Source organism: Callorhinchus milii, unplaced genomic scaffold (genome assembly GCF_018977255.1).
Source record: "Callorhinchus milii isolate IMCB2004 unplaced genomic scaffold, IMCB_Cmil_1.0 Scaffold1, whole genome shotgun sequence".
Taxonomy (NCBI): Eukaryota; Metazoa; Chordata; class Chondrichthyes; order Chimaeriformes; family Callorhinchidae; genus Callorhinchus; species Callorhinchus milii.
In genome coordinates this window covers 123,998,414-124,142,592 of record NW_024704742.1, presented here as the reverse complement: position 1 = coordinate 124,142,592, position 144,179 = coordinate 123,998,414, and the positions used below count along the sequence as shown (strand labels likewise).

Here is a 144,179-nt window from a genome sequence, read left to right as displayed (position 1 = left end):
TAAACGTTTAAACATTTTCTTGATTTTAACCTGGACTTCTCTCCCTGGACAGACAGCCCTCTTGCTCTCTTCCGATGCTTCCTGCCCTTTATTGCTCAGCATCCTTTCTCTGGTTATATCCAGATGGCTTCTGTGCTCACAGCTTGATCTAATTCAACTCTTCCATTGTTACATTAGAGGTTTAAATCCACTATCTGCCATTAGCTTTTTATTAAACAACATAAAAAATAAAATGTCTTTGATTTTAAATCCGATAACAGTTAAGTATTCAAGGAGAGACTTTATAAATGAGTAAGAAGGGGAAGAGCAGGACATTTTGGATTAAATTAAGTATTTAATGGGGAGAGAGCTATGCTTAATGACCAAATACCCTCTTTCTAACCCTACCAGCAGAACAGAAATATTGTGATGGTGTGTGTCGGTTGGGTGATGGTTGAGCGCATTCAACATGTAAACAAAAGAGCCAATGTACCCAGCTGACTTGCTCACTACGATGCTATGTTATTTTGCTGTTTGCACCTGGTATAAAGGAGTCTGCACTGGATTCAAGACATTTTTGCTCCCTGAGACGTTGAGCACTCCCTGTCTGCTGCTGACTCAAGGTGAGAGCAGAACTGATAGCATTGACTAATATCTCTTTATTCCGTTCCGCTGTTGCCTCTGATGACCTGTCAGTTGGTGTATGGATTGGACACAACTCTTTCTGGATGCATTGACTAATATCTCTTTATTCCGTTCCGCTGTTGCCTCTGATGACCTGTCAGTTGGTGTATGGATTGGACACAACTCTTTCTGGATGCATTGGTTCTTTGAGAGGAAAAGATTCCAATCTATTTTATTCTTCTGAATGTTTTGATTTTCTTCCATCTCCTCAGGCATAGGTTTTCTAACAGCTCAGTCATGCTTTTGGCTGGGGAACGAATCATATGTGGGTTGAATCACAAGTGCTCTGGGACACTAAATATTATACTTTGTTGTTGAATGTAGAAATTACACATTGATATCTTTACACATATCAAATGTATAAAGCAATGAACTATAAGGGAAAATCTGGCCAAAAATTTGTAGAGTTAATGATGGAATTTGGAGAGTAAAATAATGTAATCCATGCTAAAACCTTGCAAAATTCTGTAGGACTTTTTGACCCAGTGTTAAAAATTTCTGTTTGCACCGTAAAGATCCTACTTGGAATCTCATTAATGTTTGATTTATGGAGAACTGTACATTAGCTCTGTTTATTCTGTTGTTTTGCCAGCTTTAAGCCTGTTACAGCTGTTTAGAGTTGGCACAATCATACTAAAGGCTGATGCAGACATACAGAATTTTAATAGTAGGATTGAATGTATTTGTTTGGAAAGAGGTTGCAATGGGGAAGATCTTCCTTTAACTAAAACATTCTTTTTGAGCTCATAGACAGAAATACATTGAACCTCCACACAAGTCAGTTCTGCTTGGCCTGATGTTAAACAACCTCTTATCAGATCGTCTTCCCAGATATGATCCTGCCTACAATTTGAAGCTTACAAAGAATGTAAATGACCTCAAGTGAACCCCACCACCCCATGGCTACAGTCACGTCTATTTATATTACAACGTCTTCACAGTTCAACTGCAGACAGATACATGTTACTTTATGACGCTGGAAAATCAAATTGTGTCTACAACATCTTTAATCAACATTTGTTGGTGAAAATGGACTTCAATTTCAAAGAATTACTGTATTTTAACTATGTTGTATTATGTTTGCACCAATTGTCATTCACCTACCGTTATTTCCATTGTTAAAGTTTTTTTGGTCACATGTTGGGGAATGTTTATATATCTGTCACTGTTCATATAACATCTTCACTTGGTATATTGTAGTCGCAAAGAATAGTGATGGTACAATGTTTTTATTGCCATCCTGTGAATATACCTATATTTTGAATAGTTTTATATACGCATTAAATAATATTTATGCGTGCAAGTTTTATCGATGTGCTAATATTTTTTATTTTTGTTGTTTTCAACTGGTGGAAAAGCCCAGTACATTTTGTGGTTAGGAGCTGCTGTCGTCTGGCATGAAATGTAATAAAATATTATTGACCCCATGAAAGCTTGTGTAATGTTGTGGCAGTTTTGTCGAACTTTAACACTAGCTGCTCCCACTTGGGTGGCTGCTAAGTTCGAAGCCTTGTTCAGCTCCTTAACTACCCTGTCAGTGGAACCCTTCCATTACAAGGCTATGCTGTATATCGTTCCTTCTTACTGAATGTTCCTAGGTGTGTGCCTTCCCCGGAATATCTCCACCAGCACAAAATGTTTGCTAATTGGAATTTTGAGATCCTTATCTTTGTTTCGTGTTTAAACTTTTTGGATTATAAATAATATATTTCTAGTAATGTGTCACAAAACAAGTTCACATTGTGTTAGTCTTGTTTAATGTTATAAAATAGTTTTGTTCTGATAATTATCACCTAGATCTAGCTAGATATGATTTTGTTCCTGTAAAATCTACCATCTCTGTAATTGTCTGTGGACTATTAATTAAAATCCAGTGTAAAACCACCAACCGATTGTGTCTTCATAATTAAGACCTTCACAGCTCTGTCTTTGACTGGTTCAGATCGTACCTCCTACACCGCCTCCATTTCATCTCCACAAACAATTTCTCCTCTAGCCCCTGCACCATCTTGTGCAGCGTTCCTCAGGGCTCTGTCTTTGGTCCCCTCCTCTTCAATATATATATGTTTCCCCTTGGTGACAACATCCACAGACATGGGGTTAACTTCCACATGTATGCGAATGACACCCAACTGTACCTCTCTGCCTCCACCCTTGACTCCAGGACCACTGCTGTCCTGACAGAATATTTGTCAGACATCAATCCTTGGATGAGAGCTAACTTTCTTCAGCTGAACGTCAACAAGACCGAGGCTTTCCTGATTGGCTCCTGTCAGCGGCTCCTCACCTTAGGCGCTGACAGCATCACCATCCATGGTTGCACACTCCATCTTATTAAGCCGGAACCTTGGTGCTTTGTTTGACCCTCAACTATCCTATCTACCCCACATCTGTGCCATGACCCGCTCTGCCTTCCCCACCTCCACAACATCGCCCGGCTCTGCCACTGTCTCACACCGTAGGCCACCGGAACCCTCATACACGCCTTCATTATATCGAGGCTTGACTAGGCAAACTCCTTGCTTGTCGGCTCCCCAACTCCTCCCTCCATAGGCTGCAGACCATCCAAATCTCTGCAGCCCGTGTGGTCTCCCGCACCAGGCTACGTGACCCTATCACCCCCATCTTCTCCTGACTCCATTGACTTCCCATCACACAGAGGATACAGTTCAAGATCCTGCATCCTCACCTTCAAAGCCCTCCACGGTCTTGCTCCCCCTTACTTCTGCGACCTCCTAACCCCCTACCATTCTGCTCACTCCGCTCATCAGGCTCTAGCCTGCTTCACGTCCCCACCTCACTCGCCCCACTATTGGTGAACGGGCCAGGCCTTCTGCCACTCTGCACCCACCCTCTGGAACTCAGTCCCTCCATCTCGTCCCCTCCCTTGCCTCCTTCAAGACCCATCTCAAGACCCTTCTCTTCAACCGTACTTTCGATCACCCTACTTCCCCCCTGCCCTCCACCCTCCCCAATCCCGACACCCAGCTCAGGTCCAAAATTCTGACTGTCCAGTAGCCTTGGATGTCCTCCCGATGTGAAAGATGCTATAGAAACGTAATTTTGTTGTTTGTTGTTGTTGTAAAGCAGCCTTGAATTTAGACCAGAACTGTGATTTCTCTGCAGTGTTGATATCATCCCTGCAGGTGTCTGAACTGAGCAAGATAGTTGAGTGGACCTAATCCACACTCTGGGGTCAGAGTTTGTGACAGTCCCTTACAATGTTAAATGTTAAAGTCACTGGCATTGCAGCTATTTTTTTTTGGTCAGCCGGGTATCCCACACATGTGTAAACACCATCACCATGCTTAGGAATATCCAAACCAAGCTAAGATTTTCATGCATCCCACCTATACATGGAAATCCCAGAGATAGATTGTTGGAATGGAATGCGTACTCTCTCCCTGGATGGAAGTATCCTGCTTACCTAATTCCGGAAAGTATTAGGCATAGGATGGCAAGAGGAAAGGCTTGGGGACCCCAGAGTGTGCATTGGGGCACTATTGGATTATAACCAGCTAAAACTGCATAACTTGCTGTCTGGCAAGCTTTCCTGCTGCTTGTCCAACTTGGACCACCCTCCCTACTAGGGCTTTGGCTTGCAGGGTTAACAGGACCTGAGTGGGATGACGCCCTGCCCCCCAGTAATGGTCTGCCCTTCCAGGTCCTGCTGATGAGCCAGTGCCTTGAGTACTGCAGACCCACTTGGCTCAAGAACAGGACAACTGAGGCCGCCAAAGAGGCCTGTCTTGACTCACACATTCCATTGGTAGGCATGTCACCTTGGAGCCAATTCAGCTCTAAGGGAATCCCACATACTTCCCCCCCACCTACCCCCAAGGAGGATAGTCACTAGTTGGTCATTTGACATCCGACAAGCATGGGTTTGACCTTCACTAGATATTTCCTGGGTCCACAGCTCCATACTTGTCGTTTCTTTATAGACCTTTCTTTTTAGTTCTTTTAGTGTATTACATTTAATGGTGTTAGTCTTGTGATACCATTCAACCACTTTTCACACTCCTCAGCAACTTCAGCTATTTTATTCTGAGGCTTTGAAATCCCAAACATTGTATTTGTTGGAAAATACAAGGGCATGTAACTGGACTTGAGGTACAGATCAGCCATGATTTTATAAAATGCCAGAACAGGCTCGAGGGGCTGTGTAGTCTACTCTTGTTTCTATGTTACACAGAATGATTTCCTTCAAGTTTATTTAGGGGCCAACCTAAAACAGATTGTGCTTTTCCTAAAGTTTGTCTTTCTTTTCCTGTTTTGTCTGTAATGTTTATTTTGTATTTGCTGTCCCAACACAAACCAGAGGGTTGTACCAAATACTTCTGCCAATGAGATGGCAGCGTTTTTTCACAAAAAAAGTTTGTATTCACTTGGTTCCTGTGCTAGTATTTTCTATCCAGGCAATCAGAATTATCAGTTGTGTTGTGCTTTAAGCACCTAATTTAATTGGGAATAGAAAGTTGCTGCATAATCTGTCCTTAGGGATAAGACATTAAACCAAAGTTGCGTGTCATTAAAGATCCCATGGCACTAATCAAAAAGCGAAGGGGAATACTCTCAGTCTCTTAACCAACAATCCCCCAGAAACAAATCGGTCATTCTTTTCATGGCTGCTTGTGGGACATTGCTGTGTGCAAACTGGGTGTCATGATTGCCTAGAAAATTCAGGCGCTAAAATTTACAGCAAATTCTGTGAAGCGCTTTAAGACATCTCAGTGACGTGACAATGCAAATGCAAGAATTATTATTATTGTAATAAATTGAGCTAGGAAAGTACCAGCTCTGAAGGCACACTTCCTATTGTTTATGGAGCAGTGTGCTGTAGCAACCATTAGATGTGGTTTCCAAGGTACAGCGCCTTTATAAAGAAAACATGTGACAGACACTGATCTGGCTGGGATGGGGAGAAACGTCATCCATCATTTAATCACAATGGTGTTTTGTGCTTGACTGCATAGTGAAATTTGCTTATATGTTAGTGCTGGGAAAGTGAAAGGGTTATTTGTTTGGCAGGTAAAACAAAATCCTCCTTAATCCAGAACCACCAATTCATTTTACAGCAGTGTATTCTTCAACTGTATGGGTAAATAATAAGTAATCATAATCCTTGCATTTGATATAGCACTTTATCATGTTGTTGAAACGTCGCAAAGCGCTTCACAGAATATACTGTAAAGTGATTTGACTGTACATTGATATTAAACATCATTGTAGCATGGTAACAAGTGGCTGGATTATTTACGGCCGAGTTTGAAAGTTGTGTAGCTACAGCTACATTTCATACACTTGAAAATTCTTTTTTTAGGCTAAGACATGTCTCCACGTTTACCAAATGCCAATGCTATTGAGTTGCTGTATATTCTGAAACATTACCACTTTAATCACGTGATAACGTGGTATCACATTGAGTCCGGTATCTCAGTGGTTGGAACACTCGCCTCGCAAGAGAGAGACCTGGGTTCGATTACCGGCAGGGCGAAACCTTGGACAAGTTCCTTACTCCACATGCCTGATAATAATCCCTCAAGAAAAAGAAACAATAATAATTTGGTCACTCAATCCACAACTGTTTGTGGGACACTGCTGTGCGCAATTGGCTGCCATGTTTCACCCACAAATATAGAGTCAATTCACTTTACAATATGTTCTGTGAAGCGCATTGAGACATCTAGAAGATATGAAAAGCAGTATATCAAATGCAAGGATTATTATTATTATATTTTTGACCCAAGGTGCCTTTAAATGTTCCTTCAAGTATAGTATATACACCAAAAGATCTCCATTGATGACATTTATCTTTGAACTAACAGCCAGTTTCAAAAGCCCATTTAGATACTTTGCCTACATTAGATGAACAGACCCTGACAAGTATCTTCCTCTCTGGATTTGCAGACCCAAACACTGAAAACACTCAGTCCAGCAGAATCTTGTAACTATAGTCATCAATTGCCAGAAACAAATCTTTGGATTTGGCATTATATAGACAATGACTGGATGGATTTCAATGATTGACAACTGAATCCAGGTGACAGCATGTCTCTCAGTGAAAGTTAGGGGCTCTTGCCCCATTGTTGGGACGTTGAGCTCAAAGTTTAGGTTCACACAGCACTGCAGTGCTACGGGTAGAGCTGTCCTACACATGAGATGTTAAACTGAGATTCCACCTGCCTGTTCAGATGAACATTAAAGCTCTTGTGGCTCTATTTGAAAGAGAAGGGTGTTCTGGCAAATAATCCCTGAGATAAACAAATAGTCATTCATTTCATGGCTGTTTGTTGGGATATTGATTTATGCAATTAGCTACCTCGTATGCCTTCAAATACATTGTCTCTACAATTTACAGAAACCTCCGTGAAGCACTATGAGCTATTTAATGTATTCTACCAAATGCAAGGATTTTTTTCACTCTACAGGTGAACAACAGGTAAATCAGAGGTGTACTTAAGAGATGCACATTTTAATGTTTTTTAGTTCATTGTATCGTGCATTTGCAAATGAATAAGAATATGTTTGTCAAGCAATCAGAAGACTGACCCTCTTCAAACATAGTATTTCTCAAATTGACATGCAGGCAAGTTTTCATAGTTTTGCAATACATCTGATGCAATGTTCACTAGAAATATGTGAATGTTGTTGCATAACTCAAAAAAGTCCTGAATTATTTATCTCATTCAAGATTCTATTCTCTCATCTAAAGATATTCCTTTGCACAATGAACTATACCTAAAAGATTTGTTTAAATATGATCTCATGCAGAAATGAAATTTTTGGTTGAATTTTGCTGACTACTGTATGTTATCCATACATCAGTGAGGGATGCAAATATCTCAACATTCTGAGCTTATAGATTGTGTAAGGGAGGTTTAAATGGTATCAATTCAAGTTTAAGGGAGCCAGTACAAATAGTTTTTAACCCTTCATGAAATTGATTGTTTTGCCACTCATTTTGCATATTCAATATTTTAGAAATGTGATAGTTACACAGTTCTTATTAAGTAATGTGCTAAGAAATACCACAAATTTAATATTTTAATTTATTATCTTTGACTACTCGGCTTTCTGTTAGTTGATATGAAAAATAGTATTCAAACAGCTGAAGCGAATTGACAAGCCAAGTGGTGGGATCCACATTTGAGCTGTGAAATGTGATTAGCAAACACTTCTTTGTATAAAACGTTGTGAAAATGTGGAACATATTGCCCCAGGAGCAGAGGGAAAACCAATTGGGATGCTTAAAAGGGAGATAGATAGATACTTAGGGTATCCAGTTATGGTATTAATCAGCATGGAGAAATAGCCAGGGAAATGCCTATTGGCCAAGAGCTAATAAATTAATGGAACAGACTTGATAGACTGAATGGCTTCTTACTGTTCCTAACAGATTATTTGGCATTATTTAATAAACATTATTGTTTGGATCTCTTATGAATTTTGCAGTAATATCTTAATTTGTGACAATGGTTGGGTTGGAATACAACACCAGCCTGAAATAGGAATGTGCAAGAGATTGTATGTCTATAAAACACACAGTTACTGTACCTTACCTCCTGTACACTACACCTTTAGAGCTATTGTATACCTTGTGAAGCACTTTGGGACATCCTCCTCACATGAAAGGCGCTATACCAAAGGTAAGGATTATTATTATTTAAGAGATGATCCAAGGAGAGTGAGAGACAATTTCTGAGTTAACAGCTGACAACCTACAGACTGACAAGCAAAAAGGACCTGTGAACAAGGTGATTTTATCAGGGCCACTGATACTTCAGGTGTTGTAAGACATTTAAGATGTTGTTTGTTTGTTTGATTCTTTAACATTATATTTTCTTGTTGATTATAAAGTCCCCATGCTGGGGCCTTGGCCAGTCAAGGTTGACACTTAAAACAATGTTGGAAGTAAAATTGATCATTCATTTCACCACTCTGCCTGCACCCTCTGGAACTCCATCCCGCAGTCCCTCCGCCTCGCCCTTGCCTCACTCAAGACCCGTCTCAAGACCTTCCTCTTTAACTATGCCTTCGATCACCCTCCTTCCCCTCTGCCTTCCATCCTCCCCGATCTCACCCCCAGGTCACGTCCAAAGTACTGATTGTTCAGTGATTTGGGACATCCTTCCTACGTGAAAGGCGCTATACAAATGTCATTTTGTTGTTGTTGTTGGTTATGGGACATTGCTGTGTGCAAATTGGTTGTCATCTTCGCCTACAAAATATAATTACAGGAAATCCTGTGAAACGCTTTGAGACATCCACCCGATCCCATTTCAAATTTAAGGAATATTACAAATTACATCCAATGCATTAATAAATCATGTTCAGTAAAAAAAAATCAGAGAAGCACTTGTAAAGAGAACATTCATGGATCATCTTAAATTCCTAAATACAGTAAATTAGAAAAAGTCTTAATCCCATTGATAATCCGATGCTGAAAAACATTAACTCATGATGTGAGAATTACATTTTGAGAACACCTTTCAATTTCAAAAGCATTGAATTTTAACATTTTTAATCAAAAATGTTTTTTTTAAAAAATGTTCCTTTCTATCTCTTTTGATCTATCTGTAATTGGGAGAGGGAGGGTGCTGTTGGTTTTCTGTAATTGACCACAACACAAGACTTCCTCTCTATTCTCCATGTTTTGCTTTTCATTGACATTTTCCCTATAACAGCTCAGGAACTTGCTGTGTGAAGGATTGTGGTGCAATTCCAGGTCCTGATGCTTCATAAACCAGCATGATTCGTGACCAAATACTGTATGGCTCCCGTCCACGAGTCCTTAAGTTCTATTCAGAGGTACTGGATTCAAGTGTGAGTTAATTCAATCACACAATTATCATCACATAACTACATTTCTGCCTGTGCCCCTATCCTCTTTTGGGTGACATGTTTGGCAATGGAATGTCAGAATCAAGCCAACCCCTGTGTCGATCTCATTAGTTCAGTTCCTGAGCCAGATGTGTCTGTAGTACTCAGGGCATTGCTGATGAGTGCACATCAGCAGGACTTGGAAGGGCTGACCAGTCACTGGGGTTCTTCCCACACAGCTCCTGTTAACCCGGCAAGCCAAAGCCCTAACGGAGAGGGTAGTGCTACATGGACAAACAGTGGAAAAGCTTGCCAGACAACTATATAGTTTTTGGCAGGTTAGACTCCAGCAGAACCCCAAAACAAACTCTGGTAATCCAAAGCCTTAGCTCTTGCCAACCTGTGACTAATACTCTCTGCAATTAGGTAAGCAGATTGTGTCACTCCATAAACATCTCTGGAATTTCCATGTGTAGGTGGGATGAATCAAACTCTCAGTTTGGTTTGGCTACTGTTAAGCATGGTGATAAGCTCCTGCATGTGTCAGACACCTGGCTGACCAAAAAAAAAGTGGACACAAAGAATTCATACATCAGAATTACATAGTATACGTATCTAAAGTGATATGGTAACAGGGGCGTACTGGCTACATGAGAAATTTCCTGGGTGTCCTCATGATTGTCTCCCAATGCTTACCACCCATAGAGCCTAGTTCAGAAGTTTTATTTAAGTCCCAACAAAGTTTTTAAATGCGCAGTTGTTTTAAGCTGAACCCGACAATCCAGAGAGTCGTTTCAGGGAGCCAGTCCACCACTGTTTGCTAATATATATCTAGTCACATATACTGTACTTTCAATAAAACACAGGTTTCTTGTTTGCTTGGGTGAGAATCTGTATGTAGCGTCAAAGAGCAGAAATTCAACAGCTGGGGATACTATTAAGGAAGTGCCATGATCTAATAAAATGGTGGAACAGGCTCAAAGACACAACGGCCCTATTCTCGTTACTATGTTTCTTGAAACAGTACTCTTGCACAGACACTGAGATGTTAAACATGCAAACTTCCATAGAGTCACGTTTAGTCCTTCTTGAAGGCAATATTTGGGCTAATAGTCCAGTCCAGTGCAGGGGGTGGGAGGCTGTCCTTCAGATCAGATGTTAACAACAACAAATTACATTTGTAGAGCACCTTTCACGTCAGGAAGACGTCCCTGTTCAAGTCAACATTACAAATCGTGTGATACTATTCAAAATAAAAGGAAGTTTCTTCTGATTTCCTAGCCAACAAACCCCACATACAATTGGTCATTCACTTCATGGCTGTGTGTAAGACATTGCACAACTTGGCTGCCATATTTTCCTACATGGTAGGTTAGGTTATTAAGGGATATGGGGACAAAGCAGGAAATTTGAATTGAAAGGATTAGTTGAGATACAGATCATCCGTGATCTAATTAAGCGGCAGAACAGGCTCGAAGGGCTGAATGGCCTACTCCTGTTCCTATGTTCCTATGTTTCTCCACTTCACTTCACAGTAATCTCCTGTAGAGCATTTTGAAATGTCTTGACAATGTGACAAGATACTACACCACTGCAAGGATTATTCTTATATTATTAGAATTCTTTTTGTTCTTTGGAGGAAACATTTTTTGTATATGTTGATCAGTTCTTTTTTCTGTATTTCTCTCTTGCCCACAGTAATTTTTCTTTCTCATTTAATCTAACAGTTTTATATGAGTCCCGCCTTAGTGGTACAAAATGAGATTTTGTCTAAAGAATTTGTGGAATTGTCTGCCCATGTAGTTCTCTTTTATTCTTCCTTCATTTATGTGGCAATTGGATTGGATTCGATCATTTCTTAAATGGGTAACATTATTATTCAAGAGTTTAAGATTCTTCCCTTGCGTTTAAATCCATTCTTTCCACCTTTCCATTCTTCCAAAACTGAGCTAATGGTTAGTCCCCATTTTGCATCAGGGATCCAGCCTTCAGCTATCCCCTGTCACTTCCAAAAATGCTTTGCTTTGCTGCTGCTATCCCTGATTTCAAAAACCTCCTAAAAAAGTTTCTCTTTCATGATACTCAATTACATTTGCCATTGCATTTGCAAAGTGATTTGAAATGTTCTTCTAAATACAAGCTGATGTTATAATTGTAACGTTGCCAAAATACACTCTGAAAAGATGCTGTTTTCATATCACCATACGTTACTACATTACAGGTTGGTTTAGTGTTTGAGACTGCTGTGATCATTCGTTGTCTAACAAATATAATAACCCTTATATTTGATATAGCACCTTTCACTTTGACGACTCAAACAGGAGTGACTGTATATGTCCTAGGTGAAAGCAGCAGCTAATTTACACACAACAATGCCCCACAAACATCAATGAAGTGAACAAACAATTTTATTTGGGGGAATTGTTGGCAAGGACTCCCTTGTTATTTTGAAGACTGCCACAGGATCTTTAACATCCACCTGAACAGGTAGTTTAATGTCTCATCTGAAAGATGGCACTTCCAACAATGCAGTACACCCTCAGCACTGTTCTGGGGAGTCAGGAGACTATATATGTCCCGACATGGGGATCAAACCTACAACCTTCTGACTCAGAGGCGAGAGTGCTGCCAACTGAGCCAGGCTGACAGACATCCATCATTCATCATCTTCATTTCTTCTCTGGTATGTTTCCACTGACGGTTATCTAGTGCAACAATAATAGAGAAAATCCTTCACAGTTCCTAGAAGAAGCCCGTTCATCTGGAAACCACTCAGTTTAGGATTTGGTTTCAGCCTTGGCCTTTAGCTTGCAGTGGGCTGAAACAGCCCAAGTGAGAAGAATTGTTCTGGACAGGAAATATCTGAAACAATTTTAATTTCAGCTGTATGAAGGAAAGAGAAGAAAAACAAGCATGGTGGGGTTGAAAGTGACAGAACTATATGAATCAGCTGTTTCCTGTTGAGCATAAAAAGTAACAGATGTCTGGAAAGGATGAGAGAGATTCAGCCATTCGGATTAAATTGTGCCAAGATGTGAGCATGTGGTGACCGAAATATGATGCTTAAAAGCTCAAATCAGCGTTTTATTCTTTTATGATTCATAAATCGAATATCTTTGGACGTGAATATAAAACTGGATTTAAGAAAAGAACACTATTTCCGGCCACGATAATCCTGTAATATTGAAAAGGCCTTTTAGATTCTTCAGAAAGCAGTTTAGCAAAAATTCTGTGAATAATTTTGTCTGTCTTTGTTTTGAAATCCACTGTTTCCTTACTTTTCCTTACTCATAAAAGCTAGTTATTGACAAGCGCCTCCCTTCAATATGGAGCATGTTCATCAACTATGCTTCTCCCTGAAATATTCACTCTCTACCACTCTGTTTCATCGGCCACCCTTATGTGTCTTTAAATCCCACCTATAAACCTACCTCTTTAACCGCTCTTATGGTCACCTCCCACCTCCCTTCCTTCCCCACACTCTTTTCTTGCTCGGTGTCTGACCATCTCTATGAAGCACTCTGAGACATGAAGAGGCTACATAAATGTAAGTTTCTATTTTTTGAGGTTCTGATACATTAATACAGTAAAAGAAAGAGGTGACAGAAAAACATTTTCTCAAAATTTATACCTTCCAGTCATGAGATTGTTTACTTTTGTTGGGTTATGATTTGACAGCGTTTTTAGTACCTCAACACCTGGCCTTTCTTCACATATGAGTCTCAGCAGTTAGAGTCTGCAGACTATTCAACCATGGGAAGGGGAAGGAAAGGGGGAGTGTGAAGAAACACAGGCAAGTCCAAATCCATTGTTGTTTGATGGCCATAAAACTGCTCTTTTCCAGAAGTACTTACTGTATAGTAACTAGCAGGAACTCTGAATGATTTTTTCCACCTACCTCAATCACTTGTAGTATTTCTACTGTTGTACTGACTGGGATAAGCTACCTTGGCACAGTGTTTAAGCTATCAGAGATACCTCACAACAATAAAGTCTTCATCCCTCCTCATACAATTTTGCAGTAGAGCATTGTTTTCAAGCCCATTTCACTGAGGTCTAAGTCTAACACTGTAGTCAAACATATAATTACATATTGATTTATAGTTAGGACTGGATAAAATGTTTCATTGTTGAGGTCATAACATATGGTTAAATTACTTCGAAATAATTCATGGTTATAGCTCATAATAACCAAATATCAGGATTATTATGTAGATTACTTGGTACATAGTGCTGTAAAATTGCAGTATCTCAAATGCGTAGATGCAAGTGGGAGTTAAAGATGATGAAATTCATCTGAGTAAAACTGGCTCCCTCTTCCCAGGCTGAATTACTCTATTTTATTAAATTAATTCTAACTCATGCATATACAGTATTACAGTGCTATATGTGGTTGGATACAGAAATCCTTCCCAATTTAGTGCTGGTTCCCATCTCCCTAAACTGATGAATTGCAGATGGCCTAAAAGGAACACAACAGCTTGTCCATTAATAACCATCGTGGGATTTTGGAAATGAATAATTTGAACGGAGGCCCAAAATTCTCATGGTGTTAGCCTTAAGACCACTGTCTTAAATTTACACAGTCCTGGGGGCACTACTCTCTGCTTTTCAATATCCAGCTAGTATCTTGACATCTTTATTGTCTCAAAGTCGAGTAAATTGTAGAATTGTCCTTGATTTTACTTGTATTATTTTGTTTCTAACACAGCAATGGTTCACCAGTAAAATAAAGAAAGATTATGATGTTAGATCACAGTGAATGGAACATAGAAACATAGGAACATAGGAATAAGGAGTAGGAGTAGCCCATTCAGCCCCTCGAGCCTGCCTCGCCATTCACTAAGATCGTGGTTGATCTTCTAACCTAACATCTGCCCGCCTTATCCCCATATCCCTTAATCCCTCTATCCTTTAGAAATCTATCAATCTCATTCACAGCCATAAATTCCATAAATTCACTACCCTCTGAGTGAAGGAGTGTTTCCTCAACTCTGTTTGAAAGGGCTGACCCTCAATCTTAAGACCCCTAGTTCTAGATTCTCCTACTAGGGGAAACAGTCTCACACTGTCTACTCTGTCAAGCCCCATAAGAATTTTATATGTTTCTATAAGATCACCCCTAATTCTTCTATATTCTAGAGAATATAAGCCTAATTTACTCAACCTATCCTCAAAGGTCAACCTCCTCATCCCAGGGACTAACCTAGTGAATCTACGCTGCACCCCCTCTAAGGTGAGTATGTCCTTTCCTAAATAAGGAGATCAGAACTGCACACAATACTCCAGGTGGGGTCTCACCAAGGCCCTATACAGTTACAGCAAGACTTCCCTACTCTTGTATTCTAACCCTTTTGCAACGAACGCCAACATGCAATTCGCCTTCCTGGTTACTTGCTGTACCTGCATACTAACTTTTTGTGACTGATGTACAAGGACACCCAAATCCCTCTGAACACTAACACCTAGTCTCTCCCCATCTAGAATATAATCTGCTTTTCTGTTTTTTACTACCTAGGTGAATAACTTCACACTTCCCCATGTTATACTCCGTCTGCCACCTTCTTGCCCACTCACCTAGGCTATCTGTATCCCTTTGCAGGGACAATGCCACTCAGTTACTCTGTTCTGTTTACACACTGTCAAATTTTACACACTTCATTTTAGAAGTTAAAATAATCACTTTTCACTGGCTCTTTTCCCCAGGTTAACAATTATAGTGTAACATATGTATGTACTCCTACTCCTATATACAATCACTTAACTTTACAGTAAATCCTGTGAAGGACTTTGAGAAATCCTTCTGACATGAAAGTCGTTATATCAAATGTAACAATTTTTTAATCATTATACAGGAACAACCTTGGGACCTTGGGAACAACCTTGGGATCTGAATTTGGGTTATTGGGTGTACATTTATCTTAGGGCCTTATTTGTGGTATTTTGGAATTTTGTCAGAATTCCCATTGTAAAGAAATCTCATTAGAATTCCCTACCACCTGCTGTTTGGCATAAGTTACTTCTGTATCCTGTTAATCTATAAAAAAATTAGACTCATTAAAGAAATACAGAGAGCCACTTCTAGAAAAGTCATTTCTGAAATAGGTCTTATTTAAATGTTGTAGTTTACCTTTGTCTGTTTCTCACTATCTGTGCCCAGCAGATGGAAGAACCAGGATATTCCAGGGTGTTTTTTTCCCCCTTTGGTTTGGATAGAAACTAGAGGCTAAAAATAATTTAATTACAGAGGAGATTGATTCATTCGGCAAATATGTTTAAGAAATATTTTGTGTAAAATATAGTTAAAAACCATCCCTTATGGAAAATGAACTTGATTGCATACATACAAAAGTGCAACAGGAGCAAGACAAAAACAACGTATACTGAAGAGTAAAAACGCACGTTTTGTTTGTAGAACAGTATACTGAAGAGTAAAAACGCACGTTTTGTTTGTAGAACAGAGTTTTGTAAAATATCCCCAACTTCTATCTGATAGAAGAGAATAATTTCAAATTTCAGATCGAAGCACCATTTGTAAGATTTTACTGGATAAAATTTACATTGCATAATTTTTTTACCAGGGCTCTCTGGCTTATTTTAAGTTCAAGGCAAATATATTTGACACAGAATGAAACATGAGTACGAAACTTATTTTAGATAAGTATCTTTTGATATCAATGGGATTTAAATAATTATGTTCACAAAGAAGTTTCAAACAGCGACACATATTTGCTAATATCAAATCTGCGTGGTAATTGGGGGTACATCATGCCGACCCAAGGAGCTCTGCTCTGATAAGATCTACCACCAAAGTGGAGTTCCCGCGGGATATTGTGACACCTGCTCAGTTACTATCAGGAGTCGCTGATTACATTTCTTGTTTTGAATATTGAAAAATTCATTGTCCCAAGTGCCAGAGACCATTCTGCTCATCGAGGAACATTGGCTACACAACAGCAGCCTACAGATTGTGGCATGACAGTACCTGCCAATTTCCCTTTTCCAGGAGCACCTGGTAAATGTAACTCTCTCAGATTGCTAAATTATTTCTAGGATTATGAACTATTTTCAATAACAAATCTGTCTCACTGATCTTATCACCACTAAATTATCTTTCTCAGTATGCCTTGTTCACATTGAATGTGCACACAGTGTTAGTTACTGACTGCAGCTGGTGAAGTGCTGGCTGTCCCTGACTCATGTGACCAAAACTAATTAATTCTCAAATTTTAGAGTTCTATTCAGCCATAAGTAAATATTTGGATTTAACCCATATTTTTCCCTGTGAATTCCAGATGAAGCCTGCAACTCAAACATTTTAACCCTTTTTGCAGACCAGATTAGCACTTCAATAGCATAAAAAAAGCTTATGATTTTACTGTTTTTAAATGAAGAGACATGCTCATATTTCTATACTGTTACTTATTATTAATAATAATAATCCTTATGTTTGGTGTAGTGTCTTTCTAGTTAGGAGGATGTCTCAGAGCACTTAACAGGATTTACTGTGGGCAAATGCAGCAGCAGCCAAGTCCTACAAACAGCCATGAAATGAATGACCAAATTTTATTTTGTGGATTGTTGGCCAGGACACCAGGAGAAACTTCCTTCTCTTTTTGAATCTCTAAAATCCACCTGAACAGACAGACAAGACCTCGGTTTTATTGTATTACCTGAAGGACTGAACCTCCGACAATGCAACACTGCATTGGAGTGTCAGCATAGACTGTGTGAGTTTACATCGCAATTTAGGGCTTGAACCCACAACCTTCTGACCCAGAGGCAAGAGTTTATTAACTGAGCAAGGTTGACACATACACATACTTATTTAGTTTACTGAAGATTCACATCAGAAATGCTATTTGCATTTTGTAAATCAATAACATATTAAGGGAAATATATTTATAACGTGTACATTGTATAATGTGTACAATGATATATAAATGCATGATCTAAATAAATTTTTACATGTACTACTTTTTGATTCATATAAAATTTTGTAATAAATAACAAAAGCCGAGTATGTGTTTATTGTACTGTATGGTGTACATGCTTTCTCTTTTCCACTTTCATTTTTCCTTTTCCACCCTCTTTCCTTGGTAAAGCTATCTGGATGATAATACAATTATTCAAAAAGGACCTGGATAAGCATCTGAGAAGCATACATATTAAGGGAAACAGTGAAGAACTGGAAAGTGACTTTTATAAAGAAAAGAGTGATTGTGTCAACCAAACAGACAAGATGAACTGAGTGTATCCTTCTGTGCTGAAGATTTCTATACTTCTAAGCCTGTTTTCCCTCTGGTTCCCCTTGTTGATCTAATTTAGTGACTTAAGCTAATAATTTATGTGATACAGTAGTGCATTTTCATGAACAAATTTAAAGTTTAACATAGCTTCCTCTGAACATGATGCACTTTCCCCTTATACCACTGACCCCTTCTGAAATGGAATCATTCATCCTGATACGACCATATGCAGCACTTAGCTCCCCACTCCCCTGAGACATCCAGGGATTTCTTTAAAAGATCTCACATCTGCTAAAATATTTCAGAATATTTTCATGCTCAATGGCAATCTGCCACTGTTCAATAGGTGGGGTTGTATTCCATTTCCAGGCCAGATGGACTCGCCTCTTTGTCACCATCAATGCCAAGTGGACCTGTCTTATAGATTTTTGGGTAGGTATGGATCTGATGGACCACCTAAAGATGCAAATATGTGGTGGATGTCAAAAGCTGCCTTGTATCTGCAACAGGATGTCTGTACCCTTCCAAATTAAGGGACCCCCCCCCCCCATGCCTATACCTTTTGCTTTGATCGTATCTACGGTCACCTCTCCTTTCTCCCTGGGTCGGTGTCAAGCTCTGCCATTGTTAAACGTTCTGAAACACTACCCCACATGAAGAGCACTATATAAATGCAAGTTGTTGTTGTAAGGGTCTCCCCCAATCAGGATATGAAAGCCTGAAATGAGAAAAGACCTATTAAGCACACAAAGCGTTCTCCTTCCATAGACATATACAGTCATTCTATTAAAGTGGTGTACAACACGATGATTTCAAATGTGACTTCATCTGACATTCACACACATATATTTTCCAGCACTTGTGCATGGCAATTTGGAGGCCTGTAGCTTTGTGGTTAGAGCACTAGTGGAGCTCTGTAGCTTAGTGGTTAGAGCACTCGCCTCGCAAGCGAGAGGACCTGGGTTTGATTCCCATGCAGTGCAAAATGCTGGGCATGTTTCCTTACTCTACACGCCTCTGTTTACCTAGCAGTCAAAAGGAACCCATTTGTTAGTCGATTTGAGGATTGCATTCTGGGGAATAATAATCCCTTCAAACAAACAGATAAATACATAAATAAATAAAAATAATAATTTGGTTACTCAATCCACAACTGTGGATATACGGTGAATTCACTTTAGATGTTATTCTGTGAAGCGCTTCAGTGTGATAAGGCACTATATCAAATGCAAGGATTCTAGAATTATTATTATAAACTAAGGTCAATCTATCTGTTCAGGTGGACAACAACAACAAACAAACAAACTGCATTTGTATGCTATCAGGTCGGGATGTTGTCCCAAGGGGCTGGATAGAACTATATTTGGAAAGAGAAGGGGGTTTCTTGCATGGTCACGGCTATCAATTCTCTAAATGCTCATTCATTTCATAGCTGTTTGTAGGATTTTGTTGTGTGCAAAATGGATGCCATATTAACTTACAAAAACAACCAATACACTCAACAGTAATCACTGGAAAGAACTTTTCAATGTGATCAAAGGTAATCATCCAAGTAAGTTCTTTCTTTCAAAGTCTTAGAAGCTTCCCAGAAGATATTGAGGTGCAGCAATTGTTCTGAAGTATCTTTGAAAGAAGATAGTGTTTCCGCCCTGAACACTTAATTCATAAACAGCTCCCTTCTATTTTAGCAGTGTAATGTTGTGCCAATGCTTAAGGATAAAAAACAAATGAGGAAGAAAGCTAGATTGTGGTTTATTTGTCACATACTGAGTTTCTGATCTCCCACCACAACGTTTGGTTTGGAATACTTAGATCTCATTATTTATCTTGAATATGTTCCTTTGCTGTGTAAGCATGCTGTACCCTGCAGGAACAAAATCTGGCCTTTGGCCCAGACTATAATGTGCAGTGGGGGAAGATTATTTTGCATTTGTAAGATTACATTAAGCTCTTAAAGGGACATTGATCCTATCGTTTTCCTTCCTTTAGACCAGTGGTGGTGAACTCATAGCCCACGTGCCAGAAGTGACCCGCGGGACCATCAAGAAGTGGCCCGCTGAACATTTACACTAGTCTAGCTGAGTCTGTTTTAAATCAATGTTTTGTTTCCAATTTTTTCTTGATTGAATATTTCTTGATTTATGGGGTTAATCAAGAAATATTCAGTCAAGAAAATTAATTTTGTTGGCCGATCCAAAGAGTTGGCTACCACTGCTTTACGCAATGGTTCTAATCTTAATGTATACAGAGGATATACTTTAAGAGACAGCACAAGAGATACAGTAGCTTTATTTCAGCCATTGCTTCAAATGAATCTTATCAATCGCAATCTGGAACACTTTTATCCTAAAGTCTGAGGTTGAAAGTTGTCATGGTTTTAGCCTTAGCACAATTGTCTTAAAATTTAAAATCATCTGAATCTTTGGAAAATTTTAAATTCAAACTGAATTTGGAAGCAGTTTTTCAGCAATTCATTTTAAGATTGTGGAAGACTTGTTTCCAAATTGAGAACAAATTCAAGCGATTTCGAAAATTCATACAATTTTAAATTTTAAGACAGTGGTATTCAGGCTAACACCATGACCACTTATAGGGAAATATGTCAACAAAATATTTTCCTCAATAACTAACTAGACTGGTTATAGTGTAAATGTATATATACTGCATATGCATGGTGAACAAAAAGTTATGATATTTACCCTATTATCTAAAAAAAATCCCCAAATATCATAATTTCTTTAAGACTCAGACATTTTAATTCCTTTCATCGGGCTCCGGCCTGCTCCATGTGTTCCGCCCAACCCGCCCTACCATTGGTGGCCGGGTTTTCAGTCTCTCTGCCCCCACACTCTGAAACTCCATCCCACAGTCCCTTCGCCTCGCTTCCTCCCTTGCCTCCTTCAAGGCCGGTCTCAAGATCCTTCTCTTCGACTGTGCCTCTGGTCTCCCTCCCACCTCTCTGCCTTCCCTACACCACCCCTCCCCCACGCTCGGGCCCCGACACCTGACTGATCAGCGCTTTGGGACGTCCTCCCGATGTGAAAGGCGCCTTATAAATGTAATTTTGTTGTTGTTGTTGTTAATTGTATCACAACTTTTTGGTCACCCTGTATAATATTATGAAGAGAATTGCTTGCCGAAAATTAAATAAGTACGGTACTATGAATGGAAAAGGGAATTTTTAATAAAACTCAATTGAGGAGGATACAAACAAAAAATACTGTTATTCGGCAGAACTGCAAGAGGTCAGGGAATTGAGTCATAGAGACACAAGAGAATACATGATGTGTTTAAGGATCATGTGGATAAGCATTAACCAGGTAATTGTTGATGCATCTGCTTTCTATATTTGAATGGTGAAAATAGTCATTTCCACATTCATGCAATGTTCCAATATACTGTAATTGATCATTTGGCACCTGCAATTCTAGAACCAAAATGTTTAGCTCAAGCACTTAACTATATAAACATGACAAAGCTGGACTGGAACAGCAGGAAATCCTGTGACCACCCTCAATGCTGCTCTGTGACCTACCAGCAGGAAGTAGTACAATTTGCACAGGCAATATATATTGTTAGAGAACATAGAGGCGACTCCAGAAATACTAGATGTTTTGAATCAAGAGTTGACTGACAAGACCTTGAAGGAGAACAAGGCACCAAGTCTGGGTCCAATCACACAGTTGTACCTAAGGAAACATACAGGCGTACAGGAACCAGCAGGCATACTTAGGCAACAGAAACAACAACAAATTACATTTGTATATCACCTTTCATGTCAGGAGGACATCCCAAGGTGCTGGAGTCAGGTATTTGGACCCAAGCGAGGGTTGAGATCATGGAGGGTGGAGGTTAGGGAGGGTAGGGGGGTGACCGAAGGTGCAATCAAAGAGAAGGGTCTTGAGATGGGCCTTCAAGGAGGCAAGTGAGGGAGCGAGGTTGTGGGATGGAGTTTCATCGCCATGCATGGGATGGAGTTCCAAGGGTGGGGGGGCAGAGAGGCTGAAGGCCCGAACGCTGATAGTGGGGCTCGCTGGGCAGGGGACACAAAGAAGGCCAGAACCCACTGAGCGGAGGAAGCGGACAGGTCTATATGGCATTAGCAGATCACAGAAGTAGGGAGGAAGAAGGATTATTATATTATTTATTATTATAACTCATCTAGAGAAATGCATAGGTTTCTGGCGGCCATATTACAAGAAACATATCTTGGCAATAAACGGTAAAATGAAGAGCAACTAGATTATTAGCTGGAATTAGATTCCAGGACACTGGAGAAACTCTTTGATATAGCTCCCTCCCTCTTAACTCCCTCCCATTTACTTCAGCTGGAATTAGATTCCAGCTGAAGTAAATGAGAGGGAGTTAAAAGGGGAGGGAGCTATATCAAATGCAAGGATTATTATGATATTATATAGCTTCCAGAAACTGGGAATGTTCACACTAAATAGGAGAAGGCTCAGGGGAGAATCTATTAAACTATTCAGGATTCCATGGGTAGAAATTTCAGCTGGGTCTAGATTTATTACATTTTTGTTTAGCATTTCAGAGCATCCAGAATTCCAGATATTCTTTTAAAAAATGTTTTCAGGAAACCAGCGTGAAAATTAAGACTATATTTAAGAATTTTCCAAATTCTGGATGCTGTGAAATACTAAGAAAAATGCTAAAAAAATTAAGTAAATCTTGACTCAGATGGAATTTCTAGCCATTGTAGATGGGTAGGAAGGGATAGTTCCTGAGTTCCAGTGCACTGGCGTGCTATTCAAAAAAACAGGGAGTTTCTCCAGTGTCCTGGATAACAATTCCCCAGATAAAATTGGTCATTCAACCCATGGCTGCTTGTAGGAAATAACTATGCACAAACTAGCTGCCAAAAAATGCACAAAAACGACAATTTAGTGTAAATCCTGTGAAGTACTTTGAGACGTGTCGACATCGTGATAAGGCACTATACCGAATAGGTTATCAGAGGTAGTAAATTGAGTTGACATATTTAACCAACATGTCTGTCTGTAGGTTGATGTTAAAGATCCTATGTCACTATTTTAAAAGAGGAGGGAGTTTCTCCTGGTATCCTGGCCAACAATCCTAAAGATTAAATGATCATTCATCTAATGTCTATTTGTGGGACCTCCTGTCATGATGAGCTGTCTACAAAAATGTCGCGACTCTTAACAGTTATTACTGGTGAACACTTTGACATGTGATAAGAAGCTAAAAAAGTAAGTTTCTCCTTGTGCATCGAACTTCTCCTTTGTCTTCACTTATTGGCTACATTTGAAAACAATAGAAACAAAAAAGGAAACTTATAGAATCTCTGTTCAGCTCACATTAGAAAATTTAGTGTAAATTAAAATAAAAATGTTTAAAACATAGCGAAAATAAATTCCTCCTGAAAGTTTGCGATATGAAAATGAAGCTGCTGCTTTTGATTTGCGGTTTAGGACCTTGATCATTCTCACTCCAGACAGCAGAGTCCTCGGCTCCAGACTGCCAAACAATCTATTATTAGATATCGACTTGAATGTGACAGGAATGTCTGAAATCATGTGGTTGATGAGGTTATGTGCTCAGTGCCAAATCTTAAAGTGAGTTAGTGTTTCTCCTTCTGTGCCTCTGCAGCTGAAACCTTTATCCATGATTTTGTGACTTTGAGGACAGCTTTTTCCAATGCTCTCCTTTCTTGCCGCTTCCCCACCTCCGCTCTCCAGAAGCTTTAATGGATCCAGAAATTTGCAGCCAGAGTTCACTTGCACTCAAGGCTCTGCATGCCTAGTGCCAATCCTTGCCAAAGTTCCATTGGCTCCATTGGCAGAGGATGTGCAGCAGCCCCACCTAACCAAGCAGAGGGGAAAAGCAGAAGAATGGAGCAGGAGAAGGTTAGAGAGATAGGGAGGTGCTAGGACATGAAGGGATTTATCGGTAGTGTGAGCACCTTGAAGTTGATCTGTTGGGACAGGGAGCAGGTGGAGCCTAGATTGGCATGCAGAGGTTTGTGGAGATTGGTGCAGGCAAGGATGTGGGCGGCAGAGTTCAATAGAACTCAGTACGCTGGGCTTAACGTCCCATCAATAAATTTGATCCAGCATTTTATAATAATGAGAAGCAAATACGCTGTAGTTGTAAGCAAGCTATTTGACTTAGATTGTGAAAGTGAAATTAATAAAAAGTTTCAAGCGAGACAAGAGTTTAGAAGATTTGTTTGCAACAGAGCAGTGAATCTGTGGAACAGACTGAACAAAAGCAGTTGCTCCTGATTAACTCTTTCAACAAGGACTGGATTTAGTAGCTGCTTGAGAACAGTGTTAGAGGATACAGGGATAGAGATACAGAATTAACAGCTGCTCTACAGGTTACCGTGATTTCTGTGATGGGAATATTAAATGGACCCAAGCATTAAGAATGGCCACTTAGATGAAGTATGGAGGGTACCTGGCACCTATGCAACTGTACAACAACAACAAATTGCATTTATAGAGCGTTTTTCACATCGGGAGGATGTCCCAAGACGCTGACACAGCAAGAGCTAGCACTTCTAAGACAACACATGTGTGAAACGTGAAAGTTGGGAGAAATTAAGGAAGCCAGATGATATGTTTTGAATCATACAATTGTAGAACTGCAGAATAAGATACCAGAGAAAACTAGTGGATTATATGGCGTAAATAGGTTCAAGAGACATAAACTGAGTTTCTCTAGGAAAAGGGGATTGGGCAATAAGAGGGTAAAAGTTGCTATGCTGTTTTGTGACAATTCACACTTTTAGTGCTAGGATGCATTGAATTTAGTGACCTCATAATATTTAAGTGGCATTTTGTGGTCTGCTGGATGTCTGGCATATGTGGAAACCCATCACCATATTATGCCACCTCCACTTGGACATTTTCCTGTTTCAAGGAAACCGGGCCCAGTTGTTAGTCTCTGGTGAGAAAGTTGTAGATTCACTGCATTGTCAGAGGTGCTATCATTCAGATGAGGTGTTACATTGAGATTCCCTGTCTGCATGTGTCAGACAGGGAGTTTCTTATGGTGTCCTTGCCAACAATCCTCCAGATAAAATTGATCATTCACTTCATGACTGTCTGAGATACATTGCTGTTGATATATTAAAAGTGTCATATCAATTGCAAGGATTATTTTCACTAACATATTGATTGATTCAACAACAACAATAACTTGCACTTATATAGTGTCACAGAGCACTTAAAAGTGGCGGAGCCTGACTCCAAGTTGGGCGGGAGTGGGCGTGGAGTTGGCTGTAAGCACGGTCGAAGAGGAAGTTCTTCAGGCGAGACTTGAAAAAGAGGAGAGACGGGACAATTTTGTGGGTGAAAATTGGCAGCCAATTGCACACAGCAGTGTCCCACAAACAGTTGTGGATTGAAGTGACCAAATTTTTTAAAGGAATTATTATCCCTGGAAAAGCAAAATCAGCCAATCAACTAACAACCGGGTTCCTACTTACGGCTAGGTAAACAGTTGCCCAACATTTCACCCTGTCGGCTCTCATGTATTTCGTGCTGAGCTGTGTTGCCCACCAGGAAGCTCGGAGGGAATTCCTGGTACCTACCATCCGCCTAGTTAGGGCTCAAACCCATGCTTGTTGCATGTCAAATGGCCAGTGACTATCCATCGGCAGGACTTGGAAGGACAAACCAGTCACTAGGGGCAGGGAGTCATCCCACTCAGCTCCTGTTAACTCTGCAAGCCAAAGCCCTAATGGATAGAGTGGTCCAACTGGGCAACCAGCGGGAAAGCTTGCCAGACAGCGATATCAATGGCAAGCTATAGGGGTTTAAATGCAAGTTGTTGTTATTTTAACTGGTTAGACTCCAGCAGTTACCCCAACGCACACTCTGGGGCTCCCCAAGCCTTGGCTCTTACCATACTATGCCTAATACTTTCCGGAATTAGGTAAGCAAGAAGCATCCCTCTAGGGAAAGAGTGTGCGTTCCATTCCGATAAGTAGCTTTGGAATTTCCATGTGTAGGTGGGATGCATGGAAATCTCAGTTTGGTTTGGATACACTTAAGCATGGTGATGGATGTTTGCATGCATCAGACATCCGGCTGACCAAAAAAAACAGTTCACACCATTTGCACTGTTCCCATTTGTTTAGTTCAAGATTGAATGGGAATTGTTCCTAGTCATGTTTAGCCCACAGTTATAACCAGGAATAATTTCAATCCAGCAAAAGCCTTGGGACGACTGAAGATTTAAACATAAAATCTGCAGTAGAACTGAAATTAAAATAACACAAAATAACGTAATATTTAATTACAGGCGGGGTTAGGCTGCACAGATGGCTGAGGCACTAATTCTCATGGCGTATGTTCTCTGGAGACAAGCCTGTAAATCGACCCTAGCAAAAAAAAGAGTCTAATGATTGTTGAGCATATGAATTGTACTTTGTCAGCCGTTTGCAAAATACAATCAATACACTTTACAGTAAATCCTCTGAAGCACTTTGAGACGTACTACTGCCTTGAAGGATCCTGTATTAAACCCAAGAATTATTTATTTCTAAACTCTGGGACATTGTGGTCGGGAGAGTAAAGAATACATATCAAATATCACACGGGTGCAATAGGGTCAATGTTGTGAGACTCAGAGCCCCATATACAATAAGATTTCATTTATAGAGCGCCTTTCACGTCAGGAGGACGTCCCAAGGCGCTGGACAGTTGGGTCGGGACCTGAGCAGGGGGGAAACGGTCAGGGTGAGGGGAGGGAAGGGAGGGAGCGAGGAGGAGGTAGAGAGTCGAGAGGGGAGCTGAAGGCACGGTCAAAGAGAAAGGTCTTGAGACCGGCCTTGAGAGGAAAGGGAGGAAGCAAGGCGAAGGCATTGGGGAATGGAGTTCCAGAGCCTAAGGGCTGAAGGCCCGGCCACCGATGGTAGGGCGGTTGGGGCGGGGGATGTGGAGCAGACCGGAGCCAGAGGAACGGAGGGTACAGGCAGGTAAGTAGGGGGATAGTAGGTCAGAGAGGTAGGAGGGAGCAAGGCCGTGAATGGTCTTGTAGGTGAGGATGAGGATCTTGAATTCGATCCTCTGGGGGATGGGGAGCCAGTGGAGCCGAGCGAGGGTGGGAGTGATGTGGTCCCGAAGCCTGGTGCGGGACAGTACACGAGCTGCAGAGTTCTGAATGACCTGCAGCTTGTGGAGGGAGGTGCCGGGAAGGCCGGCGAGGAGAGAGTTCCCATAGTCCAGCCTTGAGGTGATAAAGGCGTGAACCAGAGTTTCAGCAGCGTGAGGGGTGAGGTAGTGCCGTAGTCGGGCGATGTTTCAGAGGTGATGGAAGGCGGTGCCAGTTGTGGTGCGGATATGAGGGAGAAAGGACAGCTCAGGGTCAAACAGAACCCCGAAGTTCCTGACTGGCTTTGAGAGGTGGAGAGTGCAGCCTTGGATGCTGATGCTGTCAGCGCCTGAGGTGCGGAGGCGCTGACGCGAGCCAATCAGGAGGGCCTCGGTTTTTCGCACGTTGAGCTGAAGAAAGTTGTCTCTTGTCCAGGACTCGATGTTGGACAGGCAGCTGTCAGGACATCGGTGGTCGTGGAGTTGAGGGTAGAGGAGGAAAGGTGGAGTTGGGTGTCATCTGCATACATGTGGAAGTTAACCCCATGTCTGCAGATGATGTCACCAAGGGGGAGCATATAGAGGGTGAAGAGAAGGGGACCGAGGACAGAGCCCCGAGGAACACCAACGAGACAGTGCGGAGGCTGGAGGAAAAGCCATTTGTGGAAACAAAATGAAGACAGTGGGAGAGGTAGGACCTAAACCACTCAAGGACAAGGCCTTCAAGGTTGAGGTGGGAGGACAAGCGGTGGAGGAGGATAGCGTGGTCGACTGTATCGAATGCGGCCAATAGGTCAAGGAAGACGAGGAGGCAGAGGGAGCCCTGGTCGCAGATGGTCAAGGTGTCATTGGTGACCTTGACCAGGGCGGTTTCTGTGCTATGGGCAGCACAGAAACCCGACTGAAGGGCTTCGAATAATGAATCGGTGGAGCGCAGCTGGGAGGCGACAACTCTTTCAAGGACCTTGGACAGGGAGGGGAGGTTGGAGATGGGCCGGTAGCTTGATAGCTGCGACGCATCAAGGGAGGGTTTTTTCAAAGTGGGAGTGATAACCTGTCAATTGCTAACATCATATCTTCAATATTGGCTACAAAGGGAGCAAGCAGTTACTTACTTCACTGTCTTTATTAGTGCAAAACGAAACGGAAGCTTAAGTATTTACCACTGTTTCAGTGAGACATTAGTGTGACTTTAAGCACTCCTTTGAATGTGGTTTCTCATGTCATCTTGTGATAGTGAAGAATGAAATATGACTAATTGTGGCAAAGGCTTTAGGTTTGTTTCCAGACTAGTAATTGCCACAGGAAGTTTCACAGATACCTTTACAGTTACCATAAAGCCAGAGCAAACTAGATCGTACAAAAATGTTTCCCATGGTTGTTATTTTCCAGTTCTTATGCTTAGTTTTTCTTTCATAGTTCTTATTATTTCAGCTCCTTGGGACGTCCTCCCGACGTGAAAGGCGTTCTATAAATGGAATCTTGTTGTGGTTGTATTATATTTTACATTGGGCTAGATTTTTCTTTGTGTGTTGTGGGATTTCATACATTGTTCTGGAGCAAAATATTTTTCCTCTGTGTACTGCTGCCTGAATGAAGCACTTACTTGCAGCTTTCACACTGTATGACAAAGGCTACCAGTTTCCTCAACCACGAACTTCTGTCTGACCACAAAATAGCATCTCTTATTGGGCCCTCATGACATTTCCAATCGCGAGGCAACAGACAAATAGCGATTTCAACTTGTCTGACTCTTGACCTGACAATAAGCCACTCGTCTCTTTTTCCTTTGATCAGTTATAAGCTCAGCCTCAGTGATGGGGGTGCGGATCTGGTGGAGGAGGGGAACCAAAAGAAGCCTGGCATCTCCCACATCACCAAAGTATTTATTTTAATTTGAAGCTGTTTTTTAATAGAAGCAGAAATAAAGTCCTAACAGATTTGTGGAGTCCTGTGGCTCAGTGGTTAGAGCACTCGCTTTGCAAGCGAGAGACCTGAGTTCAATTCCAGGCAGGGCGAAACCTTGAGCAAGTTTCCTTACTCCACACGCCTAATAATAATCCCTCCAAAACAAAAAACAATAATAAATTGGTCATTTTCAATCTACGACTGTTTGTGGGACATTGCTGTGCGCAATTGGCTGCTGCGTTCGCCCACAAATATAGTCAATTCACTTTACAGTGTGTTCTGTGAAGCGCTTTGGGACGTCCTCCCGACGTGAAAAGCGCTATATCAAATGCAAGGATTATTATTATTATTATTATATTTGAATCACTGACTTTTCCCACTTGTTTATGGTGATGCCATATTCCTGATCATCATTACAGACAGCGGCTAATTCAAAAAATAATTTTGAAAAATTGCCTCTTTTTTATCTGTCTGTCCCTGTCAGTGAGTGACTAGCAGGAACAGACAGAGACTTGATGGATACATGGAGGCACAGAAGGCTTTTTTTAGTTTACTTTTTGAATTTCCTGCTGTCTGTAATGATGCCATTATGTGGATACCACAGTCATCACAGAGAGCAGGAAGTTCAAATATATGTGAAATATATATGAACATAGATGTTGATCTAGTTCGAGGCAAATTTATTGGAAAACACCCACGTAGACTATTCTCCTACTACTCATGTTGAGAATACGTTCGGTAAATCCTTTGTGTAAGTATGTTTATATACTTTTCAAAGTTTTTAGACTTGAAATGTAAAATTGGTCACTTTAATCCAGAACTGATGTGGGACACTGCTGTGTGCAATTAGCAGCCGAGTTTCACCCACAAAATACAGTCAAACCACTTTACAATATATTCTGCAAAGCGCCTTGAGACGTCTCAACGACGTGATAATGCGCTCTATATCAAATGCAAGGATTAATATTGTTATCATTTTTTTCCATAGGTCCCCGGATTTCAATCCAGCTCAGGTTGAAATCGTTTTCTTGCAGACAGCTGGAAAGATCCAATTCCTAATTATACACGAAAACAATGCCCATAATTCAGCAGTAAATTACTAGTCTCACTCCGGGAGGTGCCTGGGGAGTCGTTGGGTTGATCAGTGAAAAATGGCATAATTGAGCATCTTCTACTGAAGACAATTCATACATTTCTGGTAAATAGAATTTGTTGTAAAAATTGCCAGACTGAAATTAGAGCTATTATGAGTAGATAGCTCCAATGGGGGAGGGGGAGGATCTTCTAATACTAGTGACTGCAGCTAATATGGATCCTGCCTCGACCACTGCACCACTTCGGAACAACTGTGAAAAAAGTTCTCTCATTCTCTCCCTCCCTTTATATTATTATTATTTGATAACCTATCTTAAATTGGTGCCCTCTAATCACTGAGTCACTGACAAGATTTGACACGCTTAAGCACAGCAATGGGTTTCTGCATGTATCAAGATGTGTCAAGACACCCGTCTGACCAAAACAAAAGTCCCTTTTCTTCATTCAATGGTAGCTCAAATCGTAACCGCCCTTATCACTCCCATCTCTTCCACCCACTCCTTTATAAGATAAAGGTCAATTTCACAGATTCTTTTCACAATTCATTTTTATTTAAAAACATACAAAAGGTAACATTGTGAGCTCTGTGCTGGCAAAAATTGCTGTATCAGCTAAAAAAAAAACTTATTTAAGCTGTATAATTATAAGTAGTCTAAACAATATCTGCACAATTGTTCCAACCAAATATTCTGAATAAAAACGACAAAGGGACTTTTTAATGATGTCAAAGAAAAAAACACTGAAGAAACTTCAGTTTACATGATAAATAGTAAATAGTTTAACTGGAGGCTTCAGTTAATGTGAAAACGTAGGGTGTACATAGAGACTCATGATAACTAATTGAATTATTTGTTCCTAGTTTAACAATTCTAGTAGAATTCTGGTGTACAACAGAGATCCAAATCATAATTTGTCTACAAAATAGTCACTACAATTTACAGTATATCCTGTGAAGCCCTTTGAGACATTGTCCAGATGTAAAAAGCCCTATATCAAATGAAGGTTTATTAAATCATCAAATGTATTAAAGCACTAGAAAGCCATTGAATACCACTTTCATTAGTCTACATGTGTACACAAACCCTTTAGTGTTTAGAATCAATCCACTTCAAATTATATTTTCTGAAGACCTTGGAGATGTCTCAACGATATAAGGCGCTATATCAAATGCAAGGAGTATGATATAATATTAATATAAATAAATATTTTTTTGAATAATTTTTCAAGCATATTGCATTTAAGGCATTTACATGGTGCAGGGTTAAATTAATGTTTAGGCAATGCTTTTATCAAATGTTTTAAGTAATTTACAATTCTGGAATCCCAGACACTAGTAAGGACAAAATCTTTTGTTTCTGTCCTGTAATCAACCCACCCACAAAATACACAATCACTACATTTTACAATAAATCCTGTGATGCCCTTTGAGATGTACTCCCAATGCGAAAGATATTAAATCAAATCAAGGATTATTTTGGTGTATAATAAAGTGGGATTAATCCAGTGGAGTTTACAATACTGATTTTCATAATTATACATGCTACACTTAGTGAATCTACAGCAATTACAATCACAGGACGTGTTAATTTTAGCATTTGCGGGGTTGAAGTTTTCCTTTTGAGCCTGTGATAACTGTACAAAAGAACCAAACCTTTGGAGAAGAAATAGTTCATATTCCACATTATGTTTCTGATACCATCTGGATGTTATGTAGACTGCAACCGCTGCTCCTCTGGGCACCAGATGCTATCATTATTACAATCATGAAAGGGGGCTGCAGTGTGTTTAATCATACAACAGTTTGTATTAAATCACCATCAAACAACATTCACCATTATGGAGCAAGTCAGAAATCATATTGCTTTTAAAAATAGTTCTGACAGACACAAGATCTATTTTGTCCCAAAAAATATACAATCAATTCACTGTACAGTATGTGAAGCGCTTAGAGATGTCTCAATGATGTGTTAAGGTGCTACATCAAATGCAAGGATTATTATTATAACACGCAGTATTCAAACCAAATAATCACCAAGCCTGTCTAGCAATGTATACCTCGCCTTTCTGTGTAGCAAAGGTACAAGATAAATAAACTGTTATTTTGAGCTATGGATTTGTGTTCATTGTGAAGCAAATTGGGACCATTATTCTAATTTCACTTGGGACATCCTCTCAACGCGAAAGGCTCTATATAAATGTAAATTTGTATTGTATTTGGAATCCGAGCAGCTATAAAAACAAAGAAACATTAACTGAAATGTTCTGGCATGGATTCAAATCTGAGCCACAGCAGAGACGAAAGGGTTGTGTATTAAGTAGAATACTGTCTAATCTTTGGTATTCAAGGTAAAAATTCAGCAGTGAAACTGACTTGCATATTAATTAACTTTCCCATTCAATCATTTCTGCAACCATCATCACCTGTACCACCACTGGGACTCTCAGATCTACTTATTTATCTAATTAACCAATTGCTTAATAGTTACTTTAATCTACAACAACAACAACAAAATTACATTTGTAAAGCGCCTTTCACGTTGGGAGGACATCCCAAGGCTCTGTTCTAGCAACTGATTAACAATGGGGCAGCAAAGTTCCAGGCAAGTTCAGATATGGTATTATAGATTACAAAGTTATAACTATTGAAAATAAATGTTTTCTTAACTTATAGAGTACTCACAATTATACTAAATGTTAATTTCAATAGTTTCGGCTGGAATTCTAAAAGCTCAAACTGTAGCAAACGAATATAGCAAATGGATATTTTCGGTATTTCAGTGAATAGCGATGGAATGCAATTTTAGAGACCTTATAAAAATAGTTCCACAATTTGGAAGTTTGAAATATCCTACTGTACCTGTAACTAAGATGAGCTTCATGTTCACAGGGGAGGTAACATAAGATAAAAATGTGCATAGGTTGATGAGTTGTGTCAAAGCCCAGTCTGTCAGTACATCAGTTCCACTGATGTAAAGAGGTGGTGGGGTAGATGGGTGGGGGGAGCTCTGCAATGTTATTGTGGTTCAAACAAAGGCCAGAAATTCTTTAAAAAACAAATGAGATATTTGAAAAGCAAGAATATCAAAAGGCAAGTTGAACGGACAGGAGATGGTATTAAATTAGGTGGCTCATGTGGAGATAAGCACCGGTGTAATCTGAATGTACCGAATGACCCCTTTCCTTGCTGTAATATTCTGTGGTACGGGAAGTAAGACTGTTGCATTGAGTTCTTCAATGAAGCTATTCTCCAATAATCTCAGAAAAGTTTTTTAATTTTCACAGAAATACTTAATAAAAGTTCCTAACTTTCCTTCCACTTCTGGATCTGTATTTGCTGTGTGTCTGTAGCCCTGAGCTAGGAGCAAGGCAAATCCTTACTGGCAGGTTCTTGTAACTAAGTTATGTGATCTTAACTGCAGCGGTATTGTGTTTCATTTTACAACGAGATGCGGAGTAGTTTACTTTGAACAAGACTGTAATACAATAGTTGGAGATTAATGTGTTTATACGACATGAACACTTATTATGGTTAAAAACATGTTTGGATGTTGATAACATATTGAAGGCAGTATTTTCTAGTCTTGTTGTGGCAAAATATTTCCCCCATCATCATGATGGTCTAAACAGGAAATTCCTAGTCACTATATTGTAAGCAAGGAGATCATCAGCAATACTTTGTAGTTAACAATTTTTGGCCCTTGTTTAAAAACATCTTGGAGAAACATTTGCTTCATAAAAAAATGCAGCTGCTAAGGTGCAATTTTCCATCTTATGACTAAGTCTTTTAGAACATTTTAATTCTGCAACAACCAAGGACAACACAAACCTTTCCAAATGACATTAGGTAGGTCTGACAACTGTCTTTTTAAAAATAGGATATAAAAGAGAAATTTTAGTGCTGGAATTATGGGTTTGGTAGAGTTCATTAACTTTCATCTGCATATTACAATACAAGTTTACATTTATATAACACCTTTTACATTAGGAGGTCATTCCAAGATGCTGGACAGTCTAAAGTTTGCAGCTGAGCATGGGGGCAGGGGGCGAAGGGGATTGGGGTGGGGAGGGCGATGGCCGAAAGTGCAGATAAAAAGGCAGAATTTGAAGGAGGCGAGGGAGGAGGATGTATTGTATTGCATTACAGTCTACATTGGAATAACTAATACTGGAAATGTTTTAATTAAACACACCATTCAATATTTAAATAAAAGTTTTAAGTTTAAGTTACTCCAAACAACACAATCATACCCTGAAGACAGTTAGCATATTAAAAGCATAATGTAAAAGCAAGACACAAGATGGGAGGGGATGTAATATCACCAGTCTTAATTTCATTGCCATTATTATTACAAGAGTTAAGTGAAACACAATGGAAACCAAGTAACATTAATGTGTTATGTGAAATAGGTGATGTATAAAATGCACTGTATCAGCAAAATTAATGGCCCATATCTTTCCTTTGTGGTGGGGACATCAACATCAAACAATTTGCATTTATATAGCGTTCGTCATGAGAACGGTTGTGGAGCGGGGTTGGGGGCGGAATATTGGGGTATCATCAGATCAGAAAGGTAGGGAGGTGATGGGGCATGAAGCTATTTGTAAGTGAGTGTGAGGATCTTGAAATCTATCTGCTCTGCAACACGGAGCCAGTGAAGCCTGGGAAGGATATGGGTGATGGGGGCATGGAGTTTGGCACGAATCTTGAACCAATTGGAATTTACAAATGGTGGAGCTGAGGAGATGGGTGAGGAGGGCATTGGAGAAATTGAGGCAGAAGGTGAAAGAAGTGTGGATAAGAGTTTCAGCTTCATTCGGTGTGAAGTGAGACAAAAGCAACAATAGCAACATGTTGAGAGAAATTGGTCAGTGAGGCTCAGTTGGTAGCACTTAGGCTTCTAGATGAAGGTTGTGTGTTCATGCCTCTCATTGTGGACTTTGATCTCACTATCTGGGCAGATGCATCAAAAGAACATTTTCTGCTTTCTTTAATGTGACGTTAAACTGGAGTCCAGTCTAATCGTTGAAGTTGACTCTGAAGATCCCATGGGACGATTTGAAAGGAGGGGAAGTTTCTCCAGCTGTCCTGGCCAACACTTTTCCAGGCAACTTGGACACTGACCTCCTGAGTGTTTGTTGAATATTGCTGTGCAAAAATTGGCTGCTGCATCCACATACAAGTACAGTTACTACCCTTAACTGTAATTATTGTAAAGTGCATTGAAGAATTTGAACATTTTGATTCTCTATCAAATGCATAAGGGCAATTATAGTCGACTTGTATGCACAAATTCAGAAACCCAGGGCCTTGTGTTTTTTAAATAATCTTTGACGATTCATTTTTTTGATGACATTGATGAAAATTAGTAAAATAATAAACAAGTTTAATTGTCCCAAAACAATGCTGTGTAATGTTCTTTTCGGTTTCTGAATTTTACTCTGAAAATGAACACTAAAAGAGGTTGTGTCAGCAGTTTGTCTGTGTATCGTAACCTGGCATGAGTGCAGAAATGAAGCAGATTGGCTTGTTGTTATACCCAATACTGATTTTGCCTCAAGGTCGGATTGGTCGTGCGACAGTGCTGCACCATGTCAGGGTCAATCGAGTTACAATTATAAAGTAGAGTTGAGGTTTGCTTTGATTCAGAGGCTGTCGTCGACATTTGTGTATGTCTTTCCATTGGTGACGGACTAGATGGGCCTTTATCAAGGCGGGTAACTGTAACTGTTGGAACAGTCATGCTTCTTTCTGTTGGCTGAAAACTTGGAGCACTTGATGCGCCATTATTAGGACAGTTATTTATCAGAGGTTTGTGCTTTTTCTTCTGTCTTTTCACAAAAAGTGTGACACCAATGATAATAATGAGCACAAAGGCCACAACAACAAAGGGTAGAATAATGCTAAGAGAGTCAGAGTTCTTAATTGGTTGGGCTACAGGCTTTCCATTGAGTGGTTCAATTATGGTCTGTTGTACAATGCTTGCCAGTGTCATATCAGGAGCCGAAATGGAGGTGTTGCTTTTATCACTTCCCCAGCGAGATTTCTTTTGCCACCATGGCTTGATTTTAGCAGTGGTTTGAGTGGGTACCTCTGTTTGGATCTCCAAAGGTAACTCTCCTGATTTAGGCAATTCACTTGTAGCATTTGAACTGGAAACTAGTGGGTTTTCAGGTATTGTGATATTTTGCACTAGAGAAGCATTAAAGGGAACAATGCTGTAAACTAGCATAGCTTCAGCTGGTTGCACACTATCTGCAGTCAAAACAAAGGTGAAGGAGTCGATCAGTACATCTATTCCAGTCATATTGGCATTCACCTCAAGCAGTACAAGTCCTAGTTCAATGTCTTTCTGAGTAAAAGTTATTGCAGCCTCTCTCCGACCTCGGAAGGCATGGGCTAATTTCACAAATGTACCATAGGTTGGTAATTGTTTCACTTCAAACACGGGGACACTCCCAGTCTGGTTAGCCAATTCACTTGCATCCAGCACATCCCTTCCAAACTGAAAAGTGGTCCTAGTGGGAATCTTCAGGTCTTCTGCCATTTTTATTAAAGGTTTCACTGTGATGTTAACCACCTGCGCTGTCGCATTACCTTCAGAGGTCATCACTGTGAACTCAAAACTGTCCTGCGAGACGGAGAGGTCTGTCATATGATAAACCACGCGGCTTTGCACAAGGTCTTCCTGATCAAACAGAGTTACAGTTCTATTTCCAATTGAAACATGTCCAAACTGTGGAGGGCTTGTAATTTGATAACTTATCACTGTACTTTTCCCATTTGTTTCAGCAGCCAAGTGTTTGTTGGTGACAGTAAAGATGCTCTGCCCCTGAAGCACTGCTAGATGAGTGTTATTTACAAGCATGATTGTGATAGGTATAACTTCTAAATTAAACAATTTATATAAAGGGCGGTGTTTGCCATCGGTGACACTAAAATAGAAAACACCAGATGACGAACTCCCATCTTGAACAAACCAAATGTTGCCATTGTTGATATTGGCCTGTGTGAAGTGCTTGATTGACACATTCAAGCTCTCTGCCATTGCCACAAAGCCATTATTGGGACCACTGATAATAGTGTAATTGATTTCTTCTGGTGGGTTATCTAAATCAACCACATTTATAATATCTGTACTGAATTGTGCATTGTAACCCTGCACTACTCTCAATATAGGAGCTTTGGTCTTCAGTTCTGGAGCTTGGTCATTGATGGGAATAATAGTGATATTGAACATCTCTTCGACCACTCCACTATCATTCAGAGGCCTTAATGCTGGTTTGCTCTTCAGGTTCAACCATGCAGCAAAGGTAAAATTATCCCGAAGACTCTCTGAATTGTCATGTACATAGGTGATTCCATACTTATTAATAATAAACTGAGAAAAATTGGGTTTTTGCTTGGTTATGTTACGCTCACCAACAACAATCACGCCGTGGGTAGGCAAGGAAGCCACTTGATACCATACTTCATATGCTGAACGCTGGGATACTGGAAGTTTGACCATTAGGTTTGAAGCATCCAGCTTGGATTTATCGATTTGTGTTCTTTCACCTTCTGTAACGATAGCACCTATTGTAGAAAACAAAGACTAAAATAAAACATCCTATGTTAATTTAAGCTTTACCGCACAATGCCAGAAAATGCAGGTAAAATTGTACATTTATGTGAACAATATTCTGCAGACATCTTTTCCCTCTTTTTCCCCCCACTTGCATACAGTTACATGAATACCATTCACCCTTTTGTACCTCAGTTGCTGCAAAATAATTAGGAATAGAAATCTTGGCTGATTTTCACTTCCCTAACACTGAAAAATGCTAATTCAGCACAGATGGAAGATCAATCTTGGGACCTTCTTTGTCTGTAAGACTTTGTTGGCTACAGAATAAATCACTAAGGTTTAAGAGAAACCAAAAAGCTTACCTAATTGAGTTCCAAATAAAATATGTCTCAAATCTCTCTTAAATGTGGTACGTCATACCAATAACTTAGCAAAAAGTCAAAGCACTTAAAATGTATATGATATAGAATGCTGTACACTTTACAACTGAAAGTGTTTTTTTTGGATCTAATGAATTAACAGGAGATCAGTACACATCCTTCTGAATAATTCTACAACCCATTCGTTCCTAACCCAGGTCTTGCAATTAGGTTAACTTGCATCTGAAGGCCAAATGTTGCCATCTCTCAACTATCCCATTGGACACTGCCAGACTGGCTTTGCCGAGTTCCAGATGCAGTGTGGAGCTTTCTCCACTCTCCTTTAATGGAACCTCAGGAGTTTTGCATAGTCAAGCCTCGATGTAATGAATGTACGTATGAGGGTTTCGGCAACCTGCGGTGTGAGACAGTGGTGGAGCCGGGCAATGTTGCAGAAGTGGGGGAAGGCGGAGGGGGTCATGGCACAGATGTGGGGTAGAACAACAACAACAAAACTACATTTCACATCGGGAGGACATCCCAAGGCATGGGGAAAGGGTGGGGGAGGGGGGAGGGAAGGCAGAGAGGTGGGAGGGCGACTGAAGGCACAATCCAAGAGGAGGGTCTTGAGACCGGCCTTGAAGGAGGCAAGGGAGGAAGCGAGGTGAAGGGACTGTGGGATGGAGTTCCAGAGTGTGGTGGCAGAGAGGCTGAAAGCTTGGCCACCGATGGTAGGGCAAGGATAGTTGAGGGTCAAGCAAGACGCCATGGTTCCGGACTGGCTTAGCAAGGTGGAGTGTGTATCCATGAATGGTGATGCTGTCAGCGCCTGGGGTGTTGAGATGCTGATGGGAGCCAATCAAGAGAGCCTTGGTCTTGTTGACATTCAACTGAAGAATATTGGCTCTAACAGACATTCTGTCAGGACAGCAGTGGTCCTGGAGTCAGGGATGGAGACAGAGAGGTACAATTGGGTGTCAATCACATACATGTGGAAGTTGACCCCATGTCTCCGGATGATGTCACCAAAAGGGAGCATATAGATATTGAAGAGGAGGAGACCAAGGACGAAGCCCTGAGGAACGCTGCACGAGACGGTCCGGGGGCTAGAGGAGAAACCGTTTGTGGAGATGAAGTGGAGGTGGTGTGAGAGGTACAATCTGAACCAATCAAGGACAAAGCCATGAAGGTTGAGGTGAGAGAGGCGGTGGATGAGGATAGACTGGTCAACGGTGTCGAAGGCAGCAGAGAGGTCAAGGAGGATGAGGAGGCAGAGGGTTGCAGATGGACAGAATGTCATTTGTCACTTTGAGCAGGGCTGTTTCTGTGCTGTGGGTGGCACGGAAACCCGATTGGAGGGATTTGTGAAGGGAGCGGAGGGAGAGGAAGGAGCAAAGCTGGGAAGCAACAACTTGTTCCAGGACCTTGGAAAGGGAGGTTGGAGATGGGGCGGTAGTTTGAGAACACAGAACACAGGGAGGGTTTTTTGAGGATAGGAGTGTTGACGGCCATTTTTAATGGGGTGGGAACAGTGCCAGTGGACATGGGTCCAGGAAGAGGTTTATGATATCTGTGAGTAGAGGGGCAAGGAGGTGGAGCTGGGAGGTAAGGAGAGGGGTAGGGATGGGGTCGAGGGAGCAGGTAGTCAGTTTCATGCCAAGTAGGCAAGAATATCTTCTTGAACTGATTATAGAGCATCTGTTTTCACAGATCAACTTTATATCTGACTGTGATCGGTTTTATTATGAGGTTTCACAGTTGTGTTTATACAGTCTTATTGGTCATAATTTTGAGAGTATTTCACTGCCATACGTGTGAGACAGCAACAGGCTTCAGGATCTTTGCAATTTGGACCCATGCTTTATAAATGCACAAGGTGTGAATCGCTTTCTTGTAGTACATTAAAAGTTCTTGTGTGCAAGAGCTTTGAACAATTTGTTTTTATAATAATAACATTAAAGGATCAGTCTTGCACTACGATACAGTCAGTAATAAGCAGAAAACTGAATTTTTACATTTCAATTTTGATTAAAGAATGGAAATTTCATTTCATTGGTGTGGGCTGCGTTTCAACCAGCAGTTAAAAGTCACTTTTCTGTTCATTTGATTAACCACAAGTTAAAGTTGTAAAGTTGTACCATGCATGTGGTCAGCCAGCCCAGCTATACTTCCTTTCCTACTTTTTTTAAACATACACAGACACTTTTATTGTCAGTCATTTGTTATGCTCTTCTATCTCATTACTTTAAAAATAAGAGGTTATAAAATCTATAAAAGGGAAGATAAGTTGATAACATTCTAAGATAAGTTGCAGGAATGTTAAGCACCTCTACCTGTACACAGTCCATTGAAGTTTAAACTTCGGTGCACATTTCCATTCCAATAAACGCCTCTGGAATTTCCATGTGTAGGTGGGAACTATCAGTTTGGTTTGGATACTCCTAAGCATGGTGATGGGTATCAACGTGTCAGATAGTTCACCAAAAACACGAAAAGAATTAAAGAAAGAAATAATAATCCTTGCATTTGATATATAGCTCCTTAATCGTTTTGTTGAAATAGCAGACTTTAAGAAGGTGGGAAAATTACAATATTTGTGATTTTTTTCTCTTTTTAAAATCTACAATTTAGAAGTGGATTACTGACTTACTTGTTCACGTTAAAGGATACTTCAGTTTTTCGTCTTCAAATTTTTAAAGTAAGAAGTATTATAATCTACTCTATTTGGGGATTTACAGCCTTAAATTATGAGAAGCGATTCACAGATCTGAACTCGTTTCCACTGAGATTAGAAATGTTGAGAGGGAATATGAGTCAGGTATTTGAAGTGTTAAGAGGGTCAGATGATTTAGCTTTTGAATTGGAATGCAAGTGCAGAACTAGGCAACGCACATCTAAAATTAACAACCAGCAAATGAGCCACCTCTCTACCCTCAACTCTGTATTGGGATAAATTTTATTCAGCTAGAAAGAGCACTTGATGCCCATTACAGGGCAACTCAATGGGATCTATATAAATACAACTGTGTGAGACCTCATCATAAAACAGTCAGATACAAAGTTAACCCTGTGGTGTGTGAAAGAAAATATATGCTTTATAATCAGCTCATGAAGAGATTTTTGCCTTCAACCAGAACAACAACTTCACTGATATAGCGCCCTTCACATAAGGTAACGTCTCAGAGAGCTTCACAGTGACAAGGTTGGACACCAAGCAAGGTACAGGAAGGAGAGGGAGATGGCCATAGGCGCATTTGAGACGGGACTTAAAATGGAAGCTCAGTACACCCAGCATTCTGCACTGAAGAATGTCTGACTTCCGAGTTATCAGGTCACTCAGAAGTCACTTGTTGCGTTCAGATGTGTGTAAAAGAACAGCATGCTTGCGCATAGTGCGCATGCACAGGAAGTGTCTCTGATGTCACTGCGCAAATGAAGTCCACGGTTTGCATATGGAGTGAGCGTTTGCGTCTGCTTATAATATGGAGCCTGAAATACTGGGTCAATGTAACTGGGTTGCCCTAAAGCTCCTTCAAAAAGAATGGTTACATTTCAGGTTGAGCCATGATTTGACAATAATAAGGATGATCTATGTTGCTAGCGGAAATAGAAAAAGGGATTTGCTGTCTCTTTAAGGTAGCTTGCCAGATCTGAAGATAAATAAATGTTGTACTTTTCCACGTTTTTAACATTTAACTAAGAAGATCTATGCAGAACTCAGGAAACTGAATAGATGGTCCACAGTCCACAACAACAACAAGAAAAAATTGCATTTATATAGCGTGTTTGACATCGGGAGGACGTCCCAAGCTGCTGAACAATGAAGGGTTTGCACTCGAGCTGGGAGTTGGGAGTCAAGAGGGATGAAGGGCAAGGAGGGGTTGGGGTGGAGGTGGGAAGATGACAGAAAGCACGGTTGAAGAGGAATTTCTTAAGACGGGACTTGAAGGAAGCAAGGGAGGGGGAGGGTTGAGTGGCTCTGGGATGGAATTCCAGCGGGCGGTCAGAAGGCTGAAGGCCGCTGATGGTGGAGCAGGCCAATGCCCGGCAAGTGGAGGGAATGGACAGTTCGATAACATTATAGTAGGTCGTAGAGGTAGGGAAGGGCTTTAAAAGTGGAGGGCTTTAAAGGTGAGGATGAGGATCTTGAACTCAATCCATTGGGAGGAGGGGAAGCCAGTAAAGCTGGGCAAGGAGGAGGGGGTGATTGGCTCACGGAGCTTAATATGGGAAGATAATATGGCTATAGAGTTCTGAATAATCTGCAGTTTGTGGAGGGAAGTGTTGGGAAGTCCAGGGAGAGGGAATTAACATTGTCAAGCCTGAACATAATAAAAAGATGGTTGAGGGTTTCTGCAGCCTGAGGGGAGAGGTAGTGGTGGAGGTGGGCAATGTGGCGGAAGTGGGGGAAGAAAGAATAGGAAAGAAAGCACACTGTTGTGGCAGGAAAAAGATTGACCAAATCACTTCGTCTCATTCCATCTTTACTTCTGCTTCTTATCTAAATATGTCTGAAAAAGAAAACATTCTTTGCACTGTTTTGCTTTGGGACTTTTCCAAAACCATTCAAGCAACACTGCATGAGTCAAATTTTCAGTTACATTTTCTGGAAAATTACTCATTAAAAATTCATGATAAAAATAAAAAGAGCAGATGCAACTCCTGTCCCTTAGCTCCTTCCCATACTATGGTCTGTTTCCTTTCAAACAATTACCATGTAATTTATATACAGCTTTTTCAGTCAGCATTCAATGTTTGACATATTCTTTTTCTGCCACCGGGCTCCCTCTGCCTTCCCTTCCTACTTGAACTCTCTGCTGCTTTTGACATGGTTGATCAATCCATTCTCTTTAGTTGCCTCCCTTCTCTCATCCACCTCTGTGGAACTGCATTGTTCTGGTTCCAATACAACTTAACCCATTGCCTCCATTTTTCTTCTAATGTTTCTCCTCCTGCCCTTGTCACCTGCAGAGTTCCTCAGGGCTCTATTCTCCATTCTGTCCTTTTCCTTATATACCTTCTCCCTCCCTCTTAGTGGCATCAGGCACAAACAACAGGGTTACATTCCACATGGGTTGAGATGACACCCAAATCGATTGTCAGCTTCTGCCTTGGATTCCAGGTCCAACAATATTTTGTCCACCTGCCTGTCAAACATCAAGACCTCAATGCCCTCAATTTCTTGTAGCTCAACATGGACAGGTTAGAAGTCATCCAACTGAGCTTTCACCAATGCCTTCTGGCTCTGATCTCCTCAATCACCCTAGCCTCAAACTCACCAAACCACTGCACCAACACCTGGCTTCATCTTCAGCTCTCATTTTTTCCTCACATTCCATCCCTAACCATGACTTTGAAGATGTTGATCTTCAAAAACTCTTGATCTTCACCTTCGTCACTATTCCACACAAAATGCTACCAAAACCATCATTCACACCTTTATTATGCAATTAGATTTCTCAAACACACCCTTCAGTAGATTTCCAACTCTACCAGCCACAAGCTCCAGCTTATACAAAACTCCACTTTTATCTAGAGTTTACAAGACAACAACATCAACAACAAATTCATTTGTTGTTGATGTTGACCGCCTCCGACCATACCATATCCCAAATGCAGCCGAAACCCTCGTGCATGCGTTTGTGATTAGATTACTCAAATACACTCCTCGCCGGTCTCCCCAGCTCCACTATTCAAAAGATCCAGCTCATTCAGAACTCTGCCGCCCGCATACTGACCCGGACCAAACTCTGTACCCACATCTCACCATTTCTGGCCAGGCTTCACTGGCTCCCCATCACCGAACAATCGACTTCAAGATCCTCACACTTGTGTTCAAATCCCTTCATTCTTTGGCACCTACTGCTCCGACCTCCTCACTCCCCAATCCACCACCTGGCACCTCCACTCGACTGGTACCAGCCTCCTGCTCATCCCTCTCACCCTCTGCCCCACCATAGAGGTTATGCTTTCAGCCACTACACCCCAAAACTCTGGAACACTCTCCCTCAATCCCTCTGCCTTGGCCCCCCTCTCTCCTTTTTCAAGTCCCACCTGAAAACCTTCCTCTTCGACCGCGCATAGGGCCACCTCCCATCCCCCCACCCCCCGGCTCAGAGTCAGGCTCCACCACTGTTAAGTGCTCTGAGACTCTATCCTGCGCGGAGGGCGCTATACAAGTGCAAGTTGTTGTTGTATTTATACAGTGCCTTATACATTGGGAGGATGTCTCAAGGCTCTGAAAGACTGGAGTACAAATACTTTCAAACATTATTTAAACTACCAATGGAGCTTTTTAATTTATGAACTGTAAACACTGATTGAGAAAAGCACAAGCTTGAAGTGCTTTATACCAGAGTGGAGCAATAGTAAGATAACTGCCAAAAATAGTTGCTGTGTGCATCAACACTGAAGCCTAATATGAAGGGAAGCTTGGAGAGCTTGTGTGCTAAGGACAGACATCAACCCTTTGAAGAAGTCAATGTTCCATGACTTCCCCAGGTTGGACGAATGAGGCAGAATTCTTTTGTCTCTTCTAATTTACAAAGCTACATCATCCCAGCTTTGTGAATTTTAAACAAAGCCGTTCAGAAATGTTCCATTTTAACCTGTTTCATCAAATATTTAGAAGCCCCTCTACCTAAGCATATAAATAGAACTGCACCAAGTCATAATCATTGTCTCAGTAACCACAAGCAATGTCAGAAAGAATCCCCCAAAGCAAGGGAAATTTGCTTTGTAGCATATGGTTTACTGTAAATGGATATATTCTTACCTGTATTAGCAACAAGAAGACTGTGTCTCTCTGGCCCAGTGTTGTCATATGAAATGCTGATATGAAACACATGGGGTTCCAACGAAGCCGGTGGGGAGGACACTGTAAACTGAAAGGAGTCCTCAACACTCCAGTCTGCGGCTTCCGTCTGCATGTGTTCATATGCGATCAAACCCTTTTCCACCTATATAAAATCAAGGGAGGAAAATAGAACATCCAGCCAGTTATCTGACAGATACAGGACCAATGCTGCAGTTTATTTCAAATGCTGAAAATTACAACAAAAAGTTGTAAGTATCGATTACTGATATAAAAGATTTTTCAATCTTTTCCCCAAGACAGTCAGTAGCACAGTAAAATAAATATGAGTTACTACAGTAAAAAAAATCAGATCATCTCTTTTTTTTGAGAGTCTGTGCTTTTGGCCAGTTACAACATTTTGGGAAAAAAAATAAAGGAACAGAAATATTCAGTGGAGCAGTCAACAAATCTGTAAAGCTGGGATTAAAACACAAACTATGACTGTGCTTTAACTGTGCCAATTTGCATAAACCAACATTCTACAAATAGCCATGGAATTAGTGCCCATTTTTATTTGGGGAACAGTTGGCTAAATTTGTGTTCCTTGTCATCAATATAGACAACATTCAACTGTACTGCAAGAACACAACACTTGCACAACATGCTGATTAATTCTTTATGAGGTCCAGGCTTGATTATTCTGAGGCTCTGCTTGACAGACTCTCCAGCTCCTCCCTATATAATATTTGATATAGCACCTTGTCACGTCTTCTGGACATCTCAAAGCGCTTCACAGAATACACTATAAAGTGAATCGACTGTTTATTTTCTGGGTAATACGTGGCAGCCAATTGTGCACTCGTGTCCCACAAACAATCACGGATCGAGTGACCAAATTAATTTCATTTATTTATATATTTTTAAAGGGATTATTACCCCTGGAAAAGCGACTTACCGATTGACTAACAACCAGTTTCCTACTTATTGGTGGGTAAACAGGCGTGTGGAGTGAGGGAACTTGCCCACCGTTTCGCCCTGCCTGGGAATCGAACCCAGGTCCTCTCGCTTGTGAGGCGAGCGCTACAGGGCTCCACATGGCTCAAATGCTGAAACTAAAATAAATCTCTACAGAATCAATACATATAGGTAATACCGACATTTCAACAAGGTTAAAAAGACCCACAATTCATATTTTCCAATATTCGTTAATATCTACGAAAGTTTAACATTCCATCAAATCTCTTGGGATGTTCTCCCGACATGAAAGACACTAAATAAGTGCAAATTTGTATTGTATTTGGATCGTTCCGTGAAAGACATTATTTTTTCCATCAGAGATTTTTTTCCAGTTTCAATCAATTGATCAGCTAAATTGACCACAGATTTCTCATAGCCTTTGCAAGTATGATTTCTGAGAACCTGGATCACGTTAGAACATAATGGGAACAGAAACCTGATTGATAAATCTGGCCCTGGTATGAACCAACTGCACATGTTAAGACAGAATGAACATTACTCAAGGTTCTTGCATTTCTCTATTAACAAAAGGGATCTGTTTCACCTTTTTACAGTCATGTCATGAAGATTTTCAATTTGGTGGATTGTCTAATGAAATCTATAAAATTAAAAGAAATTGTTTGGATTTGAATCCTTTCATTAACAATCTTCTTTAGGGGTCGATTTCACTTTTTTTTATAGCCACCCCGCAAAGACTTACAATTTTGGTGGATTTGATACAGTTATTAGCAGCAGGATATCTGTGTATTTTGGCACAATTCAAAAATACCGAAACCCCAGACCAAAACATTCAACTTTGAATTATATTGGAAAAATAAAGGGAGAAATCAATATGTGCCCAGACAAACAAGATAAATTTTAAACAGGCCGCAAGACTTTTTAAACTTCTTATGACGAACTGATTAAATAGAGCAAGTTAAATGATCCATGTTATATAAATAAACTGGTTCAATAATGTATAGCCCTTGTGAAGGGCACTATATGAATGCAAGGTGTTGTTGGATTGACGGACATCATGCATATGAATTATTCAAGATGTGTATATCCAAATTAGTGTAATTACTGGTAATTTCTATCTTTCATTTATCTTCATTTTCCCCTCTATAGGCTTTTTTTGAAAAAATATTAACCTTGGCGATATTATTTATCTTAAATATTTCATCTAATTTAATTTCGCCCACAAAATACAGTCACTCCACTTTACAGTATATCCCGTGAAGGGTTTTGAGACGTCTCGACGACGTAATAAAGCGCCACATCAAATACAAGGGTTATTATGATTGTTAACAATAATCTAATGCTGTATTATGGAACTAAAGTGGCAGAAATCATCAGGGCAGAAAGGCAATTTCCTAAGTAAAAATCTTTCCACATATCATTTGCTGGTTGCGAAAGTAATCTTTACATTTTGATACTGTGCAGTTTAACATTAGAGATCGATATTGTAGAAATAAAAAGTTAGAAAGGCTTTGGGAGGGAGGGACTCAGAGAGAGAAAAAGGAGGCAGAGAGAGAAGAGTAAAAGAGAAAAATGTCAGAGAAGCAGATTGAAAACAACAGTTTTTTTATACAAATCAATTTATATAGCGCCTTTCACACTGGGAGGAGTGGAGTTCCACAGATCGGGCAGAATGACTGAAAGTTCACCTGCCAATGGTGGGGGAGAACAGGGCAAAGGACATGAAACAGGTCAGTGTTCACTGAGCAAAGGGAGAGACTGAGTCGGTTGGGCTGTAGGAGGTTGTAGAGGTAGAGTGGAGCGAGAGAATTAAAGATGAGAATAGGGATCTTAAATTTGATCCACGGCTGTGCTGACAGAATGTCTGTTAGACATCAGTCCTGGATGAGAGCTAACTTTCTTCAGTTGAACGTCATCAAGATCGAGGCTCTCCTGATTGGCTCCCATCAGCGCCTCCTCACCTCAGGCACTGACAGCATCACCATCCGTGGTTGCACACCCCACCTTGCTAAGCCAGTCCAGAACCTTGAGGTCTTGTTTGACCCTCAACTATCCTTTCTACGCCACATCTGTGCCATGACCCACTCTGCCTTCCCCCACATCCGCAACGTCGCACGGCTCCGACTCTGTCTCACACCGCAGGCCACCGAAACCCTCACACACGCTTTCATTACATCGAGCCTCAACTATGCAAACTCATTGCTTGTCAGCCTCCCCAACTCCTCCCTCCACAGGCTGCGGATCATCCAGAACTCTGCAGCCCGTGTCCTCTCCCACACCAGGCTCCGCGACCTGATCACCCCCATACTTGCCCAACTCCACTGGCTTCCCAACACACAGTCCACAAATATACGGTCAATTCACTTTAGTCTATTCTGTGAAGCGCTTTGAGACATCGAGAAGACGTGAAAAGTGCTATATCAAATGCAAGGATTATTATTATTATTTAGTTCAAGATCCTGGTCCTCAGCTTCAAAGCCCTCCACGGTCTTGCTCCTCTCACCTCTCCAACCTCCTACCATCCTGTTCACTCTCTCCACTCAGCGCGCTCCGGCCTGCTTCACGGCCCCCGCCTTGTTCGCTCCACTATTGTCAGGCGGGCCTTCTGCCACTCTGCCCCCACCCTCTGGAACTCCGTCCTGCAGTCCCTCCGCCTTGGTCCCTTCCCTTGCCACCTAAAGACCCTCCTCTTCAACCATGCTTTTGATCTCCGTGCTTCCCCCTCACCCTCCACCTGCTTCCCAGCCCGACCCCCAGCTCGGCTCCATAACTCTGTCTGTCCAGCGTCTTGGGACATCCTCCCGACGTGAAAGGCGCTTTACAAATGTAACTTTGTTGTTGTTGTTGTGCTGGAGTATGGGGAGCCGGTAGAGCTGATCGAGAATGGGATGACAGGTTCACAGAGTGTGATGCGGGAGAGGACAAGCGCTTCAATGCAATCAAAATGTGAAATGAGTGCAAATGATTCATTGTGTATCTTAAAAAGAGATACGTTTATGCAAGTGTATCTAATTGATTAGACATACTAAAACTAAATACTGTACCTTGGTACAGAACTTACCATGTCCTGTGTGAAACTGGTTACTTCATGGGTCATGTTGCCAGCTTTAATTTTAACCAGTTTACCAAGTTTGGGGGCATCAACCACAGTAAATATTACGGTTCGGTTGCTAGTGTTGTCATCATTGGTTACAGCTTTCAAATGTTCGGATCGGATGGGTTTCAATGTTCCTGGGAAAACAAAATTGCAAGTTGATAAGATTCTTACATCCTTCCGTAAAATTTTAATATTTCCAGCTAACATAATGAAATATCTCAGCTCAGTTTATAGTATTCTAGCCTCTGGATTAAAAAGTGATGGATTCCAGCCCCACATTGGGATTTGAGATCATAGTCTAGGTTGAAATTCAAATTGCAGTATTGAGGGAGTGCTACTCGGTTAAAGGTTCCATCTTTCGGAGTTGGTAAACTGACATCCTGCCTGCTTGATTTCAGGTGGATGTTAAAGATCCAAAGACACTACTCAAAAAAAGGGATTTTCTTCTAATTAACAATTTTCTAGATTGGTTGTGGGACTTTGCTGTCAAAACGTTTGTGTGTTTCACCTAGAAAGCAGGACACAAAACTTGACAGCAATTTACTGTAAAAGCACTTCAAGACATTTTGACATGATAAGGTGTCATCACCAATGGAAACTATTTCTTCTTTTCTAAAGTAATTGCATGAATGTAACAGTGGAGGTACTATCAGTTTTGAAGAAAGTCACAATAATCCTGGCCATGACACACATTAGTGAGCAAGTAAACAGAATCAGGGGTAAGAAAATCATTCCCAAAGTAGAATGATGCAGACAGTGATAAGCGCTGACATAGCCATTCAGCTTTGGCTCTGGAACTCTATCCCCCAGTGCCTTCGCCGCCTCCTCCCTTTCCTCCTTCAAGGCCGGTCTCAAGACCTTTCTCTTTGACAGTGCCTTCAGCTCCCCTCTCGACTCTCTACCCCTCCTCGCTCCCTCCTTTCCCTCCCCTCACCCTGACCATTTCCCCCTTGCTCGGGTCCTGACCCAACTGTACAGCGCCTTGGGATGTCCTCCCGACATGAAAGGCGCTCTATAAATGGAATCTTGTTGTTGTTATAATTAACGCACATTGCCACAGTCACTAGAATGAACAGTATGAAGGATTTCTCGCCTATAGATTGAAAATGTCACTGGGTGTTTTGATATAGTTACTGAGAACATGAGAATTAAATTGCGAACTTGTGGCTTCCCAAGTCAAAATTCTGTTTAAATAAAAGTTGCTTTTATAGCCAAAGACAAAAGCCTGCAGTTTTTGAGCTTATGTTCAGATCACCCTGACACCAGTTCATGCTGTAGGAAGGACATAACATCTGGTACAATGGACAATCCAGGGAATTCAGCCAAGTTTTCTTGTTTGGGTGGGAGTGCTGGTAGTGATGCAGAAAACCTGGAATGGGAATCGAATTATAGGGTCGACTATAACAAGCTTAAGAAAGAGAAACACAAAAGAGCTTTAATAAGTATAACCTAATGCAAATTCCTCACGCTTATTAGTGGTGACAGTAACTAAATACAGGCTTCACTACTTGCTTGATTATTCCATCCCTTAGGATTCGCAAATACAGGGCTTGAGTTTTAAAGGTATAATTTACAATTTACAATTGATGTATTGAAGAACCGTACGGTGATGGAATCACCACTACTTCATTTTATAGCCAAAGATAGCCATCAATTCTGTTGTTTCTTTTTCCTGTGTGAATATAGCCATAGCAGAAACATGGTGAGAAATGTAATATCTGACATTATAGTGTGAGCAGTCAGAAACCAGTGTGCATAAAAATACTGCTGCAGTTACCATAACTATATTGAACGTCTACAATTCAGTACCACAGTGGAGCTCTGTGATTAGAATCTATAAAATCTCATTTGCAACAATGCAGAGTTTTCCAATGCCCATACTCAGATCATTAGGTCACCAATGATACAATTTCCTGCTTCCCACAACAAAACAGGAAGTAATACTAACCTTGATATCCAGAATCAGCCATTTCAGCCCCCAAAAGTCAATACTTGAATACAAGGGTATACTCACTTCGCCTTCAAGGCCCTCCATGGCCTTGCCCCCTCCTACCTCTCTGATCTGCTAACCCCTTATCAACCTGTCAGCTCCCTCCGCTCAGCAGCCTCCGGCCAGCTCCATGTCCCCCACCCGGCCCAGCCCATCATCAACGGTCAGCCCTTCAGCCTCTCTGCCCCAATCTCTGGAACTCCATCCCACATTCCCTTCGCCTTGCTCCTTCCCTTGCCTCCTTCAAGGCACGCCTCAGGATCCTCCTCTTCGACTGCGCCTTCAGCCACCCTCTTACCCTCTCTGCCCGCTACCCTCCCTGATTCCAACCCCCATCGCCCGGGTCCTAATTCCTGACTGTTGTTCGTATTCTGTTCAACCCTAAGCTCCTTTTCCTTCCTTATGTCGGGACTTTCCTTGGGAACGCTTCTGACATGAAAGGCACTTTACAAATGGAATCTTGTATTGTATAAAAGAACAAAGAGCAAAATTGAGAGTTCAGGGAACGAGTACCAGAAGGAGAAGATCATAGAGATACAGAGGTATCAGGGTGTGAAAGGATTTATAGCTGAGGGTGAGAACCTTAACGTCAATCCACTGTGAGCCAGGGGAGGAGGAGAGCATTCAAAGTTTTGGATGAGAGTGGTAGCATTTAAATGAGCTGGAGTTTGTAGATGATTTGGCTGGGGAGGCCAGAGAGGAGGGCATTAAATAAAGTTAAGCCTGGAGATAATGAAGATGTGAATAAGGATTTCGGCTACACTGGGCGCACAACGGGAGTGGAGGTAGTCAATGTTACGAAAACGATGAAAAGCAAATCTTGGTCAGGGACCTGACATAAGGAAGGAAAAGGAGCTGAGGGTTGAACAGAACGCGAAGAAAGTGCACTAGCTCAATGAGGTAGAGTGAGCAGCTGGAAAAGTTGAGGTAATCGGATCCAGAGGCAAGGAGGTGTTAGTGAAGTGCAGGTGGCACATATACTTTGATTCTCAGTGGTTTATTGTGTTTGTGCCTTCAGTCACCGAGCATACCTTCACTAAATCAACAAAGATTGGTTACACAGCCAATCCGGGTATAAACATCCTGAAACAATTTGAATTGAATGCATAACCTAGCTTCTAGTTATGAGGGACACATAATTAAGTTTACTGTTTTGAGGTTTGAACAGCGAATTTAAAAAAATAAGCACACACACGAGACTGCAGTTTAGAATACTAAATGTTAAAAGGAAAAAACTCACAAGTCTGCAAGCCAGTTACTAATTACAAACAGACTGGCTTTATTTCCAATTCTTGAGAATTCAAAGATAAAGTGTCTAAGGGTGGAAAGAAGTGATTAGAAAATGGGAATTTAATTGAATAGCAGAGATGATGGTATTATGAACCGCAATGTATGAATTATCAGTATGCCAAACTACATTGCCTTAAAACTTCACTGTACACATTATGCCATTATTTATTATCATAATAGTAATAATTGCATTTGATGGAGCGCTTTATAACTCCATTGTGACGTCTCAAAGCGCTTCTCAGGATATACTGTAAAATGGATTGACTGTGTATTTTGTGGGTGAAACATCACAGCCAATTGTGCACAGCAACGTCCCACAAACAGCCACGAAGTGAGTGACCCCATTTATTTGGGGGATTGGTAACACTAGGAAAAACTCCCTTCTCTTTTTGAATAGTGCCATTGGATCTTTAACATTCACCTGAACAGGCAGATAGACCTCGGTCTAGATAGATGCTTCCCAGAGATGCTGCCTGACCTGCTGAGTGTTCCCAGCGACTTCTGTTTTTGTTTCAGATGGACCTCGGTGTCAGCTTAAACCATGTGATACCAAGGCTCGACATGGGGCTTGAATCAACAACTTTCTGACTTTGAGACGAGAGTCCTACCACTGCGCCAGGTTGACTTAGGTCATCATCAGACAGCAAGAATCTCTTTATAGCTAATCCATCATGTCATCCGCATGATTGTGCCTGCTCTTATACATTTAGGAAGTTCCAGCCTACAATTGTCTTAAAATATATTTGTTGTGGTCAGTTGTTGTGGATAGTTCTTATACTTATTGTTATTATATTATTATACCATAATGTATTTGCCTTGCCAACCCTGATCTTTTAGATGTCTAATCTATCTAAATTTTCCATCAATACTCACAATTTCCAAATAGTGCAAAAACTCTAGAATATTTATCCTTCTACACTATTCACCGCAATAAACAAAATAACAACTATAATTTACATTTATAAGGCTTCTTCACGTCACCCCCAGAGGGGCATCTCGGAGCATTCCCTGCACAATCAACACCCCATGCCACCAGTAGTCATACTATATGTCCTGTTAAGCATTGAAGTGTATACCTATCCTGGACATCTATGACCCTATACTTCTTTCTGGAGGAATTAATTGATGCAACAAATAATGCTTTTGCTGTAAGTTGGCACTACAGAATCATTTCTGTTTGGAAGAGGGGGGGCAGAAATCAGTTCTTCTCCTTGTTAAAAATCACTAAAGATTTGTAAGTTTTAAACAGTTTTATCCACAAGTTGTGAGCTCACAATCAATTTCTAAGTTAGTGAGTCAGTCTAAGTCATGAGATGCTCCACTGGCTCCCCACCAATGGAGGTCATGCTTTCAGCCACTATGCCCCAAAACCCTGGAACACTATCCCTCAATCCCTCCGCCTTGCTCCTCTCTCTCCTCTTTCAAGGCCTGGATGAGTGAACTTCCTGCAGCTGAAATATGGACAAAACGGAAGCCATACTCCTTCACTCCAGCAGATCTAAACTCCTCAATCTCCCTGGGCTCTCCCTCAGACTAACCGGAACAGTGCGCAACCTAGGCATCCGGTTCGACCCCCAACTGTCCTTCCTCCCCTACATCATGTCCCTGACCAGGACTGCTTTCTTCCACCTCCGCCACATTCCCACCTCCGACCGTACCTTACCCCAAATGCAGTCAAAACCCTCGTGCACATGTTTGTCACCTCCCACCTGGATCAGCCACTATGCCCCAAAACTCTGGAACACTCTCCCTCAATCCCTTTGCCCTGCCCCCTCTCTCAAGTCCCGCCTGAAAACTTCCCTGTTCTACTGTGCTTATGGCCACCTCCCCTCTCGCCCTGGTTCAGAGTCAGGCTCCGCCACTGTTAAGCACTCTGAGACGCTACCCTGCGTGGAGGGTGTTATATAAGCACAAGTTGTTGTTCATGAGATGGGGACTGATTTTGCAATTTATGCAGCTACATCTCAATGGAATTTGGCAAAAACACTGCTGATGATGGTTAATCGTCGAGGAAGAAAAACACAACAGGATGTATAGAACTTGGTGCTGTGTAAGCTAACTTTCAAAGGAAAAACAAGAAAGCACTTTGGTGCCTGAAAAATTTATCCATTCTTGACCTCTTGCTGTACAAAAGACTGATTTCCATGTCATCAATGTCACTTGCTATTTTGCATCAAATAGGAGGTGATGTCAACAGTGACTTGATGACGCAGACATGAGCTTTTTTTTTAAAACTGAACTGAAGTGGTCTGAAAATTAGAGCAATTGATGTAAGGTTATTCACCAGTAAATTTACCAAATTTGGCATTTCATGCTCTTTATTCTCTGGCCATTGGTAAATTACTTCATCTTGCCAGTGTGCGCTTTCAGAAAGTGCATGTCACGAAGATTATTAAATTACTCCTAAAGTAGAGAACACCTCAGCCCCTCCTTCCTCTTTTAGACCTATCTTTTCACCTGCACTTTCAGACACCTACCGTACAACCCAATCTACTGTATGAAGTGCGTTGAGATGTCCTCCCACCCTGAAAAGGGGGGTTTAAATGTAAATTATTGTTGCTGTATTATGTTCACAATGACAACGCTGGTAATTTTACTGACCAGGAGGAAACTCCCAAGAATTATTAAGGCACATTTGTTGTTAATTCAGGTTTTAATTACTCAACTTGCTTTCCACATTGATATACCCTACATGCAGTTTAACATTTTGGAGGAGCAAGCTTGTTTTAAAAAAAAGGCACTTCTATAACTAATATTCTAAATATTCCCAATTTAAGTTGAACTAAAGGTGAAAGGAGTCACAAACTCAAAGAGGTATGTGCCTTGAACAAGGAAAGGAAGCAAGCAAGTTGGAGGGACTCCAGGATGGAGTTCCAGAGCAGGGATTGAACGGCTGAAAGTCCGTTCGTCGATGGTAAGACATATAGGATGCAGGCCAGTGTTTGCTGTGTGAAGGGAGTGGCCGGGGGAGCAAAACCTGTTTAAATTCAGTAAGAAAGCACAAGTAGTGAAGAAAAATGAGGAGGAAGAAAATGCAAAAAATATTATTATTGCTAGCTAGTTGACCTACAAGTTTTTGACCTACGAACAAAAGAACACCTCCCATATAAATTGGGAACTGAACCTGAAATCTTCCACGACAGCGCCATACCAGCACCCAATGGGCCATCTGCCAGCTGTATCTTCCAGAGTTGAAATGGATGAGCTTAACACATGTCTTTTTGCGTAGCGAAAAAAAGGAGTGGGGGGGGGGGGGGGAAGAAAAGTGAACACAGAAAAGAATATATTTTACAATGTGTCCCAGAGGATAACAATAACCACAAATTACATTTGTACAGCGCCTTTCGAGTCAGGAGGACGTCCCATGGCGCAGGATAGTCAGGGATCCGCATCCGAGCTGGTGGTTGGAATCAGGAGGGGTGGAGGGAGGGCAGGGGTAGGAGGGTGGCCAAAGGCACAGTCGAAGAGGAGGGTCTTGAGACGGATCTTGAAGGAGACAAGGGGGGGGCGAAGTAGAGGACTAAGTCCTCAGTTTTAAAGGTATAACACATAAACAGGCCATTTGGGCCATTGAATCTGTGCTTGTATTTTTCTCCATGAGCTATCAAATGTATTGCAATCTTCTGCTTTCTCTTGTGCTTTTTAATAATTCTCCTCTTCTAGTATCTATCTAAAGGCCTTTTAAAGATTTATTTCAAGCTCTTGAATTGCAGTTACATTAAAAAAAATCACTTCAGCATGTAAAATTTTCCAGGAAAGTGCAAGCACACCTGCAGTGCTCTAGGCTACATTACATTAGAAACTGTATATCTAAATGCTTCATTTACTATTGCAATGAAATTTTTAAATTAGTTCTCTTAGGAAAAAAAAAGAGAACCAATCTGGTTCCATATGTTTGAATGACTGGAACAAGTACATAGAGCGGGCAACAATTAAGTGTTTTATAGCAAACCGCATTCCCTCACAATATTGCAAAAATGCCATTATTTAGAAATGAATGTTATGAAATTAATTTTGCTGTAGCTGCATAAACTCAGTGTGCAATTTGGGTATTGTTCAGAAAATGTGGTTCAGGTTGAACAGATTTTCAGTCTGTAAACCCAGCGAACATGTAGAGCTTGTTAAACAGGAAATTTAAAAGAGCGGAAAGAGACATTATTAGTTTCAAGAAAGACTTTTTCAGGAAAGTTCATGTCTGGAGTTGCTTGCTGTGGAAACTATGAAGTTGACCGCTCTAACCCTATGTCTGCTGCAGAAAGATCTTATGCAATGTTAAAAAGAAAAACACATCAATTTGTACTGTAGTAGCAGACAAGAAAGAGGTCTGGACTGATGTGTGTTTGATTAAACAGTCCGCATGCCAGTCGTATTGCTGTTTATTGGCAAAATTACATTTATTTTTAAAAAACATGGTTGTGAGCTACAAGCTTGTCTGCTTTACATTACCACAATAGCAATTCCCCCCCACCCCCATTTCATTACAAAATGCTGCTACATGATATTCCCCAGCAAACCACTCAACTTTTAAAGCCAATGACACACTAAGGCTGACTGAGAGTCATTTGTTCTGTATACAAATACAAATTATCGTTTGGAAAAATGAAATGACATGTGGTGCATCTGAAAATTCTTCCCCAAAAACAGCTTAATTTTGAAGAACTGGCTACAGCAAAATTAATTTCACAATCAATTTAATACATTTCTAAATAATGGCATTTCACATAATTGTGAGGGAAAGCAGTTCGCTGTAAATGAAAATGAATAAAGATAAAAAGGAAAGGGGAAGCACAATGCAGAAGCTCTGATGTATTACAACATAGTGGTTTGTAGCCCTGATTTCCCACAGAAGGAAGCTGCTTATCTCAGTTGGCCAAATAGGAGTCAGTACAATTTTTAGATTATGATTAATGTTTCACTTGGCATGATGCCAGTCCAGCTGGAACATCCCCCGCATCACTCGCCCCACTATTGTCGAGAGGGCCTTCTGCCACTCTGCCCCCACCCTCTGGAACTCCATCCCGCTGTCGCTCCGCCCCGCGTCCTTCCTTGCCTCCTTCAAGACTCATCTCAAAACCCTCCTCTTCAACCATGCTTTCGATCTCCTGCTTCCCTCGCTGCCCTTCACCCCCCAGCTCGGGTCCAAAGCTCTTGTCTGTCCAGCGCCTTCGGATGTCCTCCCGACGTGAAAGACGCTTTACAAATGTAACTTTGTTGTTGTTGTTGGGTTCCTTGGAGAGAAATCCAAGCCTAAGGAAGGATCCCATTTGCTTGACCCCCTCCCTCCACCTCTAAATAACACAAGGGTGTTAGAGCATTAATCAGTGAATTTCCGTTGGGCTCTGCATTGATGCCATCTCCTCAAGGAGGGGTTACATTTTTTGCTCTCTCCCAGAAGAAGTAAGAACATATTTTGTTCACAATGATCAAAAGTATATACACTGTTATTCCAAAAGGTCACTGCACTATGTTTGAAGTGAGATTGATGCTGATTTTACTGGCAAACAGCTAGCTGGCTTTCTGATTGGAGCTATCTTTTTCCTGTAAATGTGAGGCTGAGTGTTCATCATGTTGTTTAACACAATCAGCCATAGCTTCCAGCACCACTATCATAAAAGTAAAAATCTTCCAAAATGGCACAACATTAGTGTTTGCAACTTAAGAGGGGTAGAGGAGCAAAGAGATTTGTGGATTTAAATTTAGAAGACTAAAAGTAGCAGAAATGCAAAATTACAAATGACTTTATGACCAGAAGAATGGAGTACAAAAACAATGGAAATTTTTTTTTGTTATTTTTATATATAAGATAACCCTGGTTGGACTACATTTGGAGTTCCATGTCTCGTTCTGGTCACCATACTAGAGAAAGGACATTGTTCAATGGATTGAGAAGATATGCACACGATACCAAATAAGACCTCTTTCTTTCTAGCGATGAAGTAATTAAGAAGGGATCTGGTAGCGGTCTTTAAAGGATTTGATAAGGTGAGCATCAATAAGTTGTTTCCACTTGATGGAAAGGGGCATAAATTTAAGGTAGCTAGCAGCAGATCTAAATGGGAGTTTAGGAGGAATGTCTTTACACAGAGAATGTGGAACTCACTGGCAGAAGCTATGGGTGAAGCTGAAATTACTAATGTATTTAAAGGAAATTGATGCATACATGTCCTATCCATTTCCTCTACCCTCTCCTCCGATACTGCGGCATTTGGTGCATCCACCTTTTTTGTGAAGACAGATGCAAAGTACTCATTCAGTACATCAGCCATGCCCTCTGCCTCCACAATACGATTTCCACCTTGGTTCTTAATTGGCCCCACCCTACCTTTGACTAACCTTTTTTTCCTGATATGTTTGTTAAATATTTTACGATTCCCTTTAATGTTACCTGCTAACCTTTTTTCATATAATCTTTTTGCCCCTCTTATTTCCTTTTTCAGTTCTCTTCTGTACTTCCTATATTCTATTTGGTTGTCTTCTGTATCTTGGGTTTGACATTTGTTATACGTCTCCTTTTTCTGCTTCATTCTGGACACAATTACCTTCGTCATCCAGGGAGGTTTTGATGCCCTACTTTTCTCTTTTGTGGGAATGTATTTGTTCTGTCCCCGAGCTATCTCATCCTTGAAGACTTCCCACTGCTCTATAGTTGTTTTACCTGCCAATCTTTCTTTCCAGTCCGCCTTGGCCAGGTACCCCCTTAACTCACTGAAATTAGCCCTCTTCCAGTTGAGTATCTTTACCTCTGATGGTTCCTTGTCCCTTTTCATATGCACTCTGAATCTAATGATGTTGTGATCACTATTGCCCAGATGCTCTCCCACTGAAACCTGCTCCACTTGCCCTACTTCATTCCCCAGAACAAGATCCAGCACTGCTTCCTTCCTTGTTGGGCTGGAAATGTACTGACAAGAAAGTTGTCCTGTATGCATTTTAGAAATCTTTCCCCCTCCTTCCCCTTTGCGCTGTTGTTTTGCCAGTCTACGTTAGGATAATTAAAGTCCCCCATTATCACGACTCTATTGGCCTTGCATCTGTACAATTTATGGTTAGTTCAAGAAGCAATAGACAAAATGTAAACAAACGTAGGGACTTCTATGAGAATTCAACTTGTTAATGTAGCTGGATTGCGTCATATGTCAAGCACTTTTAAGAAAAAAAATTCTCATTGAAAAACTAAAGAACCACTACGTTACCTGGAAAGACACCAAAACCTTGACTTGTCTCGATACTCAGGACTAGGGCTCTTGCAGTGATGCTGAAGATCTGCCGAGGAGCAAAATTCAGTCCATCCGTAACCTGAAAGTTAAATCCTCCTGACATGGCCCCTACAAAAATACAATGGACATATTCAGTATCTTTCAACTGGGCATAAACCAGGCGCAGAAAAGCATCATACTGTAAAGAAACTTTTTTTAAAAAAGTTAAAACAATTAAGATATGTTTTTTTCTAAACCAGGTCTATATGAGGGAAGACGAATTAACATGCATGCAACTGAAATACTCTGAGTACACATGGTATTGGGTCTTATTAATTCTTATGCTGTTGAAATTAGTGTTCAATGACACTGTACTATTAAGGCTCAATCTTTTGAAATAAAGCTTAAAAAAATCAAGTTGAAGTTGCACAGAGTTTGTTTATAAAAGCAGGTACTCGTGGGAAGACTCCTCTTTAATAAAGAAACAAAAATATACAAAATACTTACACTATGAGGAAAACCACAGATGAATTAAATAATATCCTCTCCTTTCAGTTATTGTAGCTTATTTTATCGCTCATGGTTATTTCAAGAACAAACACAGGGACTTGGTGGTACAGTGATCCAGGGCAGTTAATTCACCTCTTAGAACAATCCCTCAATCTCCTTTCACCTTTTGAGCTTCAATCTCATTTCAAAATCCCACGTGTGGTCTTATAGTTTAGCAGTTAAGAGCACTCGACTTGCAAGCAAGAGGACTGGCAGGGTGAAACATTGGGCAAGTTTCCTTACTCCACACGCCTCGGTTTACCTAGCAGTAAATAGGAACCTGGATATTATTTGATTGACAGATCGCTTTGACGGCAGTAATAATCCCTTCAAAATATTAATAATAATTTGGTCACTCATCCAGGACTGTTTTGTGGGACACTGCTGTGAGCAATTGGCTGCCGCATTTCGCTCACAAAATATACAGTCAATTCACTTTACAGTATATTTTGTGAAGCGCTTTGAGACGTCTCAAAGACGTGATAAGGCGCTATATCAAATGTAAGGATTATTATTATGAAATGACTGTTTCAGGACTTTCTGTTGCTTTAAAGATCCAAAGTGAATTAAAATTGGTAAAATAACAGAAGCCATTGAGCCCGGCAAAGCATTCCCAGGCTCTAGCAGAGGTGGTAATGTCCAGGAAGGAGAGAAAGCAGGGAGGAAGTTCTAAGAGAAGCCCTGACATCGAGGTGAGAGTGCTACGACTGTGCCAGGCTGACATACATTATTAGCAAGCTATGCAGTTTTTACTGTTAGACTCCACTCTAACGCACTCTGGGGTCCCCAATCCTTGACTCTTGCCAACCTGAGCCTAATACTTTCTGCAATTAGGTAAGCAGGATGCGTCTCTCCAGGAGAGTGTGCATTCCATTCCAACAATTTTTGGGATTTCCATATTGTAGGTGGGAAGCATTGAAATCTCAGTTTGTTTTGGATACTCTTAAGCATGGTGATGGGTTTCTGCATGTATCAGACTGTGTCAATGGCTGAACCCCCCCAAAAAAAATTGATGTGTAGTAGCAATGAAGGATTTGTACTCAAAATGCAAATATGAATGAAGTTTAAAACTTCTAAACGTTTTATATTTGCAAATGTATTGGTGTCATGGAAGAATGACATTTGCCTGAATTAACCCAAGGTTTCACATCAATAAGACTAGCAAAGTTAGTCCTAAATACAGTTATAAAGAACAGTTTTTGAACAATTTCTTATTTTAATCCGCAGTGTGTCACATTGTGGAAACCTCTTAACAAGAACATCCCATGATGAGCAATCCATCCCCTTTATCAAACCCTTCTCAGTGACTGTCCATGTCCTTTAGAAGTACTGAAGTCCATGTCTAACCACAGGCTTGCATCACATGATGGTGTAAAATTGGTGCTTTAGTCCTTTACATTCAGATCTATTCTGTGGGATCAGCAGGTGGTTATGCAAATCTATTCAAATTGTGCAAGATAATTTTAACTGGTTCAGGAGCACTGAGAGATAACTGCAAAATAAATGGATGAACGCCACACCTTTTGCAAATTATATTTTGCTTATCTAATCTACCAGTGGCTAGGAACGCTGGCTGCAAGACACAATCTCTGTCCATTCTTTTATGAAGAAAAAACAATTTCTAAATTAGAAACAAAATGCCAAATAATCAATGCCTATGCAAATGCCTCTTTTTCAATAAAAACTCACATCACAACAGCGCATGCTCAACAGCTGATTTATACACAAGACGCATAAATTGAAAGCAAGATAAGTCTCCTTTGGTGCTATTTAGCTTTGCAATAATGTGCTCATAAACAAATGCCTGTAAACGTAATCCACAGATTTGAATGAGAATGTCCAGTTGTCAACAGAATATATCCTACGATTAATCAAAGCATGCCTCAATGCAATCTGCATTTGCTAGGATAGCATCGATTTGCTTCAATGGCAGAGCTACAATAAAGCTTCCTCCACAATTTATGGGATCAGAAAGAGTTGAACGGGTTTTCGGTAGTTATCTCTTTCAGCACTTGACAACAAATGAATCCTCAGGCATTTTAGATTTTGCCTGCACTGCATTACTCAGCACCATTTTACAGGCATTAATGCCTTGGCAAACCATGTATATGGAGCTCCACCTTGTGGTAGAAAATGGGTTTCAAGACATTAATTAGGTGTGTTGTGGTGGGTTCTGGAAACAATAAAAGGTACAATATTATGGAACAAATGGGGAGAAGTTCTGCCAGTGGTGAAATTATTTACTTTGGCATTAAATGGACATGGGTTTAAAATGGCATTCACTACTTTAAGCATATCCCAACGCCCAAACTGTGGAATTTCAACCCCTAAGTGCCCAATGATGTGAAATATCTTAAGTTAAAAAGTAACTTAGAGAGGTGGTTAGTTTGTTGTGAAAACAGCTGGAGCGCACATCACAATAGATTATCAACAAACCTTTAGGTGAAGTACTGGCAAAAGCAAAAAAAAAGTTTGTGTTGAGTTGGAGCAATAATAGATGCCACGAGATAAGAAGATTAAAGTGGGAGGAGGATTTCAACTAGTGGGCCACAAGGAAGTCAATATCAGGCCTTTGGACAGAGCAAAGACGTTCCACAGCCAACCAATCTCAATTTGTTTCCTCCAATATAAAGAAGATGGTCCTGGTGCTTGAGCGATATTATAGGCGCCAGAAATGGAAGATAATCTGGCACATGAGAAGGTTGTGGAGATGGAAAGTGACAACAAGATGAGGTCTGTTTTCGTGCACAGGGGAGAAAGAATGAGCGGAGGCATGGGCAATGGTAACCGATCATTAAGGACCAGAGGTGAGGGAAATCCTTGGTCAAAGATAAAGGATACCATTTCATAATTTTTTGTGCAGGAAGTCAATTCATCGGAACAGATAAAAAAGATAGATAGTAAGGTTGAAGTGCTCCGAGATATTACTCTGTGTGAAAGGCGTTATATAAGTGCAAATCTGTCAGCAGTAAGTGGGAGTTATTGAAAAAAAATTGTGTAAGTCTCTGGGTTTGATATTCATTTTGTCGGAAAGTCTACCCAATACACGACTGTTTATGAGACACAGCTGCCGAGTTTCACCCACAAAATATACAGTAATTCACTTTACAGTATATTCGGTGAAGCGTTTTGAGAGACGTCTCAACGAAGTGATAAGGCGCAATATCACATGCAAGGATTATTATTATTATTAGCTGAGATGGAAAAGGAAAAGCCAGAAGTGTGAAGAATGAGTCAAGATAGCCTATGGGGAGCTGAGGAACTGGTGAAAAGAAAAGCAGTCAATGAGGTATTATGGGTCAGCATGAGAGAAAGATTCTGCACAAACGGTTATCAATCAAACAATGAGAACAATTAGGGATTGCGCCCAAGGAGGATTGAACGAAGCATGTTCCACATAGCTGGGATATAAAAGTTTTCCAATGAAAAATGTGATGAAGGTGAGGCAAGTCTTGTCAAGTGTATAACCAATTGTGATATATGCTCCAACAGTTTCCACAACAAACTGAGGAAAGTTTAGATGTTAATCTACGAAACGGAGACAAAGAGCCTGTCTTTAAATAGATGGATAGAAATCCAATGAAAGATACTAAAGGACCAGAAAACCTGTCCAAATGATAAATCAATGGAGACAAATTATTGGTGAGTAGACTTCCATCACTTTATAGCAGCATTACCATTGCAACAACACATCAACAGTAGGGTAAAACTAATCTGTCTCATGACGATCTAATCCCAGCACAAGTTCCCTATTATAATATAATAATCCTTATTAGTGGGTGAACAATCCAATACTTGGTGAATTCTACTGATAACAAAGATGATCTGCCTTCCTCCTGTCTACGTGGTTTATTTATAATAAACCTTACATTTGATATAGCGTCTTATCAGGTCTTTGAGAAGTCTCAAAACGCTTCACAGAATATACTGTAAAGTTAATTGACTGTATATTTTGTGGGCGAAACACGGCAACCAATTGCACACAGCAGTGTCTCACAAACAGTCATGGATTGAAGTGACCAATTTATTANTTTTTTTTTGAAGGAATTATTACCCCGGAAAAGTGATCCACCAATCAACTAACAACCGGGTTCCTACTTAATGCTAGATAAACAGAGGCGTGTTGTTGTTGTCGTTGCATGTGGTGTAAGGAAATTTGTCCAACATTTCGTCCTGCCAGGAATCGAACCCAGGTCTCTCACTTGTGAGGTGAGTGCTCTAACTATTGAGCTATAGGACTCCATCCTCTATGGATCCCTGTAAATACTTAATCGATTAGAATAATAGTGGAAACGCATCAAGTTCACTCACAAAAAATAGTCAATTACTTTGCAGTACATTCTGTGAAGCACTTTAAGATGTCTCCAAGACATGATAAGGCACTGTATCAAATGCAAGAATTATTAGTCTTATTATTTACCATTCCCTGAAACTATAAGTTCCATTAAATTCCTTCCACATTTCAAAATGTGTACAGTAATTTGCATCTGAACAAAAGAGCACTTACCAGCATGTACAAAGACAAGCTGTTCATTATTTATATGTTCCTGGGTGAAGTTGAAGATTTGCTTGTTTGGTGATGACTTTAGAGCAAGCTGCCCATTGCTAGGAGGAGTGACAGAATATACCAGCTCTTGTGGAGAGGAGTCTTTATCGTCCGCATTCAGATCGTCCTTTGTTATTTCCGTGACTGAACCAACCCATACCTGAATAAAATGACATTAAAGCTGCACAGTAAATCACATTAAATCATTGTGCATTTAAGGTTAGATATTCACCACTTAAAAGCAGAATGTCTTACAGCATAATTAGGGAAATTTGTGCTGAGTTAATAATAATAATAATCCTTGCATTTGATATAGCGCTTTTCACGTCGAGAGGACGTCCCAAAGCGCTTCACAAAACACACTGTAAAGTGAATTGACTGTATATTTGTGGGCGAACGCGGCAGCCAATTGCGCACAGCAATGTCCCACAAACAGTCGTAGATTGAAAATGACCAATTTATTATTGTCTTTGGTTTTGGAGGGATTATTATTAGGCGTGTGGAGTAAGGAAACTTGCCCAAGGTTTCGCACTGCCTGGAATTGAACTCAGGTCTCTCGCTTGCAAAGCGAGTGCTCTAACCACTGAGCTACAGGACTCCGCGTCTGGATCACTTGCACCTGTAGGTCAGAAATCCCATAACAGCAAAAGGGAAACCACAGAGTAAGGGAAATTTGAGATTCAATTTCCAGCCAAGTATGAAATTAAGGACACAGATAGTGCCCGAAATATGGTCAAGGACCAATTTGAATATTAGGTTTAAAATTTTTGATGGAATGAAACACAACTTTCAGGACAAAAAGGTCCAATCCAAACTTTTGCTTACCTTGTTGGGATTTTCTTTAGGTTATACGTTTGATAAAATTTCAACCTTCTTTAACATACTATAGGTGTGGGATGGGAGGGCGGGCGCAGAGAAGGGGGAAGAGAGAAGTACCCCTTAGAAGAAACAGCATTATCCTTCCAAATTTCTATCATCGGTCATTGGGGAAGCCCTGTACAAACCTTTATTTTCCGGCACTGGAGAGGACGATAAGTTTTACAACTTCCCAGCTCCTGTAATGGAGTGGTATTATAACTGGAAAATGTCTAGTTTCAGTTATAAGTAGCCAGAATGGAAACAAATGTGAAGTTTAATCAGACTTCAGAACATCATGCAGTTAATTAGATGTTTGTTACTTTTCAGAAGTCACTTATAAAACTTGCATATTAGTGAAAGAACAATTATTTGAAAAACAAGCAGAATATAGTTTCTCCCTTACTGCAAAAAAAATTAAAATTTGAAAAGCATTGATTTTTTAAAAAAAATCAGAAGCTTGTTTTAATTAGATTCTATTGAGGGACTCGTTAAGCATATACGGTTTCCATTTTTGAAAAAAAATTGGTCTTTTGCATCACTTGCCTTGTTACCATTTCAAAGAGTCACGCTCCGCCACTGTTAAGCGCTCTGAGGCACTACCCTGGGCGGAGGGCGCTATATAAGTGCAAGTTGTTGTTGTTGTTGATAGTTTCATTTCATCTTGTTGAATTATATGTGACAAAAAGACCATCCAAAGAGAGACTGCAATCAAATGGGAAGTCGCACTGTTATAAACAAAAGCATTTCTTCCAAGAATGAAGTTATTAACAGTGTACCTCATATTGGTGGATCTGTAATCCTTAAGATCGTTTCGCTTTGCAAATGACCATCCAACAGGGCAGCATAACTCAATAAAAAGACTGAAGGAAGTAGCTTGCTGTTGTATTTGTTTATCTTGTAAAATGAGCACATATGGCCCATTAGCATACAAAGATAGTGAGGTAAAAAGGAAGGAATGTCTAGGAAGTTCACCTTATGGTTGTTTGTGACACTTTGCTGGAGCAAATGGGTGCTGCATTTGCCTATAAAATACAACAACTTGCATTTATATTGTTCCCCCCACAGGTAGCATGTCGGAGTGCTTAAAATACACTTGAAGTGGTTAATAAAATATATAAGAAGCTTGCTCAACATACCTGAAATATTTTGTTTGTGGTTATGACTGGAGCCTCGTCATTCAGCGAAGTAATATTGACAAAAATAGTCCTGAGCAGACTCTGCTTTCTTAGAGTTGTATCGTTGACTATGATGGAGAAGTTGTCTGAGAGAGTCTCGCTGTCATCATGAACATAGTAAATAAATTCCTGCTCAACCTAATAGACAAAGAAATAAATAAAATGAGCAGCACAAAATCAGTGTTTCTACCATCATGTTCAGCTTCTTAAATCTGAGCTGCTTATTGAGGTGCCGTAGAAAGCTAGAGGCAACATCTTTCAGTTGGAAGATAAAGATGAATTTCTCTCAAAATTGTTTAAATTGCAATTCTCTTTACTAATATTATGTTAAAAAGAAATATTAAGCAAGCTCATGAGAAAAACGCCAGAGATCATTAAAAACAGAGGAACCCTGTTGTAGCCAATTGTCCAATATCCCCAGTGCCTGCATTAATGTAATCTTGTTGCTGTTCTTAAACAAGCATAAAAAAAGGCCAACTTCCAGGTTGTCAGGTTGCGACTGTTACAACTTGTTGTGCTTGCAGGAAGCACTGCTATTGTCACTTCCTGCATACTGAGTATGCGTACTGTGCGCAAGTGGTGGCTGACATCATTTCAGAAAGCAAAGTCAGCAGTGACTTGATGACCAGCATTCTTTAGCACAGGAAGCCAGGTAGTCCACAAACCGTACATCTGGTAACCGTCGGGTCTATGGAGGAACCCATGTTATAAGTGAATCTGCACTCTAGTGATGTGCTTAAAAACAGAGTTCACCCTATACAGTACAAACATCCGCTGACTCTACTGTAGTACAAACAACTGATCAGAAACAATGTTGTGACAATACCTGCTGCCTGGTAAATGACACAAGTGATATTCCAGGGAAGTGCGAGTTCTCTACATATCCATGTTTTGGTTGTTCTATGATGGAGTATTCCAAATTAAGGCCGGCAAAATGTTGACTTGAGATTTTAATGATGTTCTCTGTCAGGGCCTTAGCAGCACCTTCCTTGATGGTAAAGTTCTGGATTTGGATTGGGATTACCCTGGGAATTATATCAATTAGGACTGAGATACCAGTCAGTTTTACCACTCCATTAGTCACATCCGCAGTAAAACTGTCCTTCAGCTTGTTCGCTTTGACTTGCACATATTGCACGCTTCCATCATTGATATCCTGTTGTGTAAAGGCCTGGATCGATTTATGTTCTGCTCCAGTACAGTACCCCTCTTCTTCAACACAGATACGGATGTAGCCATGAGATGGTGCAATCTTCACTTTGTAAACTATTTCTGTTGGCAGATTATCTTGATGTACAATCTAAAATGACAAAACAAGTGATTATAGATCTGAAAAGCTTGCCAATTCATGGTCAAATATTTTGCGTAAAATTTAGATGGCTCGAAATTCTACCTTGTCTTAGCATGGAAGACCATTTTAAAGTTTAAGATAGTGCAGAGTTTTGGAAAGTTTTTAGATTTAGTCTTAATTTGAAAGCCACTTTTCTTACCAAGAACTAACTACTGAATTAAGAAGTTTTCCACAATTTTACATTTTAGGACTTAATGGTTTTACAGTCTAAGACTAAAGGAAATATTGGATTCCCAGATATCCCTCCAATTCCAGACACTAATTGCCCTAAACTAAACAAGCCCATCCATAACAGTTAAACCATGCTTCCCATATACTGATATAACTTCCTTCAACTGAATGTTGAGAAAACAGAAGCTTTATAAACCTGCTTACAGCTCCAATCAGCATCAACCCCTTTCACGTCTCCGAATGTGTATCAACCTCCGCTGCTGCTCACTCAGAGTCAGAGTCTGTGCACAATATTAATAATAATAATCCTTGCATTTGATAAAGCTCCTTATCACATATTCGCGACTTCTCAAAGCCCTTCACAGAATAATCTGTAAAGTGAATTGACTATATTTTGTGGGTGAAACGTGGCAGCCAATTGTGCACAGCAGTGTCCCACAAATTTCCGGGATTGAGTGACCAAATCATTAGTATATTTTCTGGGGGGCAGGGATTATTACCCCCAGAAAAGCGATCATTGGCATTTTGTTCCCCCTCAGCTCTCCTTTCAACCTTTTGTGCAGTCATTACCCCATCCACGGTATCGCCCACCCTTACCCTATCTCCTGTTGCAGCTGCAACCTTCATTCACCTCCAGACTTTACTTTTCTAATACTCTCCTCGCCTTATCCCTTGCTCGACTCTCCACAAGCCTTATTCAGAACTCCGTAGCCAGTATTTTTGCCATCTGTCCGCCTACCAAGTTGCCAGTTTTCATACAGCTGTCTAGACAGTGAGTGTCAGAAGACTCCGTGACTACGGAGGCACATGTATCAGAGACAAATCTGATCCTGCCTTCAACTGTTATCCACACAGGCATGTCGTTTCCATCAGGAGTTACTCAATCAGGAGCGATCAGGAAACATGATCCCCAGATGACTTTTCTCCTCCCTAGTCTAGGCCAATTGCAGTACTCCAACTGCGGCCCCAGCTGACATCAGCTAACTCAGTATAAGCTTTCTTGTTGGTATGGTTTACAACAACACCTTGCATTTGTATAGCGCCCCTCACACAGGGTAGTGCCCCTCATGCAGGGCAGCATCTCAGAGTGCAGAGTGCTGTTTCAGAGCACAGAGGCCAAGCAACCATCAGAAGCACTCTGTCTCAGAAGCAACAACAACAACAACAACAACAACAAGATTCCATTTATTGAGCGCCTTTCACGTCGGGAGGACGTCCCAAGGCGCTGTACAGTTAGGTTAGGACCCGAGCATTGGGGGGAGAATGGTCAGGGTGAGGGGAGGGAGAAGCAGAATGGACAAATGGCTTTTTTTTGGCCTTGGAAGATTGAAAGTGGTCCACTGGTGCTTTTTGTAAACTGATGTGAAACTGAATTGATGCCTGATCAGGTGCATCTAGTCTGAAGGGTGAAACTTCCAACAATGCACCCTGAGCACATCATTGGAGTGTCTGAGTACAGTGTAGGTTCAAAGTCCCAATGTGGGCTTTACACAGCTGGTTTGACACTGGGGAGGAGGGAGCTAAAGAGGGTGGTAGGTAGAGAAACAATGACCTAAAGTGAAATCAAAAAGAGGTAAAGAGGGCTTTGCAAGTGGGGAGAGAGAAAACAAGTCAGAAAGACTAAAGAATGGAGAGTGGTGGGGTGTTCTCTGGAACTGCATCTCAAACCCCCTCCAATACAAAGGGAAAATGAGAAGCTTTTACACTTTTTAGGACAATGCACTGTGCTGCACTTAGGACCTTATCGATCTGGGCCGATAGAAAAGTGCGGCTGCAAACTACCTCCTCCGCTAAAAACACTCTACAAACACCCCTTTTCACTATAAACTTATACACATTGTGCTGGGCCTGGGCCTCTGTGCGCTGTTTGCTCCACGTTGCTACTGTGTGCGAAGCAGCTCCAGGGAGTTTTGGGATCGTGGAAGTGCCATGAGCAGGAAATCGGCTTCGACTGATACCCGCGGCCTAAACTGAGCTCGTACGACAAATTCTTGTTACGTGCTGTACTATTCAAAGTAACATTTTTAGTATTTTAAAGACAACTACATATTCAGGAAATATATGCCTACAGTTATAATCCGGGTTGTTTCACAAAACGTGTCTCTCAATAACACCAATCAACAACCCCGCAATTTCTGGAAAATTTGCCAAATGCCCTGCAATTTTTGGCAAATATTTCCACACTTTTCTATTGGCTCAGCTTATCATGAATGGGAAAGACTACCAACTAAATTACAACCAGCATTTTTTACATGTGTATAACAAAGTGGAATCGGACACCACCTTGTGGACGATAAATGCTCCATACTTCCTAAAAAATAGAAATACTGTACATATATATATATGCCTGAGGTTAAATCCATCTTGTCAGGCCATCTCTTAGAAACATTGCAGAACCACATCAAATTCTAGTGGCTTAACATGAGAGATTTTAACCTCAGGCATTTGTGTTTTGTAGACGCTATAAAACTGCATTAGAAAAAGGTTAGTAAGCTATTTGTTGCATTACAATATCATTGTCAATGTCATCACATGTTTATCATCAAGAATATTTATGAAAATTAATGCATAAAACAAAATTATCCATAGCTGCCGAACATATGTGATCTCTGGAATCAAAGAGAGAAAATAGGATTTTTAAAAGCCTTTCGGTAAAGGGAGATTAACTTACAGTTGATTCTCATTTGTGCTTTAAAATTAATTCCACAGACCTTATGTTTTGTGACCAGTCTGTGCAGTTTTGTACATACCATATTTGAGTTGTTTGAAATGTCTGCCTACATCAGACACACTGCCAATTTCTAGAGCTGGATGCTGTCAACTCAACAGTTTGCTGCCTTAACCTAACTCCCGACTGGGAGGCATAGAATGCTTGCTTGCTTCCTGGCTTATGGAAAACTTGCCTGAGGAATTGGTAATTAGCCTGAATTCCCCATACACAGGCTCCTTTCCTGGGCAAATGTGACCCTAAAATCCTTTGCTTTGTTATCACATCAGGCTCATTCAATCCATGCTCCACCTGGAACATGATCAATAACAGCCAATTCACCAGATTGTTCCCAAAGTGTATAGGGTTACCAGTAGCATTGTTGAGGGTGCACACAGCATTGAATGTCATGTGCATCTTATGTGTTGGATGACATGCAGAGCTGTTTGTAGTTTGGAGTCCTGTAGCTCAGTGGTTAGAGCACTCGCTTTGCAAGTGAGAGACCTGAGTTCAATTCCAGGCAGGGCGAAACCTTGGGCAAGTTTCCTTACTCCACACGCCTAATAATAATCCCTCCAAAACCAAAAACAATAATAAATTGGTCATTTTCAATCTACGACTGTTTGTGGGACATTGCTGTGCGCAATTGGCTGCCGCGTTCGCCCACAAATATACAGTCAATTCACTTTACAGTGTATTCTGTGAAGCGCTTTGGGACGTTCTCCCGACATGAAAAGCGCTATATCAAATTCAAGGATTATTATTATTATGAAGGATTGGCTGAGATGCGTTGTGTTGTATTTCAGGTTAAGAGTAAGGTTGTCCACAGTGCCCCGTGCTACAACAACAACAAAACTACATTTGTATAGCACCTTTCATGTCGGGAGAACGTCCCAAGGCGCTGGAGAGACAGAGTTACGGACCTGAGCTGAGAGTCGGGGTGAGGGCGGTGGAGGGCAAGGAGGAAGCAGGGAGATCAAAAGCATGCTCAAAGAGAAGGGTCTTGAGGTGGGTCTTGAAGGTGGCGAGGGAGAAGGCGAGACGGAGGGACTGCGGGATAGAGTTCCAGAGGGTGGGTGCAGAGTGGCGGAAGGCCCACTCGCCGATAGTGGAGCGAGCAAGGCGGGGTATGTGAAGCAGGCCGGAGCCCGCTGAGCGGAGGGAGCAAACAGGGTGGTAGGGGGTTAGGAGGTCGCAGAGGTAGGGGGGAGCAAGACCGTAGAGGTCTTTGAAGGTGAGGACCAGGATCTTGAACTGTATCCTCTATGTGATGGGAAACCAGTGGAGTTGGGCAAGGATGGGACTGTTAGATTGGTTGCAGTGTGTTGAGCCCAACACATTTAATATATCTTATGACAACACTGCTCTCTAGCTACAAAGCATTCCTTTCACTCCACACTCACAACATTCAATACCAGCACTGTTTTCTGTCTCTCCCTTTTCCCCCTCCCCCACATCAGTAACAGCTCAAAAAGAGAGCTCAAACCCGTTTTCTCCCCACGCGCATTCCCATTAAGCAAAACAAATACAGGTAAATACACTGTTTGAATGCAGAAGTCTTTGCTCCAGGCACCTTACTAAAAATGCATGATTCTCTTCCTCCCGCTCTTCCCCCAGCACCACACTTTAAATACTGGATCAGAACATTAACCTGGACACTTGCTTATACTTGCTCAGTTGAGTACCACCTAAACCTTGCAAAACGAAGAGTCCAAATACCTTACTTAATGGAATAGAGCCACAACCAAAACAGATGCAGCGCAAGAATTGAAGGGCAGAAAAATAACATTCAGATTTTTGGCATCACTGAAGGCTTGGAAAGAAGCAGACCCATCCCCCTTCATCCAGCATCGCCCACTGTATAAGCCCGTGGATGATATGGAACCATAGCAATTTTCAGGAGATTGTGCCTCATACTGGCTTTCTAAATGAGCTACTTAGTTCTATTCCCCTGCCTTCCGCATGCCCTTTATATTGCATAAAATGTCCTTTAGTTATAAGATGATAACAACAACAAAAAAATTACATTTGTAAAGCGCCTTTCACATCGGGAGGACATCCCAAGGCGCTGGACAGACAGAGTTACGGACCCAAGCTGGGGGTTGGGGTCGGGGTGAGTAGAAGGCAGGGGGGAAAACAGGGAGTTCAAAAGCATGGTCGAAGAGGAGGGTCTTGAGGTGAGTCTTGAAGGTGGCGAGACGGAGGGACCGCGGGATGGAGTTCCAGAGGGGTGGTCAGAGTGGCAGGGCCCGCCTGCCAATAGTGGGGTGAGCGAGGCAGGGGATGTGAAGCAGGCTGGAGCCTGCTGGGCGGAGGGAGCGAGCAGAATGGTAGGGGAGCAAGACCATGGAGGGCTTTAAAGTTGAGGACCAGGATCTTGAACTGTATCCTCTGTGTGATGGGAAGCCAGTGGAGTTGGACAAGGATGGGGGTGATAGGGTCGTGGAGCCTAGTGCAGGAGAGGACAAGGGCTGCAGAGTTCTGGATGATCTGCAGCCTGTGGAGGGAGGAGTTGGGGAGGTCACAAGCAGTGAGTTTGCATAGTCGAGCCTCGATGTAATGAAGACATGTATGAGGGTTTTGTCGGCCTGTGGTGTGAGACAGTGACAGAGCCAGGCGACGTTGCGGAGGTGGAGGAAGGCAGAGCGGGTCATAGCGCAGATGTGGGATAGAAAGGATAGGTAAGGTTCCGGACTGGCTTAGTAAGGTGGAGTGTGCAACCATGGATGGTGATGCTGTCAACGCCTGAGTTGAGGAGGCGCTGACAGGAGCCAATCAGGAGAGCCTCTGTCTTGTTGAAGTTCAAAAGTTAGCTCTCATCCAGGACTTGATGTCTGACAGACATCCAGTCAAGACTGCAGAGATCCTGGAGTCAAGGGGGGAGGCAGAGAGATAGAGTTGGGTGTTATCTGCATACATATGGAAGTTGATCCCATGTCTGTGGATGATGTCATCAAGAGGGAGCATATAGATATTGGTGAGGAGGGGATCAAGGACAGAGCCCTGAGGAACGCCACACGAGACGGTCCGAGGGCTAGTGGAGATGAAGTGAAGGTGGTGTGAGAGGTATGATCTGAACCAGTCAAGGACAGAGCCGTGGAGGTTGAGGTGAGAGGAGAGGCAGTGGATGAGGACAGTGTTGTCGACGGTGTCGAAAGCAGCAGAGAGGTTAAGGAGGACGAGGAGGTAGAGGGAGCCCTGGTTACAGATGGGCAGAGTGTCATTTGTCACTTTGACCAGGGCTGTTTCTGTGGTGTGGGCAACCCGATTGGATTGGATATCCCCGCCTAATACAGACTTGGGACTTGCCTCCAAATGATGGAAACTGCCACAGTCAGAAACACCAAATTGCATTGGTGGAGCACTTTCAAATCAGGGGGACATCCTAAGGTACTGGACAGTCGAGTGTTTGCACATGAGCTGGAGGATGGATTGGCGGAGAGTGGGGGAGGGAAAATAACCAAAGTAGAACAGACTCATTCAGGGCTGGGCACGGGATATTGAGCAAGCAAGTGCCTGCCGAGGGCAGGATATCACCATGGCCCCACAGCCAGATAAGATTGTTGGATAGTGGTTTAAGGCATATTGTATAATGCCGTATTACACACGGTTGCTTATTTCAGTAATAATTTGTTTTGCTAATACAGTTGAAATAATCCACCAAATAATCCATACTGTCTGTAAAAATACTTTTTTTAAAAGAATGACCACAACAACAACATCAACAAGGTTCCATTTATAGAGCGCCTTTCACGTCGGGAGGACGTCCCAAGGCGCTGTACAGTTGGGTCAGGACCCGAGCTTTGGGGGGAAATGGTCAGGGTGAGGGAGGGAGCGAGGAGGGAGTAGAGAGTCGAGAGGGGAGCTGAAGGCACGGTCAAAGAGAAAGGTCTTGAGACCGGCCTTGAAGGAGGAAAGGGAGGAGGCGGCGAAGGCACTGGGTATAGAGTTCCAGAGCCTGGGGGCTGAGAGGCTGAAGGCCCGGCCACCGATGGTAGGGCAGTTAGGGCGGGGGATGTAGAGCAGACCGGAGCCAGAGGAACGGAGGATACGGGCAGGGAGGTAGGGGGATAGTAGGTCAGAGAGGTAGGAGGGAGCAAGGCCGTGAATGGCCTTGTAGGTGAGGATGAGGATCTTGAATTCGATCCTCTGGGGGATGGGGAGCCAGTGGAGGCGAGCGAGGGTGGGAGTGATGTGGTCCCGAAGCCTGGTGCGGGACAGTACACGAGCTGCAGAGTTCTGAATGACCTGCAGCTTGTGGAGGGAGGTGCCGGGAAGGCCGGCGAGGAGAGAGTTCCCATAGTCCAGCCTTGAGGTGATAAAGGCGTGAACCAGAGTTTCAGCAGCGTGAGGGGTGAGGTAGTGCCGTAGTCTGGCGATATTCCGGAGGTGATGGAAGGCGGTGCCAGTTGTGGCGCGGATATGAGGGAGAAAGGACAGCTCAGGGTCGAACAGAACACCGAGGTTCCTGACTGGCTTTGAGAGGTGGAGAGTGCAGCCTTGGATGCTGATGCTGTCAGCGCCTGAGGTGCGGAGGCGCTGACGTGAGCCAATCAGGAGGGCCTCAGTTTTACGCACGTTGAGCTGAAGAAAGTTGTCTCTCGTCCAGGACTCGATGTCGGACAGGCAGCTGTCAGGACATCGGTGGTCGTGGAGTTGAGGGTAGAGGAGGAAAGGTAGAGTTGGGTGTCATCCGCATACATGTGGAAGTTAACCCCATGTCTGCGGATGATGTCACCAAGGGGAAGCATATAGAGGGTGAAGAGGAGGGGACCGAGGACAGAGCCCTGAGGGACACCGCACGAGACAGTGGGGGGGCCGGAGGAAAAAACGTTCGTGGAAACAAATTGAAGACGGTGGGAGACGACCTAAACCACTCAAGGACAGGGCCTTGAAGGTTGAGGTGGGAGGATAAGCGGTGGAGTAGGATAGCATGGTCGACCGTATCGAATGCGGCCAATAGGTCGAGGAGGACGAGGAGGCAGAGGGACCCCTGGTCACAGATGATCGAGATGTCATTGGTGACCTTGACCAGGGCAGTTTCTGTGCTATGGGCAGCACGGAAACCCGACTGAAGGGGTTCGAATAATGAATGGGTGGAGAGGAAAGAGCGCAGCTGGGAGGCGACAACTCGTTCCAGGAGTTTGGACAGGAAGGGGAGGTTGGAGATGGGCCGGTAGCTTGATTGCTACCACATTGCTGCATTAAATATTAGGCTTATCGCTTATGGATTTATATCACAACATTCATTTAACTGAAAAAAAGATTCAAATCACCAATAAAACATTGATTCACAAATGAGTACAACCTTCCTAACTTGTGGATACTAAAACCATAGTTATTCACTATATAGCAGGCAAAGCCAGCTGTACTGTAATATCCCAATGACTATCACAAAAATCACACCAGTCACAAAAAGTTAGTGTGCAGGTACAGCAAGCAACTAGGAAGGCTAATGGCATATTGGCGTTCATTGCAAAAGGGTTAGAATACAAGAGTAGGGAAGTCTTACTGCACTTGTATAAGGCCTTGGTGAGACCGCACCTAGAATATTGTGGGCAGTTTTGGTCTCCTTATTTAAGAAAGGACATACTCACCTTAGAGGGGGTGCAGCTCAACATTCACTAGGTTGGTTCCTGGGATGAGGGAGTTGACCTATGAGGATAGGTTGAATAAACTAATAAACTAGGCCCCCATGCTCGGGCCCTGACACCTGACTGTTCAGCGCTTTGGGACATCCTCCCGCCGTGAAAGGCGCTCTATAAATGTAATTTTGTTGTTGTATATTCTCTAGAATATAGAAGAATTAGAGGTGATCTTATGGAAACCTATAAGATTCTTAAGGGTCTTGACAGGGTAGATTCCGTGAGACTGTTTCCCCTGGTTGGAGAATCTAATCTAACTAGGGGTCATAGTCTCAAGATTAAGGGTCAGCCTTTTTGAACTGAGTTGAGGAAACGTTTCTTCACTCAGAGGGTAGTGAATTTGTGGAATTCTCTACCGCAGAAATCTGTGGATGCTCAGTTCTTGAACATATTCAAGACTGAGGTTGATAGATTTCTAAAGGATAGAGGGATTCAGGGTTATGGGGATAGGGCAGGTAAATTGAATTAGGTTAGAAGATCATTCATGATCTTATTAAATGGCGGGATAGGCTCGAGGGCCAAATGGCCTACTCCTGCTCCTATATCTTATGATCTTATGGGATACTTCACTCTGCAACTGCAATATTTTGGTACTAAATAGCAAAGTGGGAGATCAGAACTAGATTACACAAGGCTGAGGGCTCAAGGACAGATCATGTCAGGAATCAGAACTTGCCACTTCCATCGGAACAACAACTCAATTGTTCAAAGCTGTTCCCTGGAGTGTTGCTTTAATACTAATAACTGTTTGGAAAACACAGTCAGACAGATATTGATTAGTTGGGTTATACGGAGAAGGTTATACTCAATTCAAAAGTGGCCGTAGGAGTTGGATTAATTTTACCTGAAGGTTGTTTTGGCTGATTTTCACAGGCTTCCCCTCCTCAACCAGTATACTGCTGTTGTTGACGATACTTGGGGGATGCTGATGACTTTCCAAGTAAATACGAATGCTGACACCTCCATCCAGCAGCACATTCTTCACTCTCACAGTGAAATTGAACTCATCCAAAAGATTGTTGCTGTTATCATGCTGATACACTACATGACCATTCTTCAAGTCATGCTGAGTGAAAGATTCCACAATGACGTCATTCAAATACAGTCCTCCGTGTTTGGGAGACAAAAACAATCTGTACACAATCTCAGTTTCCTCTTTAATAAAGTGGTTTGTAGTGACACTGAGATTGGCTGCTGTCAGAGACCTTCCTTGTCCCTTCTGTACCAAAAGCCCAGTGTTGTTGGCTATTTGGATGTAAGGGTCTGAGGCATATACCTCAAGCAGCGAAGAAGTGTAATGCTTGCCGTCGGTTACGAACAATACGAACCTAGCACTGTCAGCGCCTTGATGAGTGAAGAGGACACGCTTTTGCTCAAGGTCTTCTTGGTGGAACTGGAAGAGTTTTTTGGAGGTGTCGTTTATAAGAACAAGGTCACCATTTGGAATACCACGTCGAGTGTATAATAACTGTGCATCGTTAAAATCCGAATCAGGGTCATGATAGCACAAATCTTCAGTAGTCAGTAGCCTCTGACTGTTCCTAACAACACGGAAAACTTTATCTACTGTACGAACTGGTTTCTCATCGTTTTTTAATTCAATAGATATGAGAAATGTTCCCACAACAGAGTTTAAGTCAAAAGAGTCGGCTTCTGAATTGTCCGTGCTCCCTCCAGCAGAAGCTATGAACCTGAACTCATCACGTGTGGACTCAGAGTCATCATGCACATACATGAGGCGTTCTCCAATGATATCTTGGTTAGTAAAAGTGGTTATGTTGTCATTGCTATCAGCTGAATCCGAGCGATTTATGCGTTTCAACTTGCCAGACTTTGGGCTCTGGATGATAGTGTACAAAAATGTTTTTGTGTTTAATGTTTCTGCATATAATTCTGCCTGGGTTATCAGTTTTCCCTCTCCTTCAGCCACTGTAAGGCCTCTATTTGTCAAAATAATGCTGTTAACATCAGCTTTGATGAGTATGTGGAAACCATGTATGATCGACACTGCCTGCTTGAAAGAAAGCTGAAAGCTGAAGGAATCCTCCCCATCCTCAAGAGGTTTCTCAATAAGTTCATATTCCACCTTGTGGGCAGATACGTCCTTCTGACTGAAAGATGAGTTTTTCTTTAAAATCTCACCTTGCAGCAGGAGATGTCCTTTTTCAGGGGTGCTCACCAACTTGTAGTGCAATCCACTTTCAGAGACTCTAGCTCCTTCAATCATAGCATAGAGGTGATCAGAGTCCAGAGCTTGTTTCTTCACTTTATCGATCTCTAACCGATTATTTTTGAGGAGTCTAAAATTGATCCATTTCACCACAATGGGGAAGACGAGCTCTTTGCTTACCTCGTTCCCTACACTAACTTTAAATCTGAACTTGTCGTTTGCCTTGTGAGACTGGGGTTCACGGAACGTGCTGATGTATCGAACCCGGTTTCGCTCGATTGACCGTTGTGAAAAAGAACTAGTTTGTTTCCAATCACCGCTAGAGTGCAGCCTTTGAATATGGCCGTATTTTGGGGCCTCAGTGATATCATAGCGAATGTCTACTTCCTGCCCGACTGCATTTGTCTGCACTGAGAGATTGTAATTAGTGATCAGGACAACATCACCCTGTTGTACTGAAAGACCCGTCATATTGACCACTTTATAATCCACTGGTACAGCCATTATCCGCAACACCACAGTGTTACTCACACTATCACTGTCATTGACACGCAGAACAATTCTTGAAGTCCGAATGCCATTGTGGACATAAAACACATTCCCCATTTCCAACTCAGCGTTGGAGAACACAGTTATACGTTTACCAGGATTCTTGGCATTTTCCAAATATCCAGCGTCCGCATTAAGGTTGCCCAAAACTGAGAACTGAAGCGCTGCAGAATCTGTGTCAACATCAACAGCTTTAATCACATCAGCTGTAAGAAGTTTCTTGGAGTTCTCCAGTAAAACAAACAAGTTTCCTTTGGGAAGCACCAGCTGAGGAGGATCGTTGGTTGGAGTAACAGTAATATTAAATTGGTATTGCTCTTCTCCTCTCAGGTATGCTGGGGCCGCTTTCTTACTGCTGGTAAAAATAGCAAATGAAAACTGATCATGGGAACCCTCAGATCCATCATGTACATACAAAGCTCTTCCATGCCACAGGTCCAACATGGTGAAGGAATTCTGTTCACGCTCTGAACTAACATCCAATTTGAGTTTCCCATGGGTTGGCTGCTTGGTTATCTTGAAGATTATTTGTGACTGGCGAACTCCCAATTTCTTAAAGTCGAGTTTCAATTTTATGTGTTTAGATTCGAGGGCTGCACGCCCTCCTTCTGCAACTACTAGATTTTGGAGAGTGAGGAAATTACTGGTTTGCGTCTTTTCAGTAGGTTTGACCGTTGTCAAAGTGGTAAACGTAGTGGGGATTGCGGTCGTTGGAATAACCGTCTTCTCGGGTGTCGTTGCTATCAAAGTGGTCGGGCTCTCCTTTGCTGATGCACACCCAGCAGAAATGTCTTTTGTAACTAGCACGTTCTTTAAGCTTTTAGTCTCTGAATTAGCACTCACATCTTGTATACAGCCTCTGAAGGAACCTCCTCTTACTTTTCGTCCTGCGAGGGACATAAGACCAATTTCCACCACCTCTGCACGAGTGCTGTCATCTATACCACCAACAAACAGAGGGCCCTTCAGCTTAAGGATCTTGTTGCGGGGACTCAGGGTAACCTTCACCATCTCTTCATCCACAGTAAGGTAAAGATGCCTGGATGTAAATCGCAGCTTAACAGAATGCCAGTTATTGTCATTGACTTCACTAAGGGAGGAGAGGCGGGTTTTTCTTCCAGTTTTTCCAACAACAACTCGAATCAACCCCTCCCCAATCTCCATAGCAACAAAATCTCCTTGCCGCCCGGAGCTGTACAGTAACAGACCGAGTGATGCCGTAGTGCGAACAGCACATTCAAACAACCCCTCTGCTTGTGCGTTCCAGGAAGGGAACGCGAGGTATGCTTTGGAACTAAACAAGCTGATCGGGCTATCATCCTCAGCAAAGAACTGGTTGCTGCACCCTGCTGAAACTTCGTGTACGTTTTTGAAACCAGAGTAAGATCTTAAAGATGACAAGATGTCGTGCTGGTTGAAAACCACTTCATCGATGCAACCGCGAAAGTTACTCGCTGCCCCATCAAGATACGGTTTGTCAAATCCGCCAATTCCACCGACAAAAAGACCGTGTTGAAGGTTAAGTTCACGAGAAGGTCCCGGCATATTCACACTGCTCGTGAACTGCCCATCCATTCTCAAGGTGACATTTTCCCTTTCGTGGTGTATTTCAAGTGTGTGCCAGGCCAGATCATCTAGCCTTAAACCTCTGTCAGAGCGAAGACTCCTCTCTCCAGAACCAAACTCCAGTTTCACCTAACAATGAAACAATTTAAAAAAGAAATTATTTGTTTAACAGATACAAAGTTTTGTCTTTGTCTATAATAAGAGTAATAATTCTTGCATTTGATATAGCGTCTTATCACAATGTTGAGACGTCTCAAAGCGCTTCAAAGAATATATTGTAATGTGTAATGACTGCGTATTTCGTGGGAGAAACATATTTTGTCTATGCATGGATCTGCTGATGTGTTCAATCTAAAATTCTTCAATAATATATATAGCATGCTTTACACAGGTAGTATCTTGGAGTACTTGATAAATCCATTGATAATATGTAGCCCATTTCAACGTCCAGGATAATAACCCTCTGAGAATTAGTCAGCAAAGTTGAGTCACAAAGGCAACTGTGATTTTCATACTTGTCTTTGAACTTCGAACTGAAGCAATCTAATGTAGATTACACCTTTTAAACTGCCCAAAGGTATAATGCCCACTCACAATTAACAATTACCCAATTTGGTCAAGATTGCAGCTAGAAATCCATCTGTATTTACAAGGCCACTGCCCACTAGGTTCTGCATGGTTTGTCTCTGGTTTCCTGCATTTATGTAAAACACAACTTTTGGTCTTTAAAGAAATACTCCAGTGTAACATGTCACAGTTTTATAAACAGAAAACAAAGTTCCAAATATATATATATATATATTAAAAAAAGGATGCAAATTCATCTCAACATAAAATCATTTCCTGCTGCTCATGAAGCTTGGATAAATGGGTTTCTTTATCCAACGGTCTCTGTTATTGCAGCATGAGACTATCAGGATTTTAGAAGATGAACTAGATGGATCTTGTCTTTTTTTGTCTAGCAATTTCTACGTACCACTTTTTCTAACAATTTAACAACTAACAATTCTAACAATTAACTTTATGCCTTTGATTTTTTTCTTAAACAAACAATAATGTGACTGCGCTGGTGTCTAGACTGCAGCTGCTGCTCTCCAGACCTAGTGCAAAGGCTGAGCCCGTAAGATTTGATGTGGATCTGACTAGCTGGGTGCTTGGGTTCCTTGTGCTGCTTTACGACAGTGTCTCACTCACTAATGAACTATTCCAGCCGAGCAACTTTCAAAGGTTGGTTTTACAATTGTAAACAAAATCGCATTCCAATAATTCAAGGAATTCACAGCATGCATCATTAATGAAATGTGATAAAATCACTGGACGAAATCACTGATTTCTCATACACCCACAGTTAAAATCTTTAGCTCCAGAACAAAGTCCATAAAGATTTAAAAATAGAGATAGTAGGATCATGTTTCTGGTATAGCTGCAGCTGCTCACGTTTAAGAATTTTCCCCTCAACTCCTCTTGAGACTTGTTATGTCAAGTTACTAGAATTCCTTACCATAAAAAAGCAAAATCCAACAACAACAACAACAAAATTACATTTATAGAGCGCTTTTCACGTCGGGAGGATGTCCCAAAGCACTGACCAGTCAGTGTAGGGGTGAGGGAAGGCAAAGAGGTGAGAGGGCGACCAAAGGCACGATCAACAACAACAACAAAATTACATTTATAGAGTGCCTTTCACGTCGGGAGGACATGAAAGCGCTGGATTGAAAAGAAGGGTCTTGAGACCGGCCTTGAAGGAGGAAGCGAGGCGAAGGGACCGTAGGATGGAGTTCCAGAGCGTGGGGGCAGAGAGGATGAAAGCCCGGCCACCGATGGTAGAGCGGGTCGGGCGGGAGACATGGAGCAGGCCGGAGCCCACTGAACGGAGGGAGCGGGCAGGTTGGTAGGGAGTCAGCAGATCAGAGAGGTAGGAGGGGGCAAGGCTATGGATGGCCTTGAAAGTGAGGACAAAGATCTTGTATTCGATCCTTTGAGGGATGGGGAGCCAGTGGATTCGGGCGAGGGTGGGAGTGATGGGGTCACGGAGCCTGGTGCGCGAGAGTACACGAGTTGCAGAGTTTTGGATGAGAACAAGAACAAAAGATGAGAACATTTGAACAAGAAATAAAGAATTTTAAATTTGCAATTTATAGCATCTTAGTTGAAACATAATTACTGCCACACGCAATGTACCCATTAGGCAAACTCAGCAGAAAACCATCTTCCAAATTAACATAGATTTAATCTTTCCCCCAAAATTCTACAACATATTAAGTTTGAATGACAATGGACTTAAGGCTAAGTCAAGGTGAAATTTAGTTGAATGGACTGTCAATGTTCACAGTCAAGGCTTACATGGCCACTGGGTCAAAATAGTCTACTTCTCAATGAACTGTACCGCAGTAGAAGCAAAATAGATTAAACGTCTTCAGGAGAGTGCAAGGGAAGAAAAGTTGCAAAAAAAAACAAAATACACATCCAGAAAGAAGAATTTTAATTTAATGTAGTTATGAGATTTCCAATATAAGTTCATTAACATTCAATGGAAACACTTTGGGTTTACATGACTTCTTTTCACATCTGAAAACTGGATTCAATTTCAGTCCAAAATGATGATATGAAGGTTTATCTCCACTGACTGCAAACGCTCTACAAGGCACAGTCAACTCACTTCCTTGCACATAACTATGCATAATTCAGGACTGATTACAATTTTTGTGGGTCAGCTGGTACTACGTGGAGTCCTGTAGCTCAGTGGTTAGAGCACTCGCTTTGCAAGTGAGAGACCTGAGTTCAATTCCAGGCAGGGCGAAACCTTGGGCAAGTTTCCTTACTCCACACGCCTAATAATAATCCCTCCAAAAAACCAAAAACAATAATTAAATTGGTCATTTTCAATCTACGACTGTTTGTGGGACATTGCTGTGCGCAATTGGCTGCCGCGTTCGCCCACAAATATACAGTCAATTCACTTTACAGTGTGTTCTGTGAAGCGCTTTGGGACGTCCTCCTGACGTGAAAAGCGCTATATCAAATGCAAGGATTATTATTATTATTATTATTATTACTACTACTTTATTACTACTTTTGTATGGCAACCGCTATCTGATAATGCATCATTCATTATCAGCCGCAACATTGCCCAGCTCCGCCACTGTCTCACACCGCAGGCAGCCAAGACCCTCATACACGCATTCATAACATCCAGGCTTGACTACGCAAACTCCTTGCTTGTCAACCTCCTCAACTCCTCCCTCCATAGGCTGCAGATCATCCAGAACTCTGCAGCCCGTGGCCTCTCCCGCACCGGGCTCCGTGACCCTATCACCCTCATCCTCGCCCGACTACTGGCTTCCCATCACATAGAGGATATAGTTCAAGATCCTGGTCCTCACCTTCAAAGCTCTCCATGGCCTTGCTCCCTCCTACCTCTGTGCCCTTCTAACCCCTACCAACTGGCCTGCTCCTATCGCTCAGCGGGCTCTGGCCTGCTTCACGTCCCCTACCTCGCCAGTCCCACCAATGGCAGGGGGGGCTTCTGCTACTCTGCCCCCACCTTCTGGAACTCCATTCCGCAGTTCCTCTCCCTCGCCCCCTCCCTTGCCTGCTTCAAGACCCTCCTCTTCGACCGAGCCTTCAGTCACCCTCCTTCCCCCCTGCCCTCCACCCTCCCCGATCCCGACCCCCAGCTCGGTCTGAAACACTGACTGTCCAGCGTCTTGGGACGTCCTCCCGATGTGAAAGGCACTGTACAAATGTAAGTTTATTGTTGTTTTGTATGGCATTGGTTATCTGATAATACACCCAGCTGACCTGCTGGAGCTACAACTAAAATTGCAGTCTTAGCTATATCAAAAGAATGACTGGAATGCTGTGTTACCAAAGGAACGGCTGACGAGAGAAAAGGACAATCTTTTGAGATGGGAGTTGAGGAGCATTTTCAAGGCAGAACGGAGAAAAATCTGCTATTCTGTCCATGCTTTACCTAACTAAGGAGTTTATGTGTAGCATAACAGGAATACTGTGGTAAAGAAATCCATTTCATCACATGGCCGTGGATGGGTACAAAAAAATTGCTGTAAGAAAAATTCAAAATAACCAGCTAAGATGTTCCAGAAAATTATCTATGCTGCACTTTAATTATAATCACTCATATTTTCACAATCGATCAAGAGATTTTTAAAAAATGTTTTAAATCAGCATACCTGCACATGCCCTGACTGGAGCTCCACCAACCAGAAATCTGTTTGCCCAGCTGCAAGGAAAAGCAGTCCATTTGATTTTATGGTAAGGAATCGTAATCTGAACGATGTCTTGCTGGAGGCTTCCACTGTTTTAAGTTCCACATAGCTCTCTCCCCAAAATGACGCTGAAATAAAGAGAAACCACAAACACCATAAAATGTTTTGCACAGAGTAATGACAGCACTATTTGGAACTCTGGTCAATATAATAAGATAAATCGATCAAACCACAAATAACATTCCAAGATTCACAGTACTACTTTTGAAAGGCGATTTAGAAAAACAAGTATTAGTGGCACCAACATGTGGGCCAAAACTCCCTACGTACCACTGTTGATAAATCAGTGGCACTGAAACCAAAATGAAGGACTTGTAATTCGTTTAGGTTACACATGCACCTGACTATAATGGATTGCCAGTTGCTTGGGTGCTGAAAATAATGATAATCCTTGCATTCGATATAACGCTGTATAACGTCATCAAAATGTCTCAATGTGCTTCAAAATTTACCACGAGGTGTAGTGACGGAATATTTGTAGCCAAATAGCGAGACACTAAACATTGGCGCTGGCTTTCAAAACTGAAGTGGTTAATGAAGTCTATTTGGAACAAAGTACACACCTTAGTGAAGCTGAAGTTAGGCCTCCAGGTGATATCTGCTCTTTCCTGGAGCTCCAATAAAATCAAGTCATTGTCCAACATACCAACGAACCAATAGTCACCTCAAATTAAGCAAAGCTCCTAAGAATTAATGAGTGTAATTGTTCTTCAGAAGGAGAGTGGTTGGAATGTGGAATTCTTTGCCAAAAGCAAAACAGTTGAATCAGAGTCCAGAAATTCCTTTAACAAGGAATTAGATAAATGGTTGATAAAGAAAAGAAAATCACCAGCGCAGACCTAATGGACCGAGTGTCAGATTTGACTCATTTTCACTTAACGTAGGGATTTGCTGAAATGTTTACTAACAACAAGATTACATTTGTATAGTGCCTTTCATGACGGGAGGACATCCTAAATAAGCATCAGTGATGGAACTGACATGACAAACTTCACCCAATTAAAAGCTGAAAAATAAATGCAAACTATCTGACAATTAGCTAAATATGCTTGAATATTTTACTCCAAACTATACTATATTGTTGAAGAAATCCTTTCAAGTAGTCAGTATTTAAGAAAACCCCAAATCTAAAAGGATGCTTCACAGTGTACAATTTGAGATATTTTGTAAACTTTCATGGGGTCTTTTATCTATTATTTCTGCCCATTAGCAATGTGCCTCTGCTCCTATCTGGCCTCCTTATGCTGGAATACAGTTCAATGAGTACTGTTTGACCTCAGGGTTTCTACTCAAGCGGCCATTGTTCACATGCGAGCCTGGAGGTGAGTGTCAGCAGGTCACTTAACTGTAGAAGGAGTCACAGCCGAGCCTGCGCCTCTCTTCAACCTGCTGTCACATATGCACACAACTAATCCATAGTAGCTTTCAAAAGGGAATTTGGAAACATTTGCAGGGCTATGGAGTAAAAGCGGGGGGGGGGGGGGAGTTGGATAGCTCTTTCAAAGAGCCGGCACAGGCATGATGGACTGAATGACTTCCTTCTGTGCTGTAATAATCAATGGTTTTAAGCGCTCTGAGATGCCACCCTGCATGGAGGGCGCTATATAAGTCCAAGTTGTTACTGTTCTATGAAAATTCTGATTTTTAAAAAATGTTCATTTTTTCTTCATGGAGAACTACTTTCAATGTGCGTTACATTTGCATTTAATAAAAGAGCTAACAGCAAACAGATTTAAAATCTTATACACCTCTATGAGGTGTATATTATTGAGATAATAATACTAATCCTTGCATTTGATATCACGTCTTTGAGACGTCTCAAAGCACTTCACAGAATATACTGTAAATTGAATTGACTGCATATTTGGTGGGCGAAATGTGGCAGCCAATTGCACACAGCAGTGTCCCACAAACAGTCATGGATTGAATTTATTATTATATTTATTATTATAGAGATGTCTCTTTTGAAGACTGAAAAGCTCTAGTTTGTAAATAGTTAATAACAGTTCAAGTTTGTTGCTCTTCTCTATACTATCTCTAGGCCTGGGCAGCCCCCTTATATTGTGCCGACCTGAATTGTATGCAGTATACCAGGTGAAACGTGAACAGAGCACTATAGAGAGAATCATAGAAATACACAACACAGAAGGAGGCCTTTCGGCCCATCGTGTCTGTACCAGCTTTTTGATAAGAGCTATCCAATTCAATCCCATCCCCGCGCTCTCCCCATAACCCTGAAAGCTTGTTCTAGATCAACAACAATGTGCATTTATAGTCTCAGAGTGCTCAAATAATCCATGGAGTATTTGTCCCTCCTTTTTTTTACTTCCTATGTGTGTTTATATATGTATCCTTTCAAGATCTCTTGAATTGACTGAATCTTCTGACCAGGGTGATTAAAACTGATGAAGGGATTTGATAAGATAGCTAAAGAGAAACTATTTCCTTTGGTGAAGGAATCCAGAACAAGGGGGCAACATCTTAAAATTAGAGCTGGGCCATTTAGGAGTGAAATCAGGAAGCATTTATTCACGCAACGGGTAGTGGAAATCTGGAACTCTCTCCCCCAAAGTTTGTGGATGCTGGGTCCATTCAAATTTTCCATGACTGAACTGAATAGATTTTTGTTAGGTCAGGGTATCGAGGGATAAGGTATAAAGGTGGGTAATTGTAGTTGAGGTACAGATCAGCCACAATCTAAACGAATGGCTGAACAGGCTCAAGGGACTGAATGGCCTACTTCTGTTCCTATGTTCTGATTCTGTTCATTATGGATGCCCAATTATTTTGCCGCATTATTTTTCTTAAAGAGAACTGCAATACGAGGTATAAAAAAGGAAAGATATTGTAATATGGAAAAGCAGCACTACATTAATCAAACTTATAAACTAATGTATCTTGAAGAAAGAACATCCACCACATTGCTGGAATGTAAATACTCTCAAAAAACATGTTTAGACAAGGGACATGCTGCCAAATCTGCAGACAGTGAAATAAAATGCCGCAAGCACGATTTTCATTGAAAGATGTTCACAAATTATTGAGAACGGAATCCTACAAACATTTGTGAATGAAAAGACTAGTTCCTCCATCATTAGATCAGCATTAGAGCAATCCAAAATTAAAAAACTGTCAAAATGTTGTTCACCAAAATGTTTTTCCGCCAAGTAATGGCTATTATAAGATGTTTGAGGATGTGAAATAATTATGTCAAATTCCAAATTCACGCTCTAGATCTCAAACTGTTATGCATATATCCCAGACTTATCACAATTAGGTGAGACATCCGTAATCCTCAACTGTCCTGTTGGAAAGAGTCCTAAAAATAGGTCAGAACTTGGAGCAAAATTAATTTTGAAAATCACAGCCCCCCTTCGCAGAACAATAAGTAGAACTCCAGGGCAGAAACATATTTACAGTATGTTCAGTAGTTAACTGCTCTAGCTACGCTAACTTTAAAAACTTCAATTTTAAAAATGCTTTAAAATGTAATAATCTTCAATAATAAACTGCAGCCAAAACAGAGTGCAGCCTAATTCTGTTCACATGTTACTCTGCAACTCACTTCTGCAAGGATCAATCAGCCAATGTAACCTGCCCCGTATGCAGACAAAATATTTTATATTCCCAAGTAAGTCATTCCATTGGAAATGTGAAAGCAACCTTTGAACAACCTAGATACTGAACTGGAAGTACTCAAACTGTGAAAGGCTGCCACTGGCTCAGCAAATACTGTAGCTGTATCAACCAGCAGTGGAATTCCACTGCTTAATAGCTGCCTCTGTAAATCAGTGTATCCAATGCAACTCCAAACTAGAACAGAAGACTAACCTGAATATTTAAGAATGCGCAGTGTCTGGGGGAGTACTTTCTTTCATAAATACTTTCTTTCAAAGTACTTTCTGGAGCCTTCCCTTCTTCTATCTTGATTTATTAGGTCATTAATTATACTGAATTTTCATACACAAATAATCAAATTTATTGTAGACAATAGATGTTTATTTACTGATAAGTTCAGCAAAAAGTCTGAACATAAAGAACATAAACTTAACATACACTGGGAATGTGAAGATTATGTGAGGATTTGGAGCCATTCCATCACTAACATGTTAAATGTTTATGCGTGAAATGTTCTCCTGATTCTAGGATTAGTTGAAATGTGAATTAGTGGACACAGATGTAGAGGACAATAAATTTATTTTCTGTGACAATGAATGGCAAATCAAGCAAGAAGGGAAGGAGTTTGATTCATGTTATCCACAAAGGTAGTTAGGAGTTCATAATCTAGATTGACATTCCAATGTACTACTGAAGGAGCTGCATTGTCCGAGATGGCATGTTTGAGATTAAATGTTAAACAGAAATTGCATTCTGGTGAATGTTAGAAATTCCATGACACTACTTCAAAGAGCAGTACACTTTCCTGTTCAATCTTCCCCCGTCGACCAAATTGATGTTTATTGAAATGATATTTGTCTGAAGATATTCATAAAGGATTCAGGTCTTTGAGCGATTCTGGGATATTTCATGGAAGAGATTGCCGGTATTGACATCTAAAAGGATGTTAGGATCAATTAGAATAGTCCAATCCCTTAATTAATATGAAACATCTGAAAATATGGGTAATATTAGCCTTAAGTCTATAGTACCATAACATGTAGGAGCAGGAATAGACCATTCGGCCCTTCGAGCCTGCCCCGCCATTCAATCATGGCTGATCTTCTAATCTACCTCCAGCTAATAACCTGACCCTGCCTTATCCCCATATCCCTTAATCCCTTTTGCAATAAGAAATCTATCTCAGTCTTGAATATGTTCAAGGACTGAGTGTCAACAGCCCTTTGGGGTAGTGAGTTCCATACATTCACCACCCTTTGAGTGAAGAAGTTCTTCCTCAACTCAGTGTGAAAGGGCTGCCTCTGATTTTAAGGTTGTGACCCCTGGTTTTAGTTTCTCCAACCAGGGGAAACAATCTCCCACTATCTACTCTATCATGCCCTTTGATAATCTTATAGGTTTCTATAAGATCCCCTCTAATGCTTCTATATTAATAATCCTTGCATTTGATATAGCACTTTTCACGTCGGGAGGACGTCCCAAAGCGCTTCACAGAACACACTGTAAAGTGAATTGACTGTATATTTGTGGGCAAACGCGGCAGCCAATTGCGCACAGCAATGTCCCACAAACAGTCGTAGATTGAAAATGACCAATTTTTTTTATTATTGTTTTTAGTTTTGGAGGGATTATTATTATACGTGTGGAGTAAGGAAACTTGCCCAAGGTTTCGCCCTGCCTGGAATTGAACTCAGGTCTCTCACTTGCAAAGCAAGTGCTCTAACCACTGAGCTACAGGACTCTAATATTCTAGAGAATATAGGCCCAAATTGGTCAGCCTATCCTCATAACTCATCTCCTTCATCGCTGGCACTAACCTAGTAAATCTACGCTGCACCCCCTCCAAGACGAGTACATCCTTCCTTAAATGAGGAGACCAAAACTGGACACAGTATTCCAGGTGTGGTCTCACCAGGGCCCTATACAGTTGCAGCAAGACTTCCCTACTCTTATACTCTAATCCTTTCATAATGAATGCTAACATACCGTTTGCCTTCCTAATTGCTGCTGCACCTGCAGACTAACTTTCTGTGATTGGTGTACAAGGACACCCAAGTCCCTCTGAACGCAAACACATTCCAATCTCTCCCCTTCTAAAAAATAACCCGCTCTACTGTTTTTGCTACCTAGGTGGATGACTTCGCACTTCCCTACATTATACTTCATCTGCCACCTACCTGCCCAATCACCTAACCTATCTATGTCTCGCTGTATTCTTTTAATGTTGTCCTCTGTGTTGACACTTCCTCCTAGTTTTGTGTCATCCGCGAATTTAGATATATTAACTTCGATGTCCTCATCTAGATCGTTGATGTAGATGGTAAATACCTGAGGCCCAAGGACTGATCCCATCCCGCCCTACTCTTTGTTTCCTATCCGTTAACCATTCCTCAATCCACGTTAATATGCTCCCCCCAATTCCATGGACCCTTATTTTTTGGACTAACCTTTTATGCGGCACCTTATCGAATGCCTTCTGGAAGTCCAAATAGACCACATCCACTGATTCACCCTTATCTAGTTTACTGGAAATGTCCTCAAAAAACTCTATGAGATTTGTCAAACATGACTTCCCTTTTGTAAAGCCATGTTGACTTGGCCTAATTATATTGTGCTCCTCTAAATACTGCACTACCACATCCTTAATCAACGATTCTAATTTTTTTCCTATCACTGATGTGAGAATAACTGGCCTATAGTTCCCCATCTTTTCCTTTCCACCTTTTTTAAATAGTGGTGTAACATTTGCGATCTTCCAATCCATGGGGACTGTTCCAGAATCCAAGGAATTTTGGAAGATCAGACATAAGGCCTCCACTATCTCATAAGCTACCTCTTTTAAAACCTTGGGATGCAAGTCATCCGGACCAGGGGATTTGTCACCTTTTAGTGCTAACAGTTTCCCTAGCACCAATTCTCTACTCATGAAAATTTCCCTAAGTTGCTCCCTGTCCTTATCCCTTTGGTGCATCTCTATTGTTGGCAGACTTGTTGTGTCTTCTAATGTGAAGACAGATGCAAAGTACCCATTTAGGGACTCTGCCATGTCCTTGTCCCCCATTACAACTTCTCCCGTCTCTGACTGTAGTGGACCTACATTTACCCTCACGAGGCTATTCCTCTCAATATATTTATAAAAACTTTTACAATCAGACTTAATGTTCCTGGCTCGCTTACCCTCATACTCCTTTTTCTCGCTCTTAATGAGTTTTTTAGCTTTATTTTGCTGGTTTCTAAAACTAAAGTAGTCATGTGCCCTGAACCATGTTAGCACAACTGTGAGGCATGACTCCATAAAATACAATGAAAAACCCTACACGTTGGCTCCGCTTGTCTTGTGTAATCCTCAATGTTCAACTGTAAGCTGTAAAACACTCGCCTCACAGATTTGTCCGAAAGATGTCATAGAGCATGTCAGATTTGCCGCAAATGGGAGCACGTCTTACCACTCAAACCTCACTACCCAGCGGCAGTGAATCCAAGGAATAATATGCTAACCCTGCAAAACAGTGACTGCATCTTAAGGTAAATCCTTGGGAAGCGCTTTTGAGCTGTGCTCATGATGTAAAAGGTCAAATTCCACAACTGTTATTGTCACAATGCACACAGCTATAGGGAAAATCTTGGATGCATTGGATCAACTGACATTGGGAGCATTGCAGCAAACCACGAGCAGGTGTCACAGAGACATACAGCGGAGGGAAAGGACGCAGAGACTGGTTGTGGCACAGTCTCTATTTTACTGTCGTGCAACGGCACACGTTGAAATCCACTGGAAACTTCACTGCAAACTGCTGCTGCAGCACAACCTTCATTCCTGACTGAATCAATCAGAACATTGTCGTCACCAATAAACCTTCCCGACTGCACCGACTCCTTCTGCTGCTCAACAGCGATCCATCCACAAACACAACAACTGTCCCAAATCCTTTCGACCTTTAAAGCAGAGGGGGAGGGATGGAGGGAGGGAGGAGGGGTGGTGATGGGGTGGTGTGTGTGTGGGGGTGTGGGGGGGGTTCGAGGGCGACCCTGACACACGGATGGCGAACGCGCAACTTTGGAAGTCAATGCGCTGGAAATAAAAACAAAGTGAACGACAGCGCAACGGAGGGAGGAGGGGGGGAGGAGGGAGGAGAGGAGGGAGGAGGAGGAGAGGAGGGAGGAGGGAGGAGGAGGAGAGGAGGGAGGAGGGAGGAGGGAGGAGGAAAAAAAAAACAGAAACACCGAACAAAAATCGTTCGGTGGAGTCGCTTTGCAAAAGGGGACCTTTTTTTTTTGGAGCCATGGAAAGTGGGGGGAGAGGAGGGGGGGAGAGAGAGGGGGAGAGGGAGGGAGGGGAGAGAGGAGGGGGGAGAGAGGGGGAGAGAGGAGAGAGGGGAGAGGGAGGGGGGAGAGAGGAGGGAGAGAGAGGGGGGAGAGGAGAGGGGAGAGAGAGGGGGGAGAGAGAGGGGAGGAGAGGGGAGGGGGGAGAGGAGGGGGAGAGAGGAGGGGGGAGAGGGGAGAGAGATAGGGGAGAGGGGAGGGGAGAGAGGAGGGGGGGAGAGAGGGGAGAGAGAGGGGGGAGAGGAGCGAGGGGAGAGAGAGGGGGGGGAGGGGGGAGAGGGGGGAGAGGGGAGAGAGAGGGGGAGAGAGGGGAGGGGGGAGAGGAGAGGGGGGAGAGGAGAGGGGAGAGAGAGGGGAGAGAGGGGGCAGAGAGAGGAGGAGAGGGCGGAGGGAGAGAGGGGAGAGAGAGAGAGAGGGGAGAGAGAGAGGGGGGAGAGGAGAGGGGAGAGAGGGGGGAGAGGAGAGGGAGAGAGGGGGGAGAGAGGGGGGAGAGAGAGAGGGGAGAGAGAGAGGGGGAGAGAGAGGGGGAGAGAGGGGAGAGAGAGAGGGGAGAGAGAGAGGGGAGGGGGGATACTGCCTTCCCAGTCCCCTTTTTCAGCAGCCGGACTGCAACCGCTCACCTCCCCACACGAGCCGGACTGCGGACACCAACAGGCAGCAGAGCAGCCCCGGGCTGGGCAGCCCCGGGGGGTACATGGCCGCCGCCGCTGCACTGCACCTCTCCGCTCAGCTCCGCTCCGCACACGGCGCCGCTTTGTTGCACTGTCGCCGGGGACCGCTGTCAATCAAACCCCAGCGAGACGCTGCCCCGCCCCCCCCCGTGACGTGAGCGCGTCTCCTCCCCCCGCCACGCCCCCTCCCTATTGTCCATGTGTCTGTCCCACGCCCCGCCCCCGCCCCGCCCATCACTGCAGCTCTGCTCACTGGCGCCCCCTCCCTCCTGTAATAATAATAATAATAATAATAAATAATAATAATAATAATAATAATAGTAATAATAATAATAATCCTCGCATTTGATATAGCGCTTTTCACGTCGGGAGGACGTCCCAAAGCGCTTCGCAGAACACACCCTAAAGTGAACTGACTGTATATTTGTGGGCGAACGCGGCGGCCGATTGCGCACAGCAATGTCCCACAAACCGTCGTGGATTGAAAACAACCAATTTATTATTGTTTTGGGTTTTTTTTGGAGGGATTATTATTAGGGCTCTTGTGTGGAGTAAGGAAACTTGCCCAAGGTTTGGCCCTGACCTGCCGGGGATTGAACTCAGGTCTCTCGCGGAGTGCGGAGTGACTGGGGGATGGAGATCCAGAGGTTGGGGGCAGAGTGGCTGAAGGCTCTCCCGCCAATGATGGGGCGGGTGGGTCTGGGGACGTGAAGCAGACCAGAGCCAACTGAGCGGAGGGAGCGGGCGGGTTGGTAGGGGGTTAGGAAGTCACAGAGGTAGGGTGGGGTGAGGCCATGGAGGGCTTTCTAGGTGAGGACCAGGATCTTGAACTGGATCCTCTGAAGGATAGGGAGCCAGTGGAGTCGGGCGAGAATGTGGGGAGATGGGGTCATAGAGTTTGGTGCAGGAGAGGAGACGGGCTGGAGAGTTCTGGATTATCTGCAGCCTGTGGAGGGAGGAGTTGGGAAGACCGACAAGCAGGGAGTTTGCATAGTCGAGCCTGGAGGTGATGAAGGCACGAACAAGAGTTTCAATGGCCTGAAGGGTGAGGTAGTGGCGGAGTCAGGTGATGGTATGGAGGTGAGGGAAGGCAGAATGGGTCATGGCTTGGATGTGGGGAAGAAAAGACAGTTGAGGGTTGAACAAGACACCGAGGTTCCTGACTGGCTTGGTGAGTTGAAGTGTGCAGCCATGGAGGTTGATGTTGCCAGAGCCTGAGGTGCTGCGGCACTGGTGCGAGCCAATCAGGAGGGCCTCAGTCTTGTTCACATTCAACTGTAGGAAATTTGCCCTCATCCAGGACTTGATGTCCGACAGGCAGTCTGTCAGGACAGCAGTGGTCCTGGAGTTGAGGGTGGAGGCAGAAAGATAGAGTTGGGTGTCATCCGCATACATGTGGAAGTTGACCCCATGTCTGCGGATGATGTCACCAAGGGGGAGCATGTAGATATTAAAGAGGAGAGGGCCAAGGACAGAGCCCTGGGGGACGGCAGACGTGACAGTGTGGGGGCTGGAGGAGAAACTGTTAGAGGCAACAAAGTGGAGACGATGAGAGAGATAGGAATCGAACCAGGCAAGGGCATGACACTACTCGAAAAAGAGAAGGGAATTTCTCCCGGTGTCCTGGTCAACAATCCCCTAAATACAATTGGTTGCTCAATCCACGGTTGTTTGTGGGACATTATTTTTTTGTAGGGGTTATTACCCCCAGAAAGCGATCTGCCAATCAACTAACAACTGCCGGATTCCTATTTACTGCTAGGTAAACAGAGGCGTGTGGAATAAGGAAACTTGCCTAAGGTTTCACCCTGCCCGGGAACCGAATCAAGGTCTTCTCGCTTATGAGGCGAGTGCTCTAACCAAATCCAAGGATTATTATTATTATTACTTATGCAATAATAAAGTCACATTTTGCAGATCCACCCAACAATGGAAGTAATGCTTTCAGGGTATATTCCAGTAAATTGGGAGTGTTACACTAAGTGTTTGAAACCATGCTAGACTTCAACTCATCAAATAATAGGAACATAATAACAAATTATCTAGAAGATAATTATTGAAGCAGACAGCAATCTGCTTCAATAAAATTGACATTTTCACATTCTTTAGTGAATTATCAGGTTGCTGCTCATAAAAGAGTTTGCACGTTTTGACCCGCTATCTACATTATCTTAGCTCAATAATATTAATAATAATCCTTGCATTTGACATAGCACCTTATCACATCTTCGAGATGTCTCAAACCACTTCACAGAATATACAGTAAAGCAAAATAACTGTGTTTTTTTGTGGGCAAAATGCAGCAGCGAATTGCGCACAGCAGAGTCCCACAAACAGTCATGGATTGAGTGATCAAATTATTTTTATTTATTTTGAAGGAATTATTACCCCTGGAAAAGCAATCTGCCAATTGACTAACAACTGAATTCCTATTTACTGCTAGGTAAACAGAGGCGTGTGGAGCAAGGAAACTTGCTTAACGTTTCGCCCTGCCAGAACTCGAACCCAGGTCCTCTTGCTTGTGAAGCAAGTGCTCTAACCACTAAGCTACAGGACAGTGGTAGCAGTTTTGGTTCTGCTTCAGAACGTTAGCGCTTTGGGACATCTTCCCGACATTAAAGGCGCTCTATAAATCTAATTTTGTTGTTGTTGTTGTTGTTAAGGTTCAAGCCCCAAATTAGGGCTTGAGCTCATTGTGCTTCAGGTTGTTACAACATATAGCGCAGAAATCACTTTATTTAAATACAGGTATACTCTTTTACTGAACAAAGAGATGTATCAGCATACACAGGTCTGATTCCCTTCATCTCAATACTCCCCTTATTGTTCAGCCATGGTACTCTACTCATACAAGTTCAGTCAGGACTCTTTCCTATGTTTTCCAGCTTGTGTGCGATGTAAACTGAGGTCCCACCTGTTTGCTTCCAAATGGACATTAAAGAAAACAATATTTGAAAAGAGAAGTGAGAGTCTCTCTGTATCCTGTCAATAATCCTTGTGATTAATTGGTCATTTACTTTGCTGTTTTTGAGACTTTGCTGCTGCAAATTGGAGATTGCAAAAATACAGTTAATGGCAATTACTTGTGAGATAGTTTGATGTGATAGGTGCTATAAAATGCCTTTCTTTCTTCAAGACTGGTGAGAAATGGGGTGGGGAAATCTTAGCCTCAAGAATTAGGGACAATCCCTTTGGAATTAGGGGATGGAGTAGATCATGAGAGGCAGTCAGGTCTGAGGGAGAGTGAACTTGGGGGGCAGATGAAGAGGGGGTGAGAGAAGAGTGTCCAGAGAGGAATCATGGATAAACAAGACAACTATTTTTACACACTAGTAAACTCAAAGCACGTTATAAACTCTGCATTGGATGGTTCAAAGTTCCAAGAAATTGAAGAGTCAATTATACTTAAATTATCCTTACAGACACTATACTTTTTCACGTTCTAAGTCATTTCTCACTTATTTTCTGAGGTCAAAGATTTGTAATTAGGAAAAAAAATAAAATCTAAGGATAGGGTGATAAATGGTTCAAAGAATCAACTTAATTCGTACAAAGACTTTGATTGCCGTAGAGTATATATGATTACGTAAGCAGCAAAAAATGACTGTTTGGGTGTTTTCTTTACCTTTTAATCTTCTAAATCTGAGGTTTATCCACCAGAAAGCTATGTTTTTCATTTCATTTAATATCCAAGACCAGAAGCTCCAGCTGCCCGTATGTTAGAAGAATAGTTTTTAAGTCATTGAGCTGTTAAATACTGAAACGTGTTGAAACACACAGATCATTTTATTGTTGTGAAATCTAAAGGTAAAAGAAAATATTTGATGTATGTCTGTCTCATCCATCTATTTGTGAGTGTGACAAAATCCAGTGTTTATGGAGGGTGTAGGTCTTGTGGACAGGAGTAACACAATTAAAAATATAAGTATATAAATAATGATGAGATTTGACTGATAAAATAAGCCTGGCTAAACCTACCTGAAAACTCAAACGAAAATCAGTAACTTTTTTTTATTTTGTTTTGTCAACATCAGCAACCTAAATATTTTAGAGTCAAGATAATAATTATGTAAGAAGAATGTATATGAATGTACATGTACATGTACAATAGGTATATTGTTAACGAGGCATGCTGAAAAAGTCTCTAAAACTTTGTTCTTTTATCTTTATCAACAGCAATTATCCAAAGAAACTTAGATTACCTTGCAGTTAGATTACTGGAATTAAAGTTACTCATAACTATCTTCTATCTTCAGCACCTATATTTTCTTTCCATAAGAACTCTCTTTGAGAACCATTGTGTCTTTCTACCTATCTTTCTATCTTCAAAACACCTCCTGATAAAACCCATGACTTGATCATTTCTAAATGTGTCACTCTTCTTACCACCACTCTAACTGTTAAACACTTTGAGAAGTGTTTTTATGGGAAAGACATTATATAAATGTAAGTCTTAATGGAACAACTCTTAAGCTAATAAATCTTAAGGTGGGCTCCACCCTCCTGTTCGTCCCTCGTGCCCTCCGCCCCACCATCGATGGCCGTGCCTTCAGCCACTACGCCCTGAAGCTCTGGAACTCTCTCCCTCAATCCCTCTGCCTTGCCCACTCCCTCCCCACATTCAAATTCTGTCTAAAGACCTTCCTTTTTGACTGTGCTTATGGTCACCACCCCCATTTCTCTCTCCCTGTCTCAGAGTCAGACTCCGCCACTGTCAAGCACTCGGGGATGCTACCCCATGTAAAGGACGCTATATAAATGCAAGTTGTTGTTGTGGTAGTTGACTCATTTGCGTAAATGTCCATAAATTATTTTAAAAAGGAATTAGATAGATGCTGTGTGCAAATTGGCTGCCCAGTTTGTCTACAAAATACACAGTCACTTCACTTTAAAATAAATCTATGAAATGCTTTGAGAAGCTTCAATGATGTGATAAGGTGCTGTATTGAATGCATAGATTAATATTGTGCTTGAAAGAATAATAAAAGGTATGAGGAGCAACCAGGAGAGTGGGAGAAAAACTCCAGCGCACACTTTTGTTTTGGTCAGACAGATGTGGAAACCTATCACCTGGACTCCAGATAACACCTCCAAATTTCCTGATGAGATATTTGGCAGACATTTGGCTTCAGAGTGGTGGGAGGAACAGACTGTGACAGCCTGTGACAAGCCAGTCACCTTCATGCTTTAGAGGTCCAAGTCCCCATTATGTCTATATCTACTCAACATCAAATGCTTAATGCAGGTCCTCAATGAGTAGCGCTAGGATATAAACAAGCCCATGGTGACGCTGACTCTGCCTTCAGGATGCAGACTTGATGGACTGAATGTGACCTGTGCTGTAACATTCTATGATTCTACTGTATTTAGTCATAAATGAAGGATCAGTAAATCTTTCATCCATTAACATTGCTTAAAGCTGGCCAGAAGTGAAGAATTTTTTTTATCTTGGTGCATAGAATAACTTTAAGCCAGACGATTGCTAAAATAGTCAAGACCAGATGATCTATATTTTAGGGGAACATACACCTGTGAGGATTCACAATTCTCTTTGCAATTCTAACATTTATTGTATTTTTGTGTTTTATATTAAATGCCAGCGTAAGTTCCAATAAATATCTTAATATCATAAAAGAACAAATTGTTAAAGCTATTCTAACCCAGATTTTCTTGTACTGATGTTATCTATGCCTGGAAGCTTTTTTTTAATCATCAAACTATTTATGGTTATGTTTTTCTACTTATTCATTTATATTTTTCAGAAATCGAAATCTGTTTATGTAATTGAAAGTGGCTAAGAATATCTGACTCTCTGAGGTGATGTTCCTTTCTCTCTACTAAATTTTCCCTTTAAAAACTCTTCCCTCCTCTCCTCCAGGAATCCAATTCCATTTTCGTTCTACAGCACATCCAAGAGCTCTCCCAAGCTGTTTCAACTAGTCCAGAGGACACAGCCTGCGATTGGGGGGTAAATTCAGAACGAATCTAAGTAAAGACTATTTCAGTGAGCTAATAGTAAACCTGTGGAATAGGCTCCTTAGAGAGACGGTTGAAGCAGGAAATGTTGATTCCTTTAAACACAGATTAGGAAATAAGATTATGGGATACAGTACATAGGTAGTTCGGGACATATGCGCATGTGACCACAAGGAAGATGGAAGGCGAACTAGATGAGTCTTGGTCTTTTTTTTGTCTAGTATTCCTTATGTTCTTATGAACAGAAAAAATGGAGGAGCAGAGATTTCATCTAGAATTTTCTTAGAATTTTAAAGTGTCCAGAAATTGGCACATCCTTAAATTATGCTTTAACTTTGAAGCCAGTTTTGAGTAATTTTTGTAAGAACAACACTTCTTAAATTCTTTCCGGGTTACTGTGCACCAAAGTCCAATGTCGCTACAGTGTCACAAATGAACATTTTATTTTTCAAAATTCAGCACAATGTTTACACCATTTTTTTCTCCGTAGAAAACAGAAGTGGATTTTAGGTAATGTCAAATGGATTTACCAGCATAACATTGGAATGACAGAAAATAACAGTCCATACAGTATCAGTGCTGGAAAGCTACCAGAAGGAGGAGCTGTAGCATTTGCTGTCAACTAACTAACTGCTTTGCCTCCAGTCCTGGCGTCTGTAATTTGGCCGCTGCCCCTGACCTGAGCTACTTTCCTCAAATGATAATACAACCAACAACTCTCATTTATATAGCACCCTTCATGCAGGATAGTATCTTGGTGCGCTGGACAGTGACAGGGTTGGACACTAAACTGGGGGAGGTGACCACGTGCATGGTAATATTTCTGGTTTGCATCTGAAGAATCACAGCAAATCTTTGACAGATTCAGTACAGATATCAAAACACAAGGGTTACATTTCAATACAGATGAGGACATCCTTTTTCTTTAATTCCCTAAACATCTGAGAAAATGTTGTAGACTGTATAGTTTGGTGGGGCCAACAGCATTTTCTCTCCTCTATCACAAACAAAATAATGTAAACCCTGTTACACAAGAATTAGCAAACTTATCAGCACATCTTCAGTAAATTTTCAATGCAGGGACTTTATTATAACCTTATTTAACTTCAAATCCTGCATGTATATCTCCTTCTGAATATGGAAACACGAGTGGATAAACATAGAGGATAATGATTGACTGGAACAGGTTACTATATCAAATGCAAGGTTTATTTTTATTATTTATGAAGTGAAAGACCAATTTTATTTGGAGGATTGTTGCCCAGGACACAGGGAGAAATTCCATTCACTTTTCGATTAGTGCCCAAGATCTTTAATATACACCTAAACAGGCAGGTGGGAACCTGTTTAATGTCTCGTCCAAAGGACAGCACCTCCAATAATGCAGCACACCCCAAACACTGCATAGGAGTGTCAGCCTGAGTTCAGAGTCCCAACATGAGTCTTGATTCAACAACCTTCTAGTGGCAAAAGTGCTACTAACTGAGCTAGACGGACACCTAAGGAGATGGTGGGAAATGGAATGGCTCTATATTTAGTACTAACAATTACAGTCAGATGGAGCAAAATCACCAAGCCGAGTGGGCTGGGGAATAGAAGACAAAACAAATTCTGTCACAAAGTACAAGATCAATTTGGTAATCTTAAATGGAGAGACAATTTTGCACCTAAAAGCCAAGATTTAAGACCTAGCTCAGTTGTCAGGATGAGACTCATTGAAGCTTCCAGAGGCTCGAAATTTCACCTCATCTTAGATATAAGACCATGCAGTTTTACATTTTAAATTTGTGCAGAATTGTGAAAAATTCTGAAATTCAATGTTAATTTGGTATCAGTTCTTTTTGGGAATCATCGAAATTGGCTTCCAAATTAAGGCTAAATTTAAGAATTTTCCACAAATCCGTGGTGATCTTAACTTGTGAGACACAATGGTTTTTTGTAGGCTAAGACTAAGTGGAATTTGGGGCCACAGTTCACCACACAGAAAGTTTTGTCTCTGGCACAGGTTCCTGCCAGCTTGGTCATCTGCAGCGCTTTCAACAGAGAAGCAATGCATGGCACTGGGGATCTCTCCTTTACATGAGAGAGGTTTTATGTTACTTCCAAGACTTTGAAATAGATGTTGGATTTATTCTTATCTGATTCAGGGTACAATGATAACCTTCATATTAGCCTTTTCAAAGCACAACGTTGGATTTAGATTTAACATGCAGTACAGACCGGACTATGCAATATATAAAGGTGCTTCTATTATAGAGTAAGTTCTTTCATCATCCAGAAAATGTTCCTGGAACAATTCCTCTAAACAAGTGGAACTTTAAACTAAAGTAATTTTGAATCCAGAGAAGGGCAGAGTGACAATACAGGAAGAAGATTAAACTGATCTGAACAGCTCCAGCACATATATTTAACCAACAGGGAAAGGTAACCTGGTGCGCTATTGTTTTTATTTCTACATATGTTCTTATAGTGATTGACTAAACATACCTAGTAACCAGAAGAACTGTGAAACCCAAACTCAGTCATCATATGAAATAAAAATACGTACAGAGAAAAAGTATCTAATTGTTAGTTCTTCTTTGAGACCTAGTAGACCACGATAAGCTGTTTTGTCTTGTCCAGAATAGCAGAACCAGACGACACGGCCTGTGATTAAAGTGAGGTAAATTCAAAACAATATGTGGAAACACTATTTTAGTGAGCCATTAGTGAATATATGAAGCAGGCTCCCTAGGGATACAGTGGAAGCAGAAAGTGTGGATTTTTTTAAAAGCAAATTAGATAGATTTCTTTTAGGAAATAATATCGTGGGTTTACAGTATATAATTTGGGACATGACGTGTGCCAAATGTTATGCGACCGCCAGGATGGTGGAAGATGAACTGGATGCACCTTGGTCTTCTTTCGTCTAGCAATTGTTATGTTCGTATGCCCTTCACTGAATTTAGTGGGAGTAAAATATCTGATGCCATGGAGATTGCCTTTCTTTATCGTAGTTCAACCTTTTACTTTATAAGTGTGCTGTGGAGAACATAAGATAACCTGCTGCCCATCAGATGTTCTCTAATAATACTTAAGAAAGTTGGCTCTTGTGATACAAATTTACAGTCTATCTAGACCTTGGTATCATTCCTCATTACTTAGCTCAATTCATATCAAATATTTAACACAACTGGCATCTAGATATCTGGGTCAGGACAAAGTTATATTTTATAAACATCAAATGCTGGCATAAAACCACATTGAATGCTATCTTAATGTTTTGAATTTTAAAAATGTTGGACTCATTCTTTATTTTAATACAGTATTTTAGAAATATGTTATCAGCTCCATCCTTCCTAACATAAAACTCTATCTATAATGGAAATTATGTCATTGTGCAGGTGTAGCCAACACTAAGATTATAGATTTTTAAAACAAAATCAATGTCTAATTCAAAAGCAATTTAATTTTTAATTTTTTTTAGGTTTCTGGTTTCCTTTATGTTGAGGCAGTTGAGTCAAGAAGGGACTCATTCTTCATAAGTTGACAAAACAATCGATCTTTAACCCCGAGATTTCTTTGTGAACTGTAAATAGTTGCTTACAAGAAATCATTACTTTATTTAGAGCCAAACACTTGTTTTCTGTGAAAGATCCAGACATAACATCATTTCCTGTTATGTTGATGTGTGAAGTTAACAATCCCTTTTTGTTGGTTTAGTGTAAACACTATTGCATGTTCTCCTATGAAATCACAAGTATTTAGCCCTGGTGTTCTGGCATCTCAATCTCCAGGGACGGCGGTGACGCGGGTTTGCAGGAAGATAAGGGTATTTCTCACCAACAGTTTCCTGTTTTTGATTTGCTATTGTTTAGTTGTAAACTCCTGACATCTAGGTTCTCAAGAGAAATACAAACAACCAAGTAATACCAACCTCTTGTACGGATTGTCTCTCTCTCTCCCCCATACCCTCCAAATACTGGAAAACTTGCAATGTTTAACTTCACAATTATTCTTTAATCCCCAAATGACAAACACCTGGATTTATTCACACTGAGTTGGGTGGGGGAGCCTATGGGTTTAAGGTACATTTCTCCAGGCAGAAATTCGTAAAACCTTTTTTTCATAAAATTCAGGTTTGCAAAGGAGAAGAAAAATATGACCTTTTTTTTTCTAAATAAAAAATGGCAAATGTTTTAATTTAATGTCGGCAAATTAAAACCAGATGCACAGAGGAATGAATGTAAAACTACTGTCATACTTTTTATGCCCGAAACACAAATTTACTTGTAAATATGTGTGTCTGGAAAAGAAAACACTAGCGACTAAAATACTGTTTTCAACAAGTTACCACATCATTAATAAACCTGGGTCATTGTGATCTGACTGATATTTGTCAATGTAATAAACATGCACATCATTTAATGATTGGAACAACAGATCTCTGTTTATAGTTGCATATTAAATCAATATCACAACAATCTTTGTCGGCAGCGTGTCCACACAATATATCTTAGGTCTTAGGCTGGCAATAATTCCACCAATACTGGCGGTATGTTTTCAGAGACAAGACTTTATTTTGTGGGATTTCCAAGAGACATTCATTCGGTTAAATGCAAAGATGATGGATAGCAATTATTTGGGATTAAGTTTGACAGCACACAGAACCTGCTTTGAACTTGGGGGTTTGGTTGAGTCACAGATTACGTGCAATACTTCCTTGTGTGATATCACATTTATACACCCCGTAGACTTGACCTCATGGCATTAGGCAATGAAGCCCTATTAAGTCCTGCCAGGACTACCAATTGCTAAATGTGGGAGCATATAAAAAACATAAGAAAGCATGGAACTTCAAAAGGTTATTCTGCCAGTGAACTCATCCCTTCCCCAGACTACCCTCATTTATCCTCCGACTCATCCTTCTCTTTCTGTCTTTAAATCCCTCCTTAAAGTTACCTCTTTAATTACACCTTTGGTCATCTCCCCTTCTCCAATGTTAGGGGTTCAATTCCACTGTTTTGAAGCGCTCCACAACATTATTGTACTTGAACTATATACATGCAAGTTGTTGTTTTACGTCCAATAATGTTTCAAGCCATCTGATATGTTCCCAGTTCTTTTTGAAGGTGTTCACCTAAGAGGCTTTATTGTTTTTGTCAGTAGCCTGATCCACACACGCACTTCTCAATAGACAGAAACTTCTTCTCATCTCTATTTTAGATTGAATCTTATTAGATTTAATTTAATGTCCTCTAGTTTGGGTTAATGGCCAAGTCAAATTATTTGCTTGCATCTATAGCATCTTTGCCTCTCAATATTTTAAAGATCTGAATCATATCTTTCTACACTGTTTTATTTATACAATGCTTCCTTTTTGATGATATCAGTTTAGATATACAAATTATAGTGAAATAAATAGCCTTCCTTACATTGGTCCACATCATTGATAATGAATAAAATAGATATTTGCCAATATTATCCAGTTAATGTTGATCTCTGGCATCAGAGATTATTGATATGGATTTCAACATAAATTGTGAAGGTATATTTTTAATTTGGATGTTATGGGGTGTTTTCAGTTGATTTTGTGCATACCTTGGTTAGTATTTAGTGTTGGTGTACTGTTTGATATAAAGATGAATGAAAGAAGGTGATGCTTGAGATTTGTCAATTTAGTTCACATGTACTTTCATGGGTTCATAATCACAATAACTTGAGTGAATCTACATGATTTATTCTTCTCATAAGATTAAAATCAGAATCACATATCTTAATCTCCTTTCTCTTAAAAACAAAGTAAGTTCTTTAGGTCTCTCCTCGTATTTTAAAGCTCTGTGAATAATCCCATTGTTCTCCTCAGAAATCAATGAAAATAAATGAATTCAATCCAAATGCAGTCAGAAATACAACCTCAAATGAATTCAGTTCAAATAATTACCTTCATCCTGAAAGTTGATTCAAAATGTTAAGGTCTAGATTTGGTTTCTGCCCATCCCTGCCTAATGCAGTCGTTATCCCTGAAACTTTGTTTACATTCTTTAAATATTTTTATATTAATAAATATTTACTTATCCAACATAATGTACTTATCCTGTGTCTTCAGTACTTTCTTTTCCTTGTTACCTTAATAACAACAAACAATTGGTGCAAAGAACCTAATTGTGAATTTGTTGAGGTTCTTAACTAATTTTCTTTGATTATTTAACCATAAAGGAGGATATTTACATCTTGGATTTCAAGTATGTTTTGCGTAAGTTGATTGCTTGCGTGAGTTGAGAGAGTTCAGTGAGCAGAGCCTAACATTTTTTTATGCAGTAGACTAGGGTTAGCAGATTTTCATCACATCGAAGACAATAAATATTCTACAAGGAGGTGAAACGCCAAATGGGAAACAAAAAGGAAGCCTGACAAAGTCCAAAATAGGAAGCCCAGAATAGGAAGTTAAAAATAAGAAACAGGAAAGAAAGTCGGGCACAGATGGAGCTACTAACTTTAGTCTTGATCCTTTGTTACAGTTCATATGCAAATATTTAATGTGATTTAGGGTATATTAGTATTATGGTTTGTCTTTCAGCCCTCCCAAAGGATTATATCTAAATGGATAAAATGGAACATTTTCAGAATTTATTCTGTTTTCTGAGTGTGAAAAACAGTTTCTGTATCAAAACAGAAAATATTGTTTCGAACTCCCACGTGTGCATTTCCCAGAATTTTCATTGAGAATAAATGCCATGATTCTGTTTGATAACTAGTTTGATAAATGCATGACTTGTTTGCCAAGAAATATCAGACTCAGATTAGCATTTGTATGTACAGCAATTAAAAATCTGTTTGTTTGTTCAGTTGGAGGCAACTATAACAAGAACGGATATCACAGCATTGACCCAAGTGGCTGCTGTCAACCCAGATAGATGCGGAGAATGTGACTGCTGTGAAATGGACAAGTCCAGACTTCTCAACACGTAATCAAGACTGATCCCTGTTTTAAAAGGGTTGAAGTACAAGGAAATATTAGAGAAGTAGTCTAGAAATAAAATATTAAATGGTATAGTTAGGCTGCACCTAGAATATTACTTCATCTTAAATCAGAGTGAAGATGCATGTAATTAAAGTAGTAAAATAGATATTAGGAACAACATTTTACTTGAAGAGTGATAAATGCCTGAAACAATCTATTAGGTGGAATCGTAAAAGCAAAATCATCAGGGACATTAACATAGAAATGACAGATACAATAAGGTAATAAAGGAAGTAGTCTAGGTAAGAAAAAATGCCCTTTTGCATCTTTGGTTTTAATATTTTCTTAATCATTCCCAAAGTCTTTGGTTCATAATTCAGTCATTAATTCAGAGTTTGAACATCATCTTAAAAAATACATAGGGGTAAACTTTGTCATGCTTCATAACACATCCCTGTGGGTTAAAACCAGCCCACAAATTTTACTTGTTTATCCCAGGTGACACAACCATCTGAGGGAATTGGCCACCTGGGAAGAAATTGATGTTTAAAGCTGTAAATTCTTACCAACTTTTTGATTGATGAAAATTGATGCAATGCACTTGGTATAGTTCTTGCGATCTTGGCTTGACTTAGGAAAACATATTCCCTTTGCCTACTGTCCAATTCCGTCTAACTGCCTACAATGATTCAGTTATTGACATTCAAATGGGGAATTAAACACTGCAAAAATAGCAATATTGGCAAAAAAAGTTTGATGTTATTGTTGATGAAGATTAAGTTTACTTTCAGATGATCCCATGTATAAGTGTTATGATGAAACAAACACCCATGTATGTACATCCTGTGAGGAAGTTGCACATCCAATTCAACAACATATCACTCACACCACAATAATGTAGCTTCGAAGCCTGGTTGAGTGCAAACTTCCTGCAGCTGTGGACAAGAATGTGGACAAGAGGGAAGCCATACTCCTTAGCTCCCATCAACATCTTCACGGATCTGACCTCCTAAATCTCCCCAGCCTCTCCGTAAGACTTACCGAACCAGTGCACAATCTAGGCGTCCGGTTCAACCCCCAGCTGTCCTTCCTTCCCCACATCCAGTCCCTGACCAGGACCGCCTTCCTCCAACTCTGCCATATTGCCCACCTCTAATTGTACCTTACCCCAAATGCAACTGAAACCCTCATGTATGCGTTTGTCACCTCCCGCCTGGATTACTCAAATGCACTCCTCACTGGTCTCCCCAGCTCCACTATTCAAAAAATCCAGCTCATTCAGAACTCTGTCACCCGCATACTGACCCGGACCAAACTCAGTACCCACATCTCATCAGTTCTGGCCAGGCTCCACTGGCTCCCCATCACCGAATGGATCGTCTTCAACATCCTCACACTCATTTTCAAATCCCTTCACTCCCTGGCACCCCCTACCTCACCAACCTCCTCACTCCCCAATCCACCACCTGGCGCCTATGCTTGATTGGCACCGGCCTCCTGCTTGTCCCTCGCACCCTCCGCTCCACCATTGGAGTTTGCGCATTCAGCCACTATGCCCCAAAACTCAGGAAGACTGTCCCTCAATTCCTCCACCTTGCCCCCCCTCTCCCCTTTTTCAAGTTCTGTCTGAAAACCTTCCTTTTCGACCGTGTTGTTGTTGTTGTTTAGTAGAGACAGGATACCATATCCTATGAACGAGGACTGTAAAAGTTGGTTTGACTAAATCATGAATATCCTCTTGAGTGGGGAGGGAGATGAGCTTTGCCTCCTTGGAGCTGAACTGGCTCCAAAGTGACATGTTTGGCAACAGAATGTAGATAGTCCAGAGGATCTGTGTACTCCATTTCCTGAGTCAGGCGGGTACACAGTATTCCAGGTCACTACTGATGACAGCACAGCCAGCCTGACTCATCAGCAGGACTTGGAAGGGCAGACCAGTCACTGGGGGAAGGGACTCTTCCCACACCGCTCCTATTAACCCTGCAAACTAAAGCCCTAACAGGTAGGATAGTTCTAGCTGGACAACCAGCGGGAAAGCCTGCCAACCAGTGCCCTCAATGGCAAGCTGTGCGGTTTTAACTGGTTAGACTCCAGCACATTTTGGGATCGCCAAACGGTGGCAACTGCGCGTGTGTGGATGTAGAGTGAGAATAGTGACATAGCCCATAGTGAAAATAGGCAATTAACACTCAGTATCCAAGCTTTCACATGAAGCATGAACAGATGGGGGGGAAATAACTGAAGGAGAAGTAGTGGCTGTGGCATATCACACCAAGAGTCAATGCCTTCAGAATAGAAGGAGGGGGGGACACAAAACAAGAGCAGCAGAGTACAAATATTTTCTTATCTTTAACCTGCTAGTGTCTCTCTTGGTCTGATGGGCTGACAGACCAGTTTAAATTTTATTTGAGATGGATTCCCCCGCACGATCCATTATCCAAACTATAAACAACAGAATACAACACTGATGTGATTTTTTCCCACTTAAACCAGTTTATTCAGTGAAAAGGGTATCTTCCAGATTGAATTGGCACAAGATTAACAGTCAATAGCAAGTGAAGTGGATACACCAGTAGATTTTAAAGGACATTCATCAATTTATACACCGGGTGCCAGGTCTGAATGCCGAAACTAAATGATTTCCAAGTGAGCTAACAATCTTAAATTGTGTTTGTGTTCCATTCAATGCCAATAATCCTGTCTTGATGATGACTGAGAGTCGAGACAGCAGACTCCCAAACGCTGGTAGAGATGTTTAAGGACACAACAAAAATGGGAAACTGATCAATTTCACAGGAGTCAGGAAGGAAAGGAAGTCATTTGTTGATGTTTGAGCGCACAGCAAGATAAAAATAGATGCTTTTGGAGTGTGCAGGTGCAAATATATATTTTTTTGAAAAATAAATGTTATTTAATATTTGCCTGGAAATATGATTAACATCCAATAATCTCATTTACACAACGTGCGATTCTACTGACAGATGGCAGCCTGACTTTTCATAGCTTTGCAACGCAAAAAAATATTTTTTTGTATTAAATCAATCAGGAGGCATCTCTAAAATGTTAAATTATAAATAAATCTGTTTTGAACCTGAAGTGCGGTCTCTTTAAGCTGCATCCTGTAATTGCTTGTTTCAAGCAACACAAGCAGCACAATTTCTTCAGGCTGGACAGGACAGCAGAAATAAAAGTTGCCTTTGGGAATGAGGAGAAGTCGAGTTAACACAACCTAACTCGGAGTGGACTGGTTTAAGGATATGTCTTTGTCTGAAAGAGGACTAAAATCATGTAAAAGCCTATATTATGTTGAAAAAGAGAATATATGTATATATATTGGATAAATATTTTTTTAAAAAAGAAAGAGCTGCAAGCTGCTTATTTAATGAGTCCAATTTCTCTGGTAGTTCAGAAAGACTGGTTCCTGAAATGGGTTAGGAATTAGGATTTATCACAGAGAGAGATGGGCTGGAAGGTATTATCGGCAGGTGAAGTCCTGAGGGAAATTTCAAGTCTGAAAATGCTCTGGATTCCCAAGGCGGCTCTACACTAGAGCAGAGGGTAACGATGGTGTGGCGGCCAAAGCTATGGAAATTACACCTCAGTACAGTAACAAATCGATCAGCTCTGAGCTGTGGGATTCTGGAAGAAATTTAAACTGTACCTAATGCTCAATGCGTGGAAGGAAACAAATGGTCACTAGCTTACCTTTATCAACAGGAGCCAGACACGATTTATGTTGTAACTGTTCATTTGCAAAGACTCCCAAGTGTAATGTAGTCAATATAAAAAAAGTATTAAGTGCAAAACATGTGAGTGCATTTAATTTAAAAATATTGACTTATCTGATGAGCACAGGATCATTGTAAATCACCGATTATGTGGAACCTGACACAGCAGCGTTTACTGATCAGTGTATCATTGTCTGCAGGAACCATATTGTAAAGACATTTAGGATGCACAACCTATTTGCACTGTACACTTTAAAACGTGCTCATGCTGTACAACACAATAGCCCAGCACTGTCCGAAAAACTTCTAGTGGTGTTCCACAATAATATTATTCAATAATATTTGTACTAAAAGGAAGTCGCTTGGAAAACTCTAAACACAATAACACCTGGAAAAACAACAGTTATTATGGATGCGAAAAACACGTGTTGTGAAATATTGCTGAATAATTGTGAAAATATTATAGTTATGTAACAAATGCAAGGTGATTTCTTCCCCGGTGACTTAAAGTGAGGATAAATCTAACAATAATTAGGTTTAGATCAGATGATTTTATCGCTGAAGCAAGCCTACCACAAAATTCTTTCAGCCAAAACATCTATTAACATGATACAATAAAAGTGGAAGATATAATAAATTAGCCACTGCTAACTGCAACTGTGTATACTATACAGGAATAACACCTGAATAACATTTGTATAACACGTGTTACGGAATATTGTTGAATAATTGTTATAGTGGTATGCATAACATGTACCAAGTGATTTATTTCCTAGTTACTTGAAGTGGGGTCAAATCTAACAATACTTCGGTGTAGATCAGGCGATTTCATTCGGCCAAAACATCTGCTAACATGACAAAGTAAGAGTGGAAGATGTAATAAACTGGCCAACGCCAAGTGCAATTGTGTGTACTATACAGGAATAACACAAATTAATTAGATGGTGTCTTTAAGGAAAGGCTTTCTGTGATTTGTCAGCATCGTCTAAATAGCTTGATGTGTTACTGCCTCATAACACTCGCTTGTTCCATAGACTATTATGGGTTTCTAAACACATTAACATAACCTGCCACTCCATTTCCTTGCAGTTTTGTTGAGAAAATTAAAACATGGCTTGAGATCAAGTAACTCATTATTAAATGTTTATTGAAATGCGACAACTAACCTAACAATGGGATTTAAGATCACTTATTTGGACATTATTAGTGGATTGGTAGATTGCTTTCTGGGGTTAATAATTCCACACAAAAAAAATTGTCACTCAATCCACGACACATTATTTTGTCCAGAAAATATAGTAAATTCACTTTACACTGTATTCTGTGAAGCGCTTTGAGACGTCTCAATAGCGTGATAAGGCGCTACAGCAAATGCAAGGATTATTATTGTAGTATAAGTATGGAAACATTGGGTAAACGTGGGATAAAATTAGGCTGTTTAAGGGTAAGGCTGTTTAAGGGCACTGAAGTGTTTAGAATATGGAAAATAATTTACCACTCTTCCCTCTGGTAAAGGAATCTAAAACGAAGGGATATTAACATTGGAGCTAAACCAGTTAAAATGAAACCAGATCTGGCATAATGTGGGAACAAGCTGGACAGGCAGAATGGCCTCCAGTTCCTATGTTCCTATATTATCCCTGGGGTTTGGAGTGTTATAATAAATACTAGATTTGATTGTTTTGTCTGATATTTGAAATGTTTTACTTAGGTCAGGCCTACCCCTCCAAGCCTCTTGCTGAACTATGTTTTAATCATTCAGTGTAACTTCATGTCAAGGCCAAAATCAATGAATTGCAGGCTTTATTCATTTTATAAACCCATGCTTTAACAGGGCCTCAAACTAGAGTCATTTGCTTTCCTTCTCACCTCCTCTGCAAACTAATAAAACCCAACGTTTGGGGATTAGCTAACTCACACTTTGTGTGTCCTCTTCGAACCTGGCCGTGTCCTCATCATGGCGCCAGCCCTTTCTCAGTTCTGTTGGCAACAAAAATAACCTTTGAAAGGTGTTAGGCCAGATTTTCAACACTGGAAAAAATGTCTTCCAATAATCTGAGTCAGGTGTAATTTCAAGTACAGAGAATTTTTATTTTATTATCATAGTCTTTCACAACGATTTTTTACTTTAATGTTCAGATATGTAATGTTCTTACCATACCTATTACAATAGACACGTATCTTGTTATTTTACATTTCTGTATATTTTAACAGTGTTGTGCCTTTATCTCAGACCATGAAGGACTTATGACAACAAATCCCACAAATAATAACCAAAACATTGTGCGTACAGTACTTAATATCAAACTGTCGCACAAATATACATATTTTATCAATGATTAGATCATAGCGAATGCCTTGCTTTACAATATTTGAAAAATCTATAAAACTCTATACTACTTCTTAGCAAACTAAACTGCCTTAACACTGCAGTGGGTCATACATTCCAAACAGATTGCTGACTGACAAAAGTAGCTAACCCCAGGTTTGGCCGGTGGAAAACAGACGTTTTGTAAAGGAGGGATGAGAATTGTCTATGATTTAATGTCACGTCTTTCCATTCGTGAAGTTTTCTGGGACAAATCTCTTCTGTATCAACAGGTTAACTCTTATTAGATAGCATATTCCGGTTGTGACAATCATTACTCTCTATACAAACTCATTAGCAGATATATAGTTGCTGAACTGAGAGAATATATTTTCTTTTCTCCCCCAAGCATTATCTATAAGTTTCACCCACAAAATATACAGTCAGTTCCCTTTACAGTATGTTCTGTGATGAGGTGCTACATCTTATACAAGGATTATTATTATTATTATAAGGTTGCAATGTTCAGAACTCTTTCACCACTTTACCTTGAAATGTTGTTAATTTAGCTATTGAGTAATATTATGAAAGAAATCAAGAAACCTCCAATACACTTTAAGGCATTTTCCATGTGTGTGACAAAACCATAAAAGGCAGCTATAAACAATTGTCCTGATCTATACAGTTCTGTACAAAACAACACTTTTAATGGTCCATGTGAATATTATTAAATACAATATACTGTAGAACAATTGTGTTATAATGTAAATTACAGTCAGGTTGTTTTTCTTTCCTTTTAATGTCCAGACCAATTTCAGCGAGGGTTTAACCTCTTCTCCTCACTCGAACTGTTTGCTTTGTCTTTAAGAAAATCTTGCTTTAAGGCGTTATCGATATATCCCGATCCTTGCTCGTTTTCTGTCAAAAATAGAGATTCCGTTAAATAGTCTCTGCCTTTTAAGTAGAATTGCAACTGCAAAAAAATCAACCTCAATGTTTTCAAAGATTATTGCAAATTGCCTTATTGCAATTTTCAAAATTCTGTTTTTACACTGAAAATTAATTCCCTGCGCCAGTAATTTGCAAATAACACGCCTAATAATAATCCCTCAAAAAAACAATAATAAATTGGTCACTTCAGTCCACGACTGTTTGTGGGACACTGCTGTGCGCAATTGACTACCGCGTTTCGCCCACAAATATACAGTCAATTCACTTTACAGCATATTCTGTGAAGCGCTTTGAGATGTCTTGAAGACGTGAAAAGTGCTATATCAAATGCAAGGATTATTATTATTATTATTAAATGCCATTGTGAGTGATGGAAATGATGCATTTCGCAGCAATGAGGCGCTACCTGACTGAAGCGAAGTTTTCCGCCGATTACCAGATTTTCCTTCAAGAATTTCGAAAAAGGAGAACTTCAGACACCTGCCAGTCTCTCTGTCACAGATGTCGAGCATACACTGACATGTTTTCCTGCAGCCCAGGCCGTAGGTTCCAAAGGGACAGTCTGAAACAGTAATACCAAAATATCAATGTTAAATCAATAGGTATTCCCACTGATGTGTAACTGTATTCACATGTGAGGGAGATAAACCGCTTAATAAATCTTTAACCAAGAAATCATATCCCTTAGAAACAGGTCAAATCACATATGTTGGCACCCTTTCTCAAACTTAGTTGCTTATCACGACCTTTTTCAGAAGCCCATCAGTACAGCCGCTGTCAAGGTCTTGCACAGATTTGTTGTAACTTTCGATATACGATTCCACGCCCGCTTAATAATTGTTCATTGACAGTAGCTTTCTGTTCAATAAACTAGTCAAAAGCGCCACCGATGTCCAGCAGTGCACAAAAGTGCTGTTCTGAGGTGGACTAAGCATTTTAATTCTAACCCACATAACAATACATATTATTATTATTATTATTAATTATGTGTTGAGTTTCAGGGCATATGTACTCTTTATCCCAGAGAACTGACTGCAGGACTGGATGCTCTGTGTTGTCTTTTTGACACCCTGTGTCGGCTAATGTTACTTAAATGTGGTAATATCACAAACGCAACGTAGTTTTTTACATATCGAATACAAGAGTAACAGAGCAGTGCTTATACCCTGCATTGCAATCGAGGATCCACACTGTGTCTGATGAGCCAGGAAACACCTATACAAACATATGCCCAATTGTCGGACACTCTTGCAGTTGCTGAATTAAAGATATTAATGTACGTTATGATGTTCACTGCTTATCGCTGCGTGTGTAGTGACTGTTGAACCTTTGCCACTCTTATTGCGCTTGACATTGTGCGTAGGAGTCCTGTAGCTCAGCGGTTAGAGCACTCGCTTTGCAAGCGAGAGACCTGAGTTCAATCCCCGGCAGGTCAGGGGCCAAACCTCGGGCAAGTTTCCTCACTCCACACAGAGCCTAATAATAATCCCTCCAAAAAAAAAACCCAAAACAATAATAAATTGGTCATTTTCAATCCACGACGGTTTGTGGGGCATTGCTGTGCGCAATCGGCCGCCGCGTTCGCCCCACAAATATACAGTCGGTTCACTTCACGGTGTGTTCTGCGAAGCGCTTCGGGGCCGTCCTCCCGACGTGAAAGGCGCTCTATCGAATGCGAGGATTATTAGTATTATTAGTAGTAGTAGTAGTAGTATTAGTAGTAGTATTTTCCAGACCAGTTAATAACGGACACGCGTTCGACACACGTCGCGACGCCGAGTCATTTCATGTCCCACATCGGAGAGACAGAGAGTGAGAGAGAGAGAGAGAGAGAGAGAGCGATGCGCTCGAAAAGCAAAATCCCAACCAATGGAAACTCGCGGGAGAGACTGCGGCCGAAATCCATGGATTTGTAAAAATATATATATAGGAGGAAAAAAAAGAGAGAGAGAGTGAGTGAGTGAGAGAGAAACTCGGGAGAGACGAGAGGTTAAAATAAAGCCCCTCTCCCCCTCTCCCCCCTCCCACCCCCTCCCCGTGTACCTTTGCATATCCCGTACTCATCCCCGAAGTCGTCCTCTTGGCTGTCGAAGGCGCAGCGCAGTCCGGGTCCGCACTTGACCCCGTCCATCCCGGCCACGGTGCGGTAGCACACCTCCCCCCTGGCGGCCGCGCACACCCGGCAGCAGCCGCAGTCGTCCAGCACCGTCCTCTTGCAGCCCGCGGTGCGCGGACAGGCCGTCCGCCCGTCGCACGGAGCCGCGCAGTCCACCGCGTAGTGCAGCGCGAAGCCCCGCGCGGCGCTCGGCAGCGCCGGGACGCGGACGACGAGGAGGAGGAGGAGCAGCAGCAGCAGCGCGAAGCCGCGGGCGCTGGGCATGTTCTGCAGTGTCATGTGTGTGTGTGCGTGTGTGTGTGTATGTACGCGTATGTATGTATGTGTATGTATGTCGCACTGCCACCCGGTGCACTGACCGACGACTCTACCCCAATGACCGCAGCACTGGCCCCGGGAGTGCTTTTTATCAGGTGTTGTGCCCCCACATGTGTGTGTGTGGTGTGTTGTGTGTGTGTGTTTCCTAAATCCGGTGTTGTTGCCTGTAGGCAGTGTGTGTGTTGTGTGTGTGTGTGTGTGTTGTGTTGTCTCTCTCTCTCTCTCTCTCTGGCCAAATCCGGGCTGGTAAGTGAGCTCTGGGGTTAAACAGGTTGCACTGGGGACTGCCATCCAGGAATTGAAAAGCCGAGTTGACGTAAGATGTTTATGTTCACTTGTTTTTTTTTCTCTCTCTCTCTCTCTCTGCGAAGACTGTTCCCGGTCTCTCACGTACTTGTCAGATGCTCAAGGACGCGGAGAACAACAGTACGTTTTTTTTTTAATGGGGCCCCAACTGTCCACTCCAGATGACACTTTATTGGACATAATGTCAATTTTAACTCCATTCGCTCACTTCCCGACCTGTACGTTGTGAACCGCAAATGTGCTCTCAAGGCTGAAAAGATGTATCTTACCCTCATTTATTTTTTTTTCTTTTCAGTAGGTTGGACAAGCGGAGTACTCCTGAACAAATCCCCGAAGGAGTTGTCAGGTTCGGAAAGAGTATCTGGGGAAATATGTCGGAGCGGGGATGTTAATCCTTTATTCACTTAACATTGTTAAAAAGTTAGATCACACCACAAAGGGTGATGATGATAATAATAATAATAATAATAATCCTCGCATTTGATATAGTGTCTTAAAACATCGTTGAGACGTCTCAAAGCGCTTCATAGAATACACTGTAAAGTGGTGTGACTGTATTTTGTGCGTGAATGTGGCAGCCAATTTGTACATATCAATGTGCCATAAACAGCCATGGAGTGAATGATCATTTTTCGATCCACAAGGTTGATCCCCAGGATTAATGGAATGAGCAATGGGAGACAGACTCCAGCAGTACCCAACACACACTCTGGGGTCCCCATGCCTTGGCTCTTGCACTCGGAAAGCCTAATAATTCTCGGGATTAATTATAAAGGATGTGTCCCTCCAGGGAGGGAGTGCGCATTCCCTTCCAATAATCTACCTCTGGGATTATCGTGTGAGATGGGATGCATGGAATTCTCAGTTTGGTTTGTATACTCTTATACATGGCAATGGGTTTCCACGTGAGTCAGGACAGAAAAGTACAGGTTTAGCTGTGAAAGGCAGTTTTATGAAAGGCACCAGGAAATGTTATATTAATAACACTCCTTGCATTTGATATAGTGCTCTTCGCATCAGGAGGATGTCTCAAAGCACTTCTCAGCATCCACAGTAAAGTGGACTATTAAGGTGGACAAACAGTCATTAAGTGAATGACCAAAATGGTAGAGGCCAGGGCACTGCATTCATTCAACAAGCAATTTGGTGGAATAATAGCAAGATGGAAGCAAGATAGATCAAAAGTGGACCAAAGGCCTTCTTTATCCGAACCTCTCTCTTAAAATTGTTAAAATGGACTGCCCTGAAAACAATTCCATCAATTTGGAACACAATACTTAAATTACCCAGATGGGTTCCGTGTCTAGGCGCAGATCCCATATTGAAATATACTGTAAAATGAATTGGCTGTATATTTTGTGGGCGAAAAGCAGCAGCCAATTGCACACAGGAGTGTCCACAAACAGTCATGGATTGAAGTGACCAATTTTTTTTTAAGGAGTTATTAACCCCCAGAAAAGCGATACACCAATTGATGAACAACCGGGTTCCTACTTACTCCTAGATAAGGCAATAGAGTAAGGAAACTTGCCCAACATTTCACCCTGCCAGGAATCAAACCCAAGTCTCTAAACACTGAGCTACGGGACTCCACATAAATTTACAAATGAATAGCTTTCATCCCTTTGAAGTGAGGGATATCAGGTCCTGGGAACAAAATATTTTTCTCGTTTTGTATTCTGGATTTCACATTCTGCAACATTAACACAGAAATGAAATTTGAAAACAGATACTTTAGTATTACATTACTTTCAATGCACATTGTTCAGAACTCAGTAAGAACAAGCTGGTTCCTGGGAGACCTAAACAGAACCAAAGAGAATACAGAAAAAGACAGAATCTAATAGCAAAATATAAATAAAAGAAGGAATGGAAAGTGATCAAGAAATAAAACCTAAACTAGGCTCCCTTTTATCATCGTGTGTGTTGTGACTAGTGTAATACTACGATCTTTCACAGTGTCTAAGAATCCATTGTATGTTGTGATGTTCATTGCTGGACATCACATTGGACATTTTGTTAGGCTTACCTAACAGAAGTATAATTTCTCTGGCTAACCGATCATTTACCAGTTGGTAAGTAAATAATAATAATCCTTGCTTTTGATAAAGCGCCTTATCACGTCTTCGAGACGTCTCAAAGGGCTTCGCAGAATATACTGTAAAGTGAATTGACTGTATATTTTGTGGGCAAAACGCAGCAGCCAATTGTGCACAGCAGTGTCTCACAAACAGTCGTGGATTGAAGTGATCAATTTATTTTTTTTGAAAGAATTATTACCCCCGATAGCAATCTGCCTATTGACTAATAACCAGGTTTCTACTTACTGCTAGGTAAACAGAGGCGTGTGGAGTTATGAAATTTGCCCAACATTTCGCCCTGCCGGGAATCAAACCCAGGTCTCTCGTTTGCGAGGCGAGCGCTCTAACCACTGAGCTACAGGACTCCACAATGTGTGACAGCCAGCTAATATCGGCAGGTGACACTGGACATTTTGGCTTTCTTCAAACATTGAATCAGCACGTTTTCGTATGTGTAATCAGCAATGCTCAAAATTTGACTCAGAATCTCCAGTGTAAGCGGCCAGTCTAATCTTTGCTGCCACAACTGAGGCTCGTTGAAGAATGCTCAGTTGATACTCATGCTGAAAAGAGATGATTTGTAGTAGTTTTAGTGTTGTGTAGCTGCTAGTTAGCATCAAATAATGACTTAGTGCTGAAGAATTAAAAATAGTTTAGTCAAACCCAGAAATTATGCGAGGGCAATTATAAAGGCAGAAAAAAATATATTTAAGTCCGGTGACTGCTCACTAGATTGACGGTGAAACATTGTGTACGCCCAGTGCTTTAGAAATTCCACCTGGTGCCAATGCTTGCAGTTTGTGTAACTGACTCCATCTCCATAAATCCATGAATTCAGTAGCAAGAACCAGTAGCATACCAAAAAGGTAAGTACAACACAGCTATTTTTGTTGTGGTATGTTATTGCGGATCCTTGGGATCTTCCTCAAATTACCAAGGGGAAAAACACACATGGTTAGTTATTCCCAGTAGTTTTGTCACCTTTCCTTTAATATCCCAAGAAGTCATTACATTTTAAGTATTGCCAAGGCGTTCCCAGTGTAAATATAACATGTTAATGTATGATAAGAAGCTCATCTGAGAACTGATTGTTTCTAAGCAATTTTCTCTGGTGCTTTTCAAAACAAACTTGATTCACAGTAACAAACAAAGTTCCCTGAAGCCTATGAAATAACATATTTAAAACTCTAAAATGTATTTCTGTGTCTTTTATATCTTTTGATTTTTAAACAAACCCTCTAGTAAACCAATTAATTTAAACAAATATAAAACACTCTCTGAATTAATGGTATCAGCCTGGCTCAGATGTTAGCACATTCACCTTGGAGTCAGTAGATATGGGTCCAAGCCCCTGTTGGACTTTGATTTCATAGTCTAGACTGATACTCCAATGCAGTGCTGGGGGAGTCGGGAATTCCTGGAGTTGCCATCCTTTGGGTAAAATGTTAAACTGAGATCCTGTCTGACAGTTCTGATGAAAGGTCATCGACCAGAAGCATTAACTCACCTTCCTTTCTCCATAGATGCTGCCTGACCTGCTGAGTGTTCCCAGCGACTTCTATTTTTATTCCTGTCTGCCTTTGACATTACAAATCCCATAGCCCTATTCAAAAAAGAGAAGGGAGTTTCTCCTGATGTCTGGCTAACAATTCCCCATGTAAAATGAGTCATTCATTCCATGTCTGTGGACATTGCTGTGTTTGGCTGCCAGATTCACCTACAAATATATATATAGTCACACTTTACAGAAAAATCCTATGAAGTCCTCTGAGACATTTTGACAATGCTTTGTTAAATGAAAGGCCTATTATGTATAATGTTTTTTAAACCTTAGAAATCTTAACATCTTAGCATTTTCATTTTGAAACCTGTGCACAAAACTAAAAGAGCCACAAACATATATGTATGATATATGTGAAAGCATACTGTGTGAGAGATGGACAGAGAGAGGATAAGAATAAACTAGTTGAAACAGAAAGAAACAGGCAAAGTTTAAAAGAGGGAAAGAACAAGAGGCGAAACAATGGGGTACAGAATAAATAAAATCAGTAAATATAGAATAATAAAGCAAATGAAGACTAAACTAATGCAGTAAGATTCTCCCTAGCATTCATTGTACCTAGATCTCCCTATTAATGACTAGCACTCTGACAAGTACTGGTGCTATGGATGAGCTAAAGATGCTCAAGTACATTTTGTGGAGAACATAGGAATATAAGGCTTTCTGACATGTGTTTTGAGGCCAGGATATAGCTGTTGGTTTCCACAAATAACCCTGACCAAACACAGTGACCTTGAACTAACTATAGCTTAAGACAAAAATACAAATAAATTGGTACTGATTGACACCGATAAAGGGACCTCAGCGAAGACTGGATCCTATCAGGCTCTCCCTATCACTCGTACAAGTGACAAGTATTATTTGTAATGAAACGAGTGACTGGGATGTGCACAGTGCTTTGAGTGACGTCAAGTCCTGGACCAGAGCCAACTTCCTCCAGCTCAATGTTGGCAAAACAGAGGCCCTCCTGCTTGACTCCCGGAAGCACCCCCTCACCTCAACTGCTGACACTATCACCATTCTTGGCTGCACTCTTCACCTCATTGAGCCAATCCGAAAACTCGGTGTCCTTTTCCACCCTCAAACCCCACATTCATGCCGTGACTCATTCTGCCTTTCCACACCTCCGCAACATTGCCCGTTCTGCCACTGCCTCTCACCACAGGCCTCCGAGACCCTGATCCACGCTTTAATTACATCTCGGCTTCACTACGCCAACTGCCTGCTCCCTGGACTTCCCAACTCTTCCCTCCACAAACTGCAGATTATTCAGGACTCTGCAGCTTGTGTCCTCTCCTGCACCAGGCTCCGGGAACCTATCTCTTCCGTTCTTGCCCCGCTTCACTGGCTCCCCATCCTTCAAAGAATCAAGTACAAAACCCTTGTTCTTACCTTCAAGGCCCTTCATGGTCTTGCTCGCCCCTACCTCTTTGACCACATAACCCATATCAGCCTGTCCGCTCCCTCCACTCGGCGGCCTGCTTCAGGTCCCCCGCATTGGCAGTCGGGCATTCAGCATCTCTGTCCCCACACTCTGAAACTCTATCCCGCAATCCCTCTGCCTCAACCCCTCTCTTGCCTCCTTCAAGTCCCATCTGAAGACCTTCCTCTTCGCTTGTGCCTTCGGCCACCCTCCCGGTCCTCCTTCCCTTCTGACCCCAACTCCCAGCTCAGGTTCAAAACCCCTGATTATCTAGCACCCTCCGACGTCTTTCCGATGTGAAGGGCGCTATACAAGTGTAATTTGCTGTTGTTGTTGTTGAGTTGCTAAAGGAAAGGATATGCTTGAACATACTGGAATAGTCTGGCATGGAGCTTGGTGACACTATCTGGTATTGTATGAACTGGCCCTGAAGTGGAAAACCAATTTTATCTGGGGGATTGTTGGCCAGAACATTGGTGAAACTCCTTTTCTTTTTGAATAGTGTAATGGGATCTTAAAAGTCTACTTGAACAGGCAGATGTTTAATCCAAAGGACGGCACTTCTGACAATGCAACACTTCCCCCAAGACTGCATTGGAATGTCAGCCAAGACTATGAGCGCAAGGTCCTGGCATGGAGCTTAAACCCACCATCGCATCTCATATCCGCGCCACAACTGGCACCGCCTTCCATCACCTCCGGAATGTCGCCAGACTACGGCACTACCTCACCCCTCATGCTGCTGAAACACTGGTCCACACCTTTATCACCTCAAGGCTGGACTATGGGAACTCTCTCCTTATCGGCCTTCCCGGCACCTCCCTCCACAAGCTGCAGGTCATTCAGAACGCTGCAGCTCGTGTACTGTCCCGCACCAGGCTTCGGGACCACATCACTCCCACCCTCGCTCGCCTCCACTGGCTCCCCATCCCCCAGAGGATTGAATTCAAGATCCTCATCCTCACCTACAAGGCCATTCATGGCCTTGTTCCCTCCTACCTCTCCGACCTACTATCCCCCTACCTACCTGCCCGTACCCTCCGTTCCTCTGGCTCCGGTCTGCTCCACATCCCCCGCCCTAACATCGGTGGCCGGGCCTTCAGCCTCTCAGCCCCGAGGCTCTGGAACTCCATCCCCCAGTGCCTTCGCCGCTTCCTCCCTTTCCTCCTTCAAGGCCGGTCTCAAGACCTTTCTCTTTGACCGAGCCTTCAGCTCCCCTCTCGACTCTCTACCCCCTCCTCGCTCCCTCCCTTCCCTCACCCTGACCATTTCCCCCCTCCTCGCTCCCTCCCTTCCCTCCCCTCAACCTGACCATTTCCCCCCGCTCGGGTCCTGACCCAACCGTGCAGCACCTTGGGACGTCCTCCCGACGTGAAAGGAGCTCTATAAATGGAATCTTGTTGTTGTTGTTGAGAGGGCAGAGTACCAACTTACCTTGTGCTTACAGTGGGGAAATACTTTAATGTGTATACCATAATGGATGGTAACTTTATGAGCAAGTGTATTTTCACCCCATAGGTTGTGATTTTGCCAAATTACAAAATGGGGTGGTTGTGGGGGGATTTAATATTTTATATACTCAGGGTAATGTTAATTACCCCAATGCTCTGATCTACAATGTCACAGGTCAGAAAGTTACATTTTGTATTTGAAAAACAATGAGAGATTTCAGTACGACAAAAACTTAGAAAAATCTATATCTTTTTCATTTACGTTCACTGGTTATATAGAATTTAGTGCTTTTATTTGTTTTACTTGAACATTACAACTGGTGTACTGAAATAGCAAGAATGATACAAAATGCAATTGGTCACATAATTTACCACCTTGATATTTAGCTGAAACATGCACACAGAACTCTTGTGGAATGTATCGAATATGCAACATTTCTGGGAAGTATACAGTATGTTAGTCTTAGGGTGAAAATGAATTAAACATTGTTCAAAAACATTTTTAAATCCTGGAGTTATCACGAAAACCAAAGCTGAAACAAGATGTTTTGTTTTGGGGTCAGACGCTGAGCAAGGAAGAGGGGAGAGGAAGAGGGGGAAAATAACAGAAGATGAAAATAACAAGTTTCACCTGGCAAAATACTTGTCTTCCCTGAAAGTACCGTCATTAGATTCTTGGAATTAACTTTTCCAATTAATTAAAACCTGGGATTCAAATAGATCCTTCTGTTGCAGTCACGTCCAATGACTGTGATTGTATCTCACATGGTGGCATAGTAACAAGAGCTAGTACTCCAACCCTGAAAAGACTCAGATATTTATAGCACCTGTTTGATACATCTCAGAGTTAATTTCTGTCAAGCAGAGTGACTGTTTGGGAAGTGCAGATGCCATCTGCTCAAACAAACAGCAATGAGGTGAATGACAATTTGACCTGGTGATTATTAATCACGTCATTAGGAGAAACTTCCTTCTCTTCTCCAATAAGATTATGGGATTTTTAACATTCACCTGAATAGGCAGGCTAGGTTTCACTGGAATATGATTAAGTCCCAAGTAGAGTCCTATAGTTCAAGAGACCTGGGTTCGATTCCTGGGCAGGGCGAAATGTTGGGAAAGTATCCGTACTCCACACCCATCTGTTTACCTTGCATTAAGCAGGAACCTGGTTGTCAGTTGATTGGTGGATTGCTTTTCCGGGGGTAATAATTCCTTAAAAAAAATAATTATAAATTAGTCACTTCAATCCATGACTGTTTGTGGGATACTGCTGTGTGCAAGTGGCTGCTACGCTTCGCCAACAAAATATACAGTCAGTTCACTTCACGGTATATTCTGTGAAGTGCATTGAGACGTCTCGAAGACGTGATAAGGCACTATATCAAACGTAAGGATTATTATTATTATTGGAGCTTTGGCCCACTACCTTCTGACTCAAAGAAAAAAGGATCACCAAACTGAGTCGAACTGACCCAACGGCGCTGCTTAAAACTCCTCAAAACTCCTCTCCCTTGTTTATGTTGTAAGTCACATATTTGTTTTTTGTGGATGTGCTAAGAAGAGTGATACATTTAGAGATTTGCATCTAAAAATAATGTCAATTCTGTCTTTCCTGGGTTAATAGTGACACTACTTTTTAGTCAGGGAATTGCACAGAAACCGCTACAATTCTCTGAGTGACCAGTAGTGTTGCTGTAACACTACTTTGGCTGAAAACTAAGGAAGCAAAGTTGCCAGTGCAAGTGCAGCAAATCAAGAGAATGAAGCATTTTTTTGATTTAAAAAAATCCTTCTATTTGACTGTATATTTTGTGGGCGAAACCAAGGTCTATATATATTGTATTCTCACACCAAAATGTCTCAAAGCACTTCAGAGTTTTTCTGTGAAGTGTAGTGACTGAGTGTTTATAGGTAAACGCAGCAGTCAATTCGCACCGAACAATGTCCCACAAACAACGAATGATCAATTTTTTTTTATCTGGGGAAATCTGCACTACAAATAATAATGATCATTTGAATTTGTATTAGCGCCTTTCAAAACAGTGGGGACAACTCAAAGCACTTCACAGGATTTATTGTAAAACAGACTTGATTTGCACATAGAATGTCCAACAAATAACCTACAATATACGAATAGAGATTGAGTTACAGTAGAATTTCTTACCCTGTTATTCCTTTGGATTGGCAGTGTAGATCTTTCTATCAGAAGATTAGAGAAATTATTGATGCCAAGCAACAGTAGCACTTTAACCAGAATAACACTGCATGGGAACACAGTAGCGTGCACCTATTCTGTGCTTTGACATCACTAACAAGGACAAGGGAACAAAATATGGTGGGAATGTGTAAGACTTGCATTCCACCAAATCCTGTTTTGTGATTTCCTGTTTTGGAATGAAGGAATTTGTATCTAACTTTTAGAGTTCAGCTGGAGGGCATGCGTGTCATTAAAAATAAGGATGAAAAAAGGTAAGAAACATAATAAAGTGTTAAAGGAAATAGCAGCCATCAACCGAGCGAATAACAGAAACAGAAAGCTTAGGAATCCTAAATAAGAAAGCATAATACTGTATAATAAATTTACATTGATTGAAACCATCAGAATGTACTTTCTATAAGTACGTAAACAAAAGAAAATAGAAACAGAGTTCAATAGAAACATATGTTGACAATTTGGAGTCCTGTAGCTTAGTGGTTAGAGCACTAGTGGACTCCTGCAGCTTAGTTGTTAGAGCACTCGCCTCGCAAGTCAAGTGAGAAGACCTGGGTTTGATACCTGGGCAGGGCGAAACGTTGGGCATGTTTCCTTACTCTACATGCGTCTATTTACCTAGCAGTAAGTAGGAACCCGGTTGTTAGTCGAATGGCGGTTCGCTTTTCTGGGTATAATAATCCTTTTAAAAAATAATAATAATTTGGTCATTTAATCCACGACTGTTTGTTGGACACCGCTGTGCACAATTAGTTGTCTCGTTTCACTGACAAAACATACAGTCAATTCACTTTACAGTATATACTATGAAGCGCTTTGAGATGTCTAGAACAAAATAAGGCACTATATCAAATCAAGGATTACTATTATTAAATAAAAAAGGTATTTTTAAAATATTGTTTTCAAAATTAAGGCTGTGCTGTATTTACCAATTGGCCCAAATTCAGGATGTTCTAAAATGCAATATAAATAGTATAAATTTTGACTGAAGCGAAATTTCTCTCCATTAATGGTTATAACATTGAGATGTAATTGCTAAAGTTAGAAACAAAATGTATACAAATGCTGTTCAGGTCCTTGAAGGCACTGCATTGCATTTTGTAACTGCTATGAAGTGAAAGCTTTTGCGTTACATTTATAAAATAAATAAATTGGGTTAGTTTTCGGCACGTGACATTTATCTGTGAAACAAATTGCTGTTTTTTTCCATGACACATTGCAAGTGTGAAAACGGTTCCTAGGTACATAACTACAAGCTGTGAGAACTGTTGGTTTTAACACAATCTGCTTTCTCTTCACAACCAGGGTGATAATTACAAATTGTGAAAAAAAACAGACTGAATTGTTTCTGAAGCTATTGAGGCTATCACATCATATGTCTGTAAGAACTTGCTGTAACCACACTCACTCATAATGGTGGAAACTAAAAGCTCAGGTTTTCTCAACTGGAGTAAAATGGCTTTGCTGCAATTTATAATTCAAACTTTGATTGTTTTGTTCTTAAACCTGCCTATTAGTAAGTATAACATTTGCATTTTTTGTAAAGACTCCCCATTCTTCACAATGACCATAATTCTTTCCTATTTTTTATATAGATGTTGCTGTGGAAATTATTGGAGGTGGCAAAGTTAAGTCTCACTCAAGACCTTACATGACATCTATCCAAAATAATAATTCCCATGTTTGTGGAGGAACCCTGATCAAACCAAACTGGGTACTGACCGCAGCACACTGTGTCAGGTAAGTTATTGCATCAATCTTAATTCTTTCTAATTGCATTTGTCTGAAAAACAATATCAAGTTTAGTTCGATGTAACTCCTCCCTCCACAGGCTGCAGATCATCCAGAACTCTGCAGCCCGTGTCCTCTCCTGCAACAGGTCCTGTGACCCTTTCACCCCATCCTCGCCTTGCTCCACTGGCTCCCCATTCACTCAGAGGATATGGTTCAAGATCCTGGTCCTCACCTTCAAAGCCTTGCTACCCCTTACCTCTGTGACCTCCTAACTCCCTACCAACCTGTTCGCTCCCTCCGCTCAGCGCCCCCAGCCTTGCCCACCCCACAATTGGCGGGCTGGCCTTCAGCCTCTCTGCCCCTGCCGTCTGGAACTCCATCCTGCAGTCCCTCCACCTCGCTCCCTCCCTTACTCCTTCAAGACCCCTCCTCTTCAACTGTGTCTTTGGTCACCTTCCTACCCCTACCCTTCCCGTCCTCCACATCTCCTGATCCCAACCACCAGCTCGGGTGCGGATCCCTGACTGTCCAGCTCCTTGGGACATCCTCCTGACATGTAATAATCAATAGAATTAGACATGCTGATTACTGAGCACTTGTGTAATGTACCAAGTAATGTAATGTTCAGCAGAAATGGTCAGGGTGAGGGGAGGGAAGGGAGGGAGCGAGCGAGGAGGGGGTAGAGAGTCGAGAGGGGAGCTGAAGGCACATTCAAAGAGAAGGTCTTGAGACCGGCCTTGAAGGAGGAAAGGGAGGAGGCGGCGAAGGCACTGGGGGATAGAGTTCCAAAGCCTAGGGGCTGAGAGGCTGAAGGCCCGGCCACCGATGGTAGGGCGGTTGGGGCGGGGGATGTGGAGCAGACCGGAGCCAGAGGAACGGAGGGTACGGGCGGGTAGGTAGGGGGATAGTAGGTCGGAGAGGTAGGAGGGAGCAAGGCCGTGAATGGCCTTGTAGGTGAGGATGAGGATCTTGAATTCGAACAATATCATATTACAAAAACATTGTGGAAATTAATTGGTAGTTTTTATATGATAATCAGTTTGTAAATATTCAACATTTTGATTGTTTCATTTTACACTTTGAAATGTTAGTGATCACATATATATTGCGATCTAATTTGCAGTATTTTTTAACTTAATTCTCGAATAAGAAATACAAGTCCTGTAGCTCAGTGGTTAGAGCACTCACTTTGCAAGCGAGACACCTGAGTTCAATTCCAGGCAGGGCCAAACCCTGGGCAAGTTTCCTTACTCCACACGCCTAATAATATTCCCTCCAAAACAAAAAACAATAATAAATTGGTCATTTTCAATCTACGACTGTTTGTGGGACATTGCTGTGCGCAATTGGCTGCCGCGTTCGCCCACAAATATACAGTCAGTTCACTTTACAGTGTGTTCTGTGAAGCGCTTTGGGACGTCCTCCCGACGTGAAAAGCGCTATATCAAATGCAAGGATTATTATTATTATTATTACAAGTCGTGCAAATGGGGACTCCTTCTGGTAAATAGAGATATTACTCTCATTCTCACTGAGATTTTTAAGCAATCCTAACTAAAGAATCCAACAATAATAATAATACTCACAATTAATACAGTGACTTATCACATTAGCAAGAGGATATTTCAAAGTACTTCACAAGATATTACTGTGAAATGTAGTTGTATTTGTAGGCAAACTCGCATCTAATTTGCATCCAGTAATATCCCACAAATAGCCAAAAAGTGAATGATTAATTCTATTTGGGGGGTTGTTGGCCAGGATACTGGGAGAAATGCCTTTCGCATTTTGAATAGTGTCATGGGATCTTTAAAGTCCACCTCGACAGGAAAACAGGTCCTCAGTTTAGCATTTCATCTGAAGGACAGCACCTCCAAAAGTGCAGCCCCCCCCCCCAATACTGCGCTAGAGTGTCAGTCTTGTCTGCGAGTTCAAATTTCTGATGTAGGACTTGAACCCACAACCTTCTGACTCAGAGGGACTGTGAGTTGCAATTCCAGAGGGTGGGGGCAGAGTGGCATAAGGTCCCCCTGCAATAGTGGGTCGAGCGAGGTGGAGGACGTGAAGCAGGCCGGAGCCCGCTGCGGGGAGGGAGCGAGCAGTAGGGTAGGTGGTGAGGAGGTCGCAGAGGTAGGGGGGAACAAGACCATGGAGGGCTTTGAAGGTAAGGACCAGGATCTTGAACTCTATTCTCTGTGTGACGGGAAGCCAATAGAGTTGGGCAAGGATGGGGGTGATAGGGTCACGGAACCTACTTCGGGAGAGGACACGGGCTGCAGTGTTCTGGATGATCTGTGGAGGGAGGAGTTGGGGAGGCCGACAAGCAATGAGTTTGCATAGTTGAGCCTCGATGTAATGAAAGCGTGTATGAGGGTTTCGGTGGCCTGTGGTGTGAGACAGTGTCCAAGCCGAGTGACGTTGTGGAGGTGGGGGAAGGCAGAGCGGGTCTTAGCGCAGATGTGGTGTAGAAAGGATAGTTGAGGGTCAAACAAGACCCCAAGGTTTCAACACTGTTATTTCATTATTTTTCAAGTAAGATTTAACATGTTGAATAACAACTTTTGATAACACAAATATCTCTTTCAATTATATCACTAAGACCTATTGTATCAATATTGTAGATATCTTATATCAAAGAAGCAAACAGTCGTTCTTGGAGCTCAGTCCCTTTCCAAGAAAGAAAAAGAAAAACAATTTCTTAAAATCAAGAAAAAATACCAGCACCCAAAATTCAACTGGGATCGTTTTACGAATGATATCATGCTGATCGAGGTATGCTGATAGAAGTATCTGCTGATTTAATAACTTACATTAAAAAATTAGGAGCCTTCAGCCACTTTGGCTTTGCTCCCTGTTACTTAATTGCAGAGTCCCTCCACCTTGGTCCTCATGCTCTCTTTCAAAACCCGCTTTAAGATCTATATATTTGACTGTGCTTTCAGCCACCTTTTCCCCTCCCCTCCTCAGCTTCCCTCCAGACAGTTGTACATCTAAGAACATAAGTAATGCTAGACGAAAAAAGACCAAGGTCCATCTAGTTCATCTTCCACCTTCCTGAGGGTGCACATATGTCCTATGTAATTAATTTCCTATGAAGTTAAAATGTAACTGGTGTGTGTTGCATTTTGAGATGTCCTCCTGACATGAAAAGTGCTTCATAAATGTCATGTGTTGTAGTTGTTAACCTATTTATGCACAGGCAATCTGTAAGATTCAATGGATTTGTGTTACAAAGGTAACAATGATGCAGAGAGGACCTGCCCTGAATGATGTCTGGGGGTCGATGGTGATGTACTCACATCAGAACAGGATGCTTAAGCCTTTTTTTTAATGTACAGTAGATGTCCAGTATTAAAATCATTGGAAAAACCCTTGGGAATACTGAGGTTTAAAATTAGATGGTTCATTCAATGTGATAATTATTTCATTGAATCTGTTCTGAAAGATTGCATTTTTCACCCCTTGATTTGGAATCTTGTGAAAATAATTCTCTGTGTGTATACTTCTTAGAACAGTTACTAATTATACTTTTCAATTATACCAAAGTATTGCCACTGACTCTTTCAGCGCCCTGTTATGTCTCTAACCTTTTTGTTTGATAGTTGGATGGTGCAGCAAAAATAACCAAATCTGTGGATGTTTTGGCCCTGCCTGAAATGACGAACGATGTTGAAGCTAAAACAAAGTGCACTGTTGCAGGCTGGGGAAAAACCAAATCCAAAGAGATATCAGACATCCTGAAAGAAGCTAAACTTCCTGTCATAGACAGGAAGACGTGCCGGAAAAATTACCAATCACTTGACATAACCGACAATATGATCTGTGCAGGTGACAAGAAGGGTAAAAAGGATGCATGTGCGGTAAGTTACACGTTGTGATCTGAAAGACTCAATTAACTAAGGTTCACTTATGTGGGTTTCCAATATCATTTATCCTCTAGAGTAGCACCAAGACATTTACCTGTTGAAAATTCATTCATACTCACCTTTCCATTCCGCTATCATTTCAGTGCTTGCTGCAATGTGTTGGAGTCCTGTATCCTGATCACTTTACCTAGTCAACTGAGGCAATTTTGCTTCATGAGTTGTTGTATTGAGAGATGTGTTTTTCCTTCTTCTATTATCTTGTTCAGCATTTTAACTATCCAACTGCTTTTGGCTCATCTTGAGAAGACATTGATATTGAGGTAGAGTCAAAATCTATTGTGGGTTTCAAGAGGTAAATTGATGGGTACTGTATATGAAAGTTAAATACATGAAGGGGTATGGTAACAAGGCAGGACAGTGGGATTGGAAATGCAGCTTACTCTGTTAGCAGGTGCAGACTCAATGGGCAGAATCAGCTCCTTCTGCACTGACTATGATTCTATTTTGAAAGTGTCAAGCTTCTCCTCTGCAGTCTTTCAATTGGCCAAGATGCAAAGCCATGTAATAGAGTGCTATTGTATAGTCTGATCTTCATTGTGAGAATAGTTCAGTGTTTCTTCGGATGTTGAATCACAAATTATTTTGTCAAACCTAAGCTGCCTCCTGTCCCTTGTATATATTAATGTCCTGGACCCAGTGTAAGATAGTTAAATTTGCAGATGACACCAAGTTGGGAGAACTGTGGAATCAGAGGAGGCAGCCAAGGTCCAACAAAGAGAGCTTGCTAATTGGCAAATAAAGTTTAATACAGACAAATGCAAGGTACTACTTATAGGATACAAGGAAAGGAAACATAAATACTCCATGGATGGGACAGAACTTGCCGAGGAGGAAGCTGAAAGAAATCTAGGAGACTTAGTTCACTAGTCCCTCACTGTGTCAAAAGTGTGAGGCCACAATGACCAAGCCAAGGAGGATGCTGGGCTACATTGCTAGATCAATTGAGTTTATCATACCAATTGATATCATACTCATTGAAATAATGCTCTGCTTAGACTACAACTAGACTACTGCATACAGTTGTGGTCATTAGGGGGCTGCCGAGGCTCTAAAGGCAGTGCAGAGGAAAGCAACAGGGATGGTCCCCAATGGTAGAGGAGTGGGCTATGTGAGCAATGATTAGTCAAGCTAGGGCTCTTTATTCTTGAGAGAAGATGACTCAGAGGGGACCTGAGTTTATTTTAAATGGGATTGAAAAAGTAAATCCAGGTCAAAATAATAGAACAAGAGGACATAGGTTTAGAATTGTAAAAAGCATTTTCAGGACAAATACCAGGAAGTATTTATCTACCAAGACTGTAAAAGGCTCCCAAAAAGGGTGGATGAGGCCAGGGCACTGAACTCATTTAAAAATCAGTTTGATACTGTGATGAGGGATGATAGGATGAGTGTTCTGGAAGAATGAGGTCTATAGAGTATTGGTTAGAACATTTGCCTCAGAAGCGAGAGGACCTAGGTTTGATTCTCGGGCAGGACGAAACCTTAGGCAAGTTTCCTTACTCCACACGCCCCTGTTTAACTAGCAGTAAGTAGGACCCAGTTGTTAGTCAATTGGCGGATCGTTTTCCAGGTGTAATAATCCCTTCCAACAATAAAAAAATTTGGTCACTCAATCCACGACTGTTGTGGGACACTGCTGTGCGCAATTGGCTGCTGCGTTTCGCCCACAAAATATTCTGTGAAGCGCTTTGAGACATCCTGAAGACGTGATAAGATATTATATCGAATGCAAGGTTTATTATTACTATTATTAATGAGATTGGATTGGCTGAAATACCAAACCAATCTTGTGATTTGGGCTTATGTTTTGAAGGGTGATTCAGGTGGACCACTAATATGTAAAGAAGGGAAGAAGAATGTGTACAGAGGCATTATTTCAAATGGAAAAGGGTGTGCAGTGCGGAATAAACCTTCCATATGTACACGTTTGTCAGAAGAGTACATACGTTGGATACAGAAGACAATCCGTGTTAGTATGTAAGAGCAAAGGAAAGTCAGGAATGAGGCTCATTGATGTAAAGATTAATTCTTCAGTGAATTAAATGCAATAGGAAGACTCAATTCACTTACGCATCAAAGACATGTAATAAGAATTCACTTTTGCTTATACATTAAAATGGAATGTGTAGCTTGAACTTTAATCACACTTCTGTTGTTCAAAACGTTGCTTTTTGTTTGAAGTATTAAAAAGTAGAAAAACAGAGTATATCATGTGACTATTTGGTCTTTCTTCGCCTATTTGCAATCTCTTTTGTTACTTAAAACATTCAGTGGCTGGGTAACCAGCAAATTAACCTTTAGTGACTGGGTAACCAACAAATGTTCCTGCTAGCAGACTGCAAAGGAGAAGCTTGACACTTTCAAAATAGAATCATAGTAGTCAGGTTCTCTGCTTCAGGTACTTCCTCAAACATTTACGTATTCAATAATTTCCGGTGTGAATCAGCCGCATTTCACACCTGCAATCATAGTGTTACCTTACAAAACACCACCAACCAATTTACACTTATATAAAACCTTTCACATCGGGAGAACATCTCAAAGCATTTTATAAAGGCTGAGTGAGAACCCAAGCTGGGCTGTGGAAAAGTTGAAGAAGTAAGTATGATACAGGCTGGAGTTGGGGGAGCGAAGCAAATAACCAGGGGAATAGGGTCACAGGAGATCACAGAGACAAGGTGGTGCAAGGCCATAGAAACATTTGAAGATGAAGATCTTAAAATTGATCTACTTGGGGGTTAAGGAGCCAGTGAACAGAGCAGGATGAAGGTGAGGGACTCGTGCAGTTTCCCAGGGATTCTGTATGGTCTGGAGTTTGTAGAGGTTGAAGCTGGGGAAATTGATGAGCTAGGCCCTGGAAAAGTCAAATGTGAAGATGACAAAGATATAGATGAGAGTTTTGACTGCACTGACGTGGAGTAGTGGCGGAAGTGGGAGATGTTGCAGAGATGGAAGAAAGTGATCTTGGTCAGAGCCTGGATGACAGGTTGGAAAAAAAGTTGAGGGTGGAACAAAATATCAAGGTTCCGTAAACGCTCCATGAGTTCACAAGATCACAAGAGAAGTTTCGATGAAGAAGGTCCTTTGGCCTATCTGATCTAATCCTTCCAGAACAAGAGAAATCCTCGTCCTCGTCTTCAAGGCCCTCCATGGCTTTGCTCCTTTCTACCTCTGTGACCTGCTAACCCCATATCAAGTACTGAGATAATTATATGTATAAAAGTGGTAACACAACTATGTTAGTCGCTGAAATAGACTACACATTATTGATAGCACTTCTGAGGGCAAGGGAAAGGCAAACTGTGAAAATCATATGGATTAAAGTCTGTGGTATTTTACAATGTTTTTAACACAAGGAAGCATATGACAACAACAATATGTGGTGTAGTGTCTCAGAGCACTGACCGAGCTGTTAGTTTTTGACATGCCACAAACGTAACTGTAGCAGATGATATCTGCTGTTAAATCCTACATGATGCATAATCCACTATATTGTTAAAATGCCCTTCTCATTGTTCTATTTATACGCTTAACTTGATATCCTTTGCCCTGAAGGCTTGCTTCTCAAATTGTGGACAGTGCTTGAGATTATTGGATCCCTTAGAATTACTTATCACATGGTATCCTGAGGGAATAAAATTGGTTCCTATATTTATTTACTTGCCAAAGTGTCACTTAATCCGTGATAATCGTGGACTTTTGTTTAAAAACAATGATCTATTTAGAGAGGTACACTTCTAAAATAAATCATATGTTTAGATTTGTTTTGTACTCTGAGTCACTCTTTCAAATCATAAATGTATGTAAGGAGCTTTCCTGAAGATCAAAATTCTGAGAAAAAGCTGTGACATGGAAACAACCAGACAGCTAGACAGCCTAAGGTGTATCAATATCCTTTTTAAAAAAATATTGTTGAAGAGCCGCTTGGGCAAACAGCTATTTAATCTTAGTAACACTAAGCTGAATTCAGAAACAAAAAAGAGAAGTCACTGGGAAATTGAATTCAAGTTCCAACTCAAGAACCAGTTCTGACGAAGGGTCAGGGACCCGAAACATTGACTCACTTTCTTTTCTCCATAGATGCTGCCTGACCTGCTGAGTGTTCCCAGCGACTTCTGTTTTGGTTTCAGATTTCCAGCATCTGCAGTATTTTCTGTTTTGTTTAAGCTGAATTCAGAGTTCTGTTCGAGCTCCATTATTAAGTTTGGGTAGGATTTGGAAATCGTGTGTTAACAGTCCCATGGTCTTAATCTTAAAATAATTGTGTTAAACTGTAATATCATAGAGGTTTTTGGAAAAAATTTAAGTTCAGTCTTAATGTGGAAGCTGACTTTCTGTAGTTCTTAAAATAATTCAGGGTTTTGCAAAGCTGACTAATTGCTGCACTTTCACCTCAACGCAATCCAGAGATATATGAGAAAGAAATTGCTTGGGGTGTTGTAGCACAATCGTTTTGCTTGTGTCCTCCTCAATACTGTGGGTTTCGTTATGATAAAAACAAATATGGACAGGCCTCTTGTGGCCCAAAAGTTAGTTTCGAAAGGAGTGTTTTAATAACTGTGTCAAAATTGCAGAAGGTAAGTCACTTGCTACTTTAAGAGATTTTAAAGCATCTTCACCCTAAGAACATTTAAGAACAAATTTCTTTTGCAACATTTATTTGGAAAATAACTTGAACCAAATTGTACTTCCTCTCAAAGCATTTTGGATAAAAATCGGAATATAGAGTGATTAACTATCTTCATATATCTTTTAAATGTCCAGAATTACAATTTACCCTTTGTTTGACACTTTGGGTGAACATCAGACAATGAAAAATGCATCTCTATCCTGCCAAAAAAAAATGCGTTAAAATGGAGCATAGATGTGGTTAAACATATTTCAAAGCGTGGAAGATTTTGTGGTGTAAATGCAAGCTCGGAAACTTTGACACATTTGTGGAGGTGGAGTGACCAGCATCATTTTAGTGCAAAATTAATTGCAGCAAAGAGATATAGCGCTTGCAGGTTCGAGCTAAACTGAAGCAATTTGGTTAGAATGAATGTGACACTGTAAAGTATAGACACATATGTAAACCACAATATATTTAGACAAACAGTTACTACTAGATGTGCTCTATGGGTATGTGGTGTTCAGCTTTGACCAGAAAACTAATCTACATTCAATCTTAAAACTAGCATGCACTTACTGATATAAACATGATATTACTAGAAGGGAATGCAGGGACATGAGTTTCAGTCAGGATTTGAGATTTGGTTTATGGTTAGCATGCAATAAACATGACTGCCGGCTGTCCACCAGTGGTAATGAGGTTTTGTTAAGAATTTGTAAATTAGAGTTCTCTTGATGAGAAGGCCAAATATCTTATGAGACGCTCAAAATGCTACAAGACCTAGCACGCACCATCATTTTACCTTAAAAGTTAAGATCACGTAGGACTCTGGAAAATTGTTAAATTCAGTCTTAAGTTGGAAAATAGTTTCCCATAGTTCTTAAAAATCTTCCAAATTAAGACTCAATTTTAGAATTTTTCACAATTCTGCACAATCTTAAAATTTAACAAAACGGTTTTAAGGCTAAGACCATAAGGAGTCCTGTAGCTCAGTGGTTAGAGCACTCGCTTTGCAAATGAGAGAGACCTGAGTTCAATTCCAGGCAGAGGGCGAAACCTTGGGCAAGTTTCCTTACTCCACACGCCTAATAATAATCCCTCCAAAAAACAAAACAATAATAAATTGGTCATTTTTAATCTACGACTGTTTGTCGGACATTGCTGTGCGCAATTGGCCGCCGCGATCGCCCACCAAATATACAGTCAATTCACTTTACAGTGTGTTCTGTGAAGTGCTTTGGGATGTCCTCCCGACGTGAAAAGCGTTATATCAAATGCAAGGATTATTATTATTATTATTATTATTATAAGATATTTCTGGTTTCTTGTTTTAGTGTAAAGATGTTTGATGGAATTTGTTGTGTAACTTCACAGAATTGAATTAAAGCTGCCTATTGGGTCTAAATATAAAATTTCATATGATCGAATTGCAAAGTTTGATTGGATTTTAAGTGAAATAACCTGCTTTCCCAAATTAAAATAGACATGTGTAAATACTGCAATGAGTTTTGTTTCCATTGAGTAAAATCACTGGTTTTTAAATATTACTCTAACACTAGTTCCAATGTGTTTGTTTTTTAGTTAGCTAGGTGTCTTGTCAACGTTCAGCTGAAGGAAATTCGCGCTCATCGAGCTCCTGGTGTCTGACAGGCAGGCTGACAGAACATCAGGGGACTGGGGGTTACAATGTGAGGTGGAAAAATAGAGTTGGGTGTCGTCCGCATACATGTGGAAGTGTACCCCATGTCTGTGGATGAAATCCCCAAGAGGGAGCATGTAGATCAGAAAGAGGAGGGGGCTAAGAATGGATCCTTGGGGTACCCCACAGGTAACCGGGTGAGAGCGAGAGGAAAAGCCGTAGTGCAGATGTACTGCTGGCGGTTTGTGAGGTAGGACTCAAAGAACTAAACAATAATAATGAATGAAGAAATATTCATCCTTGTGTTTGATTCAGAGCCTTTCACATTGGACATCGCAAAGCGCTTCACAGGATATACTGTAAAGCATGATTACTGAATTTTATGACTGTATGACTGCAATGTAGGCAAATGCAGCAGCCAATTTAAATTACGTGGAGTCCTGTGGCCCAATGGTTAGAGCACTCGCATTGCAAGCGAGACACTTGGGTTCATTTCCAGGCAGGGCAAACCCTTGGCCAAGTTTCCTTACTCCACACTAATAATAATACCTCCAAAACAAAACAATAATAATTTGGTCAGTTTCAATCTACGACTGTTTGTGGGACACTGCTGTGCGCAATTGGCTGCCGCGTTTCGCCCACAAATATACGGTCAATTCACTTTACAGCATATTCTGTGAAGCGCTTTGAGACGTCTAGAAGACGTGAAAAGCGTTTTATCAAATGCAAAGATTATTATTATTATTAAAGTAACTTAAACATGGAACTACATTATTCTATCATCTTGTTGTAATGTAGTCATGTGAATAGCATTAGCAGATGGTAGTCGCAAATTGACATATGCAGCACATTTTCCAGACCTCCATTAAAAAAAGTAAATATAAAGCATCATTTTCTCAGGTAAAATGCATTGCTTTCAAAATGATAAATGTTATCATTAAAGCATCAATAATAACAGGGGGTTGCAGATAAATCATGTGACATTCCTCTTCAGATCATCATCAAATACTTGCTGTCTGTTCTTTAGAAACCACATCCTCCTCTAACTGCATAAAATAGAGCTATGTTTAGACTTTATTTGTACAGTTGGACAAAATGATCAACATGGCTCAAGTGGCATTCGTTGTTTCAGTGATCATTGCCTTAGCCAACCAGGGCTGTAAGTGTTTGGATAATCTGTTGAAGATTCACAGCATTGACAAGCCTTTATAATAATCCTATTGTTTTTCTCCTGTAGTTTACTGCATGGAAATGACTCGCTCTGGCTGTCAGAAGGTGAAGTCTGGTTCAGCAGCGTACATGGTATCCATTCAACTTGACAACAAACATCTGTGTGGAGGAACGTTGATCCATTCCAACTGGGTCCTGACTGCAGCAAGCTGTAAACTGTAAGGTGCTCTGGTGTTTTAACATTTAAGATGCACAGTGTTTTCCTGAGCGTTTTAAAGATAGTGGTATCATTTTAGTTTATGCATTTTAAAGGATAGTTGGAAAAAATATAAGGGGTGAAAAGTACAATATTCAATAACATAATTATCACATTGTCAGATATTCTGCTCCTTGTGATGTCTCAGTCGATAACCATAAGTGAACAAGCTAACTAGTGCTCTGGGCAGGCTGTACCTAGAGTACTGCATTCAGTTCCACTCACTGGAACATAATAGAGTTGCTCAAGCCCTAAAGAGTGCAGAGGAGACAATGAAGATAATCCCCAGTGTTAGAGGAATGTTTATTTGTGCAGTTGGACAAAATGATCAACATGGTTTGAGGAGCTTTTGTTGTTTCAGTGATCGTTGTCTTAGCCAACTAGGGCTGTAAGTGTATGGATAATCTGGATCAAGAGCACTCTGGGATGCTGCCTGGCGTGGAGGGCACTATATAAGTGCAAGTTGTTGTTGTTGTTGAATGAGCTATAAGCAATGATTAGACATACTAGGGTTCTCTAGAAAGGAGATGACCTTATAGAGGGGATCTTATAAAGCATATAACATTTTAAACAGGATTAAAAAAGTGGATCCAGAACAATATTTTCAGATATAACAAGACAGTACAAGAGGATCCAGGTTTAGAGTTGAAAAGAGCAGTTTCAGGACAGACAACAAGAGGTTTTTCTTTATCCAGAGGGTAATTAGCAACTGGAACGGGATGCGGGGAAGGGTGATTGAGCCCAGGGTGCTGGACTCATTTGAGAATTGTAGTTTAATTGAAGTTGTGCTATGGATGCTGAGATATCTCTGCCTTCTAAGAGCATCCCCTGTCTTTCACAGGGTGGGCGGGTGTGCAAGCAGGCAGACAAGGACAAAGAATAAGCAATAGAGGAAAGCTGGAGTTGGAGTCATGGAGATATACATAATACTAATAATAATCCTTGCATTCAATATAGTACCATAACACATTGCTAAGACATAGTCTAATTTGACGCTCCAATGAAGTGTTGCATTTTCGGAGGTGGTGTCCTCGGATGAAACATTAAACTCCCTGTTCAGATGGATGTTAAAGATCCCATGGCACTATTCAAAAAGAGAAGAGTGTTTCCTAGTCTCCTGGCCAACAACCCCCCAAACAAAATTGGTCACTCACTCTTTGGCTGTTTGTGAGACCTTGCTGTGCGCAAAACTAGCAGGACATTCAGATATACTAATAAATTCCCCTTGAAAGTGTTCATGATATTAAAGATCTGATATTTTACGTTTTGTCTTTTTCTGATCCTCATTCAATGCAACTAAATAATTTCCAAAATGATAAGATCCTTCAAACACTATCTGTTTTTTTATAAAATCTGCAGGTTGTTTAAGAAAAAGAATCCTACAGTGGTCCTTGGAGATCAATCAACAAAGAAGAAGGGTAAGACAGAACAGAAAATTCGGGTGGAAAACGTAATACCATTCCCTGAATTCAAGGATTTATCCCTAGAAAATGACATCATGCTTCTCCAGGTAAATTTTGTGTAATAAATTATCCAGCCATTATTTTCAGCAAGGAGTTTTCTGGGGGCTGGCAAGCTGTTACACTTGAAGAGAGGGTTATCTGATATTAATAATAATAATCCTTGCATTTGATATATCCCTTTATTATGTTGTTAAGATGTCTCAAAGGGTTTCATGGAATATATGAAGTAAAGTAGAGTGACTGTGTATTTTGTGGGCAAAATACGTTCACATTTATATTTCTGCATTCATCAGAAACAGAATTAGATGAGAAAAGTCAAGGCTGTAGAGCAGAGTAGTGACTTGGGAGATGAAGAAAAGAGTGTGTCAAGTAGGGACAAAGAGTTTAACAAAGAAAATAGGGTATTAATGTGTAGGGGAATTAGTAAAAAGTATTTTTAGTGAAAATTAAAGGCGCTATAACTGAATGCACACAGCATTTGTAACAAGATAGACAAATTAATGGCACAAATAGAGATAAATGGGTACAATCTAGTAGCCATTACTGAGTGGTTACAGGGAGACCAAGGTTGGGAGCTAATAAAGGATGAGATAAAAACAGTAGAGAGGAAGGACCTTAAGTCAAAAAATCAGGATGTAGAATCAGTAATGGTGGAGCTAAGAAACAACAAGGGGTAGAAAACACTAGTGGGAGCAGTTTATAGACCCCCAAACAGCAGTTACTGTATTGGGCAGAGTATTAATCAGGAAATTAGAGAAGCATGTAGCAAGAGGTATACACTAATAGTGGGTGATTTTAATCTTCATATAGACTGGGAAAACCAAATTGACAAAAGTAAATTAGAGGATGAGTTTATGGAATGATTAGAGATAGTTTTCCAGAACAATATGCTGAGGAACCAACCAGGGAACAGGCTATCCTAGATCTTGTATTGTGTAACGAAGCAGGGCTAATCAGTAATCTTGAAGTTAAGGCTCCTCTAGGCCAGAGTGACCAGAATATGATGGAATTTAATATTAAGTTTGAGAGTGATGTAGTTAAGTCTGAAACAAGGGTCTTAAACTTAAATAAAGCCAACTTTGCAGGTATGAGGGATGATTTGACAAAATAGATTGGGAAGGTAGATTAAAAGATATGATGGTAGACAAGCAATGGCAAATGTTCAAAGATATATTATATAATTCCCAGCGAACGCATATTCCCTTGAGAAATAAAAATTCAACGGGAAAAGTGGTTCAACCATGGGTAACTAGAGAAGTTAAGGAAAGTATAAAATTAAAAGAAGAGGCCTATTGCCAAAAAAGAGCTGTAAACCTGAGGATTGGGAGGGCTTTAGAGATCAGCAAAGGATAACTAAAAAACTGATTAAAAGGATGATAATGGAATATGAGAGTATATAAGATAGAGGGGGAGAGACTAGTTAGTGTTAATATTCAGAGAGATTTAGGTATCCTTGTACACCAATCACAAAAAGTTAGTATGCAGGTTCAGCAAACAAGTAGAAAGGCTAATAAATGTGAGCATTTATTGCAAAGGGGTTAGAGTGCAAGAGCTGGGAAGTCTTGCTGCAATTGCATAGGGCCTTGGTGAGTCCGCACCTAGAATATTCTGTGCAGTTTTGGTCTCTTTATCTAAGAAAGGATATACTGTAAAGTGGATTGACTGTGAGTTTTGTGGGAATTCGGAGCTTTACATGTTTAAGGAGTATGTATTTAAGAGCTATAGACTGAAGTGCAATAGATGATTATTTTTATCTGTTACAGTTAGCTCAAGATGCAAATATTAAAAGGAAATCTGTAGAAATCTTCCATCTGCAAGTACTGCCAAAAGACATCAAACGTGGAACAAGGTGCAGTGTTCTGGGATGGGGAAAAACCAGTACAAATGTTCAGAAATCGTCTGACACTTTGATGGAAGCAGATGTAACTGTGATTGATAATGCCACCTGCAATAAATCTTACCACAAACATCCAATTATAACTAGCAACATGATCTGTGCAGCTGAACAAAAGGGTAAAAATAATATGTGCATGGTAAGTCATTGACAACAACAGCAATAATAATTTATGTTTATACAGTGCCTTTCATGTCGGGAGGAATGCCACTGTCATTTGAAGGAATTTATATCTCTCATTCATATTGTAAACTGTGATATTTAGCTAGCATGAGAACATGTGGAGTCCTGTAGCTCAGTGGTTAGAGCACTCGCTTTGCAAGCGAGAGACCTAAGTTCAATTCCAGGCAGGGCGAAACCTTGGGCAAGTTTCTTTACTCTACACGCCTAATAATAATCCCTCCAAAATCCCCCAAAAATAATAAATTGGTCATTTTCAATCTACGACTGTTTGTGGGACATTGCTGTGCACAATTGGCTGCCGCATTCGCCCACATATATACGGTCAATTCACTTTACAGTGTGTTCTGTGAAGCGCTTTGGGACGTCCTCCCGACGTGAAAAGCGCTATATCAAATGCAAGGATATAGGATATATATATATATGTGTGCTTTATTTATATAATAGATCTAGGAGTTGATTCTCAGATTGTTGGTAAATGTACAGACTTTGATGGCAGCTCTGTATAATTGTCCATTTGTCAATAAGAACAGAGCAAAGCAAGGACAAGATGAGGCCATTTAGCTTGTTCCACAAGTTATTAGATCTTGGCACATAATAATAATAATCCTTGCATTTACACCTCACTTGCATTTACCTCCTCACCTACAAGGCCATTCGCGGCCTTGCTCCCTCCTACCTCTCCGACCTACTATCCTCCTACCTACCTGCCCGTACCCTCCGTTCTACTGGCTCCGGTTTGCTCCACATCCCCCGCCCTAATCGCCCCACCATCGGTGGCCTTTCGCCATACCTTTACAAGGCCAGTAACTTTACTGCCTCGATGGTATGAACTTATAATGGGATGAAGCAAAATAATAATCCTTGCTTTTGATATAGTGCCTTTTCACGTCTTCGAGACATCTAAAAGTGCTTCACACAATATACTGCAAAATGAATTGACTGTATATTTTCTGGGCCAATTGCACACAGAGGTGTGGATTAATATTCCTTTTATATATTTTTTGACGGGATTATTACTCCCGGAAAAGCAATCTGCCAACTAACGGTTCCTACTTACTGCTAGATAAACACAGGCTTGTCGAGTAAGGAAACTTGCTTACATTTCACCCTGCTCGGGAATCAAACCGAGGTCCTCTTGCTTGTGAAGCGAGTGCTAAACCACTAAACTGCAGAGTTCCAGTATATTCACTGGAACAGATGAAATACATTACATGGAGTGCAATCATTTGAAAGTAAACCATAGCACAAGATTACTTATTATATGTCTCACATGGTATGCCCTCATGAATTGATTATTCATTTCATGACTGCAATATCTTTATCTTTACTTGAATACTCCAGTTCTAACATGTTGTCTAATTTTTTACCACAGATTTCTCCAGGTGGTCCATTGCTGTGCAAAATAGGAAAGGTTTTGCATAAGAAGAAGATGTTGTGTGGTATTGCTTTACATGGAAAGAATTCCAAAGATGCCAACAAGCCTGAAATCTGCACCCTGTTAACAGAGAAATACATCTCCTGGATTCAGAAACTCATTGGAGTTGAAAGTTATCATGCGCCAGTTAAACAAATTTAACAAGAAAATCATGAAGGATCCGTATTTGTTGGCTTATGGTGATTAAACTATAGCTTGCTTATAGGTTTTTGTAGTTTGAGTGATTTGAAAGAAATCTGACACTTTCAGCATGTGTGACTCTTGAATACTCTATTGCTACTGATTCGGAAAAACTAGCAAAGATAATATGGTAAGTCTAGACCAAGTGACCAACAACAGACCAGCAAGGCTTGTTTTATTCAGGAATTGTGAAACCAGTCTTCCTAAATATGAGAGCAATAAATTGTGTGTCACCTTGGCACAGTGCACTCAGCACTCTCACCTCTGAGTCAGAAGGTTGTGTGGACTTTGAGTCGCATTGGGACTTGGAATCACATAACCTAAGGTGACACTCCAATGCAGTGATGGAAGTGTGTTGCATTGTCAGAGGTGCTGTCCTTCAGATGAGATGTTAAACTGAGATCCCATCTGCCTGTTCAAGTGGATGTTAAAGATCCCACTTGCACTATTTGAAAAGAGAAGGGAGTTTCTCCCAGTATCCTGGGCAACAATCCCCCAAACAGAATTGGTCACTCAGTCCATGGCTATTTGTGGGACATTGTTATGCGCAACTGGGCTGCTGCGTTTCATCTACAAAATACACAATCAATCCACTTTACAGTATATCCTGTGAAATACTTTGAATGTCTCGATGACATGATAAAGCGTTATATCAAATGCAAGGATTATTATTATTATCTTGAATGAGCATAGGTTGTATACAGAATTGATAATAATAAAATGATTTTTTTTATGATTATTATTATTAACTATATATAAAACCTGTGTATATCCAAGATGTTTAGAGAGATTCTTCTACATAAAGTGCTTTTCGCGTTTGTAGGACATCTCAAAGGGCTTTACGGGATTTACTGTGATGACTGTGTATGTGAATGTAGCAGATAATCTGTCCACAGCAATAGTCCATAAACAGCTCTTGATGCAGGTTAGATAGCATCACGTCTTATGTTACTGCTGTTCATAAATGTTTGAGGCTAAAACAAGAGAAAAATGTATCAGTATTTTGCTAACAAGAAAATAAATTGTGAAACATGGTATTAAT

The 144,179-nt window shown here is 41.2% G+C and overlaps 4 protein-coding genes across 4 annotated transcripts in view; 2 read left to right on the top strand and 2 right to left on the bottom strand.

Annotated features, from left to right (window-relative positions):
- Positions 1–34,426: 34,426 nt before the first annotated feature.
- Positions 34,427–93,296, bottom strand: cspg4ba (chondroitin sulfate proteoglycan 4ba). Its single transcript, XM_042331866.1, has 10 exons — positions 93,221–93,296; positions 84,564–84,727; positions 76,930–80,499; positions 67,038–67,511; positions 66,173–66,349; positions 64,140–64,338; positions 59,081–59,212; positions 48,572–48,741; positions 44,515–44,698; positions 34,427–37,388 (listed from the first exon to the last, which is right to left on the bottom strand). Exons 1-10 carry the CDS (start codon positions 93,294–93,296, stop codon positions 35,347–35,349), a joined length of 7,188 nt encoding a protein of 2,395 aa, XP_042187800.1. The 3' UTR covers positions 34,427–35,346.
- An 18,702-nt stretch (positions 93,297–111,998) lies between these two features.
- esm1 (endothelial cell-specific molecule 1) lies at positions 111,999–116,254 on the bottom strand. Its single transcript, XM_042339894.1, has 3 exons — positions 115,221–116,254; positions 113,584–113,739; positions 111,999–113,144 (listed from the first exon to the last, which is right to left on the bottom strand). The coding sequence occupies exons 1-3, from the start codon at positions 115,900–115,902 to the stop codon at positions 113,041–113,043; spliced, it is 942 nt and encodes a 313-aa protein (XP_042195828.1). The 5' UTR covers positions 115,903–116,254; the 3' UTR covers positions 111,999–113,040.
- A 9,697-nt stretch (positions 116,255–125,951) lies between these two features.
- On the top strand, positions 125,952–132,490 carry LOC103177832 (granzyme K-like). The gene is given in 5 exon segments (NM_001292470.1): positions 125,952–126,161; positions 126,241–126,385; positions 129,001–129,151; positions 129,982–130,239; positions 132,119–132,490. Coding segments are annotated over 5 exon segments (825 nt in total). The 5' UTR covers positions 125,952–126,058; the 3' UTR covers positions 132,287–132,490.
- A 5,148-nt stretch (positions 132,491–137,638) lies between these two features.
- LOC103177829 overlaps positions 137,639–144,179 on the top strand; it is a 20,411-nt gene continuing 13,870 nt past the window's right edge. Inside the window, exons 1-5 of the mRNA XM_007892187.2 lie at positions 137,639–137,715; positions 137,794–137,944; positions 139,342–139,492; positions 141,209–141,478; positions 142,895–143,095. Of these exons, the coding sequence (XP_007890378.2) occupies positions 137,652–137,715; positions 137,794–137,944; positions 139,342–139,492; positions 141,209–141,478; positions 142,895–143,095 (837 nt within the window). The 5' untranslated portion in view covers positions 137,639–137,651. The remainder of the gene's footprint in view (positions 137,716–137,793; positions 137,945–139,341; positions 139,493–141,208; positions 141,479–142,894; positions 143,096–144,179) is intronic.

What these genes read in the sequence shown, in the direction of transcription:
- cspg4ba (XM_042331866.1), bottom strand. Translation starts at nt 93,296, where the DNA reads ATGTACCCCCCGGGGCTGCCCAGCCCGGGGCTGCTCTGCTGCCTGTTG. An exon ending in TCCAGTCAGGGCATGTGCAG is followed by an intron (nt 80,500 to 84,563) that starts GTATGCTGATTT and finishes TTTCATTGTTAG; the next exon opens with GTGAAACTGGAGTTTGGTTC. An exon ending in TGTCATTTACCAGGCAGCAG is followed by an intron (nt 66,350 to 67,037) that starts GTATTGTCACAA and finishes TTTGTCTATTAG; the next exon opens with GTTGAGCAGGAATTTATTTA.
- esm1 (XM_042339894.1), bottom strand. Translation starts at nt 115,902, where the DNA reads ATGGCAGTCCCCAGTGCAACCTGTTTAACCCCAGAGCTCACTTACCAG. An exon ending in TGAGTACGGGATATGCAAAG is followed by an intron (nt 113,740 to 115,220) that starts GTACACGGGGAG and finishes TTACTGTTTCAG; the next exon opens with ACTGTCCCTTTGGAACCTAC. An exon ending in GAAAACTTCGCTTCAGTCAG is followed by an intron (nt 113,145 to 113,583) that starts GTAGCGCCTCAT and finishes TATTTTTGACAG; the next exon opens with AAAACGAGCAAGGATCGGGA.